Consider the following 144,179-nt stretch of genomic DNA (forward strand, 5'->3'; position numbering starts at 1 on the left):
TTGGAGGTGACAATAATATATGCACAAGTAAAAATGAAAGTCCTGCTTGTTATCACTATTCATCTGGCGAGAGACCCCATGTGTTCCAAGCCAGACTTCTATAGAGTCAGAAGAAGCTTGATTCTTTGATGGAAGAAGAGAAAATCTATTCTAAGAGTGATACTCTACTGCAGTAATGAAGAAAACAACATGTAATGCTAAATCACACCATATCCTAATTAACCATTCAAATAGCTATGCTAAGAAGAATGTCTTGAGTCGGGCATTCCCATGTTCAGTAGTTATGTCAGAAGGATTTCTCAAAAGAGGTATGACGATCGTGTCCACTGATAAGCACAATGTGGAAATGTGTGATACTATGATCATCCCAACAAGCTGTGTCCAAAATCAATCTACGTAGCATGGGAGAGGAAAGAAGGTTGAGTGATGTAAGCCTCTACCCAAGGTCTTGGTCACTGTTTTACCTGAACAACATATTTCTACACATGTTAATAAAGGAGTTGATATCAAACATGTGAGAAATTGTCTTATTACCAGTCAATAATGAAAATGGTTAATAGATGCAAGGATGGTCACCAATAAGGATGATGGTCTCCAAGATGCACAATATAATCTAGCGAGTGTGAGAAATGATGTTGTCGTCGAACACTCGTAGAATCATTCAACTGGGAGCTAATGATGAAAATCCCCAATCAAACACAAGGTAACCTGCCACTAAGGATTGCAAGTTCCAAGGTACTGATATGTTTCTGGATCTTCTTCCTAGATAGAGTGTTGAAGTCGATAGGAAGAGACCTGTCGAAAGGTAGGCAATAAGGTGTCCTACATCAATCAACACGAAACAGGACAAGAATGATTTGTTTTGGAGATAAATTTTGAGCAATGGGTCAAATAGACGAAGGGCATGATGGAAGAATATGATCGATGGTTGATACATGAAGCAAAGGATAGGTGGATCCCTTGAACAATAGAAGGCACAACACAAAGGTTTAACAGACAAATTAGACTCATGAACACCAAAGAATGTTAGGATACAGGGATGCACGAACATTAGAGTATATAAAGGCTAAACTCATAGGATCGTAAGGTTCATATGAGAGATTAAAAAAAAGGTTTTTTAAGGGAGTGCCATGTTCAAGGGATAGATTACTGCCAAAAAATCCTTCTAAATATAGATATTAAGTCATTGTGTTGTCCAATTTTTTCCCATTTGATTAAGTTTAACGAGTCCAGACGGGTAAACTTGGTGGTCTTTTCATATTTAGAGAGTCTGAAAGATCTTAAAGAGCAACTCCAAGGAGGCCCATTTGTTATGGTTGATAAATGGGTTCGACAAAGGTTTAATAGTATACCCAGCGTAGTTCCTTTTCCGTAAGTTAGTCTAATGAGTCTGGATAAAGTGATAAACCTATGATCAATATAAGTTTGCCTCATTTTGTTACGAGTACGAGGGGACAAAGTAAAATCAATATTTGTCATGAAATTTTAACAAGTCACACAAAGTGTTGGCCTGATGGGGCCTGACCCAAGTTCAATTTTTTTTAGCCAAACAAATCCCTATACTACCGGCCCTTTCGGCAACAGCTCGTGGAGCACGGACTGAGGTCTCACCTGAGGTAGTATGGGAGGATGCTGGAACCAGGTTTCCGCATCCTTGGGATGTCTTGATGAGATCTGGAAAGTACACGAATTGATCTTTCGCACTAGCACAGTCCTTTGCTAGTATAGGGCTTGCACAAAGCCCTTGTATTGGGCGCGAAGAGGCACTATCTCGATCTATTATTTTTGTTATGGTTTGTTATAGATTTGATTTAAGTTATCAATCCTTATTACCCATTCAAAATTCATAACAAGTGTGCGTAACCATAAATATTAACAGATGCAGAAAAACCATAACAGAAGATTTACTACGCAGATCTACGAGCGGATGCATAGATATGTCAAATACTTATCTTTATTACTCTTTAGATCTATTACAATTCCACTTACGCCCTGCGCACATAGCTGCAGGGGTCCGCGCACATAGCTGCGGACTCTACCAGGGCTCTGCGCACACAGATGCAGAGCCTCTTCTACTACTACCAACCTCGACTCAGACTTACGGACTCAGAATGAATATTACCATCAGAAATCCATAGCATTTTCTATCATTCCCAAAGCTACCCTCTACCCTTAGAGCCTCGCTCTTATTTATACATTCCTAGATTACTCTTACAATATTTCAAGGCGGACTACCCTTAAACTTGACCTATTACAATTCGCTCTCTGCGCACTTCGTGGAGCCTTTATGGTACCAATACCCAAATTTGTGGGCTTTATGCCCCAAGACCATTACGCGGGGGATCGACTATCCAACAGGCCCCCAACACAATCATCGTGACTCGTCCTGAGTCACTTGTTGGTGTGGCGAGTCGCGTTGCCGAAGTGTCGCGGTCCACCATTCCTGTGAGTGACATGCTACGCTTTGTTGCTTCCTTCTTGAATCCTGCAAAACTTCTTCAAGCTCCTGCTCCATTCTTGCATCCCGTAACACTTCTTCAAGCTCCTGCTCCATTGCCCCTATTCGGTCGCTTCCCTGATGATGCTCATTCTGCTCTGCTCGGTTAACACAAAACGACCCATCATAGGATATTAGTTCTAGCTGAGATCTCAGAGGCAGGAACTTTTTGTGCAAGGGCAGCACCCTTGGAATGTCTGGTCCAGTGCACTCACTCTTTGTTGACGCTTGTGTTGCATTCTTGCAAGAGAGGTGTTGCTGTCCGTGAGGTCCCAATCTTCAAGTTTTGTTGTGAGCACACGACCCTGGGACGAAATTCTGTCTTTGATCCCAAGATTCACCATCTCCTTGTTATCTTTCATAGATCGCTTACCAACCCATAAGTTTCGTAGCGACATCCAGACCAATCCTGGTATTTGTCTGGGAATTTGCGGTATATCTCCTACCACTGGCGTTGGCATGGTAGCCACGGCTGGCAGCAGTGCGCTGTCCTGAAGGTTCTGCGCTTCTTTTGCTAAGGTTGTAACTCCTGGGCTTATTCGTCAATCACCATAGTTGTATGGTTCCATATCTAACAGATAGCCCATTCTCTTAAGGCTCATAATGCCATAGTTTGTGTGGTGGATCACCTGTTGTGATTTATAGACGTGTAGATTTTCAAATTCAACCATTCCCTCATTTTCTGACCCATCACTGTAATACGGCTGGGAGATCATTTTAGATCCAGTTCTGACTCCATGTCTTAATTACCCGCCGCCCCCTCCTCGTTGCCTTAAATTGCCCATCTCGTCATGAACATTGACCACAACGGTCATCTTTCGGCCGGTCTGCACAATAGCGCAGCCCCTTATGCGTGACCACGTTTCCTAGAATAGACTAACCCTACGCAAAGCCCTGTTTCTGCGCGGCTTTCCTGCAGATTCATTTAGAGTTCCGCGCCTTCTTTCAACTGCATGGAGCGCTGAGATTGTGCTTCGGCCAGTTAGTTAGTGCGTTGGCCCGCTCGTGTAGAGCTTTAGATGATTGCCATTTACTCTTCCTAGGACGGGCTCTCCATTGAACTTGACGAGCTGAACCGCGCCTCCATCTGTGACCTCCTTGACTACATAAGGTCCCAACCAATGCATCCAGAGTTTTCCAGGAAACTTTTCGAACTTACTCTCATACAACAATACTAAATCGTTTACTTTAAATGTGTGCAACTAGATATGGCGATCATGTCAAGATTTCTTACGCTGTTTCTGTACCCACTGATGGAATCCTGCCAAAAACCGTTCTTCTTCAAGTTCCTCTAGTTGCGCGAGCCTTTCCTCCAAGGTGTTGCGATCTACCATGCCTGTCATTGCTGCTATCCGCAAATTGGGTACAATGTATTCCATAGGCATGACGACTTCTGTGCCGTAGACTAACCTGAAAGGTGTTTGACCTGTCAGTTTCTTACATGTAGTTCGGTATGCCCATGGCATGGCAGGTATACGAAAATCCCAATCATTTCACTGCGCATTACATACTTTGGTCAATGCAGTCTCTAGAATCTTGTTGAATGCTTCTACAGTCCCATTCGCTTGCAGGTGATACGGTGTGCTTTACTGATAATACACTTGGAATTCCTTAGTGAGCGTGTTGATAGTCTCATTTGGGAAGTGCGTTCCACGGTCACTCATTAGAATCTTCGGGCATCCAAATCGTGTCAAGACATTATCGAACAAAAATTTCACCGCTACAGCAGCCGTGCAGTCCTTAACCGGCTGTGCTTCCGCCCATCGGGTCAAGTAATCTGTCGCGGTAATGATATATCGCGCACCCGTCTTCCCTTGAGGTGTGATGGGCCCCACAAAATCAATCGCCCATTTTTCGAATGGTTGCAACGACACTTGTGGATTGAGTGGCATCTCATCCTTGCGCTATGGTTTCCCAGTCCGTTGACAAACGTCACAGGCCCGATAGTATGCTTTTGAATCTTGATGCAGGCTAGGCCACCATAGGCTGGCGCGCAGAATCTTCTGGGTCGTCGCGCGTCCCACATAGTGTCCTCCTGTAGTGCCCCCATGTGCTTCTACAAGAATCTGTCCTTGCTCGAATTCGGGTACATATCTTCGTAATATCTTGTCATTCCCCATTTTGTAGAGATGGCCCACAATGACAGAAAAATCCACCGTGCGTACCACCAACTCTTTCTTCTGCTAAGACAGAATATCCCCGCGCCACGGTCCCTGTGGTTAAGAAATGGATTATGTCTTCAAAGTGGTCATCCGTGACACACACTGCATATAGCTGTGCATTCGGTAGTCCTTCCTCCAAATTGTTTGGCTCTTCTTTGTTCTCAATTCGTGATAGGTTATTTGGTCCCACATTTAAGCGTCCTGGTTTGACGATGACTTCGAAGTCGTATTCTTGAAATAGTAACAACCATATGCAGATGCGCCCCCCCAACACAAGCTTGATCACCAAGTATTTCAACGCAGAATGATCAATATACATCTTAAAGTGCCCACTAAGTAGGTAGTGGCGGTATTTTTGGAGTGCATATACCATTGCCAGTCCTTCACGCTAAGTAGTAGAATAATTCTTTTCAGCTTTGGACAATCACCAACTCGCAAACACGATCGGGTGATCGATGCCTTCCACGCCTTCCTGCATGAGTACAACGCCTAGTGCGATACACGACGCATCAACATGTACATGAAATTCAATGTCCCATTTGGGAAAGACCAAAATAGGAGCAGACACCATTTTTTCCTTGAGAATCTCCAGATACTTATTACACTCATCATTCCAACAATATGTAGCATCCTTTTTCAGCAGCTGTTCCATGGGCGCCGTGATTTGTGCATAACGCTTAATAAACTTCCGATAGTAGCCAGTGTGCCCCAATGTTGCGCGTAGTTGTTTGACACTTCGTGGTGCCTCTAGGTTGAGAATAACAACAACCTTCGCAGGATCCACCATTAGACCTTGTTTGCAGACCACATGGCCGAGCAAATTTCCAAAGGGGACGAAGAAGGTGCACTTCTTAAGGTTCAGGGCAATTTGGTGACGTCGACAAGTATCCAACATTAAACGTAAGCTTGCTATGTGGTTCTTAACTAACCCAAATACAGTCCAATCATCGAAGTAGACCTCCAAAAACTTGTGGATGAACTCCTTGAACGCGGCCACCACGACACGTGAAAATATCGCGAGTGCATTCTTTAGTCCAAACGGCATGACAGTGTATTGAAAACATCCCCATTTGGTCGCGAAGGTTGTCTTGCTCCTATCTTATGGCGTGATTTTGATTTGATGATAGACGGAGAAACCATCCGTGAATGAGTAAGCCTCCCGTCCGCCAACATTTTCCATTACTTCATCTGTAAACGGTGTCGAGAATGGATCGTGAACACATGCGTCGTTGAGCTTCCTGAGGTCCATGCAGATTCGAATTTCGCCCTTTTGTTTTTTTCTCCTATACTACCACAAGACTTACCCATTGAGACTCCTCCACTGGTTCAATTATTCCTGCCGCAAGCATCTTTTCCAACTTTTCGCAGACCTTTTATTTATACTTCGGATTCAACAGGTAAGGTCGCTGCTTAATTGGCTTCGTGTCCGGTTTCAGAGTAATCTTCATCATTCCTAAGTAGCCAATGATCCCTTTTAAATTCGTGATTTTCGTTGCGAATAGATCCTGATACTCACGGAGTAATTCAACGACCTTATCCATCGTAGCATCGTCCTAATAGTCCCTGAGCGTCGTGTACTTTGGCTCTGCCTCTGTACCAATGTTTACCTGTCTAGTTTTTAGCGACACAGTGATGTCGGGGTCCTTAATTGCTGGTCCTCTAACCTCGCGGCTCCCTTTTGTTTCTGGAATATTGATGTTTTGGGGGTCATTTTCATCCTCTTCTACCTGTACATTATAATATTCTAAGGCATGGCTCAATTGGGTCCACCATGCTGGTTGAACTATTTCCTGGTGATCTTGTGGTACCTTGAAGATGGAAGCTTTCACGGCTTGCAGCGCGTTGTCAACAGTGTCTGACCACGGGTCTTCCAATGAGAATGTTAATAAAAATCCCTCGCACAAGATATCCCATTCACGGGTACCATGCCGGAGTTCAGTGTCGGTGTACCAATTTCTAGGTATGACATCCAGGGCATGATAAAATAAGTGTACCCATTCAAGCTGAGGTTCTTCCTCATTAGCCTTTGTCCAATTTGCGAGGTGAGTATGTGGGTCATCGCGTCCATCGTATCTCTCAGCCATTCGTAGTTCTGGTTCCCCAAAATGTAGTCGCATCATACTCCGGCAGCTGCGCCAGTTTTCAAAGTTTCATTGATGTGTTCCCCACCAACGCGCATGTGTCGCACGCAACGCCCATCTCAATGCATCAAACCGCTGGTGCTCCGGTACTGCACTTTCAAACTTGTTCAAGAATTCATCCACTGCTGTTAGTCCATCCTACATCGGTAGGTCTTGAGCCTGGGTCATTACGCAACACAGTGATTTAGTCATCATATTGCAATTCAACATTGTTACTTCTTTTAACCGATTGTGCCAACGTTCATCTTCTTCATCAAAATTCGAATTGTAGGATCCTACACGCTCCCACGAGATTCTTCCATATGCAGTCGGATTTACCCACTCCTGATCTTGCACAGTTATCTTGTAGATACAATTCAGTTCATCGTCACTTTCATTATCGTGTACAGGTTCGGTGTAGCGTGCACCTTCGGCCGGATCTAGCGAAACTACTACGCGGAGGGATTTCTTCTCGAATATCATCTTCCTTCTCTTCAGATTGATGACTCCATTCGTATCCGTTGCCCAATTGATTCCCAATAGCACCGGGTACAGATTGCTATCGTCAACAATTTCTATTACTTCGAAATCCGTCTGGGTGCTCGTGCCCTCAATATCAACTGTCACCCCCTGCAATCTTCCCATGGGCACAATCTTTTGTTGGTTCACCATTCGTAATTGAATTGGAGACCACTGTAATGCGGGCCTGCCCATGCGTTCCCAAGTTTGCTTTGGTAATATGTTCGCGTCCGAGCCCAAGTCTAGAATTACTTGATCCATCTCATATTCACCAACTTGCATTGTTAGCCGCATTTCTCTCCCAGTGCACAACACATGCTTTCCCAATTTTCAGATTACGTGGGGTTCACTCGTTCCCGCGTATCACATGATCAACTCTTGTAATCCTTTGACCGCCTTACCGTCACGCAACAGCTTCATGCAGGCCTGCAGAAATGTAATAAGCATGGACGGATCCATCCCCTCCTTTGGGTGGTCCCTACTACCTGAGGTAGAGGCTTCTGTGAAGCTCTTCTTAGCTTCCATAAAGGTCTCTTTTGCGCGTTGTAAGTTGAACTTAGGTTCCTTTGTAGGAACATTGCGAACCCATGTGTCTCCCTCGGACTGATTCCCCTTGTCTTCCCCTGTGGTTGCACCGCTTCTGAGCAATATGTTCACGTTAGGGTCTTCTTCGCGCGGCTCAGACTTCATCATTTGGACATTCTAGGTTGGAGTAGGCTGTGGTACCTCCTTTTCGTGCATCTATGTAATCAGCGTCAAACAATCTATCATTTCATGATCAAACTGGTAGCAATATGGACAACATTTTCTAGTTGGATTCGTACAATCGCGCACGTAGTGCCCGGGTCCTCCATAATTGTAACAGACTAGTTGTCCACGGCCCTTTCTGGGCCCCATTCCTCCTTGTCCTCGGCCTTGCCCTTGAAGTCCACTACGCCCCATTCCGGCAGCTGGATCACTCGTTTCAGTTTGCATCTATATGCTGGAGCCCGATCCATCAATAGTTCATAGTTGCGACAATTGTGCTCGTCATGCCCAACTGAGCTGCAGAATTTACAAAACAATTGCTGTGGGCCCGACATATATTTCTGCAACAAATGGCAGTTGTGTGCTTCCCTCCTACCTGGCAGATTGCGCACTAGAGCGCGGGCGCCACACTTGTTACCGCCTGGGCCTCTGGTCTCAACAATATTGGACTGTCTCTCGCGAATACGGAACAATGATATTTATCATGGCCCTGGCCTTTGCATTTTATACACCATATTTCTTCGCGTGCTTTTGGTTGTGGTGCCTTATCTTGCTTCAGGCTCTGCATCTCCAAGCATAGGTTTTGCAATTGCACTTGGATTTGTTGAACTCCCAACCCCGAATCCTGTATCAGTGTTTTATGCAATCTCATTGTCGTTTCCAATGCTTTTGCCTGGGTTGAGATCTTCTGTTGTGATAGTGCCATCCTCAGGTATGGTGTCAAAGATTCTACAAACCACATGTGGTGCTGTGCATCTGTTAGTGTCATATTAGCTTTGCGGATCGTGCTTTTAAGCCTCTGATCCAAATCCCATGGTGTTTTTCCCGGAAGCATCGTGATCTCCTTAAACTCGATGACCGACTGTGTCTCTGATTTTGGCTAACTAAATTCCTTATTCAATGTAATATGGATTTCCGCTATTGCAGCGTTCTGATGATCATTCGGGTGCTTGATATACCACGTCAGTGCGCGATCTTGCAGGGCGCTCACCAATGTAGCCTTCTTTATGTTGTCATCAGTAACCCCTTGTGCTTCCCATACTGCTCTTACGACGAACCGAAACTGATCTGGGTCCTCACTTCCTACTCCTCTGAAAACAGGTAATTTGACCACGCTCGCCATACTGAACTATACTTAATGATTTGATGTACTTACCTCGTGGTCCAAGAAGGTTGCGAAGAAGAGGATCTCATGAATGTTCGATCCAACCATCTTTTCTTGGGTATCTGTGGAGTTTTGCTTTCTTGTACCACAAATTTGTGAAGCTTCTGATCTAATCAATCTTCAATTTCCTTCTTTGTAGCGTTCCAGTGTTCCGACATTAGCCATCCCTTAGGCATATCCTGGTCCCGACAATGGAACCATTTGTTGGCTTGATGTGGCATGACCCAGGTTTATAAATGTTTTGGCCAAACAAATCCCTATACTACCAGCGCTTTCGGCAACAGCTCGTGGAGCGCAAATTGAGGTCTCACCCGAGGTAGTATGGGAGGGTGTTGGAACCAGGTTTCCACACCCTTGGGATGTCTTGATGAGATCTGGAAAGTACGCAAACCGATCTTTCGCATTAGCATAGTCCCTTGGCAGTATAGGGCTTCCGCAAAGCCCTTGTATCAGGCGCGACGAGGCACTGTCTCGATCTCTTATTTTTATTATGGTTTGTTATAGATCCGATTTAAGTTATCAATCCTTATTACCCATTCAACATTCATAACAAGTGCACGTAACCATAAATCTTAACAGATGCAGAAAAACCATAAGAGAAGATTAACTACACATATCTACGAGAGGATGCACACATATGTCAAATACTTATCTTTATTACTCTTTAGATCTATTACAATGCCACTTCCGCCCCGCGCACACAGCTGCAGGGGTCCGTGCACACAGTTGCGGACTCTACCAGGCCTCTGCGCACATAGCTGCAGAGCCTCTTCTACTACTACCAACCTTGACTCGTACTTACCGACTCAGAGTGAATATTACCGTTAGAAACTCATATAATTTTCTATCATTCCCAAAGCTACCCTCTACCCTTAGAGCCTCGCTCTTATTTATACATTCCCATGGTCCGCGGACCATGGGTAGGCCGACACATTCTAGATTACTCTTACAATATTTCAGGGCGGACTACCCTTAGACTTGACCGATTACAATTCATGCTTTGCGCACTTCGCGGAGCCTTTATGGTACTAATACCCAAATTTGTGGGCTTTATGCCCCAAAACCGTTATGCAGGGGATCCATTTTCCAACATGGACCATGTCAGGCCTCATCAAGGCAAAAAATCCCTATACTACTGGCCCTTTCTGCAACAGCCCGCGGAGCGTGGACTGAGGTCTCACCCGAGGTAGTATGGGAGGGTGATGGAACTAGGTCTCCGCACCCTTGGGATGTCTTGATGAGATCTGGAAAGTATGTGAACCGATCTTTCGCACTAGCACAGTCCCTTGCCAGTATAGGGCTTCTGCAAAGTCCTTGCATCGGGCGCGAAGAGGCACTGTCTCGATCCCTTATTTTTATTATGGTTTGTTATAGATCTATTTAAGTTATCAATCTTTATTACCCTTTCAACATTCATAACAAGTGTGCGTAACCATAAATCTTAACAGATGCAGAAAAACCATAACAGAAGATTAACTACGCATATCTACGAGCGGATGCATAGATACATCAAATACTTATCTTTATTACTCTTTAGATCTATTACAATGCCACTTCCGTCCTATGCACACAACTGCAGGGGTCCGCACACACAGCTACAGACTCTACTAGGCCTCTGCGCACACAACTGCAGAGCCTCTTCTACTACTACCAACCTCGACTCGGAATTACCGACTCAGAGTGAATATTACCATCAGAAACCCATAAAATTTTCTAACATTCCCAAAGCTACCCTCTACCCTTAGAGCCTCGCTCTTATTTATATATTCCCATGGTTCGCGAACCATGGGTAGGTTGACACATTCTAGATTACTCTTATAATATTTCAGGGCAGACTACCCTTAGACTTGACCCATTACAATTCACGCTCTGCACATTTCACAGAGCTTTTATGGTACCAATACACAAATTTGTGGGCTTTATGTCCTAAAACCATTATGCGGGGGATCTGCTATCCAACACGAAGAAAAACTCAAGAGATCTTCCTAAAATTTTAATGAGTCAGATGAAGAAAACTCGATATGTCTTTTTTAGTTTAAAGAGAAAGGAAAAAGAGATAAAAGAGCTACTCAAGTCTTCCCCATAGATTTTTTTATGAGTATGAAGAAGATAACTCAGGGACTTTTTCAGTTCAAGAGTAGAAAATGTCCCAAAAAAGAAAGTGCTCATATCGTCTCCATAGGATTTTTACGAGCCCGAAGATGGTAACTGGAGGGTTTTTCCTTTCAAGAGTGAGAAAAGGTCCCAAAAAATAAAGTGCTCATCCGAATTCAAACGTGGTCAATTTTGCATATCAACACTAAAATTTTATTAGATCATACGTAAAATTTAAAATCATATCAATATGGTGTATGCTTAACAATATAGGAATGAAAAAGTTCAATTTAGATTCCTAGCTAAGGTGAGTCATACGTCTAGAGTGACTATAAGAAGGGTTAGAGGTCTTCATTTTCACTGTTTTGAGTTATGTGTGAGTGTTTTGGAGAGAAAAAGGAGCAAATATTTCCGGAGCGATTGTGAGAAATATAGGTTACCATTTGATGCGCCCTTTGTTCAAGGTAGATGGCCTAATCCTTTACTTGTATTTTAGTACCTTTTTTAGTCGATTTCTGGGGTAAATTTTTGTTTTGGGGCAAGCCCTATGTGGTTTGGCTAGATAACACGATAGCCCAGGCCAGGGGGAGCATTAAACGCCCTAACTGTGAAAGGGAGGGGAGTTAGCATGCCCTATGGGTTAGGAGGGCCACATTAGCAGGTCAAGCGCAAGGAAAAACCATATTTCTTACATTCTTAGGGTTTCTTTCCAGCAAAAGATTGATTGAATGGTGATTTTGTGCAGGATTGGAGCTAGCAAGACGAGCCTATGGAGGGAAAGAGATCATGATGCTGAGGAACTACAAATGCTAAATGATCTGAATAGCTTAACAACTTTGCAAAGATGAGGGTTGTTGAAATATGCTAGATTGGACCTGAGGAAGGGTTAGGAGGAACTCCTTAACTAGATTATCAAACTATGGGATGAACATCAAGGTGTGTTCAAGATCGGGGATCATGAGCTCTCGATTGAAAGAGACGATATTTACTTCCTCACTGGTTTATCATGTAGAGGTGCACGAGTAAATGTGACAGGAGGGAGAGTGGATCCCAGAACCACCATGGAATTGGTCTGGATACATTATAGATTGGTAAATGGGCTAGTGAGAAACTAGGTTCCCATTCAGTGGATCAAAACTATCCTGATGAGGGCCATTCTATGGATGATCGTACAATTGGCAGGGTCTAAGAGCTAGCATGTAGATTCAAAGGCTTAGTTGCTACTAGCAATAGACTGCTTACAACCACAGGTATTCAACTGGTGTGAGGGAGTCCTCTGCCAAGTGAAAGTAGAGTTGACAACTTGTAAGACTCGGGCCCAAAGAGAGTTTGGGTACAATACTTTGATTGTGTCCTTTATCCTTGAGAGAGTGCTCGTGATGAGGTCGTGCATGAATCTGGACATAACCGGTCCCAAGGAGCCGAGATAGGAGCAATGGGCTTCCCTAGAACCTCATACTGCAGGGGGGACTGATTAGAAACTTCTTTGAGGATGACTTCTTCGAGTGTCTTAGTAACCAAAGCTTGATATTCGATGATTATGTTTATGCAGGCATGGATTACGCTGGGGATCCATAACTGATATTGCCACCTAGCACTCAGTGGGGACCACAAGGTAAAAGGATTTATTAAAGTACCAAAAGTATTTTTTTAACTTTTGAATTTTATGTAATGTTTTTTTCTTGACACAAATGTGGCACCTGTACATCGTATAGGCATGCCCCGCCATGCTAGGCGCAGTGATCAGCTATCTAGGGTTGGAGCACTAGTAGGTGTTGAAGAGGGAGATGACACACATAGTCTTTGTGAGGTTGCTAGGAACCTCGAAGGTTTGAGCATGGGTGTGCCACTGCTTCCCATGTGGGAGATACTGGCTCAAATGCAGCGACACACAGTGGGTGTGCTAGAGTAGTTTTTGGTTCCTCTTAGGAGGTTGGCTAGAGCTATTATGAGTTATCATGAGCAGCAGGATCAACAATAGTGGTATAGCTAGCGAGTGTCATAGTGATGCTTACTAGAGCCATTTTGTACTTAAAACACACATATTTTGGGAATTTTTGATGTACAAAGACTCGAGGCAATATATATATATATATATATATATATATATATATATTGGTGATTCATGGTGTAAATTCTTGTTTTGATTTTTTGTAAATTTTTAACTATGCAAAATTTTACATTCATACATGTAACTATAATGAATGAGACAGATGCCAATCTAATATATAATTTGCCAATGAGTCAACTAATGCATTAAATTCTCGAGGAATGTGTTCATATGTAATAAACTCAAATTGACATTCCAAGAGTCATACCCTTAAATAATAATGTAACAAGATTGGATTGTGAATGTGATAGTGATTAGTCAATTGCATAATGACTAGCTGAGAGTCTAACCTGACCACCAGATTGGAGATGTCCCGAGATGAGGCTTCTGTAAGGAGTTCGATCATGGACCTGTACTTAGCAATATTGTTGGTGGCAGTGCCAAGAAAAACTCCCCTGGAACTAAGTAGTTCCAAATCAAGTGTGTAAAGGACCCAAGCAACTGATGCAATGTGTCATGTGTAATGATTGACACCATATGCGTATCCTACGTATGGTAAAGGTGACAAAGAAATTTGTGCAACGAGAGACGTGTGTGAGACAAATACCCATAAAAATATAAAAACATGCAAACACACCAAAAGAAGAAAAACTTATAAATACATAAAATTACAAAGCAAATGCTCAGTGTAACACTAGGCATAACACTTTTTCAGATAGAGACTGTTGCGGGGCTCCGCGAGTGGAATTTCATCACAGTCCCAAAGTTCATACGCACCTTTGGAAAGGACCTTAGTAACAACATATGGACTGACCCATAATGATTGAAGCGTACTTGCACCCAAGAGATCATGCGTTTGATCGTAAAGTAAAACGAGGTCACCCTCTTGGTAAGAACAAGGTTTGACATTTTTGTCATATTGGGCTTTGATTCGATGCTTATGGGCTTCGAGAGCCAATGCGGCATCTCGACGAGTCTCATCCAACTAATTAAGGGATAACAAGCACTCTTCTTTGTCTATGGTGTCGGGAAAGAGTTCAACAACTAATTTTAGGGAAGGAATCTGACACTCAATAGGAAGAAATGCTTCCAATCCATAAAAAAGTTGAAATGGTGCAAAGCCTATAGCAATTTTGATTGGCGTTCGATATGCCCAAAGAGAAGGATATAACATGCGGTGCCAATGGGTTTTATGATTGCCTACTAACCGGCATATCAGGGGTTTGAGGACACCATTAACGATTTCCACTTGTCCATTAGCTTGTGGGTAGAAGGAGGAAGAATGTTCTTGCTTAAAACATAGCAACAATGTTATATTAGACATCATATGGTTCTGAAAGTGGAAACATGGTCTGTAACGATCGTGTGGGGCACGCTAAAATGACAGATTACCTGATCGAATAGGAATAACATCGTGGTTTTTCCATCAAACTGAAAAGTGGGAATGGCTTCCGCCCATTTCGTAAAGTATTCCACAATGACAATAATGAAGTTGTGTCCATTAGCGGAAGTGGGGTTGAATGTGACGAAGTCAATGCCCCATTTAGAAAAGGGGCCGATGGAGATGACCGGGGGAAGGGGACTAGGGGTGCACACATTTTCTTGGTAAATATTTGGAAAAGATAATACTAATGGACTGTAATAATACATTCTTTAAATAAGGTTGGGCAGTGGTATCCTCCGCCCAAATTTTTTTGGGGGATAACCATGCCATAAAGATGACCACCACATTGCCCAGCATGGTAGTCATTTAGAATATGTTCCACCTCAGCATGAGTGAGACAACATAGAAGAAATGTATGACCTCAATGACGATATAAAGTATCGTTCAACACTAAATAGTGCCTGGCTTGGTGGTGGATCTGACGATGGTCGGCTGACGAGAGATATTGGCGGAATCGTTGTGCTTGGAGGTAGACAAGAATGTCTCCATACCAAGTATCAGTTGAGTCAATTAGATAGACATATTCATCTAGAAGAGGATCATGGGATACCTCATTTGGATCGACTATGGGAAGCTTTAACAATAATTCGATGAAGACTAAAGATTTCTTAGCCTTGGAAGTGGCGAAAATCAAATCAAAATGTGGGAGGATAACAATCCATTTCGAATATTTTCCTCCAATGAATTGAAGAGATAGAATGTGTGTCATGGGATTCTCCATGGTGATGAGAGTAGTTTGTCGCAGTAGTATATAGTGCCAGAAGTGATTGACAGTAAAGAAAACTGCCAAGGATAGTTTTTCCACATGTGAATATCAGAGTTTGGGCCCAACCTGACCTTTCGAGAGATAATAGATCACATCCTCACTAGATCATCGTCGATTTGGACCAACACCATACAAATGGAGGATGGCGAGGCTGCCGGGTATAGGAGAAATTCGTGTGAATAGTTGGGAGCACTAAGTAGTGGGGCAGATATGAGTACCTCTTTCAAGGCATCAAATGATCGTTGGACTTGATCATCCCACAAGTATACTACTCCTTACTTTAGTAGGTGCATAAATAATTTCGTCAGTTCGCCATAGTTCACAATGAATCGTCGTAAGAATTTTGCCTTCCCTTGCAAAAGTTGGAGCTATAAGATGGATTATGGCCCGGGAAATTGAGTAATTACCTTTACCTTATCGGGATCAACCCTTATCTTGTGTTTGGAGACGATGAAACCAAGTAGGCATCAAAATCGACAAAGAATGCGCATTTGTGTGGATTCAGATAGATGCTATAAAACCAACACTTAAGAAATATTGCTCTGAGATGAACTAGGTGTTGGGTTCGCTTTTTGGAATGAGATGGAAGGTCATCCAAGTAAGCTTGAATAATGTGTCTGATATCATGAAACGCATAGTCCATTGCCCTTTAAATGGTTTCTCTAGCATTCTTTAGACCGAATGGGATATTTCTATATGCAAATATTCCCTAAGGGAAAATGACACAGTTTTGTGCTGGTCCACAGGTTTTATGGAAATTTGGTTATAGCTTGAGAAGCCATCCATAGAGGAGAAGGATTCACAACCGACACAATCATCGATTATCTGGCCAATGAACAGGGTTCGATAATTGTCTTTCGGACATGCGGCGTTCAAATCTCCGTAGTTGACACAGACTCAGATGGAACCCTATTTTTATCTATAGGAACTAGATTGGAAACCCATTCCTTCAAGGGAATGGGGTAGAAAAAACCAACACTAATAATTTTTCCACCTTAGTCTTGATGGCTTCAGTTTTTCAAGGGTGGACTAGTCAGAGTCTTTGGCGGACAAGCTTGGTATTGTCATAGAACTTGATATCATGTTTGACGATAGATGGTTCTATGTCGGGAATTTCCTCATAAGACCAAGCAAATACATCGCGAAACTCCTTGAAAATGTAGGTGAAACTTGTAATTTCCTCAAGATTGCAATAAGCTCCAATCTGAATATTTTCCATCATACCTTTTTTGACTGAGATATCAATGAGCATCATCTTTGAAAGATTTCCCATGTTCCCTTATGAATCCAAAGTTTGGACAATCGTGTAACTCAAGGGAGCTACCTCAGGTGGATCAAAAATAAAATTTTTGTATGGGTCACTTCCGAATAAGATATTGAAGCACGATGGTGAGAGGTTTCGTAGTGTCGCTACTCTAAAGACAAGATCTCTCAAATAGCTTCATCCATAGGTAGGACTTCATTGAGGAGATAATTAGAGGGAGCCATTATGGGAGAGGAGATGGTACCATTGGTTGTAACCAAAGTGAAGGAAGAATAATGTGTAGATTGAATGGCTTGTTAAGCCAATTCGACTGGTGAAAATGACATTTGTTCTCCATAAAAGTCAATGTTAGAAGGGGTTGGTAGGATCCAGGGATTGGTTGGGTCATGAGGAATGCTGGAGACCATAGAAACTATCTATGGAACCTCTGACGACAGGAGAGGAAAGAAACCCATTAGGGAGGAACCCTTGAAAGAACCGTACCAACACATATGTAAGAGTCAGGTATGCCACCCACTAAAGGTACGATCTTGCCTGACAACGAGGAGTAATATAGGGTGCAGAAGAAAAGCTGGTTCACTGTGACTATTCTCCCGTCCAATGGAAAGAGGATGCGGTAGAAGATTGAAGACAAAATGAAAATCATGGCATAAGTCAAGATGATGATATACAATTTCAATGTCCACTGTTACTGTTTCCCACTTAGAGTAATGGGGTAGCTGGCAAGGTATCCTTTTGGGATGAATGTATGGCCATTAAATGCTTTAAGGTAATTCGATAGTGGAGCGAGGGTTGTAGAACCCAAAGTGAGCGAACATGAATTAGACATGATACAGGTTGAAGCACCCTCATCAATCATTGTTCTATGGATAGCTCTACCTTTCGAAATAACCTGCACCTAAAATAAAAGTTGGTGGGAAAGGCGAGGCTTACATTTCTTCATGTTGAATATTGCTAACATGGAATCCTGAGGGTCAACCCCACCAATGGTCAAAAGAAAATATTTTCGTTGTGCTCGACAGGTTTGCAATGCTTTGAGTGTAGACATATCTGACATTGTTGGTGCCAAATCTTTTACAATGTTGTAATTATGGGTAGCACGTGCATAAGTATTACATGTCATGTAATGAAGTTCCCCTTTAGGGGGGTGAATCACAAGATCATCAACAAGCCTATTGATACGAAGATCATTAGGCAACGGTGGGTTTGAACTCAAGGCAACATCCTGAGCGTTAGCCATTAGAGCTCCATAAGTTTTGGCTCGCGTTTGAAGATCAACCATTTTAAAGGTGTAAATGGTTGACGATCCTTTCCGAGAGGATGGATGGTTTGAGATGTCATTTCCCCCTTGCGGGGGTTGAGGCAGATTCGTAATAAGATGTTGTTGTTGCTGAGCAGGGAAAGGGTTGTGCAGGACTACTAGGGTCTGGGCAGTGTCCTTTTGTGCAAGAATATCTGTGCATTCTTAGAGACGAGGACATTTATGTGTCATATGGTCTTCCACACAAATTTTTCCAAGGAACTTGATAGTTTTTTCCTTTTGGTTGTGAGAGTTTGTAGCAGCTTTCTGTTTGGTGTTGGATTATGTAGCGGGCTTCTCTTCAAAAGGAGAGGCATTTTTCTTGTACTTCTTGTTCTTGTCACTGGGTTTTTTTGTAGACTACACAAGTTTATCGCAACAGTTGGAAGAGGAGCTGATTTGGTAGAAGTAGCGACATCGATAGAAAAATGGGCAATGTGCTCGCTAAGTTATTTTATAGCAGTGCCGGAGGTAGCGCTGATGTGACCGTCAGCGTGCACGCCAGGTTGCTGAGTAGCAGGAGCATTGAAAGTTTAGGGGGCATTGGGGATTATGTCGTATAGTGTTCCAGACTGCGAATAAATCATATCTAAGTGTTGGGCATGACGAATGGATTGATCTTGTGTGACTGCACCACCTAAGGCAATGTCCTTGGAAATTTGGAGAAGAAGAGATTTGCATAATCCATCTGTTAATAGGTAATCCGGAATGGTGGCCTTAAAAATCCTCCGCCTACGTCTCGATTGATGAATGTGATCAAATATGTGGGTGAAGGTGTCTTGGCGCAAGATAGTAAGAATTTCCATCCTGGTTTCATAGCGGATGGGAAGCTGAAAGTGATTTAAAATTCCATTTCCAAGGCGCCAAAGGTATTAACTGACATGCGTGGTAACTCAATGTACCACTTGGCAACATTTCTAGTAAGGGTGCATGGAAAGAGCTAGATACGAATACTGTCACCCACCATGGAGTTTGATATGCTCGATAGATGGTAGGTGGTGACATGTATACCGGGATTATCCCCTTGTTTCCCTTCAAACTTCAGTATGTCAGTAGGTATTTTGTGAGGGATTTGGGGTCAATGTAAGTTATGGTAGATGGGGTCATTAGTCAATTATAGGGATATCAAGTGTTTCCATAAAAGGGAAAGTGTTTGGTCCCCTCGAATCTGACCAAGGTGATGAAGAATGACTTGAAGAACCTTGGGGTCCTCCCATCGTGTTGTTTCAAACAAGATACATAAGATTTATTGGATAATAACCTCCATGCCATGGTGGAACAATGATATACGACGATGGTCCATAAGGGATATTAGGATGGGGGGAAAATGACTAGTTGCCCCTAGGATAAAACGTGCCCCCTTGACTCAATTGAAGTTGAGGAGGGGTGCCCAGATAGACAGAGCGGGACCTGGTTGAGGGGTTCCGCTAGCCATATAATTTGTCATAGGTACATGATTGACACTAGAATAGTGTCCACTTGGGGGAGGTAAGTCGATCAATGATGGTCCAACTTGTCCTATAGGTGGAGGGGGAATAGTGATGCCCCTGACCGGTATGTGCATGTTGGGAACATTGCCTCCTATCATTTGCACCCGAGGGTTTGAAATTAACAGAGGATTCCAACAAAAGGGATTACTGAAGGGACTCGTTCTAATAACGATATCCGAAGCAATAGTAGAAGGTCCAGGAGCAGACAAAAAATGGGTAGAAACCGACATATATTGGGTTCCACTCATAGTAGGTGTAACTAGGTTGCTTGGACTTGGCATAGTCTCAATAGCAGGGTAACAAATCAATTGTTTGCTACTAACTATTGGTGGGGGAGGTGATGGTGGACCAAAGTTGTCCACAAAAGACCACGACCCGTTAGTTGTCGGGGATGTTGGATGTTGGTACTATTGAAGACATGGTAGGTACATGTGTTACCTGAATCAACACTGGTCCCAGAGGATTGGTGAGGGGAGGATTATAAGGAGATACAATTACTTCATTGAAAAAGTCGTCAAGCAATATAGTGTCTTGGGAGGTGTTATGTGATTCATTGTTAGACATTGGAGACTAATTACTAAAGATGGACAATCTGAGTCACCAAGGCTTAGCTTATCCTCCAGAGTCAGCGGAGGAAGACCTTGTTGTCACCGAGATTGATGAAGAGGGTCGTGTGTAGCCACGATGACCAATATTTTTTATCAAAACTTTTATAGTGATATTTATTATAGTTTCAGTGATAACAAACCAGCACCTAAAAAATAAAAAATACTCTAAAAGTCAATCAAAAAGTAGTCAGAGGATATAACTTTGTCTAATAACCACTGTTTGTTGGAGATGAAACCCAGTATCAGAATGGCTAGAAGAGAGAGTTGGCCGAACGTACAGTTACAATTACTCTTGAGCTTTGCCCGAACCTTAGATTAAGGGGCGAAGTACTCATGAAGATGATCACCCTCCCAAAAATCAAAGACAGAGTAGGTTCATATGTTTAAGTACCATGGCATCCCACCCAAGTCACCTTATGTTCATCCCTAAAAAAGTTTGGCTACTATGGTTACCTCAAAACATAGACACTACCGGGTGGGACATGGTCGTAGATAGTGTTATCACTCAGGTTGTTCCCTTTGAATCCCAAGGGAATACGGCTGAGGTAACCACAGACCAATCTTTGGACTGCTGGTCCTAGCCTACCAGCAGTCAGAGAGGGCTCTCTCTTTATGATTTAGCTTTGTTGATAATGATTTTAGGCTAGTTATAGGTTTCAAAGGGTTTTGTTTGTGTTTCGGTGGGAAGGAAGATGCTTTCAAGAAGAGAGGCGATGCATAGTGAGGCAAGTTTCAAACCATTGGGCATGGAGTCATGGAGTAGGACTGCTGGTGCGTTTTCTTGGTCACAAGAGGAACAAGGAGCAAGGTAGCTGCATCAGAAAACAACATTCAAGCTAAATGGAGATGGATTGAATGCTAAGGAATGAGAGGCAATAGAGAATCTCTCAAACAGGTCAGCAGAGGGAAATGAATGAGCCCTATCTAGGAGCAGCTAAGAATTCCTAAATAACAGTCATTCATAGGTGAATTAGGGCAAATATGAGCCATAAGGAATCCATATTTATGCCTAAATCAAAGAAGAAAACATTAAGAAACCACAGAAACTGAGTGTAGAGTGCAATTATGCAAATTCTAAACCAGACTTTCGTTCTGTGACTTGAGCATATATGAAATTGAAATAACAGAGGGAAGAAACACTTATTGATTCATATGACAACACAAGAATTCCATCATTCACTCATTGCAACCATTAACAATACATCAACAATCCATTCTCCAAGCTTTCAGCAATCTTTGATTAAGGAAATCATTCTCAGAAAAATACAGAGCGAGTCTCTCCTGGAGAACATTAACCAACCAACCCCCAAATACACTCCATGAGGGGATATTTATACAAAAAGAAGATACAAAATATCTATCGGATGAGTTATTAACTCATAATTTCTTTACCAACTCCAAAGGAGCGATTGATGAGAAAGTAAATACTGAAATAAAGACAAATGTAACAGCTGTTCTTTTCTGTCAGTAAATGCTGACTTTTGAGTCGATTCAAGTCGGCTGAGGCCGTGCTCTCAAAATCCGCGCTTTTTGGGCTTGTTGTGACAACGCCTTGTCTTGTCATTGCTATAACCCGCTCTGCCTGTTGCTTTCCTGCTTCATCCGGTACTTGCTGCTGACCTGTAGCTGACATGAAATTTTGAAAATTGAAAAAGACGCCAAAGACTGATATCACCTGGGTAAGACGGACAACATTGCTTGCCACCAATCTTCTGGAGGGAGTTGATGCCTTTGTATTTTGAGGAGAGTCTCATTAGCCTCAGTATATTTGTAATAGTTGGGCGGCATCTCAAACAGGTGGTTAACTTCATGTTCTATGTAGAATAAATTTTCCAGCTTGTCATAGAGAGTTTGTCCTGAAGGAGGTCTCGCCTGTGCCGGGGAGCTTGATGAAGCAGTAAGCTGATTTGTGACATAATTATTTAGCCTGGTTGCATACTGGTCACGCGTCAATAACCTTCCAGCACCGGTCAATAGGCTGGGAAATCCCTTAGTCTGTAGTGCCGCAAGCTTTATTTCAAAATTGTCCACATCCCTTTGTATCTCCCGACACCTTGCTTCTAGAGTTTGCAAAAAGCCCCTTAATGCGAGCACTCCTTTTGCTATCAATATGGCCTCTGTTCTATTCATGATATGCAGTGCTGGCAGCTCCTCCTTAGTCTGATGATTTAAAAAATTGATCATTTTGTTGGCCTACTCAGGCATGTTTCCCAACGCTACTTTGGCTCTCTGAGTTTCGAACTGAGCCAGGCCAATTAGTTCCACCTGTTCATACATGGCCTGAATTGACCTCCATTGGTTACTGATTGACTGATTAATCTTGGCCCACATAATCTTCTTTATCTCGGCCAGGGTTTTGTCCAAAGACAACTATTTCTCCAAGGTTTTAATCTTGTCACTCAAGGCCTTAGTTTCCCTTGTTTTTTCAGCCACTGTCATCTTGGACCTATCATATTTTTCTTCCAGCTTGGCCAACTTCTCTTTGGCGTCTTTTATCTCTGTTGCATGAAGCTCAAGCTCTTTGATTGCTTTCATCATTTCGTCCATGCTCATGCTTGATTCAGGCACTGTTGTTGTTGCTGCTGTTGTTTTTGGTACTGCTGGCGAGATTGGCGCTGGTTGTATAGGAGGAACAGGGACATTAGTCTGAGCCGCTGGAGGTGGATGGGAGGATGACTCTCCCTGCTTACTCTAGGCTGCTCTTTCTAATTCTTCCTCCATCTGAATTACTTTTTGATTCATTTTCATCAGCAAATCCAATGTATCCTCAACTTCTTTCTCTTGCCTTAACTCTGCAGTTTGAGGATGTTCAGTAGAAGGCAACCTCAATCTTTTCTTCAATGCAGCAATATCATCATCCTTCTTTTTTATAAGTGCCCTCACACCTTTAGGATCATTAGGATCATGCCCCAAGTCAATGATAATATCCTCCAATGTTTTGATTCTGTTGTCCTTGGCTGTAGAGGACATTCTTTCCAAATCTAACTGAGCATTAGTGTTTCGCAGAGATTCCTTCAATTCATGGGCCAATGTGGCCTTGTCTACCAGTGTGGCATAGACCATTTCCCTTGTCTGCTTGTGTAGCTCAATTTGGTCCATGGGGTGGACGTCTTTGGCCATGACATGTAGATTTGTCCTGACATAGTCTGCAACGGTCTGAGGCTGTTGAACCTTGGGCTTGAAATGGCTGAGAATTATTTTCTCTTCCTTGAAATCGTACGCTGCCATCAACCTCTCCTACCTGGCAGGTGTTGCCTTAAGGAAATGGTCATATAATTTCACTCTTAGCAGCTCATTCTGAGCCTTGATTTCTTTGAAGCTGGCTTTGATGCTAGTTGGTCTCTTGCCTTGCTGTGTGGATGAAGACACCTCCATGGCATGCTGTTTGTATTGTTCTTGCTGAAAAGAGCTTGTAGGTGTATGCTGACTTGCTTCTCCTTTCGGGCTTTCTATGATTTCCTCACTGACTTCCTCCTCGAATGGAGGATCAACTCTTTGCCTCTTTCCTCCAGGCTGCTGTGTAGAGCCACTAGCTGGTGTAAATTCTTCCCTATCTCGTTTCTTGCCTCTCTCCTCATTGACAGGAGTTTGTAAAGGTGGCACCTGCAGTGCCTCTGTTTGTTGAGGAGGGGCTTGCTCTTGAGTTTCTTCTGTTACAATGGTAGGCTGGTCCGCGACCATTTCTTGCTCGGTCTCCATTGGCTCTCTTCCTTTAGCTGTACCTGCTGCTGATGTAGATGCTCCTTGGGCAGCTTGTGAAGCTGCAGCTGCAGATGTGCCTTCTTCAACTTGGAATGTCAGCTTTAAATTTACCTGGTCAGCAGAATCCAAGTCAAGAGTTTTTTCAAGATCTTTAGCAGTTTGCTCCAAAATTTCCTCCTGAGTGAATTCTTCAACTATAGTGCCTTGTGTCCATGCATCTTGATTAGCATATTTTTCTATGTGTGGGGTTTTGCAGTGATCATAGGGTGTCAATCTATATTTGACTCTTTTGGCACTAATAAAGCCAAGTGGGTCATAAGGGACCCACTAGAAACTCCTTTTCAATTTAAGTTGATCCCTGAGTATCAGGTCAGCATCTTGCCAACCTTCCTTTTTGTTCATGACAAAGGGGCCTAGGTGGTCTTTAAATTTCAGATGGGCCTTCTTCTTGGTGCTGTGAAAATGAGTCAAATCTTAGTTGATAAGCTGCCTATAGTATTCCAATGCAAACAACCTCATTGGCACATATCTAGGGAGCTTGTAAGGGCAAAGCTCACAACCATAGATTCTGATGACAGTGTGATCCTGATATAGGTACCAATCACCTAATTTGTAGCTCTTGGATAGCTGTAATGATTTCTGCATTTCATAAGTTATTCTGGGAGGAGGAGCTTTCATTAAGAGGCAGGAGACTAGATAAACGAACTGGTCAATGAACTCACAGTAAGAGTAAGGAGAATGTTGGACTTGATGGAATACTAACAACCAGAAGACAACAGATCTCCTTTCTCCCCTTGAATCCAATTTCTTGATGGGACATTGGAAGCTTTCAGACTGATAATACATGAACAAATGATAGATGTACGAGGAATATTTGAAAACACCCTGCCTATCTAGCTTCAGGAGTTGGTCATGAATTTTGTTGGCTATGAACTTCGCATAATTATACTTGACAGCAGGAGGGTGCCCTTGGCTGAAAGAGGACAACAGAACTAGCACTATCTCATCCACAAGTTCACATGTTTTATAGCCTAGTACATAGGATATCATGTCTACAAGTAGCTTGCCTACCTCATTGAAATGATCATAAAGGAATGGAGGTGGGTCCTTAGGTTGGCAATCTGCCCTCATAAATGTCTTAACCACCCCTTCAATCTTGGGGCCAGGGAGCCAGGAGGCCTCATCCAACAAGTGCTTCATTGAGAAGGGCAATAGCAGCTTAGTCTATTTGAAATTTAACATCTGGTTGATGGAATCAGGAGTGATGTAAAAAAGTATGCTCCTAGATGGAGACTTCACAGCCCTCTGAGTTGGGTCATAGCTTGCAGCACACAAGTGAATGATCTCAGGAAAAATATTGACAGATGGAAGAAAGTAATGAGGAAAATTGGACTCCCATAGGCCATACATGTCAGAGTTGTTCATATAGCTGTTCCTTAGCTGGCGATATGTATGCAAATGATTCCTGTTCCCAACCAGGTCCTGAATAAGATAATCTGTGTCAGCCAACCAGGTCCTGTAGCTGACATGGCCCCTCCTCAACAAACAGAGGCACTGCAGGTGCCACCTTTACAAACTCCTGTACAACCAGCGCCAATCTCGCCAGCAGCCTACCACTGCAACAGAACAAACTCAAGAGCAGGCCCCTCCTCAACAAACAGAGGCACTGCAGGTGCCACCTTTACAAACTCCTGTCAATGAGGAGAGAGGCAAGAAACGAGATAGGGAAGAATTTACACCAGCTAGTGGCTCTACACAGCAGCCTGGAGGAAAGAGGCAAAGAGTTGATCCTCCATTCGAGGAGGAAGTCAGTGAGGAAATCATAGAAAGCCCGAAAAAAGAAGCAAGTCAGCATACACCTACAAGCTCTTTTCAGCAAGAACAATACAAACAACATGCCATGGAGGTGTCTTCCTCCACACAGCAAGGCAAGAGACCAACTAGCATCAAAGCCAGCTTCAAAGAAATCAAGGCTCAGAATGAGCTGCTAAGAGTGAAATTATATGGCCATTTCCTTAAGGCAACACTTGCCAGGCAGGAGAGGTTGATGGCAGCGTATGATTTCAAGGAGAGAAAATATTTCTCAGCCATTTCAAGCCCAAGGTTCAGCAGCCTCAGACCGCTGCAGACTATGTCAGGACAAATCTACAGGTCATGGCCAAAGACGTCCACCCCATGGACCAAATTGAGCTACACAAGCAGACAGGGGAAATGGTCTATGCCACATTGGTAGACAAGGCCACATTGGCCCATGAATTGAAGGAATCTCTGCGAAACACTAACGCTCAGTTATATTTGGAAAGAATGTCCTCTACAGCCAAGGACAACAGAATCAAAACATTGGAGGATATTATCATTGACTTGGGGCATGATCCTAAGGATCCTAAAGGTGTGAGGGCACTTATAAAAAAGAAGGATGATGATATTGCTGCATTGAAGAAAAGATTGAGGTTGCCTTCTATTGAACATCCTCAAACTGCAGAGTTAAGGCAAGCGAAAGAAGCTGAGGATACATTAGATTTGCTGATGAAAATGAATCAAAAAGTAATTCAGATGGAGGAAGAATTAGAAAGAGCAGCCCAGAGTAAGCAGGGAGAGTCATCCTCCCATCCACCTCCAGTGGCTCAGACTAATGTCCCTGTTCCTCCTATACAGCCAGCGCCAATCTCGCCAGCAGTACCAAAAACAACAGCAGCAACAACAACAATGCCTGAATCAAGCATGAGCATGGACGAAATGATTAAAGCAGTCAAAGAGCTTGAGCTTCAGGCAACAGAGATAAAAGAAGCCAAAGAGAAGTTGGCCAAGATGGAAGAAAAATATGATAGGTCCAAGATGACAGTGGCTGAAAAAACAAGGGAAACTAAGGCCTTGAGTGACAAGATTAAAACCTTAGAGAAAGAGCTGTCTTTGGACAAAACCCTGGCCGAGATAAAGAAGATTCTATGGGCCAAGATTAATCAGTCAATCAGTAACCAATGGAGGTCAATTCAGGCCATGTATGAACAGGTGGAACTAATTGGCCTGGCTCAGTTCGAAACTCAGAGAGCCAAAGCAGCGTTGGGAAACATGCCTGAGCAGGCCAACAAAATGATCAATTTTTTAAATCATCAGACTAAGGAGGAGCTAGCAGCACTGCATATCATGAACAGAACAGAGGCCATATTGACAGCAAAAGGAATGCTCGCATTAAGGGGCTTTGTGCAAACTCTAGAAGCAAGGTGTTGGGAGATACAAAGGGATGTGGACAATTTTGAAATAAAGCTTGCGGCACTACAGACTAAGGGATTGCCCATCCTATTGACCGGTGCTGGAAGGTTATTGACGTGTGACCAGTATGCAACCAGGCTAAATAATTATGTCACAAATCAGCTTACTGCTTCATCAAGCTCCCCGGCACAGGCGAGACCTCCTTCAGGACAAACTCTCTATGACAAGCTTGAAAATTTATTCTACATAGAACATGAAGTTAACCACCTGTTTTAGATGCCACCCAACTATTACAAATATACTGAGGTTGATGAGACTCTCCTCAAAATACAAAGGCATCAACTCCCTCCAGAAGATTGGTGGCAAGCAATGCTGTCCGTCTTACCCAGGTGATATCAGTCTTTGGCGTCTTTTTCAATTTTCAAAATTTCATGTCAGCTACAGGTCAACAGCAAGTACTGGATGAAACAGGAAAGCAACAGGCGGAGCGGGTTATAGCAATGACAAAGCAAGGCGCTGTCACAACAAGCCCAGAAAGCGCGGATTTTGAGAGCACGGCCTCAACCGACTTGAATCGACTCAAAAGTCAGCATTTACTGACAGAAAAGAACAAATGTAACAGATAGTACACTGTGTGGGTAAGATACTTGAGTCCCCAACTTAGCTTCGATATCCCCGAGGGGATCCCCAATACTTAAAATACCCAATGGAGATGCAATCAAAGGCAAGATACCTTCTCTTACATTCCAATGTTGTTTCACATTTAACTCAGCTTTGACTAGAGCGGTTTTGGATAGTATGAGTGTAACATGATTTTACTCTCTTTAACGACACTAGTCTCAGTTTTACATTCTTGGGCAGTTAACTCAACATTAGCTAGCCCAAGTTCCTAGCTTATACTAATATGTGTGTATGCTCAAAAAATAGTTTTAATTGCTTGTATTACGAGATTGATTTTAAAGGTACTTCATTAATGTCTTCGAAAGGGGTGTTGACATATGGAGTTTTGTGAGACTCTAACTCAAACCATGCAGAAAATATGATTTACAATTTCATTTCGATGAACAAGTTATTTCTACAAGGAGAGAATCATTTATACATCAATTCAACACCATGCATCCAATGCAGTAAACACATGCACAACTTGCAGACATGCAATGCTCTCTAACAACTAACCCAATATACATATGCATAATCAAACCAACTAAAACAAAAAATAATAAGCAATTTTTTTTTTCATTTTTATTTTCCTGAAAAACAAATGTACTTAAGCTATTTCCTAAAAAGAAAAAATGATCAGAAAATAGGAAACGAAACACAATGCACAGTTGTAGATCCCTGAAATAGCCTATAAGTTGTTTCCCACTCTAGGAATTCACAGAGCAGGTTTTTTATCAAGATAATGGTTGGCTAACGCACCTCAGGAGAAGCTACAGAGCGTTAATGGTAGGACTAATGCTCTGTCTGCAAGTCTGGGGGGCGTTATAACTCTCTGGTTTGCACAACTAGGGTGCGTTATAGAAGTAGACGCTGTAAAAAGAGTTATTCAGGGTCTGGTCAAAGGCTATGCACAACAAAGAAGGTCGTGAAGCAACTTGAGTGGTCAAAATGGGAATCAAGAAGAACAGGAAGGCTTGGAAAGAAAGAGAGATATAGAGAACTTGGAAGGTAAAAAATGGGAACTAAGTATAGTCCCCAGCGGATTCGCCAATTCTTGTAAAGGGATTAATGTATGGGTCGTTATGGTTGGAATACCCTCGAGGATCCTCCCGGGATCTAATGCTGACCATTTCAAATTAATTACTGTTGTCACAAAAAAGCATATACATATCTATATCAATGCATGATTAACAAAGCGAAAGAAGAGAGATTACCTCAGTCCTTAGTGCATCTCTGCTGGAGAACCCAATGTAGCAAAGCAGAAGACCCCTCTACCAGCTCCTAGATCAAAACCCACATATAAACAAGATGTAGAGTAATCCTATAACATATAAACTATGATGATTAAAACATTGATACATAAAGATATGAAACAACATGAATCTAAGCTACTTATAAGTTATGGTATTGAATCAACATGTAAATAAGCACGACATCAACACCATCAAGTAGACAACACAACAAAAGATCTATGTTATTAGATTGGAGAAAAATGATTACAACCATCTTGGTTGGATCAAGCTTCCTCTAGTTCTCAAGTTCCTTTCTCGCTCTCTCTCAACCTCATGGCAATATAACAACTATATCTCATACAAAGTTTTGAAAATCATTTGACAACCATGAAACCTCCATCACAATTCCCAAGCCTCCAATATATAGATGGTGAGAGGCTCATCCTTTCCAATTCTCTCATGAGTTTCATTAAGGCGGAAGGGATGTTTCCTCGCTTTATTTCTCTTTACCCTTTCCATGTGACTCCTTTAGGAATAACAATGTCCTTAGTTAGGTTGGAGGTAGATTTTTATTCCTTTTTGGGCTGACATTTGAGTGAAAAGTGGAGTTTCGGTTAGTTAACCTGCACTTTTACCTATTGAATCTTACAAATCTTGGGTAACACTACCCTTTAGGAAAAAATTGAGTTAACCTGCAGACTAATGCCCTTAGCTGATGAATTGAGAGCGTTATAACTCTTCTTTCCTATTTCTAGGGTGCACTACCCTGGAAAATAGGTTTGTGAATTAGGTAATGTCTTTAACCAAACTATTTGTCTCCTCTAAGCTAATGAGGAGGTAAATTTGTTGTCTCTTTTTTTCTTGGTTGTCTCTTTATGATCCTATTATTATCATTGTATTATTGTTGATATTTTATATGTATAATTTCTTAGTGATACATGTGACATAAGTTAATTTGATCAAACAATGGTTGGAAATAAATTATCAGATTAGAAGATCAGTTTGTCTTACGGAAAATCAACATGGTATTAGAGCCTTGGTGAAAGATGAGCCACCAAAGTAACTTGAAGAAGCCAAGCTTGGGAAAGTCTGTCATTAGATAGTTGTTCTTAAGCCCTAGAGTCAGAAGAAACATTTAACTTTGATGTATCTCTATGACCAATTATAGAGGACATTTTGTGATGCATTTTAAATGACATTTGAAGGGTTGATTAAAGTTAGTATCATGGAAACTCCATGAACAAAATTCAGGGGACAAGAATGCATTCTAAGATTTTAGAAATCATGACAAGAATTTCAGGTATGAGCCCTTTTGAATGATTAACGAAAACTTGATACTTGAAATGGTTTATCCAAGTATGGGGAATAATATGTTTTTATGGCCTAAGTTTTGAGATCATGCTTCAGATGATGACATATTTTTCAAGCATGTTCATGATATGGTAAATTTGATTAGTTGACATTTTGATCAAAGGGAAATTGTTAATATGATTCAAGGAAGTTACTCTTGCTCCAGAGGGAGTTGAGGAGAAAGGCTCATTGAACTATTTCTTTCAAAGCAAGAGTTCAAGCTAGTTATTACCTCTTTCTTCTAACAAGGGTACCTCACCAAAATTTATTTCAACAGAGCCTATATTTAACTGACATTGCAAAAGCATGCACATTAGTGAAAAAGATGAAGTGACAAGAATGGAGGATATGGCATAATATTCATTTTCAAAGATAATATACAAACTATCAATGGATTAAGTTGTGATCACAACCATGATCATGCACTAAAAGAGTGTTGGAATTTCGGCAATAAAGGAAAAAATAATGTTGTGACAACAAGGAACTGGAATAGGAAATGATGGCCTACATGTAAACATTGCCCCAAGAATATGTATGAGCCTTACATGGAAAACTAAAAGGTTTATGCACTACTAGCAGCCTCACATAAATTTTTCAAGAGAAGGTAGAAAATAATATTGGCATCAAGAAGATGATATTGCAGGTTCAAATTACGGTTCTACGTCAAACATTTAATAGGTTTGGAAACATTCCTAGCCTTATATCAAGCAACTTTGATGATATGAAGGATTGTAAAAATAACAAAAAAAATCTCTTTGTTTATGGTGTTGGGCAATTTATTTGCTTAAATTGCTTCATTAAATTATCAACCAGGGAAACTCGTAAGCTTGTGATGGTGCCAGAAATATATATGCAGGAGTAGGCAACTAACTCTATGTCTAGCTAAATTATTTACAATTCAATATAATATGCAAGGAGGTCCTGGTTGTCCTTCCCTATAGTATCATAGAGAAATCATTGATTACATAAAACCAGAAACTTGAAATAAAGACAAGAGAATGAATTTAATTGTTGTTCAGATTCAAGTAGAGAGAGACTAACTTAGTCTCTTGATTGTTCCCTCATATAATGATCCAAACTAAACTAATATTCATTCATAAGCAAAATGAAATAACTTGAAACTTAAAAGCAAAAGAATGAATTCCAATTATCATACAAATCAAATGGAGAGAGAGCCTAACTTAGACCCTTGGTTATCCCCTCATATGATACTTGAAACATAAAAGCAAAAGAATGAATTTCAATTATCATGCAAATCAAATAGAGGAAGAGCCTAACTTAGACCCTTGGTTGTCCTCTCATATGCTGATAGGATTCTAATTTAAAACTCATTCATCAATCACAAACAAATCCTCAAACATCTAAGCAATTAAATACAATAAGATCTAATATGAAATAAAATGTTTCTTTCATCCTTTTAGAGTGAGCTCAATTCTCTTAAGAACAAAGTGACAAATTATTCCATTTACTACACTAAGACAACTTATATCTAAAACTACATAATGGAAATATATGTAAAATGAAGCTTTATTCTATTCCATCATAAATTGGATACATGCTCCAAGAGTCCTCCCTTTGGAATGGAGGAGGTACTCCTATTTATACAATGGGATGAGATAACAAACTCATAATGATGATCCACTAATCTCTCTTTATTTCCATATATTTCTCAACCATCTAGACACATAACCCTATCCTCCATGATCTACTCCATGAGGTCCATGATTTTCTCCATGAGATCATGATCTTTTCCATGAGGCTTGTCTTATCAAATTCGAATTTGATCAATCAAGGCCACATAAAGATGCCCTGGAAGCTTCCTTTGTACCTACACATGTCAACAAACTCATTCTAATTGTTAGGTATAAGTATAAGCATATTATTTTCTAAAGTTTAACCATAAATCCACTTTAAAATGTTAAGAATTAATAAACTTTGGAAAAGCATTGTTATAACCCAATAATGAGGTAAATGTAATGATGTGGAGGTGGAATGGAGGTGACATGAAGGTAAAATGTGAAGCTATTGGTGAATAATGGAGTGAAAATAAGGACTATTTTGAGGCCCAACATACCCCCAAACTGAAGGTATTGCATGTCCTCATGCAATCTATTACATTAATTTTTTGTACTTGAGCTTTGGCTTAAACTCTGCATGATATCATTTACTTAACTTTTGCAAAGCGTTATTTTGATGAACTACAACTTGGTTGGTTCTTGTGTTTCAACCATATTTTGTTTGTTGCATTCAATGTATGATCTTTGCATATTGATAATGTGATTTTTATTGCAAAGTATTTTTGTTGGAATGCATCATGGTTGGTTCTTGTGTAACAACCATGATTGTGTTGGCATCCAATTAACTTTTAAATACTTTTGACAAAGCCATTTGTATGCTCATGTAATAGTGAATATATTTTGAAGGTAAGTGGGGTTTAGAATGTGATATATGAATGTGGATGTTATATGAATGTGACAAAGTATGTATGTAAATGTATTTTTCCCCTAAAACGGATGGTTTGGGTAGTTATGTGAAATGGGGAAAGGAAGTGAAGTTTTTCCAAAAATTATTATTTTAACTTTTCAAGGAATTTAATGGTTAAAAGTTAGAAAATATCATACCTTAACTTACCCTTCCAAAAATGGATGAGAGTTGTGCATGTGTGGCTGCAAAAACTGTTGTTCATAGTCTTCTTTACTTGGTTATAAAAATGGTGGATGAAAGATGGATCTGTATTGTCGTATCGGCTGCTGGATCCTCTGCTACTAGATGATGAATCTGAGGAGTCTGCTGAACATGGCTGAAAGTTGTATTTGCTGCTGGATGATGAATATGATGAGTCTGCTGAATATGGCTGAAAATCTATAAGGCTTGGAAGGTATACAAAATATATAAGTTACATTTTCCTACCCCCAACCTTATTTATTGACTTGTCCTCAAGTGATGACAAATTGAAAAACAATGAAAGGAAATTGGCTTCATCTGTTACAAAATATGGGTCTTCAAGTCTTCAACGCTCGATGGCACAAATCTTACTATGTGATTAAATGTGTCGATGTCGAACATAGCAAGAAGTTGTTGACTTAGTGGCCGTTAATGAATGCCCCTAGCCAACACAAGAGCTCCCACCATTGATTCCAATGGGAGTCAGGATGCCTAACACATCTTTGTAGGTACGAATAAATTTTTCGTGGTCGAGTCACCTACAAGATCCAACGAACAAGGGATATTAATGTACTCCCATTGTTCATTGGCAAGAGCACTTGCCATTAAGGCATGCAAGCCTCTAGATGTTTTTTTAATGATACTTATACTCTAGGACTTTGACTCAAGCAGGGTTTTATTGGCGGAAATGAAGGGGAATGGTAATGACAAGGAAAATGGCAATAAGCTTGTAAAGAATGGATGTAAGGAAAGGCATGGTGTATGACGAAGAACTCTTGCTGTGAAAAATGGATATGGAAATGTCATGCTTACAATTGGTGGAATTCAAAATCTTTTTCAGAAAGGGAGGTGCAAGGTAGTGGTTGTGGAGATGGATTTGTCTTCAGAATTTTTCATGAATTTAGTATTTAAAAGACTAATTGTCGTCACAATGCAATCTCCTTAATGATCACTTTGTTATCCTGTAACCTGTAAAAAAACTTGGCAGAAAGAAAACATAAGTTTGTTCAAGAAGAATTGCGCATTTCCTTCATGATTCTTACGCAAAAATTTCATACCAAATAAAACAGATTTAAGAAAAATCAAAGTGTTGAAAGTAACTCAATTCATGATATCAATTTCAATCCATTCTTAAAAACAACCATGAGAAATAATACTCCCTGTTTGTGTCAGATAACTCATGAAATGTACTTGGCATATCATTGCATCATAAAGCATATCACAGAAAGATGTGATGAGTTAATGCCAATCTTATCGTAACAAGAATCCTCCAATGTTTCATAAATCGATGTTGGAAATTTGTTTCCAAGTATTCCATTTTATTTTTTATTTTCAAAGCTGTGTGAATTTTGTGAACTTTGTTTTATTTTTGTTATTTTTTGTATATTTTTATTTTTTATTTATTTTATTTTTGTTAATTTTTTTAAACAACAAATTTTTAAAAAGAAAATATTAAAAGTAATAAATAAATGAAAACAATTTTTTTTATTTTTTATTTTTTATTATTTTTAATTTAATTTATTTTTTTTTTTAATTTTTTTTTAAAACAACAATTTTTAAAAAAGAATATATGAAAACATTTTTTTATTTTTTATGTTGATTTTCTTTATTTATTTAGATTGTTTTAAACAACAAAAAATAAAATAAAATTGTTTTCATTTATTTATTACTTTTAATATTTTCTTTTTAAAAATTTGTTGTTTAAAAAAATTAACAAAAAAAAATAAATAAAAAAAATAAAAAAAATATACAAAAAATAACAAAAATAAAACAAAGTTCACAAAATTCACACAGCTTTGAAAATAAAAAATAAAATGGAATACTTGGAAACGGCGCCAAAATGTTGGGCAATTTATTTGCTTAAATTGCTTCATTAAATTATCAACCAGGGAAACTCGTAAGCTTGTGATGGTGCAAGCAATATATATGCAGGAGTAGGCAACTAACTCTATGTCTAGCTAAATTATTTACGATTCAATATAATATGCAAGGGAAGAGGCTCCTAATTAAGCAGGTCCTAGTTGTCCTTCCCTATAGTATCATAGAGAAATCATTGATTACATAAAACCAGAAACTTGAAATAAAGACAAGAGAATGAATTTAATTGTTGTTCAGATTCAAGTAGAGAGAGACTAACTTATTCTCTTGATTGTTCCCTCATATATTGATCCAAACTAAACTAATATTCATTCATAAGCAAAATGAAATAACTTGAAACTTAAAAGCAAAAGAATGAATTCCAATTATCATACAAATCAAATGGAGAGAGAGCCTAACTTAGACCCTTGGTTATCCCCTCATATTATACTTGAAACATAAAAGCAAAAGAATGAATTTCAATTATCATGCAAATCAAATAGAGGAAGAGCCTAACTTAGACCCTTGGTTGTCCTCTCATATGCTGATAAGATTTTAATTTAAAACTCATTCATCAATCACAAACAAATCCTCAAACATCTAAGCAATTAAATACAATAAGATCTAATATGAAATAAAATGTTTCTTTCATCCTTTTAGAGTGAGCTCAATTCTCTTAAGAACAAAGTGACAAATTATTCCATTTACTACACTAAGACAACTTATATCTAAAACTACATAATGGAAATATATGTAAAATGAAGCTTTATTCTATTCCATCATAAATTGGATACATGCTCCAAGAGTCCTCCCTTTGGAATGGAGGAGGTACTCCTATTTATACAATGGGATGAGATAACAAACTCATAATGATGATCCACTAATCTCTCTTTATTTCCATATATTTCTCAACCATCTAGACACATAACCCTATCCTCCATGATCTACTCCATGAGGTCCATGATTTTCTCCATGAGATCATGATCTTTTCCATGAGGCTTATCTTATCAAATTCGAATTTGATCATTCAAGGCCACATAAAGATGCCCTGGAAGCTTCCTTTGTACCTACACATGTCAACAAACTCATTCTAATTGTTAGGTATAAGTATAAGCATATTATTTTCTAAAGTTTAACCATAAATCCACTTTAAAATGTTAAGAATTAATAAACTTTGGAAAAGCATTGTTATAACCCAATAATGAGGTAAATGTAATGATGTGGAGGTGGAATGGAGGTGACATGAAGGTAAAATGTGAAGGTAATGGTGAATAATGGAGTGAAAATAAGGACTATTTTGAGGCCCAACATACCCCCAAACTGAAGGTATTGCATGTCCTCATGCAATCTATTACATTACTTGTTGGTACTTGAGCTTTGGCTTAAACTTTGCATGATATCATTTACTTAACTTTTGCAAAGCGTTATTTTGATGAACTACAACTTGGTTGGTTCTTGTGTTTCAACCATATTTTGTTTGTTGCATTCAATGTATGATCTTTGCATATTGATAATGTGATTTTTATTGCAGAGTATTTTTGTTGGAATGCATCATGGTTGGTTCTTGTGTAACAACCATGATTGTGTTGGCATCCAATTAACTTTTAAATACTTTTGACAAAGCCATTTGTATGCTCATGTAATAGTGAATATATTTTGAAGGTAAGTGGGGTTTAGAATGTGATATATGAATGTGGATGTTATATGAATGTGACAAAGTATGTATGTAAATGTATCCTTCCCCTAAAACAGATGGTTTGGGTAGTTATGTGAAATGGGGAAAGGAAGTGAAGTTTTTCCAAAAATTATTATTCTAACTTTTCAAGGAATTTAATGGTTAAAAGTTAGAAAATATCATACCTTAACTTACCCTTCCAAAAATGGATGAGAGTTGTGCATGTGTGGCTGCAAAAACTGTTGTTCATAGTCTTCTTTACTTGGTTGTGAAAATGGTGGATGAAAGATGGATCTGTATTGTCGTATCGGCTGCTGGATCCTCTGCTACTAGATGATGAATCTGAGGAGTCTGCTGAACATGGCTGAAAGTTGTATCTGCTGCTGGATGATGAATCTGATGAGTCTGCTGAATATGGCTGAAAATCTATAAGGCTTGGAAGGTATACAAAATATATAAGTTACATTTTCCTCCCCCAACCTTATTTATTGACTTGTCCTCAAGTGATGACAAACTGAAAAACAATGAAAGGAAATTGGCTTCATCTGCTAAAAAATATGGGTCTTCAAGTCTTCAAAGATCGATGGCACAAATCTTACTATGTGATTAAATGTGTCGATGTCGAACATCAAGAAGTTGCTGACTTAGTGGCCGTTAATGAATGCCCCTAGCCAACACAAGAGCTCCCACCATTGATTCCAATGGGAGTCAGGATACCTAACACATCTTTGTAGGTACGAATAAATTTGTCGTGGTCGAGTCACCTACAAGATCCAACGAACAAGGGATATTAATGTACTCCCATTGTTCATTGGCAAGAGTACTTGCCATTAAGGCATGCAAGCCTCTAGGTGTTTTTTTAATGATACTTATACTCTAGGACTTTGACTCAAGCAGGGTTTTATTGGCAGAAATGAAGGGGAATGGTAATGACAAGGAAAATGGCAATAATCTTGTAAAGAATGGATGTAAGGAAAGGCATGGTGTATGACGAAGAACTCTTGCTGTGAAAAATGGATATGGAAATGTCATGCTTACAATTGGTGGAATTCAAAATCTTTTTCAGAAAGGGAGGTGCAAGGTAGTGGTTGTGGAGATGGATTTGTCTTCAGAATTTTTCATGAATTTAGTCTTTGGAAGACTAATTGTCGTCACAATGCAATCTCCTTAATGATCACTTTGTTATCCTGTAACCTGTAAAAAAACTTGGCAGAAAGAAAACATAAGTTTGTTCAAGAAGAATTGCGCATTTCCTTCATGATTCTTACGCAAAAATTTCATACCAAATAAAACAGATTTAAGAAAAATCAAAGTGTTGAAAGTAACTCAATTCATGATATCAATTTCAATCCATTCTTAAAAACAACCATGAGAAATAATACTCCCTGTTTGTGTCAGATAACTCATGAAATGTACTTGGCATATTAGTGCATCATAAAGCATATAACAGAAAGATGTGATGAGTTAATGCCAATCTTATCGAAACAAGAATCCTCCAATGTTTCATAAATCGATGTTGGAAATTTGTTTCCAAGTATTCCATTTTATTTTTTTATTTTCAAAGCTGTGTGAATTTTGTGAACTTTGTTTTATTTTTGTTATTTTTTGTATATTTTTATTTTTTATTTTTTGTATATTTATTTATTTTTTTTGTTAATTTTTTTAAACAACAAATTTTTAAAAAGAAAATATTAAAAGTAATAAATAAATGAAAACATTTTTTTTTTTTTTTAAATTTAATTTAATTTAATTTTTTTATTTTTATTTTTTAAACAACAATTTTTTAAAAAGAATATATGAAAACATTTTTTTATTTTTTATGTTGATTTTCTTTATTTATTTAGATTGTTTTAAACAACAAATTAAAAAAAAAAAAATTGTTTTCATTTATTTATTACTTTTAATATTTTCTTTTTAAAAATTTGTTGCTTAAAAAAATTAACCAAAATATATATATATACAAAAAATAACAAAAATAAAACAAAGTTCACAAAATTCACACAGCTTTGAAAATAAAAAATAAAATGGAATACTTTGAAACGGCGCCAAAATGTTGGGCAATTTATTTGCTTAAATTGCTTCATTAAATTATCAACTAGGGAAACTCGTAAGCTTGTGATGGTGCCAGCAATATATATGCAGGAGTAGGCAACTAACTCTATGTCTAGCTAAATTATTTACGATTCAATATAATATGCAAGGGAAGAGGCTCCTAATTAAGCAGGTCCTAGTTGTCCTTCCCTATAGTATCATAGAGAAATCATTGATTACATAAAACCAGAAACTTGAAATAAAGACGAGAATAAATTTAATTGTTGTTCAGATTCAAGTAGAGAGAGACTAACTTAGTCTCTTGATTGTTCCCTCATATATTGATCCAAACTAAACTAATATTCATTCATAAGCATAATAAATGAAATAACTTGAAACTTAAAAGCAAAAGAATGAATTCCAATTATCATACAAATCAAATGGAGAGAGAGCCTAACTTAGACCCTTGGTTATCCCCTCATATGATACTTGAAACATAAAAGCAAAAGAATGAATTTCAATTATCATGCAAATCAAATAGAGGAAGAGCCTAACTTAGACCCTTGGTTGTCCTCTCATATGTTGATAAGATTCTAATTTAAAACTCATTCATCAATCACAAACAAATCCTCAAACATCTAAGCAATTAAATAAAATAAGATCTAATATCAAATAAAATGTTTCTTTCATCCTTTTAGAGTGAGTTCAATTCTCTTAAGAACAAAGTGACAAATTATTCCATTTACTACACTAAGACAACTTATATCTAAAACTACATAATGGAAATATATGTAAAATGAAGCTTTATTCTATTCCATCATAAATTGGATACATGCTCCAAGAGTCCTCCCTTTGGAATGGAGGAGGTACTCCTATTTATACAATGGGATGAGATAACAAACTCATAATGATGATCCACTAATCTCTCTTTAGTTCCATACATTTCTCAACCATCTAGACACATAACCCTATCCTCCATGATCTCCTCCATGAGGTCCATGATCTTCTCCATGAGATCATGATCTTTTCCATGAGGCTTATCTTATCAAATTCGAATTTGATCATTCAAGGCCACATAAAGATGCCCTGGAAGCTTCCTTTGTACCTACACATGTCAACAAACTCATTCTAATTGTTAGGTATAAGTATAAGCATATTATTTTCTAAAGTTTAACCATAAATCCACTTTAAAATGTTAAGAATTAATAAACTTTGGAAAAGCATTGTTATAACCCAATAATGAGTTAAATGTAATGATGTGGAGGTGGAATGGAGGTGACATGAAGGTAAAATGTGAAGGTATTGGTGAATAATGGAGTGAAAATAAGGACTATTTTGAGGCCCAACATATGGTAATTTGAAACTTCAACAAGAAGCCATTTTTTCCATGAGGTCTCAATTTTCCACCTCTTAAAACCAAATTTCTTCACTTGAGCCACCTGTACTCTAGTACCATTTTACCTTTGCACTGGTCAACTCACGTGTCAATTTTCGTCATGAGTAACCATAATTTACTCATGTTTTCATGGTCCCCACTGGGCCTCCCCCACGTGGCAACATCATCAAGTCACCCTTGTTCGGAGCATCTACGATGTGTCACCCTTGTACTTATGGAGTCTTTTTTGAGTCCCCATTGTGTCCCGTTATAGTGTTTCATTCGTCGTCACGCCGCATTTATCCCATTTTAATCATATCTAGTCTCTAGTCCTTCTGCTCCATCTTTGCTGAACCCCCATTTGAGTCATCAATCATCCCCTCTAGAATTGATTCAGTTATTGCCAGGTCAACCATTTTTATTATTCTCTAAAAAGGGATGTCGTTAGTGTGCCATCCATCATGTTTCCTCCCATAATTATCCTTGGCATCAGTCTACTAGCCACTTTACTATGTTCCATCATGCCTTTGTTGAGGATTCCTCATTGCCTTAACTCTGGCGGGCTCTCTTCTGTCGACCTCAGCACATTTATTCTAGAAGAGTAGTCGAAAGGGCACTATACGTTGGTTCTAACTTCCATCTTTTTTCGGTGCCTCAGATCAAGCAAAGGGACTCATTATTTCCCTTTGACTTGGTTGTTTCCCACGTGCTCGACCTTAGTTCCTTATTGCACACTTGAGATTCGTACACTTGATGGTTTGGTTATCTAGATGATTGTCTCAGTGATTCCTTGGTGTGTGTGAGATGTTTCAGACCTCATGAGGGGGTGGCCCTTCAGGTAGCCCCCCACATGTTCGAATGATCATAGATGTTGATCTAGCCTTAGATACAATTCTGTAGATTTGATGGGTTCGGTTTCCACTGTTTGCAGTGCCCACATCATGCATGTCTCCTTCAGATGATCCATTCAGATCTTTAGAGCCGTTTCCTGTTCAACATGGCTTCTTCGGTTGTGATTCCCCCCTCCCCATGTCAGTTTGAGGGGAATTATATCTCATGTACTCAGATGTTATTATATTCAGTCCTAGCCTATGTTTTTCCAGGCACATTATGTATATGGGATCCATTGTATTATTTTCTGGCCCATTGATGCCAGTGTATCATGTATCATGTACTTTGTAGCACAGTCTCACATTCCCGAGATCACCATTATTCTTTGTACATAGTTATTTCGGCAGGTATGGGTATGCCTCCCTCGCCTCATTTGAGATCAAGTACTACCACATAAAAGGAGACTTCTATCAGTATTGCAGGTCTTGCCCCCTCCATTATTTGTCAATCTTTGACTTGCTTCAAATCTCTCTCCCTCTCTGACTCCCCTTTTGGCATCTTGTGGAAGTGTGATCTACAATTTATTTCAGTGATACAATTTTCTCCTAACACTCATACATGTGGAGGCAATCTCTTATCACCAAAAAAATATCACCTAGCCATTTCTAACTGTTATAGACATTTTTGTGCCTTACAGCTCTAAGCATGAAATTTCCATAAACCAAGGGCTCCTAAGTACCTAAAAGTGTTATTCTAACTCCTAAAGGAACAAGGTCAACAAATTACAGCTTCTCCCAGAAGTTCTCCACCAGAAACTACTCAAAATTGGTCAAAACCGGATCAGTGCACTTGCTCCATGGCCAGGGTGCTATGCAGCGCACCTTGTACACACGGGAAGTGCGTTGATCAGTGCACCTAAATACACTGTGAGGGTGCGATGGACGAGAAAAGACAAGTGGCGGAGACAGTTTGCGAGGTGGATGATCATGGAATCTTCTAGAAACTTCTCATGGGACACTTGCCTCTCAAAATCGCCCAAGGATGAGTAAGAGATCAATGAGATCTCCAAGTGGCATCAAGAACTATCAGAGAGAAGACACTAATCAAAAACCCAGAGGTGACTCACACCTCTGCAAATATCTATATATAGATCTCTCATCCCAGAGATCCAGAGGTTAGAGGCTGGAATTTTGTACATTGCAAAGAATTGCTGTTGGTTTGAGATTGAGATCATTGGGTGCTTTATGCTTTGAGGGAGGTGAAGAAGGGATTCCTTTGCTGGGAGGTTGATGCTGGATTGGAACTCACTTAGTTGTATCTCCTCCTGAACCTTGTTATTTCATCAATAAAACTATTTGAGTTTCTCCTACATGCTTATGTGTCTTTGATGTATGATTGCATTAGTATGTTTAGCTTATTTCTAATCCTAAGCTAGTTATGAATATGAATCCATGTCTTTGTGTAGTTTTCCCCTTTTGTGATCTTGCAGGAACTTGGTGAAGCTGGGCAAGCGAGAAAGCAAGTAGCTGGGAGCTATCAAAGAGAAGAGAAACCGGATCAAAGGATTAGCGGAAGGCACCGGTTAGTCCATCTCATCTCTCTTCATTCTTAATTCATAAAGAAGAATACTAGAATAGTTGTTTCTGTTTGTTGCTAAGGCACTATCACACCTTAGGTGGATAGGGTCGTCCTGAATAGGCACTTTTCCCCACAACAAATTGGCGACTCCACTGGGGAGATCTGTCTAATTAGTTTATTTGTGTTTCTATTACTGTTTGTTTCATAGACTTACAAGCAGCAATCGAACTGCATCTGCCATTTTCAGATGCAAAGTAGACAACTGCTGCTTTAATCCACTCACTGGATTTGTCTATGATCTGAACAATGGACTCACAAATGATCTGATAACCCTTTGTGATAGCTCTTAGTCCTCCTTTAAATCATCCCTCTGATTGTACCTTGCTTGTTTCTTTTATTTGGCCTGAAACCGTAGATTAAACTGCAAACTGTGACCCAGAACCCGGAGAGAACTCTCGTTTCTGCTCCAGCGCAGGCTCTGTGAAGAGACTCTGCATTTCAACGCAGGTCCCAAGAGGGCTACCTGCGCTGCAATTCAGTTTCTCTGTGCAACAGGTGCGCTGATCAGCTTTTGCCCTGTGCAGCTGAGGTTCTTTGCTCTGTTTTGCCCAGTTTTGATCTCTGTTTTTGCAGCCTGTAACCAGTATAGGTACCTATCTGAAAACCCCTTTTCTCTGCCTTAATTCCGCCTCCTTTGTACAAAAAGACTGTAGGTGTTTTTATGTGTTTGTGGCATCATTTACAGTTTTCCATTGCAAAAGTGAAATAGTCATACTGTAGCCTTTGATTCAGATCTGTCGATTTTGGTCTTAGGAGAAAGTTCATTTGCTGTTCACAGTTGATTATACATTTACCTTTGCTTTTGGTTTGAATTTGTCTCTTTCTAGTGTCGAAACAAGTATTATTTCGAAAATCGTAAAGTGTCGTAATCTCTTCTACCCTTTTTGATTTCGAAAAGTAAGCTTGTTTGTATTTGTCATTTGAAAGCGAATTCAAAGTTGTGCAAAAACTTTCTTTTTAGGCATCAATATTAAGAAAGTGAAAAACAAATACATGCACTTGTGCATTTGCATATTGATAGTTTGTATGGCTTGATTTAGGAAAAAGTGCATTTACAGTGTGCTCTTTGCTCTTTGAGAAAAGATTGTGTCTTGCTTTTCCCTTTGTAGCTAGGATTTTCATTGTTGAAAAAGAGATAAAGATTTGCTTATCATCTTTTAGATTGCATTTAGGAATTACATCTACATCTCGTGGTGAACCTCAAAAGGCAAACTTCTAAGAAAGATCAACTTAAAATAAACTGAATGAACCTAACAACGCTTTGTAACTTAACGCACAACATAGAGGTCTAGGCTAGAGACGTGTTCCGGCGTCGTAAAACCTGGTATCTGTTGGCCTCACTGATGGTTGGGTGATTCCTCCTGAGAGACCAAAAGTGCCAGTACGGATTGTGCTCCCACGTACCGTCGAGTATATATTGGGAGACCCCTATAGGCTTAAAACCTTTTATCCATAGGAAGCCGTGTCGGCCGCCCTACTGATCGCAATGCACCGAACATAGCATTCAGGAAGATTGACTGCCGTACCGTAAAACGTATTCTGCAGTTTTGTGATTGGTTTGGCACACCCTCTACCTAGATTTCCAGAGCAGTCCCTTTCGTTCCTTTTCAGACTCCTTAACGGAAAAGGTCCATCTGAGCACTTGTCACTTCAGGCTCATTAAAAATCGAAGGAGACTAGAGTCATCTTTTGTTTTTTCTCGACTCTTAAAAACTGAAAAAACAAGTTGTGTCAAAGCGTCTAAAATTTATTTTAAACGGAATAATCATCACCTTTCCCTCGTTGATCTTCGAAGTTAGTCTCACTTCATCGCAAGTTCTTGTAGAATCGCTAGAAAATATTTTGGATAGACTAGATATGTCTGAACAACCGTCGACATCCAGGACTGTGTCGTCCGATACAGCAGTGGCACAGCCTCCTACTGCTACTCCAACGATGTTCAATGGTATACCATCTGTCCTGGCAAGTTATCAACAACAAGCCGGAGTCCAATCAGGGACTGCTTCGACGACATGGTTAGTTCCTATTTCTTCATCCGGGTTATCATCTGGTATTTCTTATGTTGAAACTCAACAAATTGATCCAATGTGTCTTCAAAGGCCAATCTACCCTTTAAGTACTGGATTGCCACCATATGGAGGGCAGTATGCTTTTTCATTATTCCCTCCCAGAGAACAACCATATGGGAGTTTACAACAAAGTTCAGGTCAAACTGGAATTACATCCAGTGGTTGGGTACCAATACTGCCTCAACAACCAAGGGTTGTATATTCAATGCAACCAGTCCACCCTGTGTCAGATATTCCCACTATACCTGCTATGGTGACTGCGTCGCAAGTACAAGCTCTACCTGTTGTATGTCAACCCCAAGTTTCTCAGGTTGCAATACAACAGCCTCTTGTCTCAACGACTCAATCACAATCTTAGGTTAGTGCTTCCTTATCTAGAGCGACTAAGGCTCAAACAAGTACTGTGACTCCTCATCTTGGTCAATCATCCAGTATGGGTCAACAGCAAATGGTCCAACAACCAGAGCTGGTTCAAACTCAACAACCCCCATTCCAGCAATCATATCAAGGACCTGAGCAACAAGTCTTTGTAAATAATGGGCAATCGCATTTCCAAAGCGGTTATCAACAACCATATTATAGTGGTTATGCCCATCAACCTTGTCAAAGTTGCCAACATCAAATACATTATGTTGGTATGCAAAGACCCATTGCTCAGGCGATTCCATCTTATCCTGGGTATGCTTCGCCTAACCTGAGTCAACAATTGCCCTTTGTAGCAACTCTAGAATTACTAGATCTAAACCGGCTAACGAATGATCCAATTGCTTATGCCCCTTGGTGGCCAGTGATTCCGCAGAAACTTCCGTCAGATATTCCTAAATTTAATGGAAATCCGGGTGAAGATCCGTCGAATCATGTGATGACATTTCATCTGTGGTGTTCATCAAACACCCTAAACGATGATTCGATTAGGCTTCGCCTTTTTCAGAGGACGTTAACTGGTCCGGCAGCAAAATGGTACATCGAATTGCCTAGAGCTTCATTCGACAACTTCAGTACCCTAGCCACAACCTTTTTAACCCATTTTCAATTACCGATAAGGTATGAAACGGGAACGGAACTCCTTACCAACTTCAAACAGACAACGGCCACTCACATATCTGATCATATACATGAGTGGCGACGTCGTCGTAGAATGGTAAAAACGTACGTCCCCGATCAGCTATTAGCTGAATGGTTTATCAAGTCATTACTTCCTTCCATCACGGAAGATGTGGCAAAGGGGGGAGTCGTAACAGAAGAGCAAGTTATCGCTCGTGCGCAATATCTGGACTTGATCTATACTCAGTCTGGCACGCTCTACGACAAAATACCTGACGCCCCTAGACCGGATTTCTCAGTTCCTCCTCCGCCTAAATCAAACAATGACTCTCATGCCATCGATGGCGTGATTGGCGCGACAGACATGAAATCGACAAAGGCTACATCTAAAAAGGCCTGTAAGATTTCTAGTCAAAATGCAAATGAGGAACTTCTTGCCTCGGAAGTAAATGCCGTGTCGACTGACAAGGGCAAACAACTGAAGCAACCAGGGGGCAAGAAGAAAAAGAAAGGGAGAAAAAGGAAGCAGGATGAGTCATCTCCTGAAAAGCCTTCTACAAACCCTTCTGGGCAAAGGAAACCCCCTGCGGGGTGTCATATATGCGATGAGGATCATCGGACGAGAGATTGTCCACATAAAGCTGAAGTTAAGAAACTCTTTAGGAGTTCAAAAACCTCAGTAGTTTTGACTGATCTGTTTCCAAGCCCGGGAACCAAACTGGTTGCTAATCAAAATGCTTCCCGATCCCAAGTGCTTATGTTGTCTATCTCAAAGCAGCAAAATGATGCTTTGGCAAGGAATAAAGATTACGGGAATCCACAGGTGTCGAATAACAAGGCTAATGAACAACCTAGTAGTTCGACAACAACTTTGACCAAAGTTGTGCCACCCATCATTCCTGAACAAATGATAAAGTCGCCAAAGGGAGTAGTGCACAAATCGACATTTAATCCTCGTGCAAAAATAGCACAGAATTATAATATAATAGAGGACCTGGCCCAATCGCCGTCCGCTATGTCGACACTTGAAGTACCGCAAAATTGCCTCTCCCAAGAGTAAGCTTTATTATCAGCAATAGGTGGGATTGACCCAATGGATTCCAATCTTGTGGCCTTTAATCATAAAGGATATGACCCTCAGTTACCAGCTCAACTAGCTTTCCTTATTCAAGTGAAAGCCCTCAACAAAACTGTTCATCGAACAATTATTGATGAGGGGGCATCTACATGTATTATGTCGATGAGTTGCTGGAAAACTTTAGGATCTCCAACCTTGTCGCGGTCTGCGACGACGTTAAAAGCATTCGACGGAAGGACATATACCCCATATGGTATCCTAAATAACTTGAAAGTTGAACTAGGAGGGAAAACAATAGAGATAGATGTTGAAGTCATCGATGGGAATCTTGATTACAACATCCTATTAGGAAGACCATGGATTTATGCCATGGCAGCTATTGTGTCAACCTATTTTAGAAAGATTGCATTTCCCTTTCAAGGAGGGATTACAATCGTCGATCAACAAAACTTCCTCCCCAATGGTTCTCAAGTTACTGGAAGCATTCCAATGATCCATGGAAGTAATCATTCGCTCCAAAATATCGGAGTAGGTCTCCTAAAAGACCCTGCCTTAATGGGTACTTTTGCCCTACTGCCTCCGAGTAATCTGGCGGAAGTGGCCTCAGTGGAATATGAAACCTTCTATATCTAATGGATCTGGATTCCGAGGACGGTTCTTATCTCGTGACAACCTCGTTAAAAAATGAAACAAGGAGTCATGAGGATAGTTCTTTTACTATGTCAACCTCATTAAAAAAAAAAAAATGAAACAAATCCCCTTTCCAAATCTCAAAGGTAAACCTTCATTCCAACCACTGAGTTGAATGCAATGAAGCTTGGGGGGCATGCACCTCGATTTGCATTATTATGCTGGGGGCATGCAAACTTATCACGAGCAGTGTTACTGCGGGGTTCAAGCTCGTTAAAAAAAATAATAATAATAATAAACCCGCATCGAGCAGTTTTAGCACATAGTTCATGCTCGTTAAAAAATAAACATAAGATCGAGCAGTTTTAGCACATAGTTCATGCTCGTTAATAAATAAACGCAAGATTCGAGCAGTTTTAGCACATAGTTCATGCTCGTTAAAAAATAAACGCAAGATCCGAGCAGTTTTAGCACATAGTTCATGCTCGTTAAAAAATAAACATAAGATCAAGCAAGTGTTTCAATCCGCGTTTAAGCTCGTTAAAAAACGAACTATCCTCCGGTAAATAACCACCGTGAATGTAGTACTTCAGCCATTAAAGCCTTGGTCGTGTTTACACCATCACCTCCACTTTTCTATTGGCTGATCATTCACCTCCATTTGATTGTTTACCCATTTTGAGGAACAGCTACGAAGAGTGATTTCACTAGCCATCCTTGTGACACTGCCGTGATTGGAAAATTCCAAACCTTACCTGGAATCAGCTGCTACCCATTTTATCACTCGTTCCTCAAAAGACAAGTCTTCTTTAAGCTCTTTTCATCTGACTCGTAAAATATGAAAAGATTGCCGAGTTTTGGCCTTCCAGCTCGTTAAAGCGACCGGAAGTGCTATCCCTCCTCTAGATTTTAATCTTTTTGGACCTGAGGGATTATTGCACAAAAAGATCGAGCGCTTGTTTTGTTCGGCTCGTTAAAACTATCGAAAATTCATCCCTTCTGTATTGTTTTATACTTTTTCGGACTTAAGGGATTAGATGACGAAAAAGGACTTTCGGAGTTAACTTTACGTACCTTTTCAGACTCTCTAAAAATGAAAAGGACCGAGTTATCTTTGTCGTTAGACTCGTTAAAAGCATTAAATAGCGACAAACTTGTCTTTAGACGAGAATGAGTTTCACTATCGCTAGGCTCGTTAAAACATAGCGATGGGTTTGCCCGAAGGGCAAATTATAGAACAAGCATATGTTATCCTCCTCAAGCTTGACAAAAATAAAGAGGTACTGGTCAGCAATGACTGGGGAAAAATTGGGAAAAACTCAAAGAAACTTTATTGGTAGCAAGTCGCTCTTGAACATGACACTTCTCCTCCGTACCACAATCGGGTTGGGTTGTTTCATTCACCGGTCACATCACCATGGTCTCGCCATACCATCCACATTTGGGGTAAATGCTACCAATCCATCGCATAAGTGTCGCCACATGTTCAAGAGAAGTCATTCAGAGAAGTCACCTGTGTCCCATCCACTACCATACATTATACTCTTTCATGACCGCCATCCTGAACCATATATCATCAGACCGTTTTCACCTCCATCAAAATCATTTGCTCCATTCCGTGTCATTGATGTGGGATTCATTAAGGCCCTCCTTTGACAGATCGCTTCTTGTCGACATCAGCTCATTATCCAAGAAGTTGATCTAGGAACACCCCCTTTAGTACTTTGAAGCTTGCATGCCTCAATGGCAAGTTTCTCACTTCCGGCGACAGGTATACATCAATGACCTTCGACCGAAAGATTTTGCGTGGTGTTCGACGCCAAGTCCCCTATTCACACCACGTGAATTGTACTGCAGTACCTTGAGGGTCATCATCATTATCGGTGATTCCTCTCGCGCTTGTGAACAGTTTACATCATTGACTGGTAATCAAGCGATGTCTTTCCATGTTCGACTTCGAAACATTTCTCACATGGATCGACTTGTACTTAGAGTGAAGATCGGACGAGATTGAAGACCCCAGATCTAGTTTCATCCATCCGGGCTACGATATATATTCAGGAAAATAAAGACATGGAAATGTACAGCCTTGCAGCACAGATGATCATCCTACCAAAAGGATGATGGCTCTATCAGAATCATCAGTCTACCATCAGATGATTGTCTGTCCTATGTACATGAAAATGAATTTATAAAGCTGAGCATGGGAATGCCCGCCTCAGCTAGATCATGAAAATAGTATGAAAATAATGTATTGTATTGTATCTTATTACAGGTCTCCTCCCAGCATTGAAAGAACTTCAGATCCTCCTAATAAAGCATTTCACCCGATAAACGGCCTCATACTTTAGGGGGCAACTGTTATAGACATTTTTGTGCCTTACAGCTCTAAGCATGAAATGTCCATAAACCAAGGGCTCCTAAGTACCTAAAAGTGTTGTTCTAACTCCTAAAGGAACAAGGTCAACAAATTACAGCTTCTCCCAGAAGTTCTCCACCAGAAACTACTCAAAATTGGTCAAAACTGGATCAGTGCACTTGCTCCATGGCCAGGGTGCTATGCAGCGCACCTTGTACACACGGGAAGTGCGTTGATCAGTGCACCTAAATACACTGTGAGGGTGCGATGGACGAGAAAAGACAAGTGGCGGAGACAGTTTGCGAGGTGGATGATCATGGAATCTTCTAGAAACTTCTCATGGGACACTTGCCTCTCAAAATCGCCCAAGGATGAGTAAGAGATCAATGAGATCTCCAAGTGGCATCAAGAACCATCAGAGAGAAGACACTAATAAAAAACCCAGAGGTGACTCACACCTCTGCAAATATCTATATATAGATCTCTCATCCCAGAGATCCAGAGGTTAGAGGCTGGAATTTTGTACATTGCAAAGAATTGCTGTTGGTTTGAGATTGAGATCATTGGGTGCTTTATGCTTTGAGGGAGGTGAAGAAGGGATTCCTTTGCTGGGAGGTTGTTGCTGGATTGGAACTCACTTGGTTGTATCTCCTCCTGAACCTTGTTATTTCATCAATAAAACTATTTGAGTTTCTCCTACATGCTTATGTGTCTTTGATGTATGATTGCATTAGTATGTTTAGCTTATTTCTAATCCTAAGCTAGTTATGAATATGAATCCATGTCTTTGTGTAGTTTTCCCCTTTTGTGATCTTGCAGGAACTTGGTGAAGCTGGGAAAGCGAGAAAGCAAGTAGCTGGGAGCTATCAAAGAGAAAAGAAACCGGATCAAAGGATTAGCGGAAGGCATCGGTTAGTCCATCTCATCTCTCTTCATTCTTAATTCGTAAAGAAGAATACTAGAATAGTTGTTTCTGTTTGTTGCTAAGGCACTATCACACCTTAGGTGGATAGGGTCGTCCTGAATAGGCACTTTTCCCCACAACACTAACTAGGTGGATCGAAACACACGATGCAATTTTAATTTTATCATAGTAAAATCACTTTCACTGTGGAAAATAATTTAGTAAACCACTTTTATTAAATTATTTTTTGATTTAAATTAAAAATCCCCATGAGAATAATTAGATAACTCATTATTTATTTAATTTTCTCTGGTAATAATTATTAAATAATTATTTAATAATTATTCCTTGTCACATTTGACTAAAGCCCTTAGGAACATTTAAATAAATAATTATTTATTTTAATTTCCTTATTTATATTATTAGAATAATTATTAAATCACTATTTAATATTTATTTTTATTTCACACCTTTCGTGTTTCTTGCAAAATAATTAATAAATCATTTTATTTGTTAATTATTTCTAAATAAAGGTATTTAACCATTTTAAATTCCTTTACCCTTTCCAAAAAATATAATAAAGTATTCCAAGTAGTTAGATCCGAACTTGGTTAATAATATTTTATTATTCTCAAATTTCGAGATTAACTCTGTTAGGGTCCCACCCTAACCCCCTTATTTATGTCATGGGATCACGTCATAGTCAAAGAGTCAATAAAGCCCATATTAATATTTGTAAGTGGTTAACCCGCAATTAATGACGGGACCACAGTTAGTTGCAAATGGGTGGTAGTATTAGATAGATGGTAAATGGGCGGTAGTATTAGATAGACGGTATTAATAAAACCCACGGTATTGGCCCGTGGTATTGCATGTATGAGTCATATATAAAGGATAGAGACTCCCTGCGAGGAGTATCGTGTCTTGTTTTGTAATCGAGCTCTGCTCTATTGGAGGTTGCCCCCTCGAAGAGGCCTGTGAACATTTCTCTCTGAGTAATAAAATCATTGCTATTCTGTGTTCTGGGTATATTTTCTTCGCATATTCTGTGTTCTGGGTATTTTTTCTTCGCATATTCTCTGTTCGGTATTACTTTGCAGGTTAAGAAGCATAACAAGTGGTATCAGAGCACTTTCCAGGGCTCGGTGGGATCTCCAAATTTTAGCAATTTTTTTTTTGGCTAGAGACGTGTTCCGGCATCTTTAAACCACGGGATCTGTCGTTAAGCGCATAAACCTGCGGATTTGGGGAGGCATGCACGCAGGAAATACAAGAGGTGGTCACGTCTGTTGGACTCCCTTGTAACCCCTGTGGGTACCCCTTCGAGTAGTAGCGCATTAGACAGAACCGCGCACGGACTGTCTTCCACGTACCCTCTAGGTATTTAGGAAGCCCCATAGCTACCTTGAAGCTTCGCCATAGATAAACCTTCGGCCGTCTTGTGGCTACAGTACACCGAGAACAGCACTCGGAGAGATTACTCGCCCGTACGATAGGGTAGTCGGGTGGTACGGCTAAGGGTACGGTCGATCCTCCTTAGTTAGAGCCCTGAAACATTGGGCCGAGTACTACTGTCAGACCCTTATGTATATTGCGATCTGTAGCACCTGACACTCCTCAAGACCATAGTTCCCTTTCTATCGGGGGATCACACATCATCTATTCCAGATCAGCGAGTGCAGCAGCAGCAGACATCAGTCCCGCAGCTCTATCAGATCAGCAGCAGCAGTGATCCACGATTCAGATCTCTCAGATCCACCAGATCGGAGGGCAATATTGATCAAGAAGGAGTAAAACTCCGTTAGGAGTTTTCCTAAAAAAAAAAAAGTCTGAGATCTTCCGAAGCGCTTATTTGTGATCTAGCCCATCAGCATCAGGACAACGGGCTGAGCACGGTGGTACCATTCAATTTCTTCACAAATTTTTTTTTTGCGGTCCCAATTTTTCATCAAGTTGGTGTATGGTAGAAACTAGAGCTCAAGCAATGGCCAATGAAAGACTAGACAAACTTGAAATAGATATGAAAGAGCTCAAAAATACGCTTGACGGACTATCTAGCATGGTACAGCAAGCACTCAATAAGGGCAAGGAGCCAGCTCTCGAGGACCACTATAATGACCATGTACACCATGAGGGTGAGTCTAGCCACTCTCCTCACGTCTGGCACACCCATCCACCACCCAACAGAGATCTCCCACCCAGTCAGCGACCTCCCAAGTTGGATATGCAGAAATTTGACGGTTCTAACCCATCCGCATGGCTAGCACAAATGGAACAGTATTTCAAATTAAATCGTCTCCAAGATGATTGGACTAAGATTGGAGTGGCGACCATGTACTTGGACAGTGAACGATGGCAATGGGCGGAATGGCATCAGCGTCGCAATGCACCTTTTTCGAGTTGGGTCCAATTTGCCAAAGCTCTTCGAGATCGCTTTGAACAGGGAGACTCCTTTTTGGGCCATCTCACTAAGCTCCGACAGATGGGTACAGTGGATGAATATATCACCGCTTTTGAAGCCTTAGCCTTCCGCACTCAGCATCTCTCAGATGAGTTCTACACGGAATGTTTTATCAGTGGTCTTAAGGAAGCCATCAAAGCTCAAGTTCTACTCCACCACCCTCCCACATGGACGGAGGCTTGCCAGGTCGCCCGTAAGGTGGAACGTGCCATAACATCCCAATACAGCCGCCCCAATTTCCCCACTAAAGGTCGTCCCCCACAAGCTCATACCACGACTCAGACACTTAAGGTCCAAAAGGTGTCACCTCAGGAAATGGCCGAGAGAAGGAAGCAAGGACTATGTTACTACTGTGATGAAAAATATTCCCCTGGTCATAAATGCAAGGAGCCCAAGTTTTTTCAAATAGATGCCACTGACTACAGCTCCACTGAGGAAGATCCACCTCTTGAGGAACAGGAGGCGATCGAAGAAGACAACCAAAAGGAGATTGTATCTGACGACCCAGTTATTTCGCTCAATGCGTTGGCAGGAATCTCTTCCCCTCAAACTCTCAAAATCAGGGGTTTTCTTAAACATCGCCCAGTAATAGTCTTGATTGATAGTGGAAGTACCCATAATTTCATCCATCAAAAAATCGCAGAAGCAGCGCATTGTTTTGTACGGGCAGTCTCTAACTTCCAGGTCCAAATTGCAGATGGGGGCACAATGAAATGTGAAGGCCGCTGTGAAAATGTCAAACTTCAAATGGGGGATTATCAGTTGAAAACCCACATGTTTGCCATACACATGGGGGGATGCGACATTGTCCTAGGTGCTGAATGGCTCCGCACCCTTGGGCCAATCACAATGGATTTCCAGGAGTTATATATGAGTTTTAAGCAGAACAACTCCACACATACCCTCCATGGTCTCCAGGCGGGAGCACCCTCTGTCATCAGCTCGCATCGGATGGAAAAATTGTTAAAAAAGGGCCATCATGGAGTAGTAGCGCAATTTAATGCCATCCAGGTAGTCGAAACCAGACCTCTGCCAATTCATCCTGAGATGCAGCAGATTTTAAATACCCATCGGACGGTCTTTGACAAGCCTCATGAGCTTCCACCCTCGCGAGGGGAACATGATCATAGCATCACCTTGGTTCCAGGGGCGCAACCCCCAAATGTGCGGCCATACAGATATTCGTTCACTCAAAAGAATGAAATAGAAAAAATCATCAAGGAATTGTTGGAAGCAGGTGTCATTCGTCCCAGCATTAGTCCTTATTCATCCCCAGTGGTCATGGTCCTCAAGAAAGATGGGGAGTGGCGGATGTGTCCCGACTTCAGGGCCCTCAACAAGTTGACAGTCAAAGATAAATTTCCCATTCCGGTGGTTGACGATTTGCTGGACGAACTCAATGGGGCTCAATTCTTCACCAAGTTGGATCTTCGCTCCGGCTACCACCAAATTCGCATGAAGGAAGTCGACATTCCCAAGACGGCTTTCCGAACTCATGAAGGCCATTATGAGTTCCTGGTCATGCCATTTGGTCTCTGTAATGCCCCTTCTACTTTTCAGAGTCTTATGAATCACATCCTCAAACCATATCTCAGAAAATTTGTCCTTGTCTTCTTCGATGACATTCTCATCTATAGTGGCACCTGGGCGGCACATCTTCAGCATGTAGATCTACTCTTGCAACTGCTCCACAAGCATAAATTATTTGTCAAGATGTCTAAGTGTGCGTTTGGCATGGAAGAAGTTGAGTATTTGGGCCACATTGTGGGGCGTGAAGGTGTCAAGGTGGACCCCAAAAAGATCCAGGCAATGCAAGAATGGCCTCAACCTAAGACTTTGAAGAGCTTGAGAGGATTTTTGGGTCTCACAGGCTATTATCGTAAATTTGTCTGCAACTATGGCCGCATAGCGAAGCCCCTCACTCAACTCCTAAAGAAAAATTCCTTCTTCTGGACCGAGGAAGCACAACAGGCATTTACCGCGCTAAAAAACGCCATGTGTACCACTCCAGTCTTAGCCCTACCGGACTTCACCAAATCATTTGTCATTGAATGTGATGCGTCGGGAACAGGTATTGGAGCGGTCTTAATGCAGGAAGGGCGACCATTGGCCTTCACCAGCCAACAACTAAGTGGGAGGAATCTGGGCCAATCTACCTACGAGAAGGAAATGATGGCCATCTTACATGCAGTCGAGACCTGGCGACCTTACTTGTTGGGGCGACGTTTCCAAATCCACACAGATCATCACAGTCTTAAATATTTTTTGGAGCAACGCCTATCTTCCCCACAACAAAACAAGTGGTTAGCCAAAATGCTGGGATATGATTATGAGATCATTTACAAGAAAGGGAAAGACAACCGTGTAGCAGATGCATTGTCGCGCCAATTTGAGGAGGAAAGTACTCTGCTCGCAATTTCCCTCCCCATTCCAGACTGGATTGAAGAGGCTCGCAGGGAATGGTTTTCACATCCAGGGCTCTCCCAACTCATTTCTCAATTGTAGGTAGATCCTAATTCCAGCAAGGGCTACTCGTGGCTGAATGATATTCTTCGCTACAAGGACAGAGTCGTAATATCACCAACATCCACCCTCAAAAGTCGCATTTTGACAGAATTGCACTCATCTCCCATTGCAGGACATTCGGGCTTTCAGAAGACGTATGCTCGCACCAGAAGATCATTTTTTTGGACCGGTATGAAACAGGACATCCTTACTTTCGTAGCAGAATGTGACATCTGTCAACGCCACAAAAGGGAAACCGTCAACACGCCAGACACATTACAACCATTGCCCATTCCGGCGTCAATTTGGACGGAGGTCTCCATGGATTTCATTACAGGCCTTCCAAAGTCTGGGAACAAGTCAGTCATCATGGTGGTTGTGGACCGACTGTCGAAGTATGCTCATTTCTGCGCCCTACCCCAACCATTTACACCAACTTTGGTTGCCCAAACTTTCATGGATCCGATCTTCAAATTGCATGGCATGCCCACTTCTATTGTGTCCGACCGCGACCCAATCTTCACCAGTAATTTTTGGCAGGAGCTCTTCAGAATACAAGGCACTCAACTCAAACTTAGTACTTCATATCATCCGCAAACAGATGGTCAAACCGAAGCCGTCAACAAATGTCTAGAAACCTACCTTAGGTGTTTCACTTCAGAAAAGCAACACCTTTGGGTACAATGGTTACCTCTGGCGGAATGGTGGTATAACACCAACTATCATGCCACCACCAAAATGACTCCCTATGAAGCAGTCTATGGTCAAATTCCGCCTTCCCCTACTTCTTATCTCACAGGGTGCTCCAAAGTACAAGCCGTGGATCAACTCCTACAACACCGCGCAACCATGCTCGCCCATCTGCGCGAGAATCTTCATTAAGCTCAGAACCGTATGAAGCAACAGGCTGACCAACATCGCTCAGAGCGCCAATTTCAAGAAGGGGATCAGGTCTTTTTGAGGCTACAACCATATAAGCAAACATCACTCAAAAACAAGGGTTGTCAAAAGCTCTCTCCAAAATTCTATGGACCATACCAAGTACTTCAGCGCATTGGAGAAGTGGCTTACAAGTTGGCTTTGCCACCTACAGCAAAAATCCACCCAGTTTTCCATGTATCGTGCCTCAAGAAAGTGATTGGGAACAATTGCCGAGTTCAAACCAGTCTACCTGAATTGGACGAGGAAGGGTCAATATGGCTTCAACCGGAACAGGTTCTAGACACACGAGACAAGCACCTGCGCGGCCGCATGATTAAGGAGGTCCTCGTCAAATGGAAAGACACCTCTCCGGAAGATGCAACTTGGGAACCAGCCACTATTCTTCAGCAGTTTCCGCAGCTTCAGCCTTGAGGACAAGGCTAGTCTTAAGGGGGAGGGCATGTTAGGGTCCCACCCTAACCCCCTTATTTATGTCATGGGATCACGTCATAGTCAAAGAGTCAATAAAGCCCATATTAATATTTGTAAGTGGTTAACCCGCAATTAATGACGGGACCACAGTTAGTTGCAAATGGGCGGTAGTATTAGATAGATGGTAAATGGGCGGTAGTATTAGATAGACGGTATTAATAAAACCCATAGTATTGGTCCGTGGTATTGCATGTATGAGTCATATATAAAGGATAGAGACTCCCTGCGAGGAGTATCGTGTCTTGTTTTGTAATCGAGCTCTGCTCTATTGGAGGTTGCCCCCTCGAAGAGGCCTGTGAACATTTCTCTCTGAGTAATAAAATCATTGCTATTCTGTGTTCTGGGTATATTTTCTTCGCATATTCTGTGTTCTGGGTATTTTTTCCTCGCATATTCTCTGTTCGGTATTACTTTGCAGGTTAAGAAGCATAGAAAACTCCATACTTTGCTATATAAAGGAGGGTTTTTCATTCATTCTTCACCATGATCATTATCATCATCAACATTATCATCATTTTTCTTGAGCTCCCATTTGAGTTCTCCACTTTTCTTTGGGTTTTCACACATTGAGAGAGGGAATCCATTTCTGAAACATTAAGGATATGAAAGGACCCATCCCATGGATGGGGACTTACAGACCAATTTGTAGATCTCCTTCACCAGGTGTTATCAATAAAAGTTTTATTCATTTAAAACAGTCTTTCCAATTGGGTTATTATTCTGGATACTTTATATTGCTTCTTTCTATTTTGGATCTTGTCTTTTTTTACTACAGGTTTTCTATTTATGTCGCAAATCTAGAACGACAACAACCATAAACTTGTTGTTAGGGTTACTTTTCACCTAGTGACTTAAGTGAAGTATTTTTGGTACACCTTCCAAGAGCTTTCACACTAACAACCTTTTTTTTTGCGTGGTTCACGGATATCCATGGTCACTAGGTAGCCACTACGTCCACGATAAGAATTGGGCTGATCGACCCCGAAGGGGATCACACCCCTCGGCCTATTTACTGACCTGACACCAAGAGCTTTCGGGAATTGACCCTGTGACCTCCCGATTGATGAGGCATTGATTTGACCAGTTGAGCTAACTCTTGGGGCTTCACACTAACAACCTATTATCTTTCTCTTCCAACAAATATACAAATTTATAACGTGTTTCATGTATCCTTGTTAAAGAAATATGTACGTGAATCAGCTCATATAATTCATTGGAATGTCGTATAGGTGGATCTATGGGGAGAGTTATTAGCAGGGCTAATACGTATTCTAGACTAGAAGGTAGTCATGCTCCAAAATAGAGACATAACTCAAGTCAAAGTTTAGTGGAAAAATTTCAGCCCCATAATTGTCAGCTTGGGAGTTAGAGGATGCTTTTAAAGAAGCATATCCATTTTTATTTTACCAAGCTAGAATGAATTCTAGAGGTTATGAATAGACAATGGGATGGTGTCAAATTCAAATGGGATCCCTTAAATTGAATATTTTATTATGAATTTGTATATATGGTTAAGTGTGATTTTGTTCCCAAATTAAAATACTTATTTGGAAATAGTTTATCTGTGTGGTACAATGATAAAGGTCGAATGTAAATATTGTATTTATGATGTTGCTAACAAAATAAATATTTGGAAACTAATGCTTTAGTTACACCTAGCTGAAAGAGTTATGGGTGGAAGTTAAGTGTTGATATTGATTACCCCTCATTAAGTCCTAGGAATTGAATCTAAATAATTAAATTATAATGATCATGGAAGTAATTGATCATTAACTTCCCAAGAAGACAAGAAGTTGTCTTGGAAAGTGGGGAAGTGGAGCTCATAAATGACCTAGTAACTACCTACCACCTATTCGATGAGGTGGATGTAGTTACCAACTACCAACTAAATGGTAGAGGGGGTAATCCACTTTGGTTCATCTTGCTGAGAGGAAAAATCATGGATAACTAATCTGGTGAGGGGGGTATTGATTAATTACAAACAAAACTGCTTAGGGAGGTATTGTTTTGGAAAGTATCAAAGGTTGGGAGGAGTTGGTGAATTATTGTATTAATTCCAGATTTAAAAAATTCAAGTCCATACCCTAAACTATTACCATATGGATGATTTTCTGAGTGATTTGAAAAAAAAAGATGTTTTTATTATTATTATTATTTACTGTTAGGGTTTAATTTTATATGCATTTGACTATGATTTAAATATTAGTACTAAATGAAGATCTATAGTAGTTAGTGTGAACAAAAATTTAATTTTTGTTTTCAACATTTAGAGCATGCAAGAACAATAATTTATGTACAAAGGTATACATATTTACTATAGTAACACTAGTATGGTTTAGTATGTAAGTTGTGTTTATATGTACATACACTAGTAGTCAAAATGTAGTTTGGCTAATTACTAGTATAAAGGTAAAATATAAGATGTAATAATGTACATATATACATATATTGTATTAGTATAGCCTAAACACTATTATAGATTTTCCAATACCTTGCTTTAAAATCCCTTAGAATTGATAAATGAAGTATATATATATATATATATATATATATATATATATATATATATATATATATATATATATATATATATATATATATAAAGTAAATGTCATATAAGACTTACTATAGTCAACATAAATAAGTGAGGAGATAATATTCTTAGAAAAGACCACAAGTCTGAAGATAAAAACTTATTAGATATGCCCCTAGTATGTTTGTAAATTAACATGAAATAATAATGAATGATAAACACTATACATACAAATTCAAAAATATTGAGTATTCAATAAAAATAAATTACATAGTAAAATAAGAGAGAATTCTATCAGTGTACAAATACCTTGAATATTGTCGTTCCTCGCTGTTACATGTCTATTTGGGCACATCACTCCCGACGATCAGATCAGTGTAAATAGGGTCTATCAAACCCTAATTCAGTTGCTACATGCCCTAGACATGCCACCTCATTGAGTGCTTTCATCCATGAGAGTTTCTTGACTTCGAACGCTGTTGAAGTGCTTCCTTGGGTCACCTGCGCACCCCTGGTCAGGGGTAAGTGTTCTATGGAGCAGGTAGCCCCATTCAAGGCTGTGTTTCAGAGCACCTAAGCCCACTCAAGCCTGCATTGGGTGAGAATACTCGAAATTTTCATTGGATCCTGAGTACATTCCTCCTTTCTAGAGCCTTCTAGAAGGAACCCAGCTCCTATGCTTTCAAGATGAGCTCGACTTAGGATAGCCTTAGATAATTTAATCCTCTATCCTCTCAACCCTTTGAAAATGGAAACTAATCATCCAATTATGGAAAACTATTCAATGCCATATTAATGACAAAACCACTTGCATTCATCTATAAATTAGCCTCCCATCATAGAGCCAAGGAGCTTGGATTATAGAGAAACTGTTGGTTTAGAGACTTGAAATCATTTTCAAAGTAATGTTATGTTGTTGGATTGATGTTGCTATTGGTGTGATGAGGGCTTGGACGATGAATGACATGAGATCGAACCACATTGGGTGTAATTTCTCCTTCTATCAATCAATTAAGTTGTTTGTTCCTTTTCCAATGCTTTTTTCTATATCTATGACGAGTGCATGTTCAAATGTTGTCGATTCCATTTGTTTACAATAAATAGATCATATGCTTTGATTGTTGTCATCTTCTGTTTATGTTGGCAGGTACCAATTGAGTGAATTTAGTTTGAGCGGGAGCGACAGGAGCAACTCAAAGGAGATCAAAGGAAGCGAAGGATCACAAGTAGGTTATTTTATCTTATCTATTTATTGTAGGAAAAGGTTAAACATCTTTACTTCAGTTGTTCTAAGTGTAACTACCCACTTAGGGAAGATATACTTATCCGTAGGTATAAATTTCGTATAAAAAATTAGCAACTACGCTAGCAAATGACCATCGTTCCTGGTAGTTATCCCTTGTTTTAGTAGCACCAGTAGACTTTGCTTGAGTTCATTTACCTATATTCAGTCATTTTGGAGCTTTTTTGGTCAAAATGTGTGCTTATTTGTGTGTTAATAGTGCTTTCTGGCATCAACGCACTGTTGTTCTTGACACAGTGCTATGTAGAGCAGCCTTAGCCTAGAGACAATGCTCTACAATGCATTGTCTTCCACTCAGGGCTGCATTGGTCCCTTGTCAACCCAAAAACCCATCTTTTTGCTTGATTGTTTCCGAACTGTTTCACATCTTGTTTGCTGAATGGTCAATGTTTCTCTGTCCCTGAAGTCCAAATTAGCATTTCTTTTCCATGCCCACTTTGGTTTTGTTTGTTCAATGTTTCTTTATGTTTTCTTTATCATTGTTGAATCAATCCCAAAGTTAGCTTACATTGATTAGTCTTTACTTTTCTGAAAAGGAATTGACATAAAGTCTTCATTTTAATAAAGAAACTGCCGTAAAGTCTCCGTTTCTTGTGAAAAGCATTGATTGATCGTTTGTGCATTTACTTTCTTTATGTTCATCTAAACATTAAAGGGTTGAAAAGAAAAACATGCATAATGCATTTAGAAGTTTGTGTGTGCTTGTAGGAATGGTATAGGGAAAGTTGCATTAGATGTTCTCTATGCTCTTTGTTTAAATATTCTGATTGCCCTATCCCTTTTAATTACGGTTTTCATTGTTTAAATCAAATGAAAAGAATGTTTCCCATATTAGTTTCATTCTAGGAGTTTTAGAAACATCACACGGTGAACCTGAAAGGCAAACTTTTAAACAAGATCAACTAAAATTTATTTCAGTTAACCTAATGGAGCATTGTAACTTAACGCATAACATTTAGAGGTCCAGGCTAGAGAAATGTTCTAGCGTCATTAAACATATTAGCTGCCACTAACGGTTTGCGGTACATTCCGAGTGTGATAACTCATTCTATGTACGTAAGTATATTGTAGCTTGTCCACATACTTTCGGGTATATCGGGCGTTTTATAGTACGGAAAGTATAAGGGAATGCTCTCACTATGCGGTTTTGCATTAGACAACGTTAACATGGATTGGGCCTCCACGTACTTTCCAGTATATTTGGGAGGAATACATTAGGCTGCTATCCATCCATAGGTAATCGAGTTAGCTGCCTCGTATACTGTTAGCACTCAGAATGAACCTCAAGACTGAGAAGAGGCAATTCTGAGGTAACCATAGACTAAGCTTTTCATCTGGCATATAGCCCTGCCAGACCGGAGAGGGCTCCCTCTTTGCCAACAAAATGTGGTTGCAATAAGTGAATCTTAGGTTAGTGATGAAGCACGGGGATTTGATTGAAAGTTGAGGGTCGAAAACAACAAGAGAAGGGACCATTGGGCTATGGAATCGAGGCTAGTTTCTACCGGAAAACTTGGGGCAAAGTAAGTGCAATGTTCAGCCAGATAAAAGATGTAAATGAGAGAAGGAAAGAGGAGAAAGCCCATTGCACTATAGGCATCAATCAAGGGATGGATCTAGAGTGGCAACTTTAGAAGAAAGAGAAGCACAGGGTTACTCAATAGAGCTTCTTACAGAGAATGGATTATGAAAAGATAACCACTACATCAAACAACATAATCATTGTGAAAGGAGCATCGTGCATGGATGGATTCCTAACACTTCCCTTAGAGAATGCTATAACCAAATTAGCAGAAAAAACAAAGCATGGAAATGAATTTACAAGAAAAACATATTGCACATTAAACACCGTGATGAATCCCAAATTTAAAGAGTAGAAAAAGCTTCATTAAAATAATATTCAAAGAAAACTTTACACAGTCCAATGCAGCCTCCCTCTACTGCAAGAATCCAACCCCTTACACTCTAAAATTCATAAAATATATACAATTAGCTCATCCCTGTACTAAGGGAGTTGAGCTCAACCATCTCCCTCAAGATAGAATCAGTTACATTAAATTTGGACAGAATGTTTGAAAATAGGGCTCATAGATGAACTCGTATCTCTTGAACCATAACACTTGTTACAAAACTGAAAGAGTTTTTTGTAGATAAGGTCATGCTTGAGAAAAACCTCTCTCAAATTTTAGAAATTCGTTTCCACTTGCTCAGAATCTGTGTCACACAATAATCTCTAAAACAAAAAATCACTAAATATTTAAAACTGTAAAAATAGGCTGTAAAGATCTAGTCAAATATTCCAACTCAGGACACTTGGGAATAAACTGAAAGAGGTTTTTGTTATATGGCTCGTGTTTGACAAAAACCTCTTTGGGTTTCTCAAAATTACTTTCCATATGTTGTAAAATGGCGCCGCACTACAATGAATAAAACAGTAAAACAAATGCAAAATTTGTTTTGTTTTAATGTAGGCTTAAAATATCACTACATATCTCCCACATAGTAACACCTGTGCATAAATTAAAGGAGGTTTTTTTTATTTGGTATATTATTGACAAAAACTTCTTTCACTTTTGTAAAATCCCTATCCATTACTTCAAAAACTGATTTTGTAGTAAACCTCTCCCTGTGTGCAACAAATGACCTCAAAACAAGCATAACCAAGAATCAATCATTCATTTCAATCATATCTTCTGATCCAGAAACAGGTTACGGGAGTGTGATATACCATTGGAAATATTTTTCCAAGATGCTTTTGATGGACATACTTAGGATATGATTTTCACTAAAACTCATGTGCAAAAAATCTCTGAAAACCAGACATAGTAAGAGCCCCTTTTGATCCTTAGTGACAGGCTGCGAAGACTGGAATTAACATATACTGTGATAACCGAAAATAGTATTCGAGGAGATTACCTGCACGTATGCTAAGTCCTTTGCTCCTCTGAGGTGGTATATTGCAGTTCATAGTTACTTGGTAATTCTTTTGCCTAGGTTACCCTCTTTTTGTTTATTTCTTTTTATAATAAAATCAAACAACAATCGTGGAAGAAAATCAACCTTTACCCCAACGTTTGCGTATGATAGCGAGTAAACTGCCTTTACCACCTGAAGCTACACCTAGTCCGTGAAAGCGGTCTCATTTAACTCAGTCTAGTACATCACAAACTTCTGTTTTTTCATATGATTTACCAGAGTAAGCTATACGGGTATGTACTACAATTCCAGTTACTCCTACTATTATTGGTTTATCTCCTACTGAAGTGGAACCTTTACAATTACCTGAGGACACTGAAAATGAACTTAGTGAAACAATAACTGAAGTTGTCCAACAAGAAGTTGATCCTCAACCAGAAGTTGTTGAAGAAATTCATCCTGAACCTGTTATTCTTTTACCAGAACACTTGGATCCTGAAGTTGAAAAACCAGAAGTTGTTCCCATACCGGAAGACGATAAACCAGTTTATCCTCAGACATCTATAACTGTTGAGACTTCTCCTTTACTGCAAATTCAAACACCGGAAATTTATTACGGACCTGACGGTGAAATCCTTCCACCCAGTTTGATTGCTATTGAAGAGGAATTTGAAGAAGAAACTTCACCTAGAACTCCAACTCATTTTGGACCAGGGCTTTATCTTTATCCTTATTTTCCTCGGTTAACTTATACTGCTCCTCTTGATCCTATTTACTTTCAAACTCCCATAGATTCATTAGGACATTTATTGGGTCATTTGACTATGGCTGAAACAACATCCTAGACTATATCATTTGTTATAGTTGCGACAACATCTGATGTCGCTACTTCTTCAATGTTTACCAAAACACTTGAGTCACATCTGTATGGTGGTCCGTACGCCCCACTTGGTTACCAATCATTATCTAGAACTCACTTCAGTGTTTCTTCTAGTCCATGGTCTTCACCCATGTTATCCATAGGAATTTTACCTGGTTCTTCGCTTACGAATACCGAACAGTTTGATCCATCAAGTCAATATCAAGCTGGTCCATCTAGGTACCATCCAATGTATCCACTTAACACTGGATTCCCCATATGGAGAACAATATGCCCAATCTGCTTATTCTCCATACTCTGGAGGGCTACCATATGACAGTACACGTCATCTTTAGGTCCAACTTATTATGGAATGAGTGTTTGTCAATGGTAGCCTACAATGCTTGTTCAACCAAGGCTTGTGTATTCATCACAAGAAATACAACTTGTTTCATCCACACCTACTATGCGTGTCGTTACGACTTTACCACAGTCACAAGCTTAGTTGATTCTATCCCAACCTTTGCAAGCTGGTCCTTCAACCTCTTACGCTCAATTTTCAGGTCTACAGACTCAGTCTTCTTAGGCCATTTTACAACAACTGTTTGTGTCTGGAATCCAACAACCTCAGGCTAGTTTACCATTAACTGGGACGAGTCAGACTTATAATGGTCTAATTTATCAAAAACCTGGTCAAAATTATACCGGTGGGCAACAATCATTATATTGTTGGGTAGCGGAGGTCCCACGTAACAGTTTTGGGTGTGATAGCCTAGGAATTAAAATAAAAATATTGTAAACCTTCGAAATATGCGAAGCGTGAAATGTAAAAGGTGTTGGCATTATGAGATAAGTGTTGTCCTTGATGGAAAACCTCACTGATGACAAATCATAGTACAGAAGGTCAGCAGCAAGGAATTGATGATCAGACTATAAGAAGAAGAGAAAGTTCATACACGCAGGTTCGTTAAGCCCAAGTCGCGTGTACACGCAGGTTGGCTTCAGCAAAAGCGCGTGTATGTGGAAAAGTACCTTTGGTCCATGGCGGTTATTCCTTGGAAGTTGTGCCTATGGTTTTGGACCTTGGCGTCTCGGCGGACGTGTTGATCCCTAGTTTTGAAGTTGATGGTATTGGATTTCTATGGTTTTGGCTCTTCGCATTGAACAAGGCCTAAGGCTATATAAAGGGAAGGAAATCATTAGGCAAGTGTATCTGAAATGTCTTGAATATCTCATGAAGCATTAGATCCAGTATGCAGGTTATGGGTTGATGATGCATTGCTTGATCTGAGCTAAGGAGAGATCTCATCGGTTGATGGAGAGCAAGATCTAAGGAGAGATCGGGATCAAATGGTTTGAAATGAACTATCTTTATGATGCTTACTCTAGATCTACATACTGACGCATGTATTGTTCCATAAGTATTATGAGTATGATTGATGTCTGGTACAGCTGCAAGTTATGAGAAATTATTTTTAGATCTGTACGCGGGTTGTCTTTGGCAAAAGCGCGTATACACGCGTGTTTGATTCATCGAAGTGGCGTATACATTGTAAAGCTTGATATTTGAAGTTGCAGATGGATCTGATGGTTATTATAGAGTTCTGTGTCTGCTCTGTGTTCTGGTGACTGTTGTTAACAGGGTTTCAGTGATTCAGAGTTTGATGATTGTTTTGAGCCTCAATGATAGTTATGGGTCCAGTATGAAAATTGGATGAAATGTGGCCTTTCAGATTATGTGTTGTGCTTCAGTGTATCCAGTCTGAAAATTGATGAAACGTGGTACCTGGAGGTGAGAAGATTGTAGGCAAGCACCTACGTACTAGTATCTAAGCTAGTACAAAAGCTAAAGAAGATCTTTGGAGCATTGTAGCAGGTAGCAGCCTGCGTACTAGTAAATGGATCGGCTAGTACAAGAGCAAAGGGGGTTGTAGCTCCCGTACTGGTATAAGACTGCACTAGTACAAATATTGTAAAAGGATTTTCTTATTAAGAAGAAGATTGAGATGACTTGCAGCAGGTGGTTTTCACCCACATTGGGTTTCCACCTTATATCTTTGTGTTCATGTGTGTGGCTCTTGTGTGATGTTCTGTTCTGTTATTCTGCACCTGTTTACTGTTAATATGCTTAATAATGATCTGATGCATTTACTGAAGATTAAGCTAACTGAATTATAAGATCTCTGGATATACGCGAGTTTCATTAGACACAGTAGCGTGTACACGCGGGTTCACTTAATTGAAGTAGCGTATATGTTTCTGAGTATGAAATTGATTAAAAGTTTCATTGATCTGATAATACTGATTCACCCCCCCTCTCAGTATTATTTCCAACAATTGGTATCAGAGCAGGTCCTTTGGTAAGAAGCTTGATCGCTTGAAGGAGATCCGTGGAACAATGGGAAAGAAGCTTAAGAAGAAAGCTCATAAGAAGAAGAAGACATCTCAGAAGGACTATGACAGTGGGAGAGTCGATTGGGGATTAGGTATAAGAAGCTCTTCAGATTCAGAATCAGATTCAGAATCATTATCAGGTATGAATGTGTTATCCTCTGATGTTCCTGCTATATTTCCTTGTGAAAGTGATGGAAGTGATAGTGAAACTACTGAACATGCTTTTATGGGTGAGCAAGAAAAGTGTCAAATAGAGGCAATGTTTAGAAGGCTTGCAGACAAAGTTAAAGATCAACAAGATCTATTGAACAAAAGGGAATGTGCTTTCAAAGAAGAAGTTACCAAACTAAAGGCCCAACTAGAAGAAGGAAACAAGGTAAGAAAGCTACTCAAGGACAAGGAAGACCAATGTCAAAAATTGCAGCATGAAGTGACATCATTAAGAAAAGAAGTCAACGAAAGAAGCACAACCATCAAGAAACTCAAAGATAGATCCAGTTACTATGAAAATCTTGAAGCTACGATCCTCTCACTAAAGGAAGATCTTGAAGAATCCAAGAAGCAGAATGAAGATCTACACCAAGCAATTGAAAAACAAGACAACGAAGTCATCAGCTTAAAATCACAGTTGGAATGTGCCTTCATAGTTCGTCAAATTCAGCAGGATCTGTATGAAAAGCAAGAAAAGGAGATACTCAATCTAAGGCAACAAATGGAAGAAGGAAGAAAAGATGGAGAAGACATGAAGAAGCAATGTCTAGAAAAGGAGGAACAACTTCAAGTTGAGGTAAATATCTTGAAAGGTAAATTAGAAGAAAAGGATAAACTTTTGAGATTTCAAGATAGTACTAAAGCCTTGGATGATATTCTTAGTAGTCAAAGGTCTCCTGCAATCAAGACTGGTCTTGGTTTTCATGAATCTGTTGAAGGTGAATCTAGCTCACAAGGTGAGGCAAGGAACTCTAAAGAGAAAACTAAAATGATCAAAAGGGAGATGAAAGGTCAACCCCATCAACAATCAAGGAAAGAGACTCCTCAAAGAAAATCGTTTACTCCTCCTATGAATAATGTTGAATGTTATATATGTCATAATCTTGGACATGTTGCAGCTAGATGTGGAAGAAGAAGGGTTCAAGACCATCATGTAGAAAGATCATCACATTCAAGGTACTTTAATGGATATTGCTTTGCTTGCAATATGTTTGGTCACAAAGCCGCTGATTGCTACAGGAGGAATATGAAATATGTAAGATGTTATGCATGTAACACGATTGTACATATAGCAAAGGAATGCAGGAACAAAGGATGGACATCACACCAAAAGGAGAAAACCTCATCACACTTGAAGATATGGAGGAAGAAGGAAGTACAGTCAGCACAATGTACTGAGACACAGCACAGCACAGACATATCAGACTCAGGGGGAGCTGAAAGTGTAAAACTTCAGTGTCCTGAATCTCATACGCAAGTTTCTGTTGATGCCTCGAAATTCGTAGCAACAACATCGGGGAAACCACCCGGTCCGGAACTTAGTGCAGCTCCTTTTCCGTTTGGAATAGTGGCTCCGACTGGGGATAACGGGACCAGTTTCCCAAAGATTATAAGTGAACGGGATGGATGGATGATTTAAGATATGAAATGATAATAAACAAAATAACTAAACTATAAAAGAAATGCAAAAACTATAAGCTAATCCCGGGACTTATCAATTCGGACAGTACAGCGTTTAATAAACTATGCTTAATGACAGGCATATAGATGACACTAACAACAAGCATAGATGTTTAATCATTTGAGATTGCTCTGCGTAAGTAGTTACGCAGAGCTATAATAGCGAATTACTGTACTCAGTCATTTATATCATTGATACATACATGGGTGAAAGATAACAAATCTCAAAGCATTCAATAGTGATATGAAATGAAGACCTGTTGTTGTATTACATACATGTATTCAATAATAGCAAAGTAATAACACAGCAATTGATATAATTGAAAAGAGAACAGATACAGATAATAGTACCATGCAAGCTGTTTGATCAATCCAATGTATTAATCGCTATGTAGCAGTCCTTCCTTCCAACTAGAAAGCATTCCAAGCAAACGACAATAGTGCACAATTTACTTAAACAACATTCCAAGTAAAATTAAGGACCAGTGGTCGAGTTTCAAAAAGAATATGGACTGAAGCACAATAGTGCAAACTTCAGCCTTTTAGTCTTTTACAAAATTTTACGACCCTTTCCAAAACAATGAAAGGGTCTATAAATACTATTCTAATCTAACTATTAAATATCTAAAAACTGAAAACTAAGAAATCGGCATCAACAAATATCATCCTGCAATTTGGGTGAATCGGCAGTCGGCGGCGATGCTTCAGTCAGCTGTCTCTTTGCCTTTACTCTTTCGCTGACATATAGCCAGCATTGGCTCTACTTCAGGCGGAGTATTAAGGCGAGAAGTCAGCTGTGCATCATATGTGGCATCTTGGAAATCGGCAATCAGGTATTGGAGAGCGTCGGTTAGACAGTTGAGAGCCGACCTTTGAGAATGCGGTTTAATCAAGAAAAGCCAGTATGCATCGGAGGTCAAGGTATTCACTCCAGCAATTAACCGCCCTTGTTCTTCCAGCTTAAGATAATTCTTATGCTCCAGCATATTTGCGGTTGTTATGTTTCCAGGTGTGCATTGTGAAATCATATTAGCCAGATATAATGTATCATTGACTATATTGATCATGTTCGTGGAAATTGTTTTGCATCTGGATGCTGCCCTTTCTGCCTTCATTACCTGTGTTTCCCATTCCATGAAAAGTATGTTCTTGTATGTTTCACTGATTCGGGCTAAATTAGCAGCTTGCCCTTCTGGAGTATCTTGCCATTCAATATATTCTATTATTTCATCTTCGGCCTGATCCAAGTTAGTCCTGGCTTTCTCGATTTGCTTACATACTGCTGTAGATATATCACAAAGTGACTCAGCTTCAACTAGCTGTTGGCACAAAAGTCTAATCTGAGATATTAAAGCGCCATTTATCAGAGTAGCCTCTGTTCTGAAATCTTCAATACTCTTGGCGCCTTTAATACCTTCAAGTTGTGCTGAGAGCTGAACTATTTGATCTTCTTTAAATTTCATTAACAGCTCATTTGATGCTTCCAGCTGTGATAATGCCTCTGCTAATTCTCGTGCTTTAATGTCACTTTGGTCTATCCTTAGTTTTTCAATTTGCTGGATTAACAAATGATTCTCTTGTTGTTGAGCCAGCAATTGTTCTTCCGCCTGTGTCGTTTTATTCTTTGCCTCTATCACTTCTGCTTGCAATGCATATACCTCATGCTCTTTAGTCTTCAAAAGAAGACTTACTTCGGATGCTTTGTCAATGGTTGCTGCTGAATAAGCTCCCGCAAATTGCGACAGCTTTTTTAAATCTTCAGAGGGACTTAATTCTCCCTTCCAGACGACATTGCCCGTGACTGTTTGCTCATTTGAGACAGAAAGTTGATCAAGCCTTCGTCTCTTTCTTGAGCGTCTTACAACGGCTTTATGCTTAGGGCTGTAGAAAATGTCTAGAGGAGGAATTTCCTCTACCTGCAGATCAACTTGATCTGATGGGTTCTGAGTAACTTCTTCAACATTCTGTACTGTGGGTGGGCCGCTGGTTCCTTCAAGAACCGGAGAAACAGTAATATCGGGAGTCTTTAAGGCATCTGAGTCTTTGGAGGCTTCTTTACCACTTATAATGGAATCAAATTGGTTCCATTCCTCAATTAATTCAGTATCGACAGAGATTTGCTTACTCTGTTCTTTTTCTTTTTTAATTTTCTGCTGTTCTTCGAATGCCTTCTGCTGTTGCTCCTCTTGTATTCTCCGTTGCTGTTCCTCCAATTCCTTTTTCTGCCTATCTTCCAGTTCTTTCCTTATTTTTTCTTCTTCCTCTCGTTTCCTTTGTTCTTCTATCTCCCTTTGCCTTCTCTGTTCTTCTATCTCCCTTTGCCTTCTCTGCTCTTGTTCAATTTGTGCTTTTTGCTGCTTTTCTGCCTGCAGTTTTCTTTGACTTTCCTCCTGTTCTCTAATTGTAACGGGAGGTAAATTTATTTCTGGCTGATCAGGCTCGTTTGAGGATGAAGTTGGGGTTGTAGATAATAACTTTAGAGGCAAAGTTTGCAACCTTTGCTTTCTAAGTTTATTAAATTCAGTTAATTCCATATCTCCATATCTCATTGCAGCAAGTTGTTTGACTTGGCTTATTGAATCAGCACCCATGAACAGGTCGTCAAACTGGTCTTCTTGATGAACCACCTTTGTCAGCTTAGCCTGTTCCAAGGCAGTGAAAGCAGCCTTGTTCGGGTCATAGAGTCTGTTGGGAATAGAAACTAGAGATAGCATTTGGAGTTTTGCTGCTTCCTTTTCTGCATGTTTATAATTTAGCAGCGTATAAACTCCAATTCTTAAAGGAAACGATGGCCATCCTCTCTTCTTCTCCTCTTTGAGAGTTTGGGTAACACCTTCAGACATTATCTGATAAGAGATTTCTCGGGCCAACAGTTTGTCTGGGATGTATACGGGAAGAACATGTGGCCTGGCCTTGCTTCCAAAAACTCTGATATAAGAAAAACATTCTTCGCCGAACCAATGGGCTACGGCTGGCAGGTCAAAAGAGGCTTCATAGGAAATCCTAGGGATAGGTCTGTCAAAAATAGAATAGTGAACGGGAACCATAAAACCATTGCAAATTTGGTACAAATGGTCTTTGTGAGAAGGTTTCCACAATTTACGATGATACAAATGAATAGGTGTTGGGTCACGGGTTGTCCATCTCCAACCAAGGACAGGAAACTCAGAATTAAAACAAAGGGCATCCATAATGTATGCAGAGTAATAAAAAGGTGGGATTTTTCTCTCACTGACTCTGGTTTTGGCCCTAAACTCACGAATAGCTAAGACCAACTTATCAGACAGGATAGTGGCCCAATCCATAATTATACTATTAACGGCCGCTTCCATTAAGGGAACCATATCAACATGGATATTTGCAGAATCATGAAATCCCCACAATCTACACATCATAATTCCAGCATAGCAGTAAGGTGAAGCCAGAGAAGCATTGGAGTACTTACCCGACATATCTTGTTTGTGTTTTGCTGGATTTTGCCTCCACTCTCGTAGAGGTTCGGCTGGTGATTCATTCTCTCTGGCAAATTTTTCCACAAATGCTCTGTTATAGACTTGCTCGGGATTGGGCAGATGATACATTTGTCTTAAGTCTTCAGGCTTGAAGGAGCCGAAAATCCTTCTATCCTTAGAGACGAAGGTTCTATTAGTGAGAGGAACTTCTTCAATCGCCCAACGTACCACATCAGTATAAGGCAGGACTTGTTCCCTGGCTGCTATTCTGTGCAGGAAAGAGTCCGCCAAATCTTTAAGAGTTGCCTCAGACTTTCTTAATTCATCCACACTTGCCTCCGTTACTGTCACTTCTGGTTGTTCTCCTTCTAGCAAATTGTATGTCCCTTGCCATGTAGTACCAGTAAGACCAGTGCATGTAGTATCTGAGATTAAGCCCTTCCTTGAAGGTGTAGCAGCTTGGCCTGAGGCGGGTGTCGCAGTAGAACCTGCCATCTTCTTAGACTTTTTTCCCATCATATTAAGACTTCTCTCGTTAGTCGAATTCTACACAAGTGCAAGAGAAATCGTAACAAAGAAATAACAATGACAATCCATAACGGGATAAATATATGATTTGAAGCGTGGCGAGATTATTACTAAAAGAGGCTGCGGATTTAATGATTTGAGCAGGCGCCGTAGATGTAATGATGGTGATTTTACGGCCTACAGCTTCATAAATGACCATTACTTAAGTTATTAAACCGAATGACTCCTTAAAGCGTGTAATAGATCTTTCAAAGGTCTAATCGTAGTTGTTCGTTAATTCGAAGGGGCAAAGCTTTTAAATACGCATGCATTACCTTATCCCTTTACTTAACGGCTTTTTGAAATCTGTGATTTTGTCAAATCGATTTTAAATCTAACTTTAATGCTTTGAAATAATCACCTTTTGAAACTGAGGTCATCATTAAGCGTCATCATATCGCATCGGAAGTGTGTGTGTGGCGTTATTACTTGGGAAAGTTTTTAGCGAAAGCCGATTGCGATATCGCATTCGGCACGCAAACATACCCCCAGATGTGTATCAATTGCTTTTAGCGAATGCCGATAGCCGATATCGCATCGGGCCGGAGTATTAAAACATTTTCCACACGACATAGTGGCATGCCGATAGCCGATCGCCGATATCGCGTCGCATCGGGGAAAAGGTATGTGCCCTTTTGTGTGTGCATTTGCTATTGCCGATGGCCGATAGCGATATCGCATCGGGAAAAACCAAGATGGCAACCGAACATGCGATTACTTCTTTGGACTTAACCCAAAATTGCTTAACACTTGCTCAATAAGGGTTTTTTGCATAAATTCATTTGATTATCATACCTTATTTGAACAAGTTTATTAATGCCAATTAAAAATTTTAAAAGGGACCCATTTCATATGTAACTTGTTTGTGATAAAATTGTTATGAAATGGGGGGTTGTTGTAGGGCACAACAATTGGCGATTCGCTGGCAGAACCAGTTATCTCTGACCTAACAATTATATTTACATTTTCTCAAATAGAATCTTCATAAAAGAAAGGAAATTTCTAATATAACTAGATATCTATTGATTCTAAATAAAACAGGTTTCTTCATTAAACTTCCTCTTTTTATAAATGCACTTCGAGTATTAAAATAAGTCCTTATTGGTTTGTAAGAGTAAAAATAGAAAACTTTTCCATATCAGCTTTTAAAATAAACCCCTCTGTCACAGGTAGAGCCTCTGCTGCCAGAAAACGTTCATAGTCTCGGCAGGGTTACCTTTTAACCATGTTCTTGTCCATTGTTTCATTCACCTTAGAGTGTGACTAAACAGAATGAATTCAAAAGATATTTCCGTATTTTTTGAATTTCAATTTCTTTTTCCGTTTAAGATAAAAGCCATTGTCCTGGTTTGGTGGCCAGATAGGTGACAATGCCATTCACGGGTAGTAATTAAACTGAACAAGCTGGCTCGTGATGAGACCCCTTGTCTTGAGATTTCAAGCCATTACCCTGTTTGGTATGCAGTTTTGGTAATGTCAGTTAAATTATTTTCCTATGAACATGGTAAGCAGTCTTGTGATAAGACCTCTTATCTTTAATCTTTTATTTTTTAGAATTACACTCTGAGTCATCAAAAACTGTTGGTGAATGGGATGAACAATTATCTTGTTAAGAATAAATGGATGACAGGTTTAAGAGTTGAAGATGCTGAAGATGAATTAGCTCCTATTTTTGTATAGATAACCTTTGGGGACTAATTTCAACCACTCAAGATGATTCATAGATCTTTGTTCAGAGTGAAATTTACAAAGGTGAGTCTGTAATGCTCAGAATAAAAAGACATCTAATTTCCTAGAAATGATTTCTCTTGGTTCAGGATGCTATTTTTTTAAAAAGTAAATATTAACATTACTATGGCGAGACAGCTTTTATTTACAGCGAAAGGTCAATGGGAATGTCCCACATTCTTATTCCTACAAATCCTACAAACTATGAAAAACTAATAAGCTAGAAAGAGAAGGGGTTACCTCCTCAGTTAAAGAATTTCTTCAGAATTAGACCATTGACAGGGAGAGAATCTCTCACCCCTGATAGATTTTGAAGTATGAATGTAGAATGGCCTACTTTTTCACAGATTTGAAATGGTCCCAGCCACAGTTTTTGGAATTTGGAATGTTTACCTTTGTCTTCGTGGGCTTTGTCCCATTTCAGGACTAGATCTCTGACTTCAAATTGTCTAGGGCTGGATGAGGCTAGATCGAAAGCTGCTTTAATGACTTGCTGATGTCTTGCATGTGTAACCTTGGCTTTGTCCCTTTCTTCTTCCAGTTTGAGTATTTGATCATGTCTAAACTGTATGGAAGAAGAAGGAGTTTCGTCTATAAATTGCACTAGGGCTAAAGATGGGAGAAGAAGATTGGTTGGTACGACTGCTTCTTTTCCATAAACAAGATTAAAAGGAGAGGTCCCTATGGAAGCTTTCTGTGTAATTCTATCGGCCCATAATGCAAATACCAGGGATTTATGCCAGTTCTTATGATTTTCTTCGATTGTTCGCTTAATGATTTTGATTAGATTTTGATTAGTTGATTCTGCTAGACCGTTGCCCTGAGGGTAATAGTTGGCAGAATATTTTAATTTGAATCCTCTTTTGATAGCGAAATCAATCATTGCATTGCCTGAGAAGTAAGAAGCATTATCAAAGACAAGAGCGTTTGGAACACCAAACCTGGTTACGATGAACTGATCTATAAATTCGATGATTGCTTCCGAGTTTGTTGTCTTCAATGGAACTGCTTCTACCCACTTTGTAAAGTAATCAGTTGCTGTAAGGATATACTTGTGTTGCTTGGAAGATGAAGGATTTATTTCTCCAATGATGTCCAATCCCCATTGTTCAAAAGGTTGTTCAATGTTGATTGGTTGTAAAGGGAAAGCTGGCTTTCGTTGTCTTCCACTGGCAGTTTGGCACTTAATGCATTTCCTCACATATTCATGAGCATCCTTAAACAAAGTAGGCCAGTAATATCCGGCATGAATTACTTTATGAGCTGTTGTATCAGCTCCAAAATGTCCTCCTGCCGGTCCATCGTGTAGCTCCTGCAAAACCTTTTGAGCTTCAGGTTTCTCAAGGCATCTTAGTAATACAGAATCATAGTTTCTTCTGAAGAGCACATCGTTAATAAGAGAAAAACTCTTAGCTTTCAATCTAATGGCTCTCTTATTCTTGTAGGACAAATTGGTAGGTGCATAACCATTCTTTAAATAAAAGATTAGATCTGAATATTGAGATTCGGAATCCGTTATACTTAGCTGATTGACTTCTTGGTTTTGCTCTGTATCACCTGATTCAGGAATGTTTGATGCTCCTGCTAAGATCCTGCAAAAACCTTGACCTTTAACAAATTTTGCTGGCTTTATTTCTAGATCATATTCTTGGAGAGCTGCGACCCAGTTTGCCCTCTTTTCTCCCAATTCCTTTTGAATTAATAGTTGCCTAACTGCGGAGAAAGGAACTATTACTTTAGTATGGGTTTTAAGAAGAAAGGGTCGATAATGTTTGACTGCTTTAAAGACAGCAAAAGCTTGTTTCTCAATTTCTGAATAATTCAATTCGGCGCCTTGGAAGTTAGAACTGAAGAACGAAATGGGCGCTTCCAAATTGTCATCATTCAATTGAGTTAGTACTGCTGCGTAAGATAAGTCGGATGCAATAGTATATAATGTAAAATGATTAGAAAGATTTGGAGTATTCAGGGCTGGGACATTGATTATGGATTGTTTAATATTATGAAAAGCTTGCTTTTCTTCTAGTCCCCATCTGAAGGTTGAATTCTTTTTAATCATCTTTTGCAGTGGTAGTACAATTTGTGAAAAATCTGGAACAAATCTCTTAACGAAATTAATTTGTCCTAAAAACGACTGCATCGATTTTTTATTGTGTGGAAAAGGAATTTCAGAAATTTCCGTAATTCGCTCAGGATCTACATAAATGCCATCCTTAGATACAATAAACCCTAAGAGCTTGCCTTGATTGAGAGCGAAAAAAGACTTTTTCGGGTTAAGAGAGATACCATATGTTTTGCATCGTTGAAAAATCTGATTTAAATCATGCAAGTGATTATATCTCTTTTTAGAATATACAGTAATGTCATCGAGGTAGACAACTACTGTTCGGTTAATTAACCCTCTAAAGGCTGTATCCATAGCTCTTTGAAATGTCGCCCCTGCATTTATGAGTCCGAAAGGCATCTTTTGGTATGCGTAAGTTCCCCATTTTGTTCTGAATGTAGTTTTTAATTGGTCATCAGGGTGAACCAGTACTTGATTGTATCCTGAGAAACCATCCAGAAAAGACATCAATTCAGATCCTGCTACCGATTGAAGGATTTGCTCCATGGTAGGCAGAGGGAAGTTATCCTTTAAGCTTGCCTTATTTAAATTTCTGAAATCAATACAGATTCTGATGTCGCCGTTTTTCTTCCTGACGGGTACCATATTGGAGACCCAGTTTGAGTGTCGGACAGGAAAGATAATCTTAGCTTTTAAAAGCTTATTAAGTTCCGACTTTATCTGGCTCTCCAAATTTGGATGGATTTTTCTTAACTTCTGCTGGACTGGTTTTTGATCGGGAAGCATAGGAATAGTGTGTTGTATGATAGATGTATCATATGTTTTAAGGTCATCATACTTCCAAGCAAAAACTTGTTTGTTTTTTCTTAAAAGTTTGATAAATGCTTCCTTTTCTATTGTAGAAAGTCCTAATCCTAAATTTACATTCTGAGGAGTTTGAGCCGTTCCTAAATTAATCAATTCAAACCTAAGAGTAGAGCTCTGGAGTTTAGCATTGATTACAGGTTTAAACCTATCTTTGATGTCATAAAGATCTTCAAGCTTTACCACAGGTTTAGGAATAACGTTATCTTGAGATGTTTGCTTCATTTGAGAATCATGCTCATCCTCTTCAATGACTTGATTGTCATAGGACTTTTCAGAGGTCAAAAATTGCAGAATATCCTCGTCATGGTTGAAAACCCTCCAGCTAGTGATGTTATCAGGAACTGAAGGTCTAAAAATTAACTCTACAGAAAATCTATCAAGACTATAGTCTTCGGAAGGGAGAAGCTTGGAAGCTACGTTGGCTAGTAAATCAGCTGCTGAGTTTTGCGATCTTGGGATTGATAAAATATTGAATGCTGAGAAATGTGAAGTGAGATCTTGCACTAGCGTTTGATAATGCTTAAGGTGGCTTGAGAGGCAATGGATTGTATTCCTTACCTGTTTAACAATGATCTCACTATCGCCGAATACTTTTAAATATTGGACTTTAAGGTCAATTGCCTTATATAATCCCTGAAGTAATGCTTCGTATTCGGCTGTATTGTTGGTGCATTCAAATTCTAATCTACAAGAAAGCATTGTCTTTTCGCCTTTTGGACTAACCAAGATGCAACCTGCTCCTGAGCCCTCGCTGGACTTAGAGCCATCAAAATACAAAGACCAAAATAAAGGAGAATCAGAAATATTTACATCCTTTTGATCTACATTAAAGCATTTGGATAAATTTGATTGTGAAAAATTTTCTACTTGAGATGTACAATGATTAACTTGAAAAGGAGAAGATTGGGCAATAAAATTGCCAAAGAATGATTGTGAAGAATAATTTCCCAAAATGTTATAGTTGAAAGCCACCGGCTGGTTTTCTTGTTCGAAATCGGTTACTGTATGAGTCATATGCTTCTCACGGTCGATCCTTATTTGATTTGGCTTACCCTTGTAGGGGAGCCACATATGAGACCAATCGGTGGAAATGTATCCATGTAGTTTCTCAGACCAATCTCTGCTCAAAATTAAACCGTAAAATTCAGGTATGTCGGCTATCAAAATGTCTATTCTCTGTACTATTCTGGGATCAGCCGACAACCTGATAGTCACAGAATTAATTTCTCCTATGACCTGAACTTTGGTTCTGTCTAACTGTACAATGTGGATGGCTGACTTCTGGGGTTCTATGTTCAGCTTAGAACAAATTGAAGCTGGCATAATATTGGATGAAGCCCCTGAATCAATTAAACAGTTATGCAGATTTCGATTATAGATTTCATAGGTGAGCAAAAAAGGTGGGGTATGAGAATTGGATCTATCTCCAATCAGAACCGAATCGGTAGCCTCGACCATATCTGGAGGGGGTTGTCCTGAATCATTAGCAGCTTTTGAACTGGGAAGAGGGGAAGAAGGAACAGCGTTAAATTCCCTTAGGAGCAGTTTTTGCTGATGTTTTAATTTACCTAGCTCAAACATAGTTATGTTTGCCTTGGTCTTTTTCATGTCATCGACAATATTATACTCCATATGGTCAGATACCACTAGTGTTTTGGATGTTGAAGGAGAATTAGAAATTGGAGGCTGGTTTTGAGGGGATGCTACCGGAGATTTCTTTGGAAGAACTTTTTCTTTTGGTGTGGCAGCACCTGCACTCCTCTTTTTTGTTTGAGTAGGTTCAGAAGCGCTTCTACTTCTTGTAGTAACCGGAAAGGCTTCTTCTTCATTCTCAGTATCAGAATTTGGGAGTATAAAATCCCACATTCCATGGCACTCAACTACTTCTTCTTCATCATTGGTCTGTTCAGTTGTTTCACCTTCCTCTTCTTCTTGGTCTGAGTCTGCATTTGATATAACATTGGGTGGCTTTGACTCTGTTTTCTTGAAAGTTCTAAATGGTTTTTTATTTGAGGTTTCAGCCACCTGTTTCTTGATATCAACCATTTCATTAGACAATGTTTTAAGGACTTTTTGTAAACCCTCCATATCATAGGGGTCCTTTGGGGTTTTCTTCTTGGAATCATCTTTAAACGAGACTTTTTTAGTTTTTCGGTCTTCAAGAGCAGCTTTCTTCTCAAGAGCATTAATGCGCTTTTCAACAGCAAGTGCTTTTTCATGTTTTCAGCTAAGGTAGGTTTGCCAGCCCTGTCTACAAAAATAGCTATGTTGGCAGGTAAGGCAGTAATATACCATTTGCTTCTGATTTGTTCACTTGGTTTAGAGTCAGTAGGGATTTTATTCAGGAGTTTATTAAATCTAGCATTAAACTCTTTTATTAGTTCCCTATGCTCTATTCTTAAGTTGGAGAGATCATTTATTAAAGTAGCTAAGGACCTATCGTCTCCATACTTGGTAAGAAACTCCTCTTGGCATGTGTTCCAACTGGTAATTAAACCAGAAGGTAGGGAAAAATACCAGGATCCTGCTGATCCTTGTAAAGTGTAGGGAAACAGTCTGACAACAACATCATGCTCTGTCACTCCTTTCAAGTTGACTGCTAACATAAAATTGTTAATATGTTCTTCAGCTTGGGTTCCGTTATCTGGATTAAATTTAGGCAACCATTTTTCGGGAGCATCTGGTAGATCATGTAATGGTCCAGGCATGTTGACTGCACCTGGCCTAGTCCATGGATCTGCCATTGTGCTAGCAACAGGGGTTGGCACTACTTTCGGGGTTCCAGATATTTGAGGAGGTATCAAAAATGAAGAGTGAACAGGTTGGGATATTGAGGCTCCTATTCCCTGATGAACAACAATCTGTAATGGAGGAGTGGATGGTCGACTTTGCAGATGAGGAGATGAAATGGAGGATGTGGAAGAAAAATCTCCACTATCAGATCCTTCAGTGTTTTTCTTTGGCCTTTTCCTTTTGGGTAAAGGAAACTCAGTGGGTTCAATACCAAGTTTTTCGCTCTGAAGTCTGGTGAGAGGATCAGTGAGGTTGAACTGCGAAGTCGCACTGCTTTCTGATATCTCAGATTTCTGTGGTGAGATGGAGAAGGTCTGAAGTTTCTGGATTAGAGACTGGACTTCAGGGGATTCAAGACTCAGTTGTTCTGAAATATTATGGGTATGAGCAGTGGTGGTTGATTCTTCTTTTCTTTGATCATGTGCTGGTAAACCAGCATGTGATTGAGAAGGAGAAGATGGTTTGGAGGGGGAATTACTCTTAGAATGGTTTGTGGGGTTGGACCTACTTGCCATTCACAGTTGATGGCCCTCCTTCTAGCGCCAAAAAATGTTGATGCCTCGAAATTCGTAGCAACAACATCGGGGAAACCACCCGGTCCGGAACTTAGTGCAGCTCCTTTTCCGTTTGGAATAGTGGCTCCGACTGGGGATAACGGGACCAGTTTCCCAAAGATTATAAGTGAACGGGATGGATGGATGATTTAAGATATGAAATGATAATAAACAAAATAACTAAACTATAAAAGAAATGCAAAAACTATAAGCTAATCCCGGGACTTATCAATTCGGACAGTACAGCGTTTAATAAACTATGCTTAATGACAGGCATATAGATGACACTAACAACAAGCATAGATGTTTAATCATTTGAGATTGCTCTGCGTAAGTAGTTACGCAGAGCTATAATAGCGAATTACTGTACTCAGTCATTTATATCATTGATACATACATGGGTGAAAGATAACAAATCTCAAAGCATTCAATAGTGATATGAAATGAAGACCTGTTGTTGTATTACATACATGTATTCAATAATAGCAAAGTAATAACACAGCAATTGATATAATTGAAAAGAGAACAGATACAGATAATAGTACCATGCAAGCTGTTTGATCAATCCAATGTATTAATCGCTATGTAGCAGTCCTTCCTTCCAACTAGAAAGCATTCCAAGCAAACGACAATAGTGCACAATTTACTTAAACAGCATTCCAAGTAAAATTAAGGACCAGTGGTCGAGTTTCAAAAAGAATATGGACTGAAGCACAATAGTGCAAACTTCAGCCTTTTAGTCTTTTACAAAATTTTACGACCCTTTCCAAAACAATGAAAGGGTCTATAAATACTATTCTAATCTAACTATTAAATATCTAAAAACTGAAAACTAAGAAATCGGCATCAACAAATATCATCCTGCAATTTGGGTGAATCGGCAGTCGGCGGCGATGCTTCAGTCAGCTGTCTCTTTGCCTTTACTCTTTCGCTGACATATAGCCAGCATTGGCTCTACTTCAGGCGGAGTATTAAGGCGAGAAGTCAGCTGTGCATCATATGTGGCATCTTGGAAATCGGCAATCAGGTATTGGAGAGCGTCGGTTAGACAGTTGAGAGCCGACCTTTGAGAATGCGGTTTAATCAAGAAAAGCCAGTATGCATCGGAGGTCAAGGTATTCACTCCAGCAATTAACCGCCCTTGTTCTTCCAGCTTAAGATAATTCTTATGCTCCAGCATATTTGCGGTTGTTATGTTTCCAGGTGTGCATTGTGAAATCATATTAGCCAGATATAATGTATCATTGACTATATTGATCATGTTCGTGGAAATTGTTTTGCATCTGGATGCTGCCCTTTCTGCCTTCATTACCTGTGTTTCCCATTCCATGAAAAGTATGTTCTTGTATGTTTCACTGATTCGGGCTAAATTAGCAGCTTGCCCTTCTGGAGTATCTTGCCATTCAATATATTCTATTATTTCATCTTCGGCCTGATCCAAGTTAGTCCTGGCTTTCTCGATTTGCTTACATACTGCTGTAGATATATCACAAAGTGACTCAGCTTCAACTAGCTGTTGGCACAAAAGTCTAATCTGAGATATTAAAGCGCCATTTATCAGAGTAGCCTCTGTTCTGAAATCTTCAATACTCTTGGCGCCTTTAATACCTTCAAGTTGTGCTGAGAGCTGAACTATTTGATCTTCTTTAAATTTCATTAACAGCTCATTTGATGCTTCCAGCTGTGATAATGCCTCTGCTAATTCTCGTGCTTTAATGTCACTTTGGTCTATCCTTAGTTTTTCAATTTGCTGGATTAACAAATGATTCTCTTGTTGTTGAGCCAGCAATTGTTCTTCCGCCTGTGTCGTTTTATTCTTTGCCTCTATCACTTCTGCTTGCAATGCATATACCTCATGCTCTTTAGTCTTCAAAAGAAGACTTACTTCGGATGCTTTGTCAATGGTTGCTGCTGAATAAGCTCCCGCAAATTGCGACAGCTTTGTTAAATCTTCAGAGGGACTTAATTCTCCCTTCCAGACGACATTGCCCGTGACTGTTTGCTCATTTGAGACAGAAAGTTGATCAAGCCTTCGTCTCTTTCTTGAGCGTCTTACAACGGCTTTATGCTTAGGGCTGTAGAAAATGTCTAGAGGAGGAATTTCCTCTACCTGCAGATCAACTTGATCTGATGGGTTCTGAGTAACTTCTTCAACATTCTGTACTGTGGGTGGGCCGCTGGTTCCTTCAAGAACCGGAGAAACAGTAATATCGGGAGTCTTTAAGGCATCTGAGTCTTTGGAGGCTTCTTTACCACTTATAATGGAATCAAATTGGTTCCATTCCTCAATTAATTCAGTATCGACAGAGATTTGCTTACTCTGTTCTTTTTCTTTTTTAATTTTCTGCTGTTCTTCGAATGCCTTCTGCTGTTGCTCCTCTTGTATTCTCCGTTGCTGTTCCTCCAATTCCTTTTTCTGCCTATCTTCCAGTTCTTTCCTTATTTTTTCTTCTTCCTCTCGTTTCCTTTGTTCTTCTATCTCCCTTTGCCTTCTCTGTTCTTCTATCTCCCTTTGCCTTCTCTGCTCTTGTTCAATTTGTGCTTTTTGCTGCTTTTCTGCCTGCAGTTTTCTTTGACTTTCCTCCTGTTCTCTAATTGTAACGGGAGGTAAATTTATTTCTGGCTGATCAGGCTCGTTTGAGGATGAAGTTGGGGTTGTAGATAATAACTTTAGAGGCAAAGTTTGCAACCTTTGCTTTCTAAGTTTATTAAATTCAGTTAATTCCATATCTCCATATCTCATTGCAGCAAGTTGTTTGACTTGGCTTATTGAATCAGCACCCATGAACAGGTCGTCAAACTGGTCTTCTTGATGAACCACCTTTGTCAGCTTAGCCTGTTCCAAGGCAGTGAAAGCAGCCTTGTTCGGGTCATAGAGTCTGTTGGGAATAGAAACTAGAGATAGCATTTGGAGTTTTGCTGCTTCCTTTTCTGCATGTTTATAATTTAGCAGCGTATAAACTCCAATTCTTAAAGGAAACGATGGCCATCCTCTCTTCTTCTCCTCTTTGAGAGTTTGGGTAACACCTTCAGACATTATCTGATAAGAGATTTCTCGGGCCAACAGTTTGTCTGGGATGTATACGGGAAGAACATGTGGCCTGGCCTTGCTTCCAAAAACTCTGATATAAGAAAAACATTCTTCGCCGAACCAATGGGCTACGGCTGGCAGGTCAAAAGAGGCTTCATAGGAAATCCTAGGGATAGGTCTGTCAAAAATAGAATAGTGAACGGGAACCATAAAACCATTGCAAATTTGGTACAAATGGTCTTTGTGAGAAGGTTTCCACAATTTACAATGATACAAATGAATAGGTGTTGGGTCACGGGTTGTCCATCTCCAACCAAGGACAGGAAACTCAGAATTAAAACAAAGGGCATCCATAATGTATGCAGAGTAATAAAAAGGTGGGATTTTTCTCTCACTGACTCTGGTTTTGGCCCTAAACTCACGAATAGCTAAGACCAACTTATCAGACAGGATAGTGGCCCAATCCATAATTATACTATTAACGGCCGCTTCCATTAAGGGAACCATATCAACATGGATATTTGCAGAATCATGAAATCCCCACAATCTACACATCATAATTCCAGCATAGCAGTAAGGTGAAGCCAGAGAAGCATTGGAGTACTTACCCGACATATCTTGTTTGTGTTTTGCTGGATTTTGCCTCCACTCTCGTAGAGGTTCGGCTGGTGATTCATTCTCTCTGGCAAATTTTTCCACAAATGCTCTGTTATAGACTTGCTCGGGATTGGGCAGATGATACATTTGTCTTAAGTCTTCAGGCTTGAAGGAGCCGAAAATCCTTCTATCCTTAGAGACGAAGGTTCTATTAGTGAGAGGAACTTCTTCAATCGCCCAACGTACCACATCAGTATAAGGCAGGACTTGTTCCCTGGCTGCTATTCTGTGCAGGAAAGAGTCCGCCAAATCTTTAAGAGTTGCCTCAGACTTTCTTAATTCATCCACACTTGCCTCCGTTACTGTCACTTCTGGTTGTTCTCCTTCTAGCAAATTGTATGTCCCTTGCCATGTAGTACCAGTAAGACCAGTGCATGTAGTATCTGAGATTAAGCCCTTCCTTGAAGGTGTAGCAGCTTGGCCTGAGGCGGGTGTCGCAGTAGAACCTGCCATCTTCTTAGACTTTTTTCCCATCATATTAAGACTTCTCTCGTTAGTCGAATTCTACACAAGTGCAAGAGAAATCGTAACAAAGAAATAACAATGACAATCCATAACGGGATAAATATATGATTTGAAGCGTGGCGAGATTATTCCTAAAAGAGGCTGCGGATTTAATGATTTGAGCAGGCGCCGTAGAAGTAATGATGGTGATTTTACGGCCTACAGCTTCATAAATGACCATTACTTAAGTTATTAAACCGAATGACTCCTTAAAGCGTGTAATAGATCTTTCAAAGGTCTAATCGTAGTTGTTCGTTAATTCGAAGGGGCAAAGCTTTTAAATACGCATGCATTACCTTATCCCTTTACTTAACGGCTTTTTGAAATCTGTGATTTTGTCAAATCGATTTTAAATCTAACTTTAATGCTTTGAAATAATCACCTTTTGAAACTGAGGTCATCATTAAGCGTCATCATATCGCATCGGAAGTGTGTGTGTGGCGTTATTACTTGGGAAAGTTTTTAGCGAAAGCCGATTGCGATATCGCATTCGGCACGCGAACATACCCCCAGATGTGTATCAATTGCTTTTAGCGAATGCCGATAGCCGATATCGCATCGGGCCGGAGTATTAAAACATTTTCCACACGACATAGTGGCATGCCGATAGCCGATCGCCGATATCGCGTCGCATCGGGGAAAAGGTATGTGCCCTTTTGTGTGTGCATTTGCTATTGCCGATGGCCGATAGCGATATCGCATCGGGAAAAACCAAGATGGCAACCGAACATGCGATTACTTCTTTGGACTTAACCCAAAATTGCTTAACACTTGCTCAATAAGGGTTTTTTGCATAAATTCATTTGATTATCATACCTTATTTGAACTAGTTTATTAATGCCAATTAAAAATTTTAAAAGGGACCCATTTCATATGTAATTTGTTTGTGATAAAATTGTTATGAAATGGGGGGTTGTTGTAGGGCACAACAGTTTCTTAAAGGGAAGTCGCGTATATACGCGAGTTAGACACTGAAAAGTCGCGTATATATCAGTCTGAGGAAAAGTAGTGGGGACAGGCTCAGAAAAGGGATCTGACATGATTCAGTCCATTGTTTGCTCTATTGGTTAATTGTTACAGTCTGTTGAGGATGTGTAAAAATGTTTTGATACCTGTAAAATGTCTAGAAGTGTTTTGATCCTAACTTGATGATGATGATGTCTTGATGCTTATTGCTGATATATGCATGATCAGATCTAACAGATGGCACAGGTTGAGGGGGAGCATATGCCTTTAATAATTCATTGTTGGCATATTCCTTGGTGATGATTCTTATATGGCTAAATGATATATCTTGCTATGATGTGGTTGTGAGTTGTCTATGATAAAATCTCATATGATTCTTGGGGTTACATAGTTGATGATCAGATCAGATTTATGGTTGATTCTTTGATGATGCATATATGGTGCTTACATGGTGATCTTCATAAGGACAAGGAGAAGTACAAAGCTTGAATATACATCTTCCTCACTTGATGATGGGTCACTCATATACTGCTGTTGTCATATGCATAAAAATCATACAGTTATGATACAGGCACTCTTGTGGATAAGGATTGTTGCTGTTGATGATATCAAGAAGTTTTGTCAAATGAGCTTGAGCTCAAGATACATAATGCTGATACATGGATGACTACTCAAAGTTGCTTTATTGGAGACATGGTGATGAGTTCTTATCTATATGATGATTGGTTGATACTTACATATGTTAATTGATGCAGATGTTCCCAAGTAATGATACTTGGATCATGTAGAGCTTGATGAAATGGCTATGGTGGTTTCTCACATGATACAATGTGAATGACTCTGAATCCTGTTCAAAGGGATGAATTGATGCAGACATACCTTGTTATAGGTTGATGACCTATTCTCTACAGGACATTTACAGGTTGCTGATATGGAAATTTGTGCACGCGTGTTGTTTAAAGGATATCCGCGTACATACGCCGTTTTACAAGGGGACAGTCGCGTATATGGTGTACGCGTGTTGCGTAAGGGATATCCGCGTATATACGCTGTTTTATGTGTATACAGACGCGTATATGGAGTTTTAAAGGAAATCAGCAGGGACAGATGTTGGTTGCAGAAAGTCTGGTATGGGTCTGACAGAGACCATCTGGCACAGGTTCAGGGGGAGCAGATAATCTTCCAATGATGCATTGTTGGCATTATCTTAGAAGCTTTTGGTTCTAGTTCACATTCGTTGTTGGTTTCAGGTGGAACAAAGGCGAAAGGAGAACAGAAGGATCTCTTGGTCGCTGATCTGAATGATGATTGACAAATGACTGCCAATATCTGTTATTGGTGACATTTATAAGTCTTACTCTAGATATTTCGTCTCTATGTCATATATCTCTTTTGTGGTATCTCTTTCATGGTGTCGAGGTCATGTAACGGCCTATTTTGGTTTCCCCACTATGCCTGGGATGATTGATGCAATATGATTGGTTGTCATATGTAAACTTTTGATGTATCCCCACTTGGTTGGGTGGATGAGTCAATTTTTGTATATCCTCACTTAGTTGAGAGATGGATGTATGTATGAGTCTTTGGTGATAGGAAGGTCTTTTATGATGTATAGAGTCATGTTCTTCTTGAAGAACATCTTTTGCAGATCTTGCCTACAGTCAGGAAGAGCATGTACAACACACTTCAGCGGTACAAAGATTCAGCATGTACTCAGGGGGAGCATGGACAGATTGGTACACCTTGGCATATACAAAGGGGGAGACTATTCAGAGATTTCAGCAGGTACTCAGGGGAGTATGGACAGTGGAATGATTCAGCAAAGGAAGAGAATATCTTGGTCCACCCTTTGCCCTTGATGTCAAAGGGGGAGAGTGATTTGGTGTTGTTGCCATCAAGTCCAAAGGGGGAGATTGTTGGCATTATGATGCATGTGTTGTACTTGATGGCAACCCTCTCATAGAAGAATATCTCACCTATGTATAACTGGGTGAATCTTCAGAAGAGATATCACATGTGACTGATGGAGGACAGCTCAAAGGAATCAAATGATGAATCTTCAGAAGAGATATCAGATGTGACTGATGGAGGACAGCTCAAAGGAATCAGATGATAGTTCTAAGTGTGACAAGTTAGCTTTGCCATCAAGTCCAAAGGGGGAGATTGTTGGCATTATGAGATAAGTGTTGTCCTTGATGGCAAACCTCACTGATGACAAATCATAGTACAGAAGGTCAGCAGCAAGGAATTGATGATCAGACTATAAGAAGAAGAGAAAGTTCATACACGCAGGTTCGTTAAGCCCAAGTCGCGTGTACACGCAGGTTGGCTTCAGCAAAAGCGCTTGTATGTGGAAAAGTACCTTTGGTCCATGGCGGTTATTCCTTGGAAGTTGTGCCTATGGTTTTGGACCTTGGCGTCTCGGCGGACGTGTTGATCCCTAGTTTTGAAGTTGATGGTATTGGATTTCTATGGTTTTGGCTCTTCGTATTGAACAAGGCCTAAGGCTATATAAAGGGAAGGAAATCATTAGGCAAGTGTATCTGAAATGTCTTGAATATCTGATGAAGCATTAGATCCAGTATGCAGGTTATGGGTTGATGATGCATTGCTTGATCTGAGCTAAGGAGAGATCTCATCGGTTGATGGAGAGCAAGATCTAAGGAGAGATCGGGATCAAATGGTTTGAAATGAACTATCTTTATGATTCTTACTCTAGATCTACATACTGATGCATGTATTGTTCTATAAGTATTATGAGTATGATTGATGTCTGGTACAGCTGCAAGTTATGAGAAATTATTTTTAGATCTGTACGCGGGTTGTCTTTGGCAAAAGCGCGTATACACGCGTGTTTGATTCATCGAAGTGGCGTATACATTGTAAAGCTTGATATTTGAAGTTGCAGATGGATCTGATGGTTATTACAGAGTTCTGTGTCTGCTCTGTGTTCTGGTGACTGTTGTTAACAGGGTTTCAGTGATTCAGAGTTTGATGATTGTTTTGAGCCTCAATGATAGTTATGGGTCCAGTATGAAAATTGGATGAAATGTGGCCTTTCAGATTATGTGTTGTGCTTCAGTGTATCCAGTCTGAAAATTGATGAAACGTGGTACCTGGAGGTGAGAAGATTGTAGGCAACCACCTACGTACTAGTATCTAAGCTAGTACAAAAGCTAAAGAAGATCTTTGGAGCATTGTAGCAGGTAGCAGCCTGCGTACTAGTAAATGGATCGGCTAGTACAAGAGCAAAGGGGGTTGTAGCTCCCATACTGGTATAAGACTGCACTAGTACAAATATTGTAAAAGGATTTTCTTACTAAGAAGAAGATTGAGATGACTTGCAGCAGGTGGTTTTCACCCACATTGGGTTTCCACCTTATATCTTTGTGTTCATGTGTGTGGCTCTTGTGTGATGTTCTGTTCTGTTATTCTGCACCTGTTTACTGTTAATATGCTTAATAATGATCTGATGCATTTACTGAAGATTAAGCTAACTGAATTATAAGATCTCTGGATATACGCGAGTTTCATTAGACACAGTAGCGTGTACACGCGGGTTCACTTAATTGAAGTAGCGTATATGTTTCTGAGTATGAAATTGATTAAAAGTTTGATTGATCTGATAATACTGATTCACCCCCCCTCTCAGTATTATTTCCAACAAAAGGTCATGTCAAAGGGTTGTTCGCCCGAGAAATAATATAAAACAATAGGGAGTAAGTCGGTCTGCGGACCATATGAAGGTATAAATAGAGCGCGACTTTATGAGGGAAACACAGTTCTTTTTTTCAGGTATGATCTTGGATATGAATTGTAATGGGTTCTTGAGGAGAAGAGTCTGAGAGCGTTTGTAAGTATGAGTCGAGGGTTTGGGTAGTGGATAGAGGCTCTGCAACTGTGTGCGCAGAGGCCTGGAAGAGTCCACAGCTGTGTGTGCGGACCCTTGCAGCTGAGTGCGCAGGACGGATCTGGATGTATTGGTGATAAAGTGGAAATAAAGATAAGTTTCTTTTGTAAAATTCTGTATTAAATCTGAGTTATCACAGATATGAATTTATGGTTAATATATGGGTTTGATCTCAAGGCGTATGTTATAGATGTATGCGAATCTGAGTTTATTCTAAATGCGCAAATGGTTTAATCTGTTAAATGTTTGCTTAAAGGCCCTGATGAGTAGATTTGATTTACATTACTTCATCAAATAGAGTAGATCTGTAAATCGTGCGATAATAGAAAGTAGAAGTTATTCTGGTTCAGATCCGCGTGAAAACAGAGCAACACGAAGCTGTGGAACGGTGCGCGAACCCTCCCAACCGCATCCAGACATCCCAAGGGTGCGGAAACCTGGTTCCAACACCCTCCCCTGCTACCTCGTGTGAGACCTCAATTCGCGCTCCGCGGGTTTTTGCTGAAAGGGTCGATAGCTGCGGGATTTGTTTGGCTAAATAATTCTTCCAAACCTGGGTCAGGCCCGTATAAGCCAACAAATGGTTCCATTGCCTAGATCAAGATCTGCCTAAGGGATGTCTGATGCCGAAATTCTATAGAAAAAGAAGTTGAGGAGCGAAGGGATCAGGGGCAGTAGTGATCCAGAACAGATCGCCGCGCAAACCAGAAATTGAAAATGACGAGCGCGATCCAGCTGCCAATGTTCAGAGGAGCAGAAAGTGAAGATCCAGAACAATTTTGGTTCGTGGTCACGTTGGTATGGGATGTGCACAGAGTTACATACGATAATATCAAAAAGGCTACCTTAGTAAGCGTGCTTTAGGACCAAGCGTTGACATGGTACATTAAGTACTCAAGCGATCACCCAACGGCGGGGATCGCAGAAATCCAGACCGAATTGAAGAAGGAGTTTAGCTGGTCGAAGTCAGAAACATAGTTGATCATAGGGTTTAAAGAAATAACGAGATGCTGAGTGAAAACCTGTGGGATTTGGACCAAAGACTGAAAAGTATTATTCGCGAGGCTAACGTGACATTGACGGACGCGCAACACTGCGTTTGGTTTATGGCATCTTTAAGACCACATCTGAGGATGACTTTATCACAACAGAGGATCTCAACCCAGGTTGAAGTGTTGGAGACAGCGATGAGGTTACACGAAACTCCGTTACAAGACCTAGGGTTGGGAGTTCAGAAAATCCAAGCACAGATCCAAAATTTGTGTTTGGAAATGAAGAAGTTAAAACAAGAATAGGCGCTTCGACCAGAAGTCCAGGTGGACGTATGGTGTATAAAGTGCAGGGGCCAGGGACACGATAAAGATCATTGCCCGGTCTTAGTGACTTTGGTGGCAACGGGGGGACCAACACCATTGCGACCAGAGGCGTAGGCAGGGCCAAGCACAACAACCCCGCTCTGGTGCGCAATTTGTCAGGTGGGAGGAAGGCACAACACTGATAATTGTCATCTATTGCCAAAATATAGCCAGACCTCTAGCAGTTATTTTGCAACTTCTTCAGATTGGTGGGCCACGAGGAAAGAGACTGTCGTAGCTACAAATTATTAATGGACCAGTCACCTGCTTACAGAATACAGACTGAGGCACGAGGTCAGGATCCAGCCGCAACAATCACGCGCGGTGGGTTCCAGGGTTGTGGACGAGGACGGGGTGAAAGGGGCCAGGAAGGGGCCGCGAGCAGCTAATCTGTTACAACTGCGGAGGTCTAGGACATTACGCGTGGGATTGTACCAACCCAACTAGAATTTCATGTAGTTATTGTGAGCAATTTGATCATGAGCTGATAGATTGTCCCACGCTGATAGCACAGATTCGTGAAAAAGGGCAGCGCAACCAACAACGACCCAGAACGTGCAGATGATGAGGTCCGAGCCCCGTGAGGAAGATCCTAAAGTTAACATGATAATGGGAAGTGGTACGACCACAGGAGCGGATGGAAGGCACATAAGTAAGGAAGACGCAGGGGTCGGAAAGGAGACATATCTGGAAGCTCGAGAAAGCTTTGCGGAGGTCTCTACCTCAGGTAGGAGGGATCAGGCTGGGCCGAACAGGGATCCCTCGATGATAACTACTTTCTTAGAGACATGTATAAAATTGCTTCATGGAAATAGGGTAGTTAAAGGCTTACAGGAGTTGATAAATAGATGCGTAGGATGGAGTGAACCTCGTGTCGTTCGGAAGTTAGGAAGACATGCATCGCGGACTGGGAGGGAAATGTGGGTAACATTGCAGATCGACGATTATGAGATGGATCAGGTCATTCTGGATCTGGGCTCAGATGCCAACGTACTGCCTAAACAGACTTGGGAGCACATGGGTAAGCCTACACTACAATGGTCCCCTATCCAATTGTGAATGGAAAACCAACAGAAGGTGCTACCCATGGGAAGGCTACAAGGAGTTATGGTAGACCTTGACGGAGCAAGTACTTGGACAAACTTTGAAGTTATTGAGCTCATGGATGAAAGTACGCCCTATCTTGTGTTGTTAGGAATAGACTGAGCCACCGACATGAACGAGATTATTAATTTAAATAAGCGGACAATGATATTTGAAACAAAGTCTCTCCGCGTAGTCATTCCGCTAGATCCGGTTGAAGGACCATGCTACATTGAACCTGTGCGTGACAAAGACAGCGCGACGACGTAGATTGTAGCTACAGAATGTCTGCACAAAGGCGAGAATGGGTCAAGACAACAGGGGATAGAAGAATATCATGGGGGGGTGGAGAATCCTACACTTCCAATTCAGATGAGGACGACGAGCGGTGGTGCAACAAGGTGAACAAAGTAACCACGCTACATTGCAAACATGGTGACTAAATCTCTGTACTACGTAAGGGCCCAGGATCGCAAATTGCCGACATATGATGGGTTGACAATAATAGATGAATTCCTGACCAAATTTGAAATCATCGTATCAGAGCACCAATGGTTTGATGCGATGAGGTGGGCGTTGCATGCGATACCTGTGCAATGGTGGGGCACACATGAAGGGACTTTCGATGATTGGCGCGCTTGCAGGTGCATGATGAAGATTAGATTTTGGAAGTCAGAACTACGCATAACAGATAAATATGATGGATGTGATGACCCGCGCATGCACCTTACTAGATGGATCAAAGCCTATGGAGAGGAACCTCAACCAGAATGGGTGCACTTATTTTATCACACCCTGGACGTCATTCCCAGAAACTGGTATACTGAAGCGGAGCTCTGGCACAACACAGGTGAATGAGACATCTTGCGCGAAGGGTTTCTTTCAACCTTTCTCTTTGAAGACCAATGGATGGATACTATGGACGATGCATTGCAGCTAGTAAAGGCCGAAATTTTCAAAACGCCACTGGAACCATAAGAAGTCATGCAGCCACACTGGTCATGACAGTTGAGTTAGGCCCTAGAATGTTACAATGTACAAGTAGAAGATGATGAGGATGACTCGTGTAACATCAATATTCTAGAATCAGAAGGGAGTCATGAAGTGCGCAACGCTGAAATTGAAGATCCAGACATCATGACGCCATTAAAAACGAAACAAGTAAATATTGGAACGGAAGAAGAGCCGATGTATGCAATGCTTGGGGTTTATTGGGATGATGCCATGGTGGAAAAGGTCTTTGAGTTGCTCCGAGAATACTGAGATCTATTCTCAACAAAAATTACGGAGCTGAAAGGGATCCTAGGAGATTTAGGAGTGATTAAGATAATATTGAAGCCAGATGCAAAGCCAGTTAAGCAGTGACGCTACCGATTGAATCCAAAATACAAAGCAAAGGTCCACGAAGAATTGGACAAGATGCTGGTAGCAGGAATTATTGAACCAGTCGAGGAGTCTGATTGGTTAAGCCCTATGGTTGTGCAGGAGAAGAAATAGAAGGCTGAGATCCACATTTGCGTGGATCTCTGGAAGCTCAATGATGCCTGTGTTAACGATCCGTTCCCAACACCCTTTACAGAGGAGGTACTAGAAAATGTGGGGGGGGGGGCAGGAAGCCTACTCCTTCACGGATGGGTTCTTTGGGTACCACCAGATCAAGATTGCGCTAGAAGACAGGAGTAAATCAATGTTTGCTACTGAATGGGGTTGTTTTCAGTATACGGTGATGCCATTTTGGCTGAAGAACGCGCCGACGATATCTTCCCGCATTTTGGTAGTCGCATTCAAGAAATTTATACACAAGTTCTTAGAAGTCTATCTGGATGACCGGACCATATTTGGCTTGGTTAAAAAACATATTACAAGCTTACGGTTAATGCTAGATACCTATTGACGACACTAGATTGCGCTGAACCTAAAGAAGTGTACTTTCCTCATCCCATTCATGAACCTGCTGGGCCATGTGGTTTGTAAGCAAGGCCTGATGGTGGATCCAGCAAAGATCGTCATCATACTCAATCTGCAAGTGCCGTGAAGTGTCAAACAACTACACGCCACACTGGGACACACAGGCTACTATCGAAAGTTCATCAAAAGCTATGCTCAGATCACGGCTCCGATGGAACAGTCGCTGAAGAAGGATGCTACTTATTGCTAGAATGAGGAATGCAACAAAACTCTGGAGACGCTTAAGGAAAAGATGGCATCATCCCCTATATTGGTCTTTCTGAAATGGGATGTCGAATTTCATGTGCATGTCGACGCGTTATGTATGGCATTGGGGGCAGTATTTACTCAACTAGGAGCGGAGGGAATTGACCATCCGATTGCATTCGCAAGTTTCCGGTTGTCAAAATATGAGAAGAATTACTCCACTATTGAGTGCGAGGGATTAGAAATGGTACACGCGCTTCAAAAATACCACCACTATCTGCTTAGAGGCCACTTTAAGATGTATATCGATCATTCGGCATTAAAATACTTAGTGAACAAGCCTGTGTTGGGGGGGCGCATTTGTCGATGGTTGCTGTTATTCCAGGAGTATGACTTTGAGGTCATTGTAAAGATGGGACGTTTAAACATAGGTCCAGATCACCTGTCCCGAATCGAGACTGGTGAAGAGCCCACAAATTTAGAGGACGGACTCCCGGATGCACACCTATATGCAGTGCACGTAGCAGATGGTCACTTTGAGGATATAATCCATTTCTTAACTACATGAATCACGCCGTCGAGATATTCTGTTCAGTAGAAGAAGGAATTGGTGATACGCGCAACAGACTTCACCGTGATTGCTGGACACCTCTACAAAATGGGCAATGACAAAATATTGCGTAGGTATGTCCTGGAGTTCGAGCGAGGACAGATCCTAGCTGAAGCACATGGGGGGGTTGCTGGCGGACATTATGTGGATCGCGCCATAGCCCAGAAGATTCTTCGTGCCGGATTATGGTGGCCTACTTTGCACCAGGATTTGAAAGCATACTGTCGAGCTTGCGACGTATGTTAACAGACGGGAAACCATCACGGAGAGATGAAATGCCACTCCAGCCACAGATGACGCTACAACCATTAGAGAAATGGGCAATCGACTTCGTAGGACCTATTGAGCCACGCGGGAAGATGGGTGCACGCTATATCATCACCACGACAAAATATTTGACTCGATGGATAAAGGCACAACTGGTTAAGGATTGCATGGCTGCGAAAGCCACAAAGTTTTTATTCGAGAACGTACTAACGAGGTTTGGATGTCCCAAAATTCTCATGAGTGATCGGGGAATGCATTTCTAAATGAAACGATTAGCGCACTCACTGAGGAATTCCAGATATACCATCAACAGAGCACGCCATACCACCTACAAGCGAATGGGACCATTGAAGCATTCAACAAAATCTTGTAGACCGCGTTGACCAAGGTTTGTAATGCGCAATGAAATGATTAGGACCTCCACATCCCTGCTGTGCTATGGGCATACCAAACCACGTGCAAGAAGTTGACGGGCCAGACACCTTTTCGATTAGTCTATGGCAAGGAGGCCGTTATGCCTATGGAATATATTGTGCCTAGTCTGCGGATCGTGGCAATCACAGGTATGGCAGACCGCAGGGCTTTGGAGGAAAGGCTCGCGCAGCTAGAAGAACTAGAGGAGGAACGGTTTTTGGCTGGATTCCATCAGCAAGTACAGAAGCAACATGAGAAAGCATGGCATGATCGCCATATCAAGGTGCACACCTTCAAGGAGAATGATCTAGTATTGCTATACGACAGTAAGTTCGAAAAATTCCCTGGCAAACTCTGAATGCATTGGTTGGGACCCTATGTCGTCAAAGAAGTTACCGATGGGGGCGCGGTTTAGCTTGCCAAACTCAATGGAGACCCCTTCTCGGGTTGAGTGAATGGTAGTCGCCTGAAGCTCTATACGGGCGGGTTGGTCGCCTGACTAACCGTTCGAGGGACAGTCTCACCGCTCCAGCCAGTTGAAAGAGAGCGTGGGACGGTAAAGCAGTCTGGGGGAAAGAGGCGCGAGTGCCAAGATATGCATCGATCTGGCCCATCACCAAGATCGCAGTCACGCAGTACGAAGTACGCTGCTGCGTTGCTAAGAGGAGAGGTGACCATTCATGTCACTATTCATGATAAGATGTCTGCATTATGGTCATAGGGAGCGGGCGGCGGGAAATTAAGAGAAGGAGTATGTGGCAGATATGGAACGAGTTGCCATAACTTTTACACAAGGATGCTAGAACAGGCGGGAATTAGTGAATTTGAAATTCGAATCGCTTATAAATTACCAAGGGGCATCCACCGGGCGACCTACACTTCTGGAAAACATATGCTGGGTATCGATATGGAGTTGTTCATTATCTCTGCACAAGGAGTAAGCCCGAGGGTGGTGATATGGCTGATGGAGAAGCAAGACTCTCTAAGGAGCATGGTGTTGACAGCTGCGGACGTCCAACAGACTGCAGCATCAACAGTAGGGGATGTACCGGAAAAAGGGAGACGCGAAGCATAATTGGTCCGGATGCTATCGCTTCGCCTAGGGGCAGATCGGAGAACTACATAACTATAGAGAAAGGATGGAAAGACGGAAAACACTGGTACAGACGAAGTTACTAAGTCATCTCTGAAGGACCTTGAGGATTGGGATCTCGCAGACAACATCAAAGGTCTTACAAAATTGCAACACAAGCTGCAACAGACAGTGCGAAGAGCATATATGAAAGTTGGAAGTGTCTGTGGTGGTACAAGGCGGTCTCGTGTGCGGCTCCCCCATTTGAGCTAAATCCTATGAGGGGGTGTTCTATGTTAACCGAACAGAGCATAATGAGCATTATCGGTCACACGACGTGGTAGAAACAATGAAGCAGGAGCTGGACGAAGCAAAGACGGAGTAGGATGGCTAGCATCACTCAGAGGGAGGTGAACCGCGAAGCCACAACAACACGTCTCTCTGCACCAACGAGTGACTTGGGATGAGTCACGATGATTGTGTTGGGGGACTGTTGGGTAGCGGAGGTCTCGCGTAACAGTTTTGGGTTTGATAGCCTAGGAATTAAGATAAAGATATTGTAAACCTCCGAAATATGCGGAGCGCGAAATGTAAAAGGTCAAGTCAAAGGGTTGTCCGCCTGAGAAATAATATAAAATAATAGGGAGTAAGTCGGTCCGTGGACCATAGGAAGGTATAAATAGAGCGCAACTCTATGAGGGAAAGGCAGTTCTTTTTTCGGGTATGATCTTGGATCTGAATTGTAATGAGTTCTTGAGGAGAAGAGTCTGAGAGCATCTGTAAGTCTGAGTCGAGGGTTTGGGTAGTGGATAGAGGCTCTACAACTGTGTGTGCAGAGGCTTAGAAGAGTCCGCAGTTATGTGCGCGTGCCCCTGCAGCTGAGTGCGCAGGACAGATCCGGATGTATTGGTGATAGAGTGGAAATAAAGATAAGTTTCTTTCGTAAAATTCTGTATTAAATCAGAGTTATCAGGGATCTGACTTTATGGTTAATATATGGGTTTGATCTCAAGGTTTATGTTATAGATGTACGCGAATCTGAGTTTATTCTAAATGTGCGAATGGTTTAATCTGTTAAATGTTCGCTTAAAGGCCCTGATGAGTAGATCTGATTTACATTACTTCATCAAATAGAGTAGATATGTAAATCGCACAATAATAGAAAGTAGAAGTTATTTTGGTTCAGATTCGCACGAAAATAGAGCAGCGCGAAGCTGTGGAACGGTGCGCGAACCCTCCCAACCACATCCAAACATCCCATGGGTGCGGAAACCTGGTTCCAGCACCCTCCCCTACTACCTCGGGTGAGACCTCAGTCTGCACTCCGCGGGCTATTGTCGAAAGGGCCGATAGCTGCGGGATTTGTTTGGCTAAATAATTCTTCCGAACCTGGATTAGGCCCATATAAGCCAACATGTATCAACAACCATGGCAGCTACAATACCAACAACAACAATTCAAACAGTACCAAACTTATCTTGGACTTGGTAAACAAGCCTATGCTGGGTTTGGTCAACAACAAGCTTACCCAGGTTCTAGTGAACAAGCCTATGCTAGTTTTGGTCAACAAAAAATTTATCCTGGTTCTCAACCACAACCTTATATTGGATATGCTCAACAAACCTACCCCTATCAAGGTTACCAGTAATAGATTCCTTATGTTGGTATGCGAAGGCCTATTGCCCAAGCAATTCCATCTTACCCTTGTTACGCTCAAGTTGACCTAAACCAACAATTTCCTTTTATTGAAACACTCGAATTATTAGATTTAAATCAGCTTACCAATGATCCCATTCTTTATTCAGCTTGGTGGCCGGTGATTCCACACAAATTGCCTTCTGATATTCCTAAGTTCAATGAAAACCATGTAGAAGATCCGTCCAATCACGTTATGAATTTTCATTTATGGTGTTCATCCAACTCCCTAAATGATGATTTAGTAAGACTACATCTTTTCCAACGATCGCTCACTCGTCCGGCTGCAAAGTGGTATATTGAATTACAATGAGCTTCATTTGACAACTTCACAGCCTTAGCCACTACATTTTTAACACATATCCAGTTACCCATCAGATATGAAACTGGAACGAAACTGTTGATTAACTTTAAACAGACCACTGCTATTCACATTTCCTATCATATTCATGAGTGGTGCTGTTGTCATCGAATTGTCAAAAATTTTGTTCTTGATCAGCTTTTAGCTGAGTGGTTTATTAAAACCTCGTTGCCATCCATCACCGAGGATGTGGCTAAAGGAGGAGTTGTTACTGAAGAGAAAGTAATTGCTCATGCCCAGTACTTAGACTTGATTTACACCTAGTATGGCACGCTCTATGATAAGATTCCAAATGCACCTAGACCAGCTTTTACTATTCTACCACCTCCATCCAATAATGACTCTCATGCCGGTGATGGTGTGATAGGTTCTTCAAGCACTTAAACATCAAGTAGACCATCTAGTCAAACACTTGCTATTTCAAATAAAACCTCTAATACACCTGATAATACACTTGCTTCCAAAATAAACGCCGTGTCATTTGATAAAGGTAAAAATGAAGAGTAACCTGGAAGCAAGAAAAAGGGGAAAATAAAAAAGTAACAAAATTCCCCCCCTCAAGAGAAATCATCCGATTCCTCTTCTTCGGCTAGGAAACGTCGTTACCCATGTTTAATTTGTAATGAGGAGCGCTTTACATGAGACTGTCCTCACCGCTCTGAAGTCTCAAAACTTCTTAAGACTTCTAGTACATCTGCTGTGTTGACAAACCCTTTGCCAAACCCAAAGACTCATTTGGTTGCTATAGATCATGCTTCCACTTCACAAGTGCTTATGCTATTTGCTGCTAAGCCTAAGACTGATGTTTTGGTGACTACACGAAGTAAATATTATGGTAATCCATCGTTGTCGTCGAATAACCAGGCTATATATCAAACCAATACTTCAACTTCGTTTGATTCCATTCCACCACCCATTGCACCAAAGTTAACAATAAAACCGCTTAAGGGAGTTGTTCATAAATCTACATTCAACCCTCAAGCTCGAGCAACGCAAAATTATAACATAGTAGAAGATTTGGCTCAGTCACCTTCTACTATGTCGACGCTTGAGGTGCTTCAAAATTGTCCCTTCCAAAAGCATGCTTTATTGTTAGCAATTGGTGGAATTGATCCAATGGATTCCAATCTCGTAGTTTTTAACCATGTGGGTTATATGCCACAATTACCAGCACAATTAGCGTTCTTGATCCAAGTAAATTCTTTGAATCACCTCATTCACCGAACCATTGTTGACGAAGGTGCATCTACTTTTATAATGTCAAGGAATTGTTGGAAAACACTTGGCTCACCACCTTTGTCACGATCACCTATGACGTTAAAAAATTTTGACGGTCACACTTATATGCCTTGTGGAATTTTAAGTAACCTGTAGATAGAACTAGGGGGAAAACTGCAACTGTTGAAGTTGAGGTCATTGATAGACCCCTTGACTACAATATTTTACTAGGAACACTGTGGGTTTACGCTATGGCTGTTGTGGTTTCGATATACTTTCGTATGATCGCTTTCCCTCATAAAGGTGGAATCACAGTAATTAATAAACTCGCCTTCTTCACCTTTAGTTCATAGGCAATTAGAAGCATTCCGTTAGTTCACGGACCTCCACTATCTCTTCAAAACATTGGAGTAGGTCTCTTCAAAGATTCTTCCCCAATAGGCACCTTTTCACTACCGCCACCATCACAAACGGTGGACGTTGCAAAATTTGAGACTTGTAATACGATATCTTCCACTTCATCTGACTCATGGAAGATTTCTAATAATTCCAAAGTTGATATGCGTAATGAAACCATGCCGCTAAGCCCAATTGAGTTCACATAGAAATCAATCTTTTTGGCTTGTGCAACAAATCCAAATCCATCATCACCAATTATATGGGTTGATCGTTTGTTAGAATATGGTACTTCCTCCGATCCTTTTTCATGTACATTTTCTGATGATGAAGAAATCATCCAATCAATGATGACAGAAGAACCATGGGTTATCATCATCGATCCCATCTTCCAGATCACATAGAAGATATTCCAAATGAACTAAATCGCCCTTCAATCATTGATTTCCTTTCAAATTCTGTATTTATAGACACAGTCGATTCCAAACGAAACTTATCAAATATTGAAGAAACCATTTCTATCAATATTTCGACCAAACCTGGAATTGTAGAAAACATCCATGTTGGAAAATCTTGTTCTCCATCGGAAATTGAAACTTACTGTGCTCTTTTTCGTGAACTCCGCAATATATTTTCTTGGTCTTATGAGGAAATGCCAAGTATTTATTTTAGTATAGTTGAACACGAGATTAAAATGTATCTTGATGTTAAGTCGGTACGATATTGCATTCGTCCTGTTCATCCGAACAAGCCTGCTTCCATAAATGCAGAAGTTGAAAAACTTTTGCATGCTGGTTTCATATACCGTGTTCCTCTTACCGATTGGGTTTCCAATATTGTTCCTGTCATGAATAAACAAGGAACAATACGAGTGTGTGTTGATTATAGGGATGTTAATCATGCTTGTCCAGAAGACAACAATCGAACTCCCTTTATCGACTAGATAATTGATGAATGTGCTGGATGTGAAATATTTTCATTTATGGATGGATTTTCCGGCTATAATCAGAGCAATCTCTGCCCATAAGACTAATCTAAAACTGCCTTTATTTATCCCTGGGGCACATTCGCATATAGGAAATTCCCTTTTGGTTTGAAGAATGGTGGGGCAACTTTTCAGAGGGCAATGAATTATGCTTTCCATGACATCAAATAGATCGTTAAACCCTATCTAGGTGACTTACCTGCTCATTCATGGAAATAGGTTGATCACCCACAACATTTGGAGCCATCTTTTTACGTACACTACAAAATTCAATTCAATCTGTTACAGATCCATTTGGGCATATCAACTCCAACTTACAGATCGATGCTATTAGAGCTCATCAACCCTTAGTGCAGTTGTTACATGCCCTAAAGAAGTCAACCATCAGAATGCCTAGCTTCCCAAGAAGTTCCATGACTGAAATCATCCAGAAACTCCCTCTAATAAGATCAACGCAGGCAGGTCTTCATTAGGGTGTGCTGCAGTGCAGCCTAGTACACTACCAGGGTGCACTGCAGTGCAACCCAATACACTAGCAGGGTGGATAAGCGCAGGTAGATACACTACCAGGGTGCAATGCAGCGTAGCCAATACACTGTCAGTGTGCATTGCAGCACACTTAGTCCCTCTTTGGCCTGCACTAAGCGAATTTGGGCAAATGTCTGTGAGGGTTTGAAGATTCCTTATCCATTGGAAGCCTCTAGAAGTTTCTCAAATGCCACCTGCTCCTTTGAGTTTGCCTTTGGATGAGAAAAGGAATTAGGAAACATCAATACCCTATCCCTTCTTCCATGGAACTGATTTCTAAATTTAGAAAGACATTCATCATCACCATTGATGGCATAAACTCCTTTACTCACCTATAAATAGATCACTCATCTAAGAGATCTGGGTTGAAAAATAAGGAGTTGTAAGGAGATGCTGGGAGTATGAGGTTAGAATTGAGTGCAAGTATTGTAATAGTGTTGGAATGTCTTGCTTTTCATGAGGTGAAGAAGGATTGAATTGGAAAGATGACATTGGATCGAACTCTCATTGGTTTAATCTTGCCTCTTATTAATAAAGTTTTCAAGATTTTTCCCTTATTCTTGTGTTAGATGTTAATGCATTCATATGTATATCATGTTTTCGATTCCATGTTATTTATAAGCAATAGATCATTATGCTTTGATGGGTTTTTGTTTCTGTAAGTTGTGCAGGTACTTCTCAAGCGACTTAAGTACGGGAATGAGCAACAGAATTAGTCAAAGGAGATAAGGAACTAGTGAAAGTTACAAGTAGGTTCTCTACTCTCTTATTTTATCTGTTGTTTATAGGAAAAATTAAGATTACTTTATCTGTTGTTTCTAGATCAGCGACTAGATCTAGAGGGTGAAGCGTTTGTCCAAGAACACTAAATATTCCCGAAACAAACTGGCGACTCCACTGGGGAAACGTTTTCCATTTTAGTAGCTAAGTAGCCTTTTAGAAAATTCCTATATACTATATTGCCTATCGTTTATTGAATTCAAGTCTAAATTCACTGAAAATTGAATCAAATTTAAGCCAAAAATACCTTCAGAATTGCTCACTGTCTCTAACAGAGGCTTGTGCTGCAGTGCACTTCTCGCATGAGTACAAAGCGATTAAGCGTATTGTCTATCACTACAGCCTGCGCTGATCCCTTGAGGCTCAGTTTCCCATCCAGGAGCTAAAGTCTTTGTCAATTTTCATCATTTTTGAATTGCTTGTTGAATGTAAATGATGTCTCATCTCTAAAAACCAGCGTTTCATCTGCTTATTTTGGCCCTATTTGGACTGGATTGTTGGATATTTTTTATGTATTTGTTTTGTCATTTACAATCCACTGTCGAAAGGTAGTTTTGATCGATTTTTCTATCGTTAGAAAAGTGTCGTAAAGTTGTCATTTTCTTCAAAAAGTGAAGTGTTGTAAAATCCCCCTTCATAGATAATCGATTGATCTATTTGCGCATTTGATTTGTATTTTCATTTAAAGTGTTGAAAATCTTCATTTATTTAAAATTGAAAGTGTCGTACAATTTTCTTTTCTCTTTTAAAAGAAATTGTCATAAATCGCCATTTTTTATGAAAAAGTTCTAAATCGTTTGTGCATTAGTTTTTCTTATTGCATCATTCACATTAAGAGAAACTGAAAAGAAATACATGAAATTTTCATTTTAGAGCTTGAGTTTGTGTGCTAAAAGGAATGGTTTAGAGAATTGCACTAGTTTGTGCTATTTTTTGTTTGTTCAAAAGTACTTCTATGCTCTTTCCCTCATAGCTAGGATTTTCATTGTTGAAATTAAACGAAAAGAGTGCTTATCATTCTAGTTGCATTCTTAGGAATTTCAGAATACATCTTGCGGTGAACCTTCAAAGGCAAATTTCTAAGCAAGATCAACTTAAAATAAACATCAATTAATCTAAAAATGCATTGGAACTTAACAAAAAACATCTAAAGGTCTAGGCTAGAGACATGTTGCGGCGTCTTTAAACCTAGTGGCTATCGTTTTCATTGAAGGTTGGGTGATTCCTCCCCTCTGATTCGATAAGTGCTAGTACAGACTTTTGCTCCCTATACCATTGAGTATATAGTGGGACACCCTAATAGGTTGAAATCCTTTATCCCTAGGAAGACGAGTTTGCTGCCTTACCAATTGCAACACACCGAACACAACATTTGGGAAGATTGACTGCCGTACATAAAGTCCTTGGTCATTTCTCTTTCATTTATCACCAAGGTGTATATTGCAATTTTGCGATTTGTTTGGTAAACCCTCTTGTCTAGAATCTCCAGAGCAGTCACTTTCGTTCCTTTTCGAATTTTTAAAAGTAAAAGGATCATCTAAGCACTTGCCTTTTCAGGCTCATTAAACATCGAAAGCAACTACAGTCATCTTTTGCTTTTTCTCGACTCTTTAAAAATAAAAAAGTGAAGTTGTGTTCTAGTGTCGTAAAATTTATTGACCGTGAATAACATCCTCCACACTTGTTCCTTAGTTGATCTTAAGTTGAAGCATATGGTGACAAATCCGGAGTCCACCGATCAAGGAATTCCTTTTGATGGGAATCCTAGTCCTTTTCTTCCGTTCGGAAATATTGGTGCTCCTTACATGGCTACATTATCCCTACTAGGATTTACCATTGGCTTGCCAGTATGGTTGTTTTCAACCTCCTTGGTTCAAAATGTCGTGATTTCTCCGCAATCAAGTACACCTCCAACTGGACAAAATCAACCTCCAGTTGACCCTAAGGTTGACCCTTTGCCTTCTTCCTCGGTCATTTCTTCCTCCCCTTCTTCCTCTTCACCTGGTGAAAGTATTGGTACTAGTAACCAAGTGACTAAGAAGAAGAAGAAAGGGAAGAAGAAGAAGAAGCAAATTCAACAGAGGGGAAACCAAGCAACCATTGCTTCGAATGCAACAACAGATGAGAAACCGTCAAATCAAGCCTCACAAAGTTCAATATCCATGCAAACTTTGTGCAGGAGACCATCTTCTTCAAAATTGTCCTGATATTCCTCAGATCTTAGAAGAATGGTCTTCCCGTTCACATCATCCTGTGTCATCAACTTCTAGAGATCATGTTGGTGGCACACCATCAACTAATGGAAGTAAAGATCATGGAAAGAAGGGAACAGTTCAGTTTCCATGTAGGTTATGTGAAGGGAATCATCCCATTCACCTTTGTCCCTATCTGGATGAAGCCAAAAAAGTGTTGGATAACTGTCCCGCTTCACCGCAACGACTTTCATCTGGTTACAGGAAACTATCCCAAAATCCTTCACTAGTTGATGAATTGATTGACTCAAATCAACCGTCGGTCAAACTCACTCTTTCTGAAAGTGAATCATATGAGTCTATACCCGACCAAAATCAACAGATCGAGATAACTGTTGACCCGATTTCATCTTTAGTAAATCATACCTTTTCCGAAGAGAGTGAACATGATACCACTCAGGTTCTTTTTGTTTCTTCAGATTCAAATGAGCTTGGGGGAAATCCACCTGTTCCATCAAGACAAGAGGAAAATCCTCTCGCTCTCATAACACAAGGGGTTAATTCCCCTGTTTCTATGGTACCCCCTCCAAGTAGTCTAGTCACTTCCTTTGATTGGAATCGACTGGCAGGATTCCGCCTTCCTTCTTATGTGCCTTTCCAAATCATAGTACAAGTTTGTAATAAGATTGTATCGGGTACTATTATAGATGAAGGTGCGTTAGTGAGTATCCTTTCCTCAACTACTTGGCAAGCACCTCGTTCATCACCGCTTGTGCTTGTTACCCAGAATTTGTTAAGTTTTAATAGAGGAACTAGTCAACCATTAGGGATCCTCCCTCAATTACCTATTACTTTGGGAGGAAAAACCGTTTATCTGAACGTGATGGTAGTCCCAGGCCCTCTAGATTACAATTTACTTCTTGGGCGCGACTATGTTTATGACATGGGAGCTATTGTTTCAACACTGTTTCGAGTGATTTGTTTCCCCATGAAGGCAAGATTGTCACCGTTGACCAGTTTTCATTTCCCGGTCCAAATATGGCTCCTAGTCAACCATCTTTCCTAAGTGGTCCTTCTATACCAATGGTATCATCCCCGCCATGGGTTAATTATGTGGCAACCTGTTCGATACCTACATCAACTGACGATCAAGTCAGTGATGTTGTACATCATGTACTGGGGGCATTGGAACTAGATCTCTCCTTCATGACCTCTTATGAGTTGTGATTGACTCCGAAGATAGTTCGTTGTCTTATGTAAACCTCGTTAAAAAATGAAACAATGGTCTATGAGGATAGTTCTTTTACTGTGTCAACCTCATTAAAAAATGAAACATCTCCCGTGAGGACAGTTCGTGATCTTGTGTCAACCTCATTAAAAAATGAAACAAAGGGTCTATGAGGATAGTTCCAGGTCTTGTGTTAACCTCGTTAAAAATGAAACAAGGTATACGAGGATAGTTCCTTGTCTTGTGTCAACCTTGTTAAAAAATGAAACCAAGGAATATAAGCATAGTTCCTTATCTTGTGTCAAGCTCATTAAAAAATGAACCTGGAGCAAAGTTCCAAGTCGAATCTTTGACTAGATCTTGTAAAATCCCAGTCGAGTCTTTCACTTGATCTCATAAAAGAACCTCCATTCCATCCACTTGATAGCCATGAGTAGTCTACTTAGGTGAATGTAATGAAGCTTGGGGGACATGAACCTAGTGGTAAAGATAAGTTTCCCTGTAGGTTATGTGAAGGGAATCACCCCATTCACCTTTGTCCCTATCTGGATAAAGCCGAAAAGGCATTGGATAATCGTCTTGCTTCACCGCATCGACTTCCATTTGGTTACAACAAACTCTCCCTTTCATCATGCTGGGGGCATGTAAACCAATCCAAGCTTAGTTTTCGTTTCGAGCTTGTGTAAACATGAAACTAAATCCAAGCACAGTTCCCTATGGTTCAAGCTTGTCTAAAAATGAACCCATTTCCAGTTTAACCCTCGTGATTGTCATTCTATTAGTCTCTTTCGTCAAATGAGCCTTCATTGTTTTCACCCTATCGCCACCATCCCTTTGGCCGATCATACGCTTTCACTTGGTTGTTTTACCCTTTTTGAGGAACAGTTGCAATGAGTGGTCTTATTAGCCAACCTCTTCATATAAATCAACATTTTTTGAGAAGTTCCAACATCATCGGAACCAGTTGCTACTCTAGACACCACTCGTTCCTCAAAGCAGAGTCCTCTTTAAACTCTTTTCAGACTCTCTAAATATGAAAAGATTGTTGAGCACTTGTCTATTTCAACTCGTTAAAGGATTGGAAACGACATCTCTCTTGTATTATTTTACGCTTTTTATGACTTGAGAGATTATCTTACGAAAAAGAACTTATGGAGTTTAATTTTCGTTCCTTTTCAAACTCTCTAAGCATGAAAAGGACCGAGTTGTCTTTGTCGTTAAACTCGTTAAAAATATCAAATAGCGACAAACTTGCCCATCTAGACAAGATTGAGTTTCACCTTCGCTAGACTCGTTAAAGTATCAAATAGTGATGGGTTCACCCGCAGGGTGAATTATAAACAAGCATATGTTATCCTCCTCAAGCTTGATAAAAAATAAAGAGGTACTGGTTAGCAATCACCGGGGAAAATGTGAAAAATTCGAGAAAAATTTTGGTAGCGAGTCGCTCTTGAATATGACACTTTCACTTCATCTCCGTGACTATTTGGGTTGGGTCATTCAGCTTGATGGTTATCACATCATTGGTCTATCACACCATCCATCACTTTTGTTTTGGGTCAATGCTACTAATTCATCTCAGTGTCGCCGATATGTTCAAGAGAAGTCATCCAGTTAAAACTTCATCCATTGCAACACTGTAAACCTTCATTTGCATGACCACCATTCCTGAATCTTATATCGTCAGTCAATTCTCATCTCCAAAATCATTTACCTCGTTTTCTGTCGTAGATGTGGGATACATCAATGCCTCCTACGACGAGTTGGTTCTTGTCGACATTAGCTCATCATCCAAGAAGTTGACTCAGAAACACCCCTTGAGTGCCTTGAAACTTGCATACATCAATGGTAGATTTCTCACTTCGAGAGGTAGGTTGACATCAATGACCTTCGACCGAAAGAATTTGTATGGTGTTCGACACCAAACCATTTATTCACACCATGCGAAATGTACTGTAGTACCTTGAGGGTCATTTTCATTATCGGTGATTCCTCTTGTGTCGGTTAACGACTTACATCATTGGCTGGTAATCAGACGATGTTTTTCCATGTTCGACTACAAAACATCTATTCTCATGGTTAGACTTATACATTGAGTGAAGATTGAACTATATTCAAGACCCCGAATCTAGTTTCATCCATCTGGGCTGCGATATTTTCAGGAGTACTAAATCAAATGTACAATGGCCTTACACAGATGGTCATCCTAATCATGGGTCTATATATGTAGAAACATGAATCTATTTCTGTAGAATCTAATTCATGTAGATGTAATGAAAGTTTATAAGCTGAGCATAGGTATGCCTCCCTCAGCTAATTCATGAGAAAAATCAAACTATCGTGATATATGTATTGTAATTGATGCAGGTCACCTTTCGTTTCAAAACCTCCTCTCCTTGTTATAAAGCATTTCACCTGACATAGATATTTACAACTTCATGTTTTAGGGGGCAACTGTTACAGATCCATTTGGGCATATCAACCCCAACTTACAGATCGATGCTATTAGGGTTCATCAACCCCTAGTGCAGTTGTTACATGCCCTAAAGAAGTCAACCATCAGAATTCCTAGCTTCCCAAGAAATCCAATGACTGAAATAATCCAGAAGCTACCTCTAAGAAGATTAGCACAGGCAGGCCTTCATTATGGTGCGCTACAGTGCAACCCAGTACACTACCAGGGTGCACTGCAGTGCAACCCAGTACACTAGCAAGGTGTATCAGCGCAGGTAGATACACTACCAGGGTGCACTACAGTGCAGTGAATACATTGTCAGTGTGCATCGCGGCGCACTTAGTCCCTCTTTGGTCTGTGCTGAGCAAATTTGGGCAAATTTCCGTGAGGGTTTGAAGATTCCTTATCCATTGGAAGCCTCTAGAAGTTTCTAAAATGCCACCTGCTCCTTTGAGTTCGCCTTTGGATGAGAAAGGGAATTAGGAAACATCAATCCCCTATCACTTCTTCCATGGAACTGATTTCTAAATTTAGAAAGGCATTCATCATCACCATTGATGGCACAACCTCCTTCACTCACCTATAAATAGATCACTCATCTAAGAGATCTGGGCTGAAACATTAGGAGTTGTAAGAAGATCCTGGTAGTATGAGATTAGAATTGAGTGCAAATATTGTAATAGTGTTGGAGTGTCTTGCTTTTCATGAGGTGAAGAAGGATTGAATTGGAAGGATGACACTGGATCGAACTCGCATTGGTTGTAATCTTTCCTCTTATCAATAAAGTTTTCAAGATTTTTCCCTTATTCTTGTGTTATATGTTAATGCATTCATATGCATATTATGTTTTCGATTCCATGTTATTTATAAGCAATAGATCATTATGCTTTGACCGGTTTTTGTTTTTGTAAGTTGTGCAGGTACTTCTCAAGCGACTTAAGTACGGGAAGGAGCAACAGAATCGGTCAAAGGAGATAAGGAACAAGCGGAAGCTACAAGTAGGTTCTCTATTCTCTTATTTTATGTGTTGTTTATAGGAAAAATTAAGATTACTTTATTTGTTGTTTCTAGATCAGCTACTAGATCTAGAGGGTTAGGCATTTGTTCAATAACACTAAATATTCCCGAAACACAATCCACATAAATGTGTGTTTTGTGTTGGTTCTAGTCATTTTCTTGGTTTTGTAGTGTCCAAAGAAGGAATTTGACTCGACCCCTTGAAGGTTAAGGCAATTCTTAGTCTGCCTCCACCTTCCAATTTACTTCAGTTACAAAGACTCCAAGGGAAGGCTAACTTTCTAAGGAGATCCATTCCCAACTATGCCGAAATGGCTAAGGTATTCACTCACCTTTATTGTCTCCGTTGACTATTTTATGAAATGGGCCAAAGAGATGCCTACATTAAACAACAATGGTGAGACAACTGCACTTTTTTCCTTCAACCATGTGGTTCAGGGTTTGGTGTACCACAAGCTGTAGTTACAATTCATGGTTTGCATTTTTGCAATCACATGATGAATGAATTAACTGCCAAGACTGGAATCTCACATGATAGTTCTACTCCTTATTATCCACTGGCTAATGGACAGGTTGAAGCCATCAACAAAGTCTTGAAGTGGATGCTTCAACAAATGATAGGAGTTCACAAATGAAAATGGAATTTGATCCTGTACTCAGCTTTGTGGGCTTACTGAACCTTGGTATGAAATGCAACTAGATTCACACCTTTCCAATTGGTGTATGGTCTTGAGGAAATCTTGCCAATACAATGTGAGATTTCATCACTAAAACTCGTAATTGACTTGTTACCTGACACTTTTGATGAGGAAGCACGTTTTTTAGAACTCATCCATCTAGATGAAACACGTCGTGAAGTTGCATTGGCCAACAAAGCACATAAGAAACAAATTAAGTTGAAATATGACTACAATGTCAGGCCTTGCATACTCTCAAAAGGAGACCTGGTCTTGCTTTATGATTAGGAAGCCAATAAATTAGGAACAAGAAAATTTGAACCACTATGGATGGGCCCCTATATTATCAACCGTATTTTGGCAAAAGGCGCTTACAAGTTGGTTGATTATGATGGAATTCCAATGTTGCATCCCCAAAACGGGATGTATCTTAAACGTTACTATGCTTGATTGTGCCTAGTAAAAACAATATATATATCTTTAATGGCATGTGTGCGTCACAGTGTGACTTTTAGAGTTTTTATGTGGTTAGTAATCCACTTTGCATTTGTTGCAGATGTCGAAATATTTGAAACCATTTGCTGGTTATGTCGATGGTGCTAGTCGTAGTACACAAAACCTATCCTTTGTAGCATGGACCATATTCGCTCCAAGTGGCGAGTTAGTGAGTTTTCAAGGGATCCATATCGGTTGTTCTACGAACAATATTGCTGAGTATAATGCATTGATCAAACTTCTCTCTAATGCCATTTCACTTGGCATTCGTCGAATCATCATTAGTCTAGACTCACAACTTCTTGTACTACAACTTACGAATGATTATACCATCCGAAATCCAACTATTCATCGTATGTTCCTTAGAGTTCGTCTCTTGGAAAGACGTTTCGATTACATTCAATATCAACACATTTCCAGAAAATTTAACACATTGACTGATTATTTAGCGAATTATGTGTTAAACAGATATTTATGACATATGTAAAGAGTAAAATTTTCACATCAACACTTGAATAGGATTACACAAAACCATGCAAAAACAGTGAAAGTAAAATAGACAGATGTTCAAAGTTTTTACAAAAATTTGTGTCCAAGGCATGTTGGTCATCTGACCTCAAAACCTCAAAATGCATATAGTAAATCATCCTAAGTAGATCTAATGATGCTCATGATAACAAGTCACTTCTTGAGCTATCATGCGCAATAGCCTCATCCAACGGCTAGGTACACCAATAGTATGGCGTTGTAGTCTCATTGGTAACTCCTCGATCCGAACATCCGGTATACCGAGGGTTAACCCCTCTATATGATGCTGCAACTCCACCAGTGTCTCAATCAGATCTAAATCCTAGAGAACTGCTCTTCCGACATTTATCCTTGTTGGTTCACCCGCCTCCTGTTGATGACCCATTGGTCGAATAGTGCCAACATCTGTATACATAACAACATTTTTAGTTTAGTCTTGGAAACATCAAAAAACACAAAAAACATGTAAAAACTCAAAAAATAAAAAATACATGGTCAAAACAAATTACCTATAGCACCCCATTGAGCACCCACTGGTAATCTCAAATTTGGATCTCTACGGAAATCCATCCCTACGTATGAATGCTCCTCTATGACAATATGTTGTCGATGGAGCTAATTGAAGAATTCTGTAGAAAATGAGATTGATGACTGACCAGCATGTCTAGCCATCAACTCTACCCATCTCTGCATCCGTGGATCTCTAGGACCAACTAAACTTAGTGTCACATACTGAGGTTGCATCAATGGAATTGTCTCCAAAGTAAAAGCGATCAAGATCGATCCATAGCTGAAAATTTTCGTCTTATTGCTTTTTACTTTAGTCAGCTGCTCTTTCATCAAAGAGAGTATTGCCTCACACTAGTTGAATATAGTTGGCTTGAGACACTCGAGCGCATACTGCATGTATGATCTATTCACGACATGAAGTGTGACGCTAACCACCAACTTTGTGATAATAAAGAGGATTGTTTGCAAGGGCATATCACAAACATCCCCGATGTTTATCTTTCCATATTTGCTAGGCTGTGTACCTGGGCAGCAAAATTTCTGAATGTAGTCCCTCACTAATTCACCCCCACGGGTAGAACCTGAAAGAGAAATGGGGGCAGCACATCTCGACAATCCTGTGAGAAAGTAAATGTCATCGATCAATATAGGGAGCACTTTGTCCCTGGTGGCCTGGGTGCAGGTGATATAAACAATCTTGTAAATCCTGAAACAATTTCTTCTAAGTCTGATGGAGTACCTTCTTCTACTTGCATTGGAGTATCAGTCATCTATTTCTTGGTTGACTGTTTATAAATTCCTCTTTTTTTTTTCCAAAATCATCACTCTTTCCCCCTTAATCGCCCCAACCCTTGTTACCGGGAACAGTTACACAATAGAGCCTCTTTTCCTCTTTCGAGACTGTAATTCCACAGGAATTACGAAATACACACTCGGCAAGGCTTTTGGGTGAAATTAACACAGTTGTGTATAAAATACACTATCGGCGGTTTCACACAACCATAAAGCGATTATACATGGAATTGCACTATCGGTGAAGTTTCACTACCGTAATGCTATTTCACATGAAATACACTATTGACGGGTCTTTTGCAAAGGAATGCGTTAACACGCAATTGCACTATCGGCATAGTTTTTCCAAAGGGATACTCTAGTACACAAAAGCACTATCAGCGATCGCTATCGACAGTTCCACATGGAATGGAACTATAATATAACACTCCGATAGCCCCGATGTGATAACACATGGTATTGTCGGCAATCGCAATTGACAATTCCGATACGCTAAGCTTTTCCCATTAAAGGCTTGCGATGTGATATGCTTGCGGACCCGATAGATTATTAAAGTCTCCCGTATAAGGTTTTGGATCCAAAAGTTGCACTTCAGACTACGACGATTCCAAAGGTAGGTCTCTCTCCACTCAACACAACGATGCGATAATGGTTATGGACTCGATAAGGGTATTGGCCATATTTAATAAAGTTTCAAGTCTAGAACTCAATTCCGACTAAGGGTTTTCACAGTTTTCCAGTGTAAAATAGAGTTTCCGCCTACGGAACTCAACAATGCATATAAGATGCATATAAGGAAACTAGGGCATACCGATATAAAGGAAATGCACTCCTGTTGTGGCCACCAACAACCCCCCTCTTTGTTTGGTATTAGCAATAACACCAAGCAAATGGGGACCCTTAATAAAAAATCCAAAAACACATTTTATGAAAATTTTTGTATTCAACTCCTTAAAACTGTATCGCATCGCGAGAAGAGAATAAAACATTTTCTTATGAGCATAATAAACTGCGAAGAAGCGACGCGAAATTCATCGCATCGCATACATTATGAAGCGCTCTTAAATGAAAAATCTTAAGAAATCTCCGACGGCCGATATGCGACATCGCATATCGCAACATCGCGTAAGCAGCACACAATGATTGAATGACTAAGCGCGATCTGCGATGCCGCAATGCTGCGATCTGCGATGAATGCGATATGCGATAAATGCGATCATGAATTTCTGCGATGACACATCTTGACGATGCGATCCGCGATGCTGCGATGCGAGTCGCAGAAATCACCCATCGCAAATTTTCCTCAGCGCAGTATTCAAGGAAAGCTATCCGTAAACCAAAATTGGGCGTGCGCCTTAAAAGAAATTAATGAATGTACGCCAAAGTATTCAAGAAGGACAGTTTTGTGTTTTTCGAAGAGTCAGTTCGCTATGGGTGTCATGATTTCATACATTCATAAGAGCTTAAAGCTTTCATGTCAATCTTTATTATCATTACTCTTTTCCTTTGCGTAAACTGTAAGACAGGAAATAACATGAAGCAATGTGCAGGAAACATCTAAGGAAAAGGAAAAAGCGTCAATGCTCGGAGAACATAGAAGAGATGCCTTCATAAATGGATGCCGCATGCAACAGGACCACATATTCCAGAGTATCACTCAACAGATGCTGATGTCAATAGGCCATCCAACGCTCAGAGTCAAAAGTGCACAAAAGCAACATGTTTACAAAAGATCTTGAAGCTTATGCCCGGTAAAGGAAAAAAAAGGCGCTAAAGAAGGAAAACGCACTAGAAAAGCCCGGAACAAAGAACGGAGGCAGCATCGCTAAGAAAATTGTTCAGAGAGCAAAGTCCCTAACTTGTTTAGTCATTCGCAAGGCCGGAAACCGAAATAGCAAAAGCAGAATTAGTTTGAGAGAAATTTGGGTTATTACCAAGTATACACGCAGTGAATACACCCAGCCAGAGGAAGATTCTCGAAAATATCTTCTATTTTACCAGAAAGTGGTGCCAGCACTTGTTATTTCTATTTTCGTAGCTCAAACGAAAGCAGAAGGCGACCAACCGACTCTTCCTAGGCGAATGTTGCATGCTTGCAGCACTAAGGAGCAAATACAGAAATGGTTAGGAATTAGATTCAATTTTTAGAAATAGTTTTGCTTTAGCAGAAGGGTGGTCATTTAAAACCGTATCCTAAATTTATGTAATTAAGTTAATTAGTTAGCAGTATTTAAACCCTTCTCAGGCATTTGGAGAAGGGTCCAGAAATTTGTCAAAAAACTTGTCCTCAGAACATGCACTTTTGCACCCTCGGAGGGGGTTTTGATGAATGGATGGATCAAGGTTTATTAATGTTTGCATTTGATATCTGCTACTGATGTTGCACTTCTGTACTCTTAGTAGATGTTAGAGCAAGGAGAGATAAATCATTGTTGCTTGAAGCTTATGAGTGGAACCAGTCATAAATTGTACTTTTATCTCTTGACCGTTTCTGTTTATATTCTTAAAGTGATAGACAGTTTTTAGTTGTTTATATGTTACTGCATGAATGTGTGAGTTACCATTTGGCACTTTTGTATGATGGAGTCATTTATTTATGTTTGATATAGGAATAACTTATTATGCGATATGCTGTTCACAACTGTTTTGCCAAAACTTTTTATGCAAAGTGGTTTATCTTAATTGATTTCTATTCTTATGATAGCTGAATGATCTTTATTACCAGTTATTGTTTGAAATCTCTTTAGATCGCATAATAGAAGAAATACACCCCAGGTTAGCGTAGATTAGATGTGTTGTTTCTCATTAGACTACAATAGCATAGAGTTAGTTTAAAAGTTTGAATTAAATTAGCTTTAAGTACTCTTAGATCAACATCATCCAACTCTGCACACACACACACCCTTAAATTGGGAAACTGGTCCCATTATCCCCAGTCAGACCCGCTATACCAAACGGATAAGGAGCTGCCAACCAAGGTCCGGATCGGGCGGGTATCCCCCTCGTTGTCGACCCGATTTTCGGGGCTTCAACATATTTGGCGCTAGAAGGAGGGCCCGAACTATGAATGGCACCTAAATCAAAATCTAAATACCATTCTGAGAGTAAATCGCCCTCATCAACTCCCCCGACTTCCCCAGTATGTTTAAATCCAGAGTCAGAAGTTGCTCGAGTATTAACCGCTGCTACATACCCTAATATTTCAGACCAATCTACCATTGAACCCCCTGAAGTTCAAACTCTGATTCGCAAACTCTAGGGATTTTCTATTTCTACACAGAGGTCTGATAAATCTCAAAGCAGCGTGACTTCGCAGTACAATCCTGCTCATCCCCTGACCAGATTAAAGAGTGAAAAATTTGGCATCCAGCCAACTGAATTCCCTCTCCCCACCAGGAAAAGAGCAAGGAAAACACCACAAGAGTCTGACAGTGAGACTCTTTCATCTACATCGTCCATTTCAACTCCCTCACCGCAAAGTCAGCCACCCACATCTTCATTCCAAACCACCCATCCATCTTCCACAACCCCTCTTCTTCAATCATCTAAGATCATAATATCTTCATCTTCCCAGCCTCACGGATCATCCTCTGCACTTTCATTTACTAGCAGCTCAACGATGGCCTAGTCTCCATGGAACAATCCTGGGGCAGTTTTAATGCCTCCACCCCTGAGCCAAATACCGGCCTATCCTGAGAAATGGCTACCCAAATTCAATCCAGAAGCAGGCATGCTAGCTGAAGATCACATTAACAATTTCATGCTTTATGTCAATCTCAACGGAGTTACCAACGAGGATGCTGTTGTCCGGATTTTTCCCTATACAATGCAAGGAACAGCCGGGTCATGGTACTTTTCATTACCCTCCGGGTCTATCACAAGTTGGGACATTTTTCAAAGTCAATTCCTTACCAAGTTTGGTGATGACAGATCAACGGCAACGTTAATCAATGACCTATCCAATCTTAAAGCCGAGGCTAGAGAACCCATCAAAGATTTCAATTTACGGTTCAATAAAATCCTCAACAAAATTCCCACTACTTCCCAACCCAACGAAGAAGTACGATGTGAATGGTATATTACGGCCTTACCATCAAACTTAGCAATCTTCGTGGATAGGGCAAATAAAACAACCTTAGTTGAAAACCTGACAGAGGCGATAGCAGTAGAGAAACGCGTAGTAGCCCTGGAAAAGAGATCTGCGATAGAGGAACACAAATCTTAAAAAGTCACCTTCAAGGAAGACTCCAAGAAGAAACAAACGAAAGACCCTTTCGATTTGGAAGGATTGCAAAAAGTATTAAAGACCATGTCCAATGAGATGATTGACATAAAAAAACAAGTAGCAGAAACTTCTTCAAAAAAGCCCTACAGAGCTTTTAAAAGAGGCCCTTCAATGGATGTGAAACCACCCAACGCTATCTCAAATGTTGAATCCGAAGAAGAGGAAGAAGAAGAGAGTACCACTGAAGGGCAGACCGATGACGAAGAATTTGTGGAACTACAAGGAATGTGGGATTTCATCCTCCCACAAGAAGAAGATCAAGAAGCATTTCCGGTTAGCACACGAAGCAAAAATCAACTTGATCCTCCCCAAACTACCCCTAAGCAGAAGGGCGCAAGCCCTGCAGCAAAAGATAAAGTCGCAACAAAGAAAACGACCGCTAAAGCGACTCAATCTAGCCTAGTCCAACCAGATCAAACAACTCCATCAAGAACACCAATAGTGTCGGATGAAATGGAATAGAATATTATTGATGACATGAAAAAGACTAGGGCTAATATCACTCTTTATGAATTGAGCAAATTGAAACATCAACAGAAGATAATGATGAAAGAATTACATGCCGTGCCTACTACATCTTTGCCTACAGCTGTAGCTTCCCACAACATGGGAAGACCTCCAACCAACACGATCAATAAGATTGATCCAAATGACATCGCCTTGATTGGAGGAAGATCAAGGTCTCACACTCCCCCTTTTCTTCTCACTTATGAAATTTTCAATAAAAATGTGCACAATTGTTTGGTAGATTCTGGTGCTTCAACGAATATTTTACCCAGATCAATATGTGCCAAGTTGAATGTTCAACCACAAAAATCCGCAGTGCACATAGTTCAGCTTGATCGATCTCAAGTCGAAGTGATTGGTGAACTTAATCAAGTAACCATAAGATTGTCGTCCAACCCGAAGGTATGTCAGGTTATTGACATTCTAGTAGCTGATATCCCAGAATTCTATGGCTTGATTCTTAGTAGGGATTGGTCCGAAAAACTCCATGGATACTTCTCAACCGACTGGTCGCACATGTGGTTACCCTACAATGGTAAACCGAATCAAATAAAGGTTGAATGAGAGTTACACCAGAAGTACATAGTAACGGAATTGGAGGGAGAAAATGAAGCAATAGCATATAACAGCAGTATCATAGGCAATTACTCGGTAGATTCTTTCCTCGGCAATTTCAATGCTCATACATCACCTTACTTAGAAAATTCAGTTTTGTCCCAAGTCGAAAATTTTTCCCAAACTGATAATTCAAAGTGTGTTAATTTTGTAGATAAACTTGTAAATACATCTTTGTTTTGGAAATTATATTTTGATGGTTCTAAATCTAACGAAGGAGCAGGAGCATGATGCGTTCTGATTAGTCCAGAAGGAAATAAGACCATGCTTACGTGCAGACTTGAATTCGATTGCACAAACAATACAGCGGAATATGAGGCCTTGGTGCAAGGCCTATACAAAGCAATCGGGTTGAACGTCAAGTATCTTCAAGTTTTCAGAGACTCTGATATTGTCGTCAAACAGGTACATAACACCATACATTGCCTATCAGGTCATTTGAAACACTATCAATCTTTAGTACAAGATCTGACTGAGCATTTCATATCATTCAATATTTCATCAATCCCAAGACTCCAAAACGTGAGCGCAGACCTTTTAGCTAACGTAGCCTCTAGACTTATTCCCTCCGAAGATTTTAGTCCAGATAGATTCTCAATAGAATTAATCTTTAGACCGTCCATCCCTGACAACATTACAAATTGGAGAGTATTCAATGACGATCCTGATATTGTAAATTTCCTCACTTCTGAAGGATCCTACTCCAATCAAATAATTGACGAAGACCATCACGATCGACAAATACAACAAGATAGCACTGATAATGCTATACCTAAATCGGTGGTTAAGTTGGAAGACTTATACGATTTGAAAAGTCGGTTTAAAAGGTCTACCAATTCTAAGCTCTACAGTTCAACTCTGAACTACGAATTAGTAAACCTAGGAACCGATGATAAACCACAAAACGTTAATCTAGGCCACGGCCTAGCCCCTGAAGAAAAACTAGCGTATATTCGTCTTTTGAGACAATACAAAAATGTTTTTTCCTGGAATTACGATGAGCTGAAGACATACGACACTTCTATCATTCAACATACTATCCCTATGATTGACAACGAAAAACCTGTCCAACAGAAACTCAGAAAAATCCACCCCAATTTAGAAAATCAGATAAAAACTGAGCTAAATAAGTTATTAAAAGCCAGAATAATTTTCCCCGTCAGACATTCCAAATGGGTCTCCAATATGGTACCCGTTAGAAAGAAAAACGGAGATATTAGAATCTGCATCGATTTTCGGAATCTCAACAAAGCCTGTCAAAAAGACAATTTTCCCCTCCCACCTATGGAGCAGATATTACAGGTAGTAGCAGGCTCAGAACTAATGTCTTTTTTGGATGGATTTTCAGGATACAATCAAGTGTTGGTACATCCCTATGATCAGTTAAAAACCACATTCCGAACTAAATGGGGCACATACGCATATTGGAAGATGCCATTTGGTTTGATCAATGCCGGCGCTACATTTCAGAGAGCCATGGACATCGCATTCAAGGGTTTAGTCAATAAATCTGTAGTAATTTATTTGGATGATATAATAGTGTACTCCAAGAAGCGAAGCGACCATCTCAAAGACTTGAAACAAATCTTTCAACGATGCTTAAGGTATGGGATTTCACTTAACCCAAAGAAATCTTTTTTTGCATTAAGTGAAGGAAAACTTCTAGGATTCATAGTGTCAAAATTTGGTATTCACATTGAGCCTGACAGAATCAAAGAAATTTCTGAAATATCCCTACCTCATAATAAAAAAGCCATGCAATCTTTCCTTGGTCAAATCAATTTTGTGAAGAGATTTGTCCCAGATTTTTCACGAATTGTTTCTCCTTTGCAAACCATGATTAAAAAGAATTCAAATTTTAAATGGGGTCAAGATGAGCATGAAGCATTCAACCTGATCAAACAAGCTATCATTAACGCTCCATCTTTAGCAACCCCGAGTTTTTCAGAATCTTTTATCTTATATACATTTGCCTAAGAGAAATCATATGCTGCGATTCTAACTCAAGCAAATCAAGAGAAAGCGGAAGCTCCAATCACATTTTTTAGCTCGAATTTACAAGGTGCTGAACTCAACTATTCAGACGTGGAGAAACAGGCATATGCTGTTTTCAAAGAGGTCAAATATTTCAGACCTTTCTTACTTAAAACCCATACTAAGGTCATAGTACCGTTTCCAGCGGTAAGAAATCTTCTAGTACAGAAGGATGTGGGTGAAAAAAGAGCAAATTGGATCACTGCTTTACAAGAATAGGACCTTGAGATTAAACCAACAAGCATTGTAAGAGGTCAAGGCTTCTGCAAAATGTTGGCTAGAGCATCGAAAATTCCTGAAAATTCATCTGAAGAGGTACAAATGTATGAGGTAAGCCTAAACGATGCAGAATCATTATATGCTGACACCATTTATTATCTTAAGAACGGGTATGCTCCATCACACCTGGATCACACTAAGAAAAGAGCTCTGAGATTGAAAGCTAAACAATAACAACTCATAAATGATGTTCTGTTTAAAAAGAATTACGATTCTGTTCTTCTTAGGTGTCTTGAGAAAACTAAAGCCGAAAAGGTTTTGCAGGAACTCCACGATGGACCAGCAGGCGGACACTATGCTGGAGATGCTATTGCACATAAAATCTTACGTGCAGGATATTATTGGCCCACGCTGTTCAAAGACTCACACAGTTACGTGAGGAAATGTCAAGTCTGCCAAACTACTGCAGGGAGACCAAAGAAACCGTCCATGCCACTACAGCCGGTAAACATCGAGCAACCATTCAGTCAGTGGGGCTTGGACATAATAGGTGAGATCATTCCTCACTCTTCTAAGCAGCATAGATACACCCTCAACAGATTATTTTACTAAATGGGTAGAAGCAGTTCCTCTCAAGACAGCTAATTCCTTATGCCTTTGCCTTTATCCACTGCTGCTGCCGATGTAGAGGGTGCCTCTGGTGCTGTCCTTGTCACTGAGGTCCCTTCTCCTACTGAGTGAGGCGGCCTGAAAGGTACCTGCTGCACATAGTCCAGGTCAATAGTCTTCTCAATCTCTTTCATGTTTTTAAGCATTCTTTGTTCTTCAGTTAAACTCTCCACTAGGGTGTCCAGCTGCCATTCTTGCAAATTGGCATACTTTTCTATGTGTGGGTAGTGACAGTGCTTAATACCTAGGAGTCTGTACTTATTTCTCCTAGCAGTGATGAAACCTTGAGGGTCATAAGGGACCCATCGAAAACTATAGGACAACTTATATTTGTCTTTGAGGATGGAGTCTGCAGATTCCCATCCTTCCTTCTTGTTCATAATGAAGGGGCCCAACTCATTTTTGAAACTAAGGTGGGCCTTTTTCTTGGAGCTGTGGAAATGGGTGAGGTCTGACTGAATTAATTGCCTGTAATACTCCAAGGCAAACAACCTCATAGGTACATACTTGGGGAGCCTGTATGGACAGAGCTCACAACCATAAACTCTGAATACAGTATGGTGTTCATATAGGTACCAGTCACCTATTTTATATTTTTAGAGAGCTGCAGAGCTTTCTTGATTTCATTAGATATTCTAGGTGGAGGGGAGCTCATCAGCATGCAAGAGACTGGGTACACAAACTGGTCAACAAATTCACAGTAGGTATAGGGTGAATTTGTGACTTTATGATAAACTGAGGTCCAGAAGATGACATATCTTCTCTCCCCTTTATTATCCAGCCTTCTGATGTAACATGGGAAGGTTTCAGAATGATGAAACATGAACAGATGGTAGATGTAAGCTGAGTATCTGAAGACCCCCTGTCTGTCCACCTTGCTTAATTGATCATGAATCTTATTGTCTATAAACTTAGCAAAGTTATACTTTCGGGCAGGGGGTTGACGCGGGCTGTAAGCAGACAGCAACACTAGCATGGATTTATCCACATGCTCACTGTTTTGGTATCCCAATACATAGGCTATCATGTCTAGTAATAGCCTGCCTATATCATCGAAATGCTCCCTCAGATAGAGAGGGGGCCCTGTAGGCTGGTATTCAGGTCTCATGAAGTTCCGGGTGACCTTTTGCAGCTCCTCACTGGTCATCTTATCACCAGCTTCCAGCAAATAAGTTGTGGAGAACGAGACCAGCAATTCTGTCTGATCAAACTGTAACATCTTGTTGATGGAGTCAGCATTTATATAGAAGAGGATCCTCCCTGATGGAGTATTGACAACTCTGTGTTGGACATCATAGTGTTCAGCACATAGGTGGATGATTTCAGGGAAAACATTCACAGCTGGGAGACAGTAATAGGGCAGGTTTGACTCCCATATCCCATGTGTACCATGCCCCTCCTTATAATCTTCCCTTAGTTGGGTGAATGTCTTCAAGAAGTCCCTGTCTCCCTCAAATTCCCCAATGAGACAATCCTTGTCAATGAATGGCAAGGCCTCCAGCTCCTTGTTGGTTTGATTTAATGGAGTTACACTGAGGGAAGAGGATGCAGAGGCTGCCATGCTATAATCTGAATTTGTGCAGGTGGAAGTACTGGCTTAACAAGTCTATAAGGACTTAAGTAGCAGGTGAACTGTAAACACAGGCTAGTGTCTTCCTTTTAATGAAAAATTGCAAGCTGGCTTTTGTGGTTTACTGCAAATTCACACGGATGTGAATTGCTAATGGCAAGCTTTAAAGACAGTGATGTTTCTTTGGTAAGAATGCAGGTGGCCTGTACTCGGCAAAAGGGAACAATGCCGAGCACCTCGGGGGCAATTTTACAGTTTTAGCCCGCGGACTGATCGCTCCAGGGTCGAATTGTGGTTTAGGGATGGTGCAGATTGTTTGGGTTCACTTCAGATGGCAGGCAGAGCTGAACTTAGGAGTTTTAGCAGTCTTTTAATGGTGAATTTTACAGAGAATTGGAATGCATGGGCAAAGTAGGAAAACTGGCGAAATACCTGGAAAAACTGGCTTGAAAGCTTGCGGGCCGGCCTGTGGAGGCTTAATGCCGTCGAATTCTGAATTTGCAGCGGTTGTAATGTCGAATTTGATGGCTGGAGGACAGATTTCGCGGCAGCTGGTCGACAACGGCTACTTCTTTTGTGCGTGATAATGACCGAAAATGACTCATTTAGTCGTTTATAACGTTAATTTTGGAAAAAATGTGTATTTGGCGCTTTTCCGCCGATGACGTCAGCATGACATCATGGCGGGGCCCGGGTACGGAGGTGACGTGTCTGCTGAGGTGTCCGCCAGGGTGGCAGGACACGGTGGCGGGTGGATGCGGTGGCAGGACTGCGTGGAGGGCCACGGGACGCGGGGGCGGTCATAGGTGAGGTGACGTCAGGATGACGTGCGTATGACGCAGGGGGAAGGGTGGTAACAGGGAGGGTGGTAAGCGGGTTCCCCGCACCGCTTTTGCTGGCGAGTGGTATTGGGGAGGGGGGCTCCGAACAACCCCGGCGATTGACACGCGTCCAGGGTACGGAGGTGGTAAAACCGCTTTCCCCGGACGCTAAAAGTCGGCAGGTCGGGGAACAGCAATGACCGCCCACCGTAAGATCTGGGCGCCTCGAGATCGGACGGCTGGCGGGTCCTCCGACGGATCGTGTAGGTTGGGGGGGGGCCCGCCGGCCGATTAAAATATTCTTTTTAAATATTTCGGGCGGGGACCTTAGAATAGTGAGTTTTTATGGGTTTTTTCGGGATTTCTTGGGTTTTTCCAATAATCTGAATGGGGTTTATGGTTAGAAAGGGTTTTTATAGGCTTTTCTTTGCAAATGAAGGGTTAAATGAGTGGATTGAGCTGTAGCAAGGGAGAGAGAGACAGTGGAGGCTCATCAAAGTGACCAGGTGTCATTTTGATTCCTTTTCAGAGAACATATGGCTAAAATGCCAAGGGGAGGGATATTTATACCAAATTTTGGGGTTTATACACCATGGTGTTAATACTAGTAGGGGAAAGGTAATGTAGGGGGGTTTACATAGTAGTGTTAGAGTTAATATGGATGAAGGGGTAAATGGAGGGAAACTACTAAGCTTATTTGAAACTTGCTTAGTTTAGAGAGTAGATCAAAATGAAAAGATTTTTAGACAAGAAATGTGGCTTCTGAATGAACAAGAGCCACCATGAAACCATGATGTTCTTCCCTGAATCTCAACTGATGAGGGGATGTTAGTAATGAAATGGAAGGGGGGAAGGAGGGAGGTTAGTCATGCTCCTTGCTGTAACTTGATGAAGATGAACACCTTGTCAATTGATTGATTTTACTTTGGTAAACACAGTTAACATATCTGCAATGGTAAAGATAACCTTTCTCCAACCCCAACTACTTACCCAGCTTCTTACCTAGCATTTTTATTACTTCTTGGAGGGTGCACTTGGACTTGCAGACCCTTTACTTGCCTTTTCTTTTCTTTGGCCTTTTCTTTTGTTTTTCTATCTATTTCTACCCTTGTTGCTTCCAAGGCCCCAGATTAAACAGTTGGGAACCTTAATTCTCTACCTAACTACTTGTCCACCAAGATTAGACTGTTTGGACAGACTTCTTTCTCTATTCTACAACTGAAAATTTAAAGCATGACATGGTCCAGATTAGGCTGTTGGACCATCCATCAAAATTGAATCCTTATCAAGATATATACATACCTTGTCTCCTTATGAAAAATATGGGATCTTTGCATCATCAAAGCAGAGCATATTTGGATTTTCTATAACCAATCATGAAACATGAAACCTATTGATATAGGTAGCAAACAAACCAAAATTGGGTGCGCGCCTTAAAAGAAATTAATGAATGTACGCCAAAGTATTCAAGAAGGACAGTTTTGTGTTTTTCGAAGAGTCAGTTCGCTATGGGTGTCATGATTTCATACATTCATAAGAGCTTAAAGCTTTCATGTCAATATTTATTATCATTACTCTTTTCCTTTGTGTAAACTGTAAGACAAGAAATAACATGAAGCAATGTGCAGGAAAAATCTAAGGAAAAGGCGAAAGCGTCAATGCTCGGAGAACAGAGAAGAGATGCCTTCATAAACGGATGTCGCATGCAACAGGACCACAGATTCCAGAGTATCACTCAACAAATGCTGATGTCAATAGGCCATCCAACGCTCAGAGTCAAAAGCGCACAAAAGCAACATGTTTACAAAAGATCCTGAAGCTTATGCCCGTAAAGGAAAAAAAAGGCGCTAAAGAAGGAAAACGCACCAGAAAAGCCCGGAACAAAGAACGGAGGCAACATCGCTAAGAAAATTGTTCAGAGAGCAAAGTCCCTAACTTGTTCAGTCATTTGCAAGGCCGGAAACCGAAATAGCAAAAGCAGAGTCAGTTTGAGAGAAATTTGGGTTATTACCAAGTATACACGCAGTGAATACACCCAGCCAGAGGAAGATTCTCGAAAATATCTTCTAGTTTACCAAAAAGTGGTGCCAACACTTGTTATTTCTATTTTCATATCTCAAACGAAAGCAGAAGGCGACCCGCCGACTCTTCCCAGACGAATGTTGCATGCTTGCAGCACTAAGGAGCAAATACAGAAATGGTTATGAATTAGATTCAATTTTTAGAAATAGTTTTGCTTTAGCAGAAGGGTGGTCATTTAAAACCGTATCCTAAATTTATGTAATTAAGTTAATTAGTTAGCAGTATTTAAACCCTTCTCAGGCATTTGGAGAAGGGTCCAGAAATTTGTCAAAAAACTTGTCCTCAAAACATGCACTTTTGCACCCTCAGAGGGGGTTTTGATGAATGGATGGATCAAGGTTTATTAATGTTTGCATTTGATATCTGCAACTGATGTTGCACTTCTGTACTCTTAGTAGATGTTAGAGCAAGGAGAGATAAATCATTGTTGCTTGAAGCTTATGACTGGAACCAGTCATAAATGGTACTTTTATCTCTTGACCGTTTCTGTTTATATTCTTAAAGTGATATACAGTTTTTAGTTGTTTATATGTTACTACATGAATGTGTGAGTTACCATTTGACACTTTTGTATGGTGGAGTCATTTATTTATGTTTGATATATGAATAACTTATTATGCGATATGCTGTTCACAACTGTTTTGCCTAACTTTTTATGCAAAGTGGTTTATCTTAATTGATTTCTATTCTTATGATAGTTGAATGATCTTTATTACCAGTTATTGTTTGAAATCTCTTTAGATCGCATAATAGAAGAAATACACCCCGGGTTAGCGTAGATTAGATGTGTTGTTTCACATTAGACTACAATAGCATAGAGTTAGTTTAAAAGTTTGAATTAAATTAGCTTTAAGTACTCTTAGATCAGCATCATCCAACTCTGCACACACACACACCCTTAAATTGGGAAACTGGTCCCATTATCCCCAGTCGGACCCGCTATACCAAACGGATAAGGAGCTGCCAACCAAGGTCTGGACCGTGCGGGTATCCCCCTTGTTGTCGACCCGATTTTCAGGGCTTCAACAACTCCACAAGCTTAAATCGAAAAGTTAATTGAAAAACAAGGCCGAATCACTATTAATAAAACTCAGAAGAAAAGAAATGAAACCTATACACGCATAATACTAGATTTACAGGAAAATCGGCGTTCAGATACATAAGAAGGGTTTCAGAGAGCACAAGTTCTCCGGGATCGACCAATACATAGAAATATCTGCTCCTTTCTTCAGCAATGCGGAATAACACTTTCGGTCCAAATCCCTTTACAATAGCCTCCAACTTACATATATACTGGTTCATATTAACAACAAGATTCCTAAAACAGTGACTTAATTTATTGTAATTAATAGTCCTGCGAGACATCCTCCTCAAGAACCTCCACTATGCTTAGCTAATCCTATTTGTTCAGTGAGGTATTCTCCTCGAGAACCTCCACTATTGCTTAACTATTTAACATTTATTACAACATGATTTATTCCTAAATTCTATCTCTATGCTAAACTAAAAAAACATGGAAATTGATGGCTAATGGATCCCACTCCTTTGCTTGTAGATTTTTTTTTGTATTTTTGGAATAAGTTGGAAGATTTTTCCCTCCAGGTCTTATGCTCCTGCATTAGACTCCTGAGGAAAAAACTCTTCATGGGCTCCTGTCCATGAGCTCTTATACAGAATTGCCTAGCTTCTATAACATGTTTTCTGTGACCCAAGTAGCTTCAACAGTTCCCTGATCCTTCCATTTTACCAAATACTAAAAGTACTCCTGTCCTCTGGTTTTCTTGAACACCCTCTTGTCCCAAATCCTTTATGGTTGTAACTCTTTTGCTATAGGTAGCTATTTTACCCAATCAATCTCTTGTATCTCTTGATCTTGTGCTGTATCATCTACAATTTCACCTTCATACTTATATAGGTCTGCAACATTGAAAATTGGATATATTCTAACAAAAGGAGGTAATTCAATTTCATATGCATTTGCAGAAAACTTCCTTAGGACCCGGCATGGTCCATTTTCTTGAACTTTAATTTATTATACTCCCTTTTTGGAAATATTTCCTTTTTGAGGTGTGCTAAAATCAAATCTCCAACTTCAAAGTTTACCTCTCTTCTTCTCATGTCTGCTCTGGTCTTGTACTTGACATTTCTATCCCGCCGCTGTTTTTTCACTTGTTCATATATTGCTTGCATTTCTGAAGCAAAATCTTCTCCCTCTGCACTTCTCATCTCCTCTTTTCCCAAGTTTCTCAACTCAGATACTCCTCTTGGATGCATTCCATAAACTATATGGAATGGACTTTGTCCTGTACTCCTGTTAAGTGAGTCATTATATGCATATTTAGCTTGTGCCAACACTTGATCCCATTGTTTTGGATGTTCTGCAGTAAGACTTCTCAAAAGATTTCCCAAACTTTTGTTCACCATTTCAGTTTATCCATCAGTTTGTGGATGATAGGTAGAACTAAAACTTAGTTTAGTTCCCAACTTCTTCCATAATGTCCTCCAGAAATGTCCAACAAATTTGGAATCTCTGTCTGAGACAATACTCTTAGGCAACCCATGCAATCTTACTATCTCCTTGAAAAACAAATTAGCAATGTGAGTAGCATCACTAGTTTTATAACATGGAATAAAATGTGCCATTTTTGAAAATCTGTCCACTACAACAAAAATTGAATCATTACCCCTTTGATTCTTTGGTAAGCCCAAAACAAAATCCATACTTACCATATCCCAAGGCCTATCTGGAATTGGTAATGGAACATACAAACCTGTGTTTTGGCTTCTTCCCTTTGCATATTGACAGATTTTACAAGTTCTCACATACTTTTCCACATCAGATCTCATTTTTGGCCAGAAATAAAATCTGTTCAACTGTTCATAAGTCTTCTCTATACCAAAATGTCCTGCAAGTCCTCCACTATGTTTTTCTTTGATTAAATTCTCTCTCATAGAACAGTTTGGTATGCACAACTGTCTTCTCTTAAACAACAATCCATCTTGTAAGAAATAGTCCAACCATTTACTCCTATCCATCAAAACAAGATTCTTACAAGCTTCAAATGCCTCTTTAAAATTTGGATCTGTCTCACATAATTCTTTAAGAAAATCAAAACCCAACACTTGAATTTGACTTTCTTGAAGTAATACGTTTCTCCTGCTTAAGGCATCTACAACTTTAATTGGTCGGCCATTTATATTTTTCAAGACAAAATGGAAACTTTGAAGATACTCTACCCATTTAGTGTGTTTCTGGCTAAGCTTTGGCTACTGCATAATATATTGTAGTGCATGGTTATCTGAATAAAGTATGAATTCCTTTGACAATAGATAATGTCTCCACTTCCTCAATGACTGCACAACTGCACAGAACTCCTTATCATAAGAAGAATACTTTTTGAATCATTCAACTTTTCACTAAAATAAGCTATAGGTTTGTCTTCCTGACTTAAAAAACCTCCAATATCTTCTCCGCTGGCATCACACTTTACTTGGAAAGGTTTACTAAAATCAGGTAGAACAAAAATAGGCTTTTCAGTGATCTTCTTCTTGAACAGCTGAAAATTATTTTCTGCTTCAACAATCTGTCTAAATGGTTGTTTATCCTTCTTTATGGTCTCAATAATTGGTGCATTGATCTTACTAAAATTATTTATGAATTTTCTATAAAAACTAGCAAGACCATGAAAACTTCTTACCTCAAAAACACTCTTGGATGAAGGCCACTCCATGATTTCCTTGATCTTCTCTGGATCCATCTTCAGCCCTTCAGCAGAAATAACAAAACCCAAGTACACTAGCTCTTCTTTCATGAATGAACACTTCTTCAAATTCAACAATAATTTCTCTTGTTGTAGCCTTTGTAAGACATAATTCAGATGTCTCATGCGGTCCTCCTTAGACCTGTTGTAAACTAATATATCGTCCAGATATACTATTAAAAATTTACTAATGAATTCTTTAAGAACTTCATTCATGAGTCTCATATACATACTTGGTGCATTTGACAACCCAAAAGGCATTACTCTCCACTCATACAATCCCTCATTTGTCTTAAAAGAAGTTTTCCACTCATCCCCTTCTCTTATTCTTATCTGATGATACCCACTTTTAGGATCTAATTTTCTAAAATACCTTGCTCCACTCAAGCAATCCATTAAATCTTCAATTCTAGGTAAAGGAAATCTATACTTGATTGTGATTTTATTGATGGCTCTTGAATCAATACACATTCTCCAGCCTTCATCTTTTTTTGGACTCAACACTGTCAGTACTGCAAAAGGACTCAAGCTTTCTCTGATCAACCCTTTGTCAAGTAGTTCCTGAACCTGCTTCCTAACCTCTTAATTTTCTGTAGGAGTCATTTTGTAAGCTGCTTTGTTAGGTAGATTTGCTTCAGGAATCAAATCTATATGATGGCTGATTCTTCGTATGGGTGGAAACTCATTAGGAAAATCATCAACAATGATATCACAATAGTTGTCCAACATTTCTTGAATTTCAATGGGTAAATCAGAAACTTTAGTGGAAGTCATTGTTACCTTGGGTTTGCAAATTACAACAAAATTTACCTCATTCTCTTCAATCTACTGCAAGTATTCCTTTCCTCCCAGTAGTAGAGTTTTTGGACCAGTCTTCTTTCCTAATGCATCTTCTTCTCCCACAGGCAACAATGTATGATTGATACCATCTTTACCAAACTTGTAGGTGTTTCTTTTCCCATTATGCATAGCTCCTTTGTCATATTGCCAAGGTCTTCCAAGCAATATGTGACACACATCCATTGGCATCACATCACATACAATTTTATCCTTATATTTTCCCAACTGAAACTCCACTTCACACTGTTCATTCATTAACACCTGATGTCCCTTTTGCAACCATGACACCCTATAAGGTGTTGGATGTTTCATTGTCTTCATCTCCAATTTCTCCACCAATTCTATAGAGACCAAATTATCGGAGCTGCCACTATCAATGATCATCTCCTTGAACCTTACACACTGGTTTGAACAAGGTCTTTCTTTGTGATGGTTCAACTACCTCCTTTGCTGGCTTGAGCAAAACTTTATTGACTACCAAAGATTCTCCTCTCTCTGGTATATTTTCTTCTTCTACCACTGTTGTTGTTGTTGCTTCTCTCTCAACTTGAGCAACAATTGCACTCCTTTGGCTTGTTCCTACATTCTCTGGGCACTCAAAAGCTTTGTGTCCCAGTTTGTTACATCTGTAACATCTTACTTTTCTTCCTCTTCCTCTGCCTCCTCTTCCTCTAGAAAAACTCCCTTTGCCACCTGCATCACCTCTTGTGGTTGCATGTTGGGTTGAGCTGCTACTAGCTCCATCTTTAGGTGTTGTAGATCTTCCTCTACCACCTTGACTTCCCCTTGTTGTGGGGAAAAGTATCCGATGCGGATGACACTAACCCTTTCTAAAGGTGACAGTCTTTAGCAACAACTGAATGATAAAGTTTTCATGTTCCACTTTATGAAAGCATAGAGAGAATGGAAAGAGGGTCAACCAACCTGGTGTCTTGCGCTTAGTCGATCCTTGTCCTTCTCTCTTTGTATCCTGCTCCCAGCTCTTTTGCTCTCCAAGCCGATCCAGCTACACACAGAACCTGCACAACAAAAGAGAGCAAACTACAAGATACAAGCACTCATAATTGAAGCATGGATTAGGTTACATCAAATATACATGTAAACACAAAAGCATCTATGTAAAACAAGTATATAGGAGAACATGAAAACTTTATTGATAGAAAGTAACAGGGTTCCAGAGGAAGTTACAACCAATGATGTTGGCTCCAATCCAGCAGCACCTCCTCGGCAGCAAGAAACTCTCTTCTTCACCTCTAGTAAAACAATCACCCAATAATCCTGGCGGTATACCAACAGCACCTCCTTGCTTATACAAAATTCCAGCCTCCTTAGACCTCATGGAAGAGCTCTATATATAGGAGGGAAGAGGAAAGGATGAGTCAGCTGGAGGCTGGCATATAGCTGACTAGTGTCCTCTCCATCTTCAGTTAATCTTCAGTTCCTGTGTCCACTTGGAGATCCTTGCTTACACATGGTGATCAAGTACCTCTTACTCATCACAGGGCGAATCTCATGACCCAAGTGTCAGTTTGGAAGCTTCCTGGGCAATTGACACCTTGCAGGATGACTGTGCCACTTGGCCAATCTCGCCCAGCGCAGGTAGCCTTCATTGTTTTTGACTTCCAGCGCAGGTACAGAGTGGGACAGTTGCAATACAGCGCAGAAGCTCAGTTAAGCAGCTGACATGATCCAAAATAAGCCTGTTCTGAAGTGTTTTCAGGTGGAGAACTGATTGGAAGTGCTGTTGATTGATGACCTTGTTCTTTTAGGGGTAAGAACAACATGTTTAGGGACTGAGGATCCCTGTAATTATCGACATTCCCTGCTCCTTGACGCGAGGCACAAAAATGTCTATAACAGTTGCCCCCTAAAGTATGAGGCCGTTAATCGGGTGAAATGCTTTAGCTAGAGGGTCCGAAGTTCGTTCCAGTGCTGAGGAGAGTGCCCTGTAATACAATACAATACAATACATTATCTTTCATTCAATTTCATGGTCTAGCTGAGGCGGGCATTCCCATGCTCAACTTTTATAAATACATTTTGATACATATGACAGACGATCGTCTGATGATAGACTGATAATCTTCCGCTGAAATTATCATCCTTTGATAGGATGATCATCTGCTGCAATGATGTACATGGCAAATGTTTTTATATTTCCTGAATATATATCGCAGCCCGGATGGATGAAACTAGATCCGGGGTCTTCAAACTCGTTCGATCTTCACTCTAAGTACAAGTCGATCCATGTGAGAATTGCGTTGAAGTCGAACATGGAAAGACATCGCTTGATTACCGGTCAATAATGAAAACCGTTAACAAGCGCGAGAGGAATCACCAATAATGACAATGACCCTCAAGGTACTGCAGTACAATTCACGTGGCGTGAATAAAGGACTTGGCGTCGAACGCCACGCAAAATCTTCTGGTCGAAGGTCATTGAGGTATACCTGTCGCTGGAAGTGAGAAACTTGCCATTGAGGCATGCAAGCTTCAAAGTACTGATGGGGGTGTTCCTAGATCAACTTCTTGGATAATGAGCTGATGTCGACAAGAAGCGATCCGTCAAAGGAGGGCCTTAATGAATCCCACATCAATGACACGGAACGGAGCTAATGATTTAGTGGAGGTGGAAATAAACTGTGACATATGATTCAGGGTGGCGATCATGAAATGGATGAAGGATAATGTATGGCAGTGGATGGGACACGGTTGACACTTTCTGAATGACCCCTCTTGAACATATAACGACACTGATGCGATGGATCGGTAGCATTACCCCAAATGGATGGTGTGGCGAGGACCATGGTGATGAGACCGGTGAATGAAACAACCCAACCCGATGTGGTACGGATGAAAAGTGTCATGTTCAAGAGTGACTTGCTACCTCTAAACTTTGATGTTCTCCCAATTTTTCCCCAGTCATTTCTGACCAGTACCTCTTTATTTTTGTCAAGCTTGAGGAGGATAACATATGCTTGTTCTATAACCTGCCCTTCGGGCAAGCCCATCGCTAAGATTTAACGAACCTAGCGATAGGGAAACTCGTTCTCGTCTAAAGACAAGTTTGTCGCTATTTAATCATTTTAACGAGTCTAACGACAAAGAAAACTCGGTCCTTTTCATTTTTAGAGAGTCTGAAAAGGTACAGAAAGTCAACTCCATAGTTCCTTTTTCGTCATCTAATCCCTTAAGTCCGAAAAAGTATAAAACAATACAGAAGGGATGGCTGTTCGATACTTTTACGAGCTGAACAAGACAAGCGCTCGATCTTTTTGTGCAATAATCCCTCAGGTCCAAAAAAGATTAAAATTTAGAGGAGGGATAGCGTTCCGGTCCTTTAACGAGCTGGAAGGCCAAAACTCGGCAAACTTTTCATATTTTACGAGTCAGTGAAAAGAGCTCAAAGTAGACTCGTCTTTCGAGGAACGAGTGATAAACAGGGATAGCTACAGATTCCAGGTACAAATTGGAATTTTCCAATCACGGTAATGTCACGAGGGTGGCTAGGTGAAATCACTCTTTGCAGATGTTCCTCAAAAGGGGTAAACACACATATGGGGGTGAACGATCGGCCAAATGACAGTGGAGGTGATGGATGAAAAACACGACCAGGGTTTTTAAAGGCTAATAGCTTTACGATCGCAATGGTTGTTTACCGGGATAGGTTCATTTTTTAATGAGCTTGGACTCTGCTAGAAACTCTGCTCACACTTTTCTATTTTTTAACGAGCATAAATTCCGTGGTAAAACTGCTCGATTCATGGTCAAATTTAATTTTTTACCTTCATTAGCTTTTTCTCTTTTCAAATGTAGTACTTCATTATCAATTGCTGCAACAAATTTTGTTAGAAATGGATAATAATTGCATGAAAACGAGAAAATAACCCTAATATTTAACTTTAAACGATGAAAAAAGTCATAAAAAGGGGTTTTTACCTCTCATTTACCATTTCAATTGCATTTTGCTTGTTGGAGCTCTGGAGGTGCCTCTTCTTCCTTGATTTTCACCAGCTGATTCCGGGAGATTCTGTGGACGATTTTCGGCGCCGTTTGGACCAGGTAGGAGCTAAACCTTAGCCCTTCACTTTCATGGTTTCCTTTTTCAGTTTCATGCTTGTTTTTCAGTGTTTCTGGGCCCCAGGGGTTCCATTAGGGCGCCCTGGCATCAGCGCAGGTTCCCCTTTCGAAACCTGCGCTGTATCCCAGTCAGCCTTGAGGCAGACTGCGTTACAGAGCAGGGGGAACACTCTCTGCCTGCGCTGGGCCTATAAAGACTGAGTTTGCATGAGTTTTTTGATGTTTTTTCGCCAGATTTTCATCAAATTCAGGAACTTACTCATCCTCTTGTTTGTTTGCAGGGAAATTCTACCAAAATGTCCCTTACATGGCGAGAACGAGAACATGAAGCAGAGGACATGGTTGCACTCCATGACCCAGTCACGGTGAACGCACTTCGGAACTGTGGACTGCTGAAGTTCTTCCGTATCTCTAGTATGAGAGCACAGATATCTTTACTGCAGTATATGCTTGATGCTTGGGATCCTGTTAACCAAGTATTCCAGATTAGGGGGAAAGCCATCCCCTTGACCATAGAGGACATGTACTTCTTGACTGGATTGTCAAGGCGGGGTGCCCCCATTTCTTTGTCAGGTACGGTCCGAGGGACCAATTCCACCAGGGATTACATTCGCCAGTATTGCAGGGAGGGTTCACAGCCGAGTAAAGACGGCAAGATCAACATCCGAGATATCACTGACAGGTCTCTCAGGTCCATTCTGTTCACCATTGGTAGGATGGCAGGCAGTGCAGCTTTGCATGTTGCCAACAGGTCTTATATGCAGTACGCTTTGGAGTGTCTCCAACCGAAAGTGTTTAACTGGTGTGATGCAGTACTGGTACAGATGAAAAGTCAATTGACCAAGGTAAAGGACGGAGGGCTGAAGAACTTTGGATTTGGTTCTATCTTGACTGCCTTTATCTTGGAGAAAGTCCCATTGATGCAGCCTCAGTATATCATGCTTGATTTGCCTTCTCCGACCGAGCCACGTATGCAGAGGTGGGTTGATCATATGTCCCGGCATGCTGGTCAACCTCATATTACTTTTACTGAGTCCTTCTTTAGGTGGTTCGAGCGTCAGGAGATGGCATTCTCTGAGTATCCATATGTGGGTATGGACTACCGAGGTGATCCGGACTTGGTGCTTCCGGATGGCGAGCAATGGGGCGCTATAGGTAAAATCTCTGACCATGTCACTGTTTATTGTTTTTTATTCATGATGTTACTGTTCAAAACTGATCGAACTCTTGGGTGCATGCAGATGTTGGTCCTGTTCGTCCAGTAGCTCGTCCACGGTCGCCAGTTGCTGCCCCAGCAGCAGAGCCTGCTAGGAGAGTTGTTATCCGCGACCTTGGTGATTCTGAGATACTTGCAGCTGTGCAGGAGCAGGTGGAGAGCCTTACTCGTGGTCTTCCGGATGTACAGATTGACGAGTTACCCTTACAGTTGCAGCGACACACCATCGGTGTGCCTAGACGATGGACTCGTCTCTTGCGCATGATTGCACAGACCGTGACGTACTTTCATGAGCACCACTAGGCTAGGGTGCCCCCTAGCATCTTTTTGAGTTCTAGGTCATATGACCAATTTTGTTTTGACTTCAGCACATTATGTATGAACTATAAACAACTTTATATATATATTTTGATTTTCGGAGTTTATTCTGGTTTATTTGTGATCCACTTGCATAGCACCGATGCATCTCTTTTTATATATGTCGTAGATGTCTATCCAAAATATAGTTTGCTAATGAATCTGTTAATGTGTTCAAGTTTCTGGAAATATGTTGGTATTGGATTGAATCAAACTCTCTTTCCAAAATCTTAACCCTTAGAAACATTCGATAAATAGCTGGATTGCGGACTGAATATATACCACTGAGTTGTAGTACCACAAGCTGTGAGTCTAGCCTAACAATTAGTTGGCGTATGCCATGGGCAATGGTATCAGAGAGGAGTTCAATCAACGCACTATACTCAGCGATATTGTTTGTTGATCGACCAATACACACACCTCTGAAACTCACTAACTCGCCGCTTGGATCAAAAATGGCCCAGGCTGCGGAGGACAAACCCCGCGTACTACGACTCGCACCGTCGGCATATCCCACATATGTTTCAGAATAATTCGACATCTGCAACAAACGAGAAGGGCAGATTACTTAACCGAAACAAACATTTTAGCGAAAACAAAATACAACAAAAGCACTCAGGTTACTATTTAAGCATAGTAACGCTTGAGGTACAACCCGTTACGGGGTTGCGCCAGTGGTATTCCGTCATAATCCATTAACTCGTAGGCTCCTTTTGCTAACACCCTTTTAACAATATAAGGACCCATCCATAAGGACTGAAATTTCCCTGCTCCTAATTTATCGGATTCTTGGTCGTAAAGCAAAACCAAGTCACCTTCAGAGAAGATGCGCGGTTTGACATTCTTGTCGAACTGTGCTTTGACTCGTTTCTTATGAGCCTCGTTCGCCAAAGCGGCGTCACGACGGTTTTCATCCAATTGGATCAATTCCAAGAAACGAGCCTCTTCTTCTGAGGTTCCGGGGAGGAGGTCAATTGCGAGTTTAAGAGACGAAATTTCGCACTGGATCGGTAAAACTGCCTCCAGGCCATACACCAATTGGAATGGTGTGAACCCAGTGGCGTTTTTTACCGAGGTTCGGTAAGCCCATAGTGCTGAGTACAGGATTAGATGCCATCTTCTCTTATGAACCCTGATCATCCTTTGCAACATACGCTTCAGGACCTTGTTGATTGCCTCAACTTGTCCGTTGGCTTGTGGATAATATGGGGTAGAGCTGTCGTGAGATAGCCCTAGTTTGGCAGTTAATTCAACCATCATGTGATTGCGAAAATGCGATCCATGATCTGTCACTATAGCTTGCGGAACACCGAACCTGGCGACTACATGATTGAAAAAGAAAAGGGCAGCTGTTTCACCAGTGTTATCCAATGTAGGCATCGCCTCGGCCCATTTGGTAAAATAGTCAATAGCGACTATAATATACCCATGCCCCCCGGTCGAGGGGGGTTACATTGCATGAAATCGATGCCCCACTTGGCGAAGGGCCCAACAACAACTATCGGCTACAAAGGTGCGGGTGGTCTTCTGGTTTTGCTATCAAAGATCTGACATGCATGGCAACTTCTGACAGCTATTATGCAATCTTTAAACATAGTTGGCCAGAAATATCCTGCTCGTAAGATTCTTTGTGCTGTTGCATATCCAGATTGATGCCCCCCGCACGCGCCTGAATGACAATCATTCAGGGCTTTTTCGGCCTCCTCATGGGTAAGGCACCTCCTCAGAACTGTATCGACACCACGACGGTAAAGTGTATCACCGACGATCATGTAGTCTTTTGATTGGTATCGTATACGCTTCCGTTCCGAGTGTGAGGTATTAGACCTGAATTTTTGGGTTTGGAGATAAACAATGATATCTCCATACCACTCATCGCTTACTGATATCAGAAACAAATTTTCATCCACGATTGACTCTTCTGATGTATCATCGTTGGACGACGATGGGAGATCGCATAATAATTCCGCGAAAACTAGGGCTTTCTTTGATTTAGATTTTACAAAATCTAAATCAAACTCTTGAAGGATTGCTATCCATTTTGAATATTTGCCCCCAAGCAACTGTCGCGACAGTATATATGTCATGGGATTGCAATCTGACAAAACAGTAGTCTTCCTAAAGAGGACATAATGTCGAAACCTTTGAATCGCTTGAACAGCAGCAAGCGCTAGTTTTTCAACATAGGAATATTTACTTTCTGTATCATTTAAGTTTTTACTTAAATAATAAATAGGATGTTCAATTCCATCGACTTCTTGCACTAAAACCATCGCAATGGTCGTATCTGCTGCAGCTAGATACAGGTTAAAATCTCTTTGATAGTCCGGGGCGTACATTAATGATGCTCTTACTAGACTATCTTTCAGAGCGTCAAAGGAAGCTTGCGCAACCTGGTCCCAGACAAAAGGTACATCCTTTTTCAAAAGACGAGTATAACCTTTGGCAAGTTCTGCGTAATTCGGAATGAACCTCCTCAAAAAGTTTGCTTTCCCTTGGAGTTTCTGAATCTGAAGCAAATTTGAAGGTGGAGGCAAATTAATGATTGCATGAACCTTACAGGGGTCGAGACGAATCCCGTCCTTAGAAACCACGAATCCAAGTAAGCGACCAGAACCGACACAAAACACACACTTATGTGGATTGAGTCTTATCTTGTAATGTCGGCAACGTAGAAATATTGCTCTCAAATGCCGCGGATGATCAGTCCGCTTCCGCGAATGAGCCGGAAGATCGTCGAGGTAAGGTTGAACGATGTTCTTGATGTCATGGAAGGCATAATTCATTACCCTCTGAAACGTCGCCCCTACGTTCTTTAAACCAAAGGGTAATTTTCGATAAGCGAATGTGCCCCACGGACAGATGAATGCAGTCTTAGACTGGTCCTGTGGGCGGATATTTATTTGATTATACCCGGAAAATCCATCCATAAAGGAAAAGATTTCACATCCGGCGCATTCATCAATTATCTGGTCGATGAAGGGTGTAGGGTAGTTGTCCTTTGGACAAGCTTTGTTTACATCCCTATAGTCGACGCACACTCTTATCGTCCCTTGTTTTTTCATAACAGGGACAATATTCGATACCCAATCGGTTAGAGGAACCGGGTAGATGAATCCAGCATGGAGAAGTTTTTCAACTTCTGCCTTAATGGCAGCGGCTTTCTTCGGATGTACCTGCCGAAGCCGTTGTCTTACTGGTTTGACATCAGGATACATTTTAATTTCATGTTCAACTATGCTCGAGTCAATGCCTGGCATTTCATCATATGACCATGCAAAGACATCTCTAAATTCGCGAAAGAGAGTACTATATATTTCCAGTTCTGAAGGGGAACAACTTTTGCCGACATGAATATTCTCAATAACATCAGATTTTGTCGAGATATTTATGGCTATGGTCTCTTCAATATTGGATAGGTTTCTTTCTGAATCCACCGTATTTACAGTATTTGTTAGGAATTCAAACACTGAAGGGTGGTATAGGTCGTGATGAGTTTCTTCTTCATCCTCCGGAAGAAGGGAACGATGGTGGTTATCATTCCATGGTGCCTCCTCAATCATCATTGATTGTAAGATTCCTTCGTCAGTCCCATGAACTTTTGACCATGGATCTAATGGGGTACCATATTCTTCGGACCTATCTACCCAAACGCTTGACGAGCGTTCATTTGGGCTCGCCTCCCATGCCTGAAACATTGATTGCTACAATATTTCAATAGGGTTAGGTGGCAACACCACTTGACGATCCATGACGACTTTGTCTTTTGCGACCTTCGACGAAGATACCATGTTGCATGTTGCTACAAACGGGATATTCCCTTCATGGAACGGAGGTGGCAGCGCGAAAGTTCCCATCATTGTGGGATCTTTTAGCAAGCCTACTCCTATATCTTGTATTGAATGGTCGCTCCCATGGATCAGAGGAATGCTTCCAGTAACTTGTGAACCATTTGGGAGGAAACTCTGTTGGTCGACGATCGTAATCCCTCCTTCAAACGGGAATGCGATCTTCCTAAAATATGTCGACACTACAGCTGCCATGGCATATATCCATGGTCTTCCCAGTAGAATGTTATAGTCAAGATTGCCATCAATGACTTCAACATCAATTTCCATTGTTTTTCCTCCTAGTTCAACCTTAAAGTTATTTAGGATACCGTACGGAGTGTACGACCTACCGTCAAATGCTTTCAATGTCGTCGAAGATCGCGACAATGTAGGAGATCCAAGAGTTTTCCAGCAGCTCATCGACATGATACATGTCGATGCTCCCTCATCAATAATTGTTCTATGAACAGTTTTGTTGAGTGCTTTCACTTGTATAAGGAAAGCTAATTGCGCTGGTAACTGAGGATCATATCCTTTGTGATCAAAGGATACAAGATTGGAATCTTTAGGATCCACTCCACCAATTGCTGATAACAATGCCTGCCTCTGGGATGGGCAATTTTGTAGTACCTCAAGAGTTGACATAGCAGATGGCGATTGGGCCAAATCCTCCACTATATTATAGTGTTGCGCCGCTCTGGCGCGAGGGTTGAATGTCGACTTGTGGACTACTCCCTTAGGTGGCTTTATTGTTAATTCATGCGTGAGGGGGGGTACAACTTCTGCCGAAGTTGTTGTCGAACTACTGGGTTGATCTTTCCCTTTGTCATTCGACACCGGCGGATTCCCATAATCTTTATTCCTAGTCGATATCAAAGCATCACTTTGCTTAGAAACCGACAGCATAAGCACTTGAGACGGGGAAGCATTTCCATTATCAACCATATTTTGACCTGGGTTAGGAAACGGATCAGTCAACACAGCTGAAGTTTGGGAACTTTTAAAGAACCTCTTTAACTCAGCTTTGAACGGACAATTCCTTGTTGAGTGATTTTCATCACATATTTGACATGGAGGAAATTGTTTCTTTTGCCCAGGAGGGTTTGAAGAAGTTTTTTGAGGGGATGAACCACCTTGTTTCTTCTTCTTCCCTTTGTTTTGTTTCTTCTTGCTTCCTGGTTGATTGGAGTTTTTGTCTTTATCCGTAGATACAGCATTAACCTCCGAAGCAAGAATCTCTTGATTTGCTTTTTGATTCGAAGTCTTACGGGCTTTCTTATTCGAATCCCTTGTCGACTTAGCGTTTGCAGTTCCAATCACGCCATCACCGGCATGAGAGTCACTATTCGATCCAGGAGGAGGAGGGATTGAAAATTCCGGTCTGGGGGCATCAGGTATTTTATCATAGAGCGTGCCCGACTGAGTATATACTAAGTCCAAATATTGAGCACGAGCAATAACCTGCTCCTCTGTTACGACACCTCCCTTGGCCACATCTTCTGTAATTGCCGGCAGAAGCGACTTTATAAACCACTCAGCTAATAGCTGATCTGGAACATAGGTTTTCACCATTCTGCGACGACGACGCCACTCATGTATATGATCAGATATATGTGTGGCCGTTGTCTGCTTGAAATTGGTCAAGATCTCAGTTCCAGTTTCGTACCTTATAGGTAACTGAAAGTGTGTTAAGAAAGTCGTGGCTAGGGAGCTAAAATTGTCGAAAGAGGCTCTAGGTAATTCAATATACCATTTGGCCGCCGGACCAGTCAATGTCCTCTGGAAAAGACGAAGCCTTATTGAATCATCATTCAAGGTATTCGACGAACACCACAGATGGAATGTCATCACATGATTCGACGGGTCTTCGCCCGGATTTCCATTGAATTTAGGAATGTCCGAAGGAAGTTTGTGAGGAATCGCTGGCCACCAATGGGCATAGGTGATTGGATCGTTCGTCAATCGATGTAAATCTGGTAATTCTAAGGTTGCCACGAATGGCAACTGCTGATTCAGGTTTGGCGAGGCGTACCCGGGATACGACGGAATCGCTTGAGCAGTAGGTCTTTGCACACCAGTATAATGCAACTGATGTTGATATGACTGATATGGTTGGTGGGCTTGGCCACTGTAAAGTGGTTGGTTTAACCCATTCTGAATATAGGGTTGCCCACTATTTGCAAAGATCTGTTGCTCAGACCCCTGGTACACCTGTTGAAACTGAGGTTGTTGGTATTGCACCATCCATGGTTGCGAAGCCATGTTTTGCTGCGCAATACTAACCGACGGCCCAAGATGCGGGGTTATGGTCCCCGTTTGTATCTGTGTCGTCCCGGCAGTTGGCGATTGTGGTTGTGTTGCAGGGTCAATTGGCTGTTGCATTACAACTTGTGGTTGACATACAACAGGCATCGATTGTACTTGCGACACGGTTACAATTGCTGGCGTCGTCGGGATGCTAGACATAGGTACACATTGTTGCATAGAGTATACAACTCTTGGTTGTTGAGGTAACATAGGTACCCAACTACTCATCGTTACTTCAACTAAACTTGAATTTGGTTGAAAACTGCCGTATGGGTATCCTCCCTGAAGAGGAAGTGAAAGGGCATATTGCCCCCCATACGGTAACAATCCGGAACTCACGGGCATAGATTGCCTTTGTGGACTAGATGGTCTAAACTGATTCCCAAAGGGATCAATTTGTCTAGTTTCAACATAAGAATTACCGGGTATTATACCGGTAGAACGAACTGGAACAGACCAAGTTGTCATAATAGTCCCTGGGTGGACTCCTTCTAGTTGATGAGAACTAGTTGGGACGGATGGTATGCCGGCAAACATCGTTGGAATGGCAGCAGGAGCTTCTGCTATAGCTGTGTCATTTGGCACAGTCCTAGATGTCGACGGTTGTTCAGACATTTTAAGTCTATCCAATAAACTTCCTAACGATTCTTCAGGAACTTCCGGTGGCGATAGACAAACTTCTGATGCAGAAGGAAAAAGAGGGGTACCAACTCCAAAATGAATTGGAGTATTTGCTTGCTGGTCCTCTACGATTTCTTCTATTGCGATCAGACCAGGAGGAAGAGGTAGACCGTCAGGTCCGTAAAAGATTTCTGGTGCCGAAGAAGGGGTTGCTTCAACAGCGACAGTTGTTTGAACAACAAGACTCTGTGGACCGGTTTCAGATGGAACTGGTTCAGTTAAACAAGTACTTGTTTTCAGACTAGGATCAATACAATTGTCCTTCTGTTGCCGTTGAACTTCTTCAATAGAGGCAGGGATTCCAGAAATATCGGGAGTGACCAGAATCTCAGATGTTGTTGGAACTTCTGTTCTAACTTTAAGAGGAGATTTTGACCTGGTCCAGCGAGATCGCTTTGCTCGTACTACTTTCGGTTCCGGAGACAAAGATGGTCGACCCGCAAGTCTCCCTGAACGACGGGGTTTTAATTGACTTTCCTCCATGGTTGCGGATTACTTGATCAACTAAAATACAAAAAGGGGAATTATGTTTCCGTATTGAATGAATTTTATTAGACGCTTTTAGACACAACTTTGCTTTTTCATGTTTTAAGAGTCGAGAAAAAGCTAAAGATGACTCTAGTCGCCTTCGATGTATTAACGAGCCCGAAGTGACAAATGCTCGATTGGACCTTTTCAGTTATAGAGTTTGAAAAGGGCCAAAAGAAACTGCTCTGGAGATCTAGGCAGAGGGTGTGCCAAACCTTTCGCGAAACCACAGAATACGTTTTACGGTATGGGTGGTCGATCTTCGTGAATGCTGTGTTCACTGGATCGCGATCAGTAGGGCGGTCGACACGGCTTCCTAAGGATAAAGGATAATTGCCTGTAGGGGTCTCCCAATATACGCGACGGTACGCGGGAGCTCAAATCCGTATTAGTGCTATCGTCCCTCAGGAGGAATCACCCACCTTCGTAGAGATCGACAGTCACTACGTTTAACGACGCCGGAACACGTCTCTACCTAGACCTCTATTGTGAGCGTTATGTTACAATGCGTTGTTAGATTCATTCAATATATTTTAAGTTGATCTTGTTTATCAGTTTGTCTTTCAGGATCACCACGAGATGTATTGGTACAAATTCCTAAATGCAGCTAAAATGATAAGCAAGCTTTCACAATCTTTTTAGCTTTGAAAATCCTAGCTACTGAAGGGAGAGAAAAACAATATCTTTCCACACAGAGCACAAAGCACAAACTAATGCACTTTCTCCTAGATCAGACACCCAAACTTATCAAAAATGCAAATGCAAGATGCATGTATTTCTTTTCTTTTCCTTTAATGTTGATGCTAACAAAAGGAAATTTGTTGTGTAACTTTCGAATTCAATTTGAAGCGTAAACAAACAAGTTTCGTCTATAATAAAAAGACACCTTACAGGTACTCGTTTCAACACTTAAAATATGTGAATTCAAACCATAATATGAACAGCAAACAAACTCAAACAGCCATGAACAGTAATACAACTAACTCATAAGATCACAAAGACACTTTTACAGTTCAGGATCTAAGAGGTCATAGCTACTGGTTCGCTTTTCACAATGGGAAACTGGAACTGAAACAAGAAATACTGAAAGAACATTCACAGTTTCATCACACAACTGAGGCGGAATAATGACAAGGAGAAGTGGTCTACAGCAAATACAATGACCAGCAAGCAATCAGCAAGCAAAACAGTGAAAACAGGGCCAAGACACTGAGGAAGAGCTGAGCTAGACTAAGGTTGACTGGACCAGCGCAGGTGCTAGTTCACCAGTCTGACTCTCAG

This window comes from Pinus tabuliformis, chromosome 8 (assembly GCF_031772625.1).
Source record: "Pinus tabuliformis cultivar Carrire ecotype Pingquan chromosome 8, CPIR1, whole genome shotgun sequence".
NCBI lineage: Eukaryota > Viridiplantae > Streptophyta > Pinopsida > Pinales > Pinaceae > Pinus > Pinus tabuliformis.